At 38.7% G+C, this 121,896-nt stretch overlaps 2 protein-coding genes across 10 annotated transcripts; one reads left to right on the plus strand and one right to left on the minus strand.

The window, feature by feature from the left end:
- The first annotated feature begins 31,699 nt into the window (after positions 1–31,699).
- Positions 31,700–97,969, plus strand: PICALM (phosphatidylinositol binding clathrin assembly protein). Of its 9 annotated transcripts, XM_041414248.1 has the most exons (24): positions 31,700–32,156; positions 57,357–57,499; positions 59,657–59,732; positions 60,968–61,070; positions 63,283–63,376; positions 63,883–63,994; positions 65,420–65,526; positions 66,714–66,755; positions 67,460–67,545; positions 68,777–68,900; positions 69,241–69,377; positions 71,672–71,772; positions 76,564–76,713; positions 78,129–78,202; positions 78,516–78,606; positions 81,191–81,298; positions 82,167–82,298; positions 82,388–82,418; positions 83,226–83,325; positions 85,061–85,084; positions 87,123–87,182; positions 89,488–89,592; positions 95,610–95,712; positions 96,626–97,969. In XM_041414248.1, exons 1-23 carry the CDS (start codon positions 32,027–32,029, stop codon positions 95,700–95,702), a joined length of 2,223 nt encoding a protein of 740 aa, XP_041270182.1. In that variant the 5' UTR covers positions 31,700–32,026; the 3' UTR covers positions 95,703–95,712; positions 96,626–97,969. The 9 variants fall into 9 exon arrangements, with proteins under 9 accessions (XP_041270182.1, XP_041270181.1, XP_041270174.1 ...); XM_041414240.1 differs by lacking the exon at positions 78,129–78,202 and having other exon boundaries at positions 31,702–32,156; positions 78,526–78,606; XM_041414241.1 differs by lacking the exons at positions 78,129–78,202; positions 85,061–85,084 and having other exon boundaries at positions 31,702–32,156; positions 78,526–78,606.
- A 2,022-nt stretch (positions 97,970–99,991) lies between these two features.
- Positions 99,992–121,580, minus strand: CCDC83 (coiled-coil domain containing 83). The gene is made up of 10 exons (XM_041414249.1): positions 121,474–121,580; positions 119,290–119,374; positions 115,979–116,147; positions 115,184–115,351; positions 112,341–112,432; positions 111,104–111,172; positions 108,492–108,613; positions 107,323–107,402; positions 105,666–105,820; positions 99,992–104,621 (listed from the first exon to the last, which is right to left on the minus strand). The coding sequence occupies exons 1-10, from the start codon at positions 121,557–121,559 to the stop codon at positions 104,433–104,435; spliced, it is 1,215 nt and encodes a 404-aa protein (XP_041270183.1). The 5' UTR covers positions 121,560–121,580; the 3' UTR covers positions 99,992–104,432.
- Between the last annotated feature and the right edge of the window lie 316 nt (positions 121,581–121,896).

Raw genomic sequence — 121,896 nt, forward strand, 5'->3', positions numbered from 1 at the left:
ACACACAAGATAAGGCAAAGTTGTTGAGGTGCCTCAGAAAGCTTGGCAGATTTCAGAAGGACTGCTGACTGACTCCACTGAGACAGAGCTTTGCACAGACTTTTATTCCTGATTAAACACCTATAGCCATCTATACTCTATTCTGGGCAGCTCCCTTCAGCCAGTCTGTGTGTCCAAAGGTATAAATAAGTGCTTAATGGTGAGCGGCACATGAGATAGTTCCCTAAATGACTGGTTTTTTTGTCCTGACAGTGCGTAGCTTTCATACATTTTGGAAAAACAAGTTCAATGAATTCATAATTCTTGTGTCTCAGAAATATTTGCATTATTATGAATTACTGACATGCAGTAGTTTAATTCTTCCACCTGTTATCACCTGACCGAGATTTCACCGGAGATAATGCAGAAATGAGACACCACACAAAGCAGAAGACCTGAAGAAACTGTGTCTCTGTAAATTACACCCTGTTTTCAAAGGAGAGGGATATTTGAGGGAAGGATAGGAGGATTAGAAGAACATTTTCAAAGAAGGATATTTATGTCCTAAGACTGTAATCACAGCTGTAACTGCACCCTGTGGATTCCAGGCTAGGATAGCTCTTGTCAGCTACTCCACAGAACCAGTGGAGGTTTTCTTTCTGTTCTGAAGTAATTCCTTATGAGGTGTTTAAACACCTATTTTCAAACACTCCATCTAGTTAAGTAGAATGGTATCCTATGGTAAAAAAAATACAACATTATAGCATTGATTGTGCTCTTTCTAGACCAAGTGTGGTGGTATCTCAGGTCTTGGCTGTATATTACACCTCTCCTACTGTGTTTTACCTGTTTCTTGTTTATGTGGCATGAGGTATATTAGGCATTTTATATACATTAAGTTTTGGAACATACAAAGGGCTTATATTTTTGAAAATTGTCTAACTTTTCAAACTGTACCAGCTGATCCAACAAAAGACTACCACTAAATCTTGTCTCACCAATGTCCACTGGAAGTACAACCTTTTCTGTCTGAGCAGCAGATGGTAGAAACCTGCTACGGCCTGGACGTTTTCTGCCTTACTTGAGCAAAATGATGGTGATCTTTTATTCTAAAGCTTGGTATTTTACAGACAAAAAAAATACAAGAACTTTGCCAAAGGACTAAATGCTTGCAACAGTGTTGGCTTCAGAACCTAGCTGAAGCTTTTCAACTTAAAAGTATGAAAGAATCAAAACCAGAAGAATGAAGATTTTCTAACAAAGGAAGCACAGTGTTAGTGTTTATGAAAGAGGACAGTGCAAACCTCCACTGGAAAGCTTTTGTGAAATATTATTTACCCTTAAGTTTTCAAATTTTTTCTCAGTGTTATTATCTTTTTTACCTTAATATTTCTATATTATGGTAGCTCAGCAGAAGTTGAGCTCAATACTGTATATATATGGGCAAAGAGCTTTAGAATCTAAATCCAAGACAAAATATAAAAGACCTAGATGGAGAGTGAGGAAGCAATGCAACTGCATTAGCCAGCCAGACAGCATGGATTGCCAAGAATTTTCTAGGCATCATAGCCAAGGAGAGCTGCAAGAAGGAATCTGAATTAGGACAATGAATGGGTCTGAGAGATCATTAATAGGAACATTTTTTTTTTTTTTTTTTTTTTTTTTTTTTTTTTTTACATGGCAAATATGTGATATGTGGCAGAAGCAGGACTCTCTCTCAGTATGCATGATAGGAAGAGAGGGCAGAAAAGCTATTAACCTGAGAGAAGAGACACAGCTGAGTTTTGATGAACACAGAAGGGGAAGTCAGTAAAACCATACAGATGTGGCTATGCAAGTAGAGTATGGATTGTACATAAGAACTGCACAGCTAAGAGTTATCCACATTCTGACTAAGTTTCATATTCGTAATTAGTTTCATTTTAGACAATTTCTGCACCTTGCTCATGCAAAAGACCTAAAACTTGCACACAATTTTTGCCGATGAGATGTATAGGAAGGGCTTTATCTTAGAGGAACCTAAACAATTGAATCTGTATTTAAATGAATTCAAAATAGGTCAAAGAAGTCAAAACTGATATCTAGCATATGGGTCTGACTGACAAGATCATGTACAGTACATAGTGATGAAAAGAGTGAAAATCAGGTTTTGGTAGTGAAGGCTGGAACATCTTCCTTGGTCAGATGGAATATAAACCCATTATATACCCACTGAAGATGTCAAATCGATATGAGGTTTTACTTTGAACAGAAAGGACAGGGATTGGATGCCACTATAACATATGTATATATATATATGTGCATATATATATGTGTGTATATATATATATATATATATATATATAAATCCGGGCCAGTCACCCAAGCTTCCTTTACAGATGGTAAAGATCTACTAAATGGATATGGGGACAAAATCAATTTCATCCAAGTTAAATAACACAGGCGAGTTTTGAATAAAAAGATCCCTAATGTTGGTCCCTGCAAGTGCCTTTTTTTGTCCACTGACTACAAAAAGCAATTCAGATGCCTGGTTTAGCTGTAGACATTGATGCTACAGACGCCTAATGTTAGGTGAGATGACTCAGCCCTGGAGGCAGATGTGGAGTAGTGACTGTAAGCCTCAAGAACAGAGATGGTAGATTATTGTACATGTGAGTGTGAGGCTTCTCAGGGATAAAGTGCAAAGAGAACAAAACTCTATGTGTTTTTGTGTATAAGTGCTCTCATCAATCTATCATGTATGGAATTGTTGCTTTCAGAATGGACAGCTTCCTGCTCTGGAGGAGGAGGCTAGAGGTTCAAAACTGCATAGCACATTGGCTATGCTAGCATAAGGAAACCAACAAAGTGATCTCTCTCCCTAATGACTACAGTTAAGTCTAGTTCCAAGAATACTGTCTGTGTATCCAGCAAACTCTCTTGGACATGTACATTTCCTCTGGCTCTAAAGTACTAGGCTACAAAATACCATATAAGTGCATGAAATATCCAGACTTTTTTTTCCATGAAAAGAAAGCTTTCAGGATTGCAAAGCCAAGTGCAGACATTACTATACATCTTTTTTACTGCTGGCAAAGACCAGGTGGGAATTCTGTGTACATGGCACATCTGCAAATAAAGCAGGTCTGGCATGAACTTTTAAGTTGTCTCTTATTTCCCTCCCAGATATGTTGCAGCTGCAAATGAAGGGTATTTGGTGATAAGCATGTTTGAAAAATAATTATTTGATAATGAAAGCCAAAGCTCAACATTTGAATTAGAATCTCACCACTGCAACAAACTGAGTTGTGCCAGGATGATCCATTGAATGGATAAATAAGAATTCTGTGGATAAATAAAACAATAAGTGCTGCACAACAATGAATTTAAACTCTGTGATCTCATGGTAAATAACTGTATTGTGCTTATATGCAGGGAAAGGATAGAAAACACTTTGTGACATGACATTTGGCCTCTACAAATAAATATTCATAAGTTACAAGCAAAGGGGAGGAAGAAGAAACAAACAAACAAAAGAAAGAGTTTGCAGCTGCAATAATTCCTGTGGTTAGAAAGTATTTGGATAATGATGGGATATTAATAATAACCAGGAAGCAGAACAACAAACAACATAAAAAAGGAAACTCAAAGGCAGCCAGCCCAGATTTTTCCACCAAAATCAGCAAAAAAAAAAAAAAAAAAAAAAAAAAAAAAAAAAAAAAAGACAAGATTTTAAAAAACTATTGTGGATGAACTCACCACTGTGTTTCTACAGGCTGATGACATGATGACTGCTTTGATTTCAATGTGATGTAAAGCCAAACCAGCACACTGTTGACATAGACCTATTGTCTCATACTAACAGAAACACTGTTCAGTTAATGGGTCAGGTCCTGACTGATTCAGACCAGAATCTAAGACTGGAATAAGCCAACTGAAGCAGATTATTTGATCCTAGTGGAGAACTTTTATCCTCTTGCATCCCCAGGGCATAGATAAAACAAGTGTCAAGTAGTCCATACAGTGAAGAAGCAGAGCAATGAGTGGCACATGGAGATTGTAATGAAATCCCTGAGGTCCACAGAATTTTCCCTTGTGCAGAGACAACACAGGATCCACATATGTAAGTCCTGCAGGATCTATCCTGTAAGGTCATAAGGTTAAATCTGTGCTGATGACAGTGTGGGGCCGGGGTGAAGAAGTGTGCTATAGCAGTTGAATGTGCAGATCATGTAGTTGCTGTGGGGATGACAACACATGATAATGTAGACAGAACAATGGATGGTATCTGGGCAAGGGATCCCCTGTGCCAAGACTCATGTCAGTGATGTCACACCCTTGGCAGAGAGAGCTATGTAGCATCTCTCAAATATCTGTTTGGGAATGCAGACCACAGCTTTGGCCTGAATCGCCTTCAGTTTCACAGGGTCATGAAAATGCCTTCAGAGAAAAGAGGTGTTTCACTGCAGCGCAGGGGCTGCCCACCTTCACCCAAGAGGGTGCTGTGTAGCAGTAGCCCTTCTTATGTCACATCCCTTCATCAGCTTCTTTAAACAGTAAAGCCCCACATACTTACAAATTAATGTATTTATTCTGTTAGAATAGCAGATCCCCTTATGGCTTATCTTTAAGCACCTACATATGAATTTGGTAAAATCAAAGCAATCTGCCTATACATGAAATCCTACCAAACAGGGGTTTCTTGTTGCATTACTTGTCATCTCTGCCGCTAGGCTGAATCTTGAAGACATTAAATTCAATACAGCATTATTATTTGTGTATTCTCCTGTATCAAGGCCATTAGCAGGCTATATAAGTACCTAAGTGAAGCTCATGAGCAGTTTTAACATATTACTGAAAAAACATTAAGTAAAATCTATTTTGTGTTCAACTGCAATAGCCCAGCATCAGAAATAGGACGTTTCTCCCTGTCCATACTAGGAAAGTGCTAGGTCCCTTTCAGAAAGGAAATCTAAATTCATCCTGAGCATCATTTGGACGTCTGAAAAAAGGTTTAGTAACATGTCTAGCCAAGCCACAGAACTTTTTCACATCTGGATGTGTCCCATGTGCTAAACTGCTTCAGTCTGTGAACAATTCCAAAATACACTCGGCTTTATTATTGTAAAAGAATGTAATGTTATATAACCAAACGTGAAAGCACATATTGTGGAATATTTCAGAAAGAACAACATGTTAAAATTGCACTTTTAAAACAAGGTTTGAATTTAATGGAGAAAATGGCCTCAACTGGTCTGCATATGTCAATAGTTTACTTTACGTAATCGGCTGAAGGCAGAGAAGCCTGCCAGGAAATCTGCTTTTAAAAATAAAATCACACTGGTGAAATGGGCTTTCTTTAGAGCAGAGGTGGGCCTCAGCTGCAAATGTCATATCTGGCTTGTTCAGAAGTTTGAAGCACTTAAATTCCAAGGTAATGCCCCACTACATCTTTGAAACAGATTTAGAAGTTATCCTCAAGGAATTAAGAATGTGTCTCTTTTTATATTATGCAAAGAAATTCTGAAAGGTTATAAAAATAAGATCTTGGGATGAGTTGGATTTCCTGTGAAATATTAGCAATATCAAGATGCACCTTTTCCTGGTTTTACTGAATGGCCCTTCACGGTCAGAAAATCATCCCAAGTTCTTCTTCATCCTTTATTTAGTTGTGGACTGCCAAAGTAACAACCAAGCTCATTCCAGGCCCAGAGATGTAGCTGTGTTGGGAAGGAGATTGTGGTACAGTGGAAAAATGCTAGCCCAGACCTTCTAGAGACCTTTAGGAAAGGCCTGTCTCAGATTCCTGCCTATAAAAGAGTGAACTTCAGAACAGTGCTGTGGGAATATGTGAGAAATATGCCTTTGCTTGCAAATGGCACCACTTACTGACAAGACACCATGGCAGAGAAAGACATTAAAGATTTTCTTACTTGTGGAAAAGCAAAAGGTTTAATGTAAAAGAGAGGAGTGGAACTCCAGAGTGGACTTCTTTTTAATTCTTCAAGATTACTTTTATGTATCATAAAGATGGGCCACCTACAGTTTGTTTGTTCCTCTGGAGTTTTTTTTCTTTTATTATGCTGCAGAATTGCTGAGTTTCATCCCCTAATCATGATCCTCTCTGTCACTTCTAATGTTTGATAAAAATAACTTGTTTTTTCTGGGTAAAGAATGGACAATAAACAATGCTTAGGAAAACACCACTCCCTATTTCTGCACTGCTGTCATCCAAGGAGGGTAACAGCACGCTTAATAAACTGGGGGAAAGTCTGCCTTGTGGATATGCAACTTCTCTTGAATGCCTCGAAGAGTGTGGATGCAGTTCACCTTGTGCACATACCCCTTGCTAGCTGCGTTTCAGCAGCAGGCGATCTCTGTAGGGGAAACACAGCAGTCTTTCCCATTCTGTGCCACCAGGATTACACAAAGGAAGGGAAGTGAGGAATACGTCATCCAGCTGAAACTACAGAGAAAATTCAGGAAGAAAGAAAAACATCTGAGCTGGAATATGGCCACATCTCAGAGGTTTACACCCTACTTCTGTGAAAAGTGCTGTAGTCATAACGATAAAAAAGTGGTCAAGTCCTCATGTTTCATACAAAGGAAGGTTTTTCAATACAATTTCCATTTTAAAAACACAAAATTCAGAGCAATGCTTTTCTTTCTAGGCACTCTAAAGTTCTGGGTAAAATCTGCCACAAATAGGATGCCTTTTTTGGTTAGGAAATCTTGAAAAATGTGGTGTGTGTCAGAATCCAGTGAGTAAATCAATTAGTAACTCTCAGTCTATGGCTTATTTGTGAATCATTTCTTTGCATATTTCACTTATCCATTACTCATACTGTGTGGTTGATTCCTTAAGGCTTCATCTTCACTGCAAAAGGGATCTATTCTTCACCACAGGCTACCTGGGCCAGATCAGCTTTGCTCTCTGCAGCTGTATTTTTCTTTGAGTTGACAGAGACAGAAACTGCTGAGCCTCACTTCCATTAGGATTTAAACTGGGATAGGCAGTTGGAGAAAGACAGCAATTTTAATGGAAAAAAACCACTGAGCTTGTTTTGGGTTTTGTTTGCTTTGCAGCGAACATGTAATTTTTGTCCAAGACATTGTTTCAGCTCCCTAATTGAATGACGGAAATTTTTTAAGCAGAACAATGAAATGGCCTTCTTGTGAAAAAAATCTGGTTGCCATCCAACTACTTGCAAATAATTCCAATTGTAGAAGTCAGAGTAAAACAAACTCTTTAAATTATTTGTGAATACATTTGGATTTTGTATTTTTTCAATAGAATCTGCTTACTACCACACTTGGACATTGATTAGTGAAGAGAAGAGGATCTTATTTCCTGTCCAGCATCACCAGTTTCTTACCCATTTGATCCTACTCAATACATAAAAGTCATGCACCACAGCAGCTCAGCTTTCCTTCACCTTGTGCTCCATGAAGCTTTAACTCATTCTGATAAGAAACAAGAAATCTAGAGATAAGCAGGAGGGCCTAGCTAAAAATATACCTGAATTAAAAGCTTGCTTTTTGAATGCCTTTTTTGTTACTTAAGATCTGCCTGTCAAGTGAGGTGACATTCAGCATGAACTGGATCTCAGAATCTCAACCTTAGTCATTTCTGCTTAATGCAATAACATTTTGAATGAAATAGTTTATTTCCTGGCAAAGGGCTTAACAGCAAAATTAGACTGTGTTCTGGCATGGCACTTAAATTGGCTTCCAGAAAGCTTGTGATTATCTTCTGAAGCTGGCTGAGCCAAGGGTCTGTTCTTTGTCAGTGCTTCTTGGTCTGTTCTGTCCGTTTCATTCAATGTACCGCCTCACCAGTGCTGAGTAGAGGAGGACAAACCCTGCCTTGCTCCTGGCTGGCCACACTGTTGCTGATACAGGCCAGGATGTCATTGGCCTGCTTGGCCACCCGGGTACACTCTGGTTCAGGGTCAGCTGCTGCTGACAAACACCCCCAGGTCCTTTTCCGCTGGGCAGCTTTCCAGCCATTCTTCCCCAAGCCAGTAGCGCTACCTGGGGTTGTTGTGACCCAAGGGCAGGACTGAGTACTTTGTTTTATTGAACCTCATACAACTGGCCTTGGCCCATTGATCCAGCCTGTCCAGATCACTCTGCAGAGCTTTCCTGCCCTCCAGCAGATCAACACTATCACCTAACTTGGTGTCTGCAAACTGACTGAGGATGCACTCAAACCCCATGACTATCTAGATCATCAGTAAAGATGTTAAAAAGGACTGGCCCCAACACTGAGCCCTGGGGAACACCACTGGTGATTGGCTGCCAACTGCATGTAATTCCCTTTCTCACCATTCTCCGGGCCATCCAGACAGTTTTTAACCTACAGTGCTCCTACCCAAGCCATTTCTCCAGGAGAATGCTGTGGGAAATGGTGTCAAAGGCTTTACTAAAGTATTAGTGTGACAGAAGAGATGTTAAAGCTTCCATTGCTGGTTATGCAGTCCTTGTTTCTACAATGTCTAAAAAGATTCAATAAACATGAGCTTATGAGACCGACAGCTTAAAAAATCTGAGTTTACAGGTTGACAGATGTAAAAGAGAAAACAACTTTCATTATCAAGATAATAAATCAACACAAAGCCCTATAAAATTACTTTCTTCTGCCCTTGAGAAAAATTCTCCACACATAAAAGGGTAGGTTATCTCCATATCATTCATTTTTTAGTCCATTATCTTGGAAATGTGCACAAATTTATAGAAAACACCATGTGGTCTGAGATTTGTGACAGACGTTCACATGTAGGTCAATGGGAATACATGTGTGAAACATTCTTCAGTGTGCCAATGGCCAGTCTTGAAATCATTACAACCTGCAGCCTAGAAGTGAATCCCTAGGAGGTGAATAACTTCTTTTTATTAATACTTTTTATTAAAATAAAAATTAATTTAATAAATTAAATAATTTAATAAAATATTAAAATATTTATAAATATGTTTTTCTTAATCCTTTGAGATGATCATGTCCTTTCCTCTCTTGGGCATGAAAGAAAAACTTAATTTTCCAGAATGCTTTAAACAACATCTAAGTATTTTGCTTACACAGGCAAAACGTGCAAAACCATTAAAGTAAGAACAGAGAAGTCCAGAAGAATGTGAGCTATTTAAACTTAGAAAGTTTGCTAGAGAAAAAGACCCTTGCTCTGGTTTGTTCCACATTCCTGGTGAACTCTACAACAAGAATACCAAGCTGTTTCATTCTGGAGAGTGATCAATATAGGACAAAGTTCATGCAAACTTTTGTTCAGTTGATTAGAATCATGGAATTGTCTAGGTTGGAGAAGACCTCTAAAATTGTAGTGTCCAACCATTAACCCACTACCACCATGTTCACCATGAAATGTTGTCCCCAAGTGCCACATCCACATGCCTTTTGAATACTTCCAGGGACAGATATTCCACCACTTCCCTGGGCAGCCTGTTTAAATGCCTGACACAGGATTAACAACAGGCTATTGAGTTAAGCGAAGAAAATGGCAGGAACTGCTGCTCGTATGGTGTCATAAGAAAGATGCTTCAATTTTGACCTGAATTGCTGACAACTCTGAAAAAGTTAATGTGTGGCTGGTTCCAAAGCTGAAATCTACAGAGAAGTTACTGGCAGTGTGCCAGCAACTTGATCTCCTCTCCCTTGCTTTCCAGCCACTGAATTGCTTTAAAGGAGAACCTAAAAATACATCAAATGCCTCCTGATAAATAATTTTCCACATACACCATTTCTGTACTTGTTATAGGGCTGTTATGAGAGTGAAATGATCTATCAGCCCCTCTCTCTCTGCTAAGGTGCCCAGCACATAATGACTGTGTTTGAGAGTCTGGGATTTGAATGTCAGTAGTACATCCAAAGCAGAGGAAACCCATAGAACTTCATAGCTCTAACTGGGATGTGGGAAAGCTTCCTGGTTTAAAAAAGTAATAATAATAAAAAAGCCTGTGAAAACTGGTAACTTCACATTTATGCCTGGTGTTATGTGATCCTTCCTCCCTTTGAGGTACAGAGGATACCTTGTTCTACCTTTGGAAAACATCCGGCTCAGTGGAAGGAGGATGTTTGTTCTGTTCTTCTGAAGAAGCTGGAAGCAGAGCCCAGTCTGGGGCCCCTGATGAAAGGCTTCATGATGCCACACTCCCTTGAGGAGATTTTTGAAGGAACCTAATTTGCTGTGAGATACAAATGAAACCATTTACAACGAACAGGTTTTTCCCTTTTATGTGTAATGCAGTACTCCTTTTAAGCTGGTGGATTCCTGTCATCCAGTTTTGCTAAGGCACACACTGACTTGTCGTGCATATCCAGTTATAATGCTAAAAATATTGAGAGCCCCAACTAGCATGGCTAGGTTATTTGCAATTACAAATGACCACAATTCTCAAATCTGGTGGGCAAAATTTTGGATTTAGCAAGATGTTTCTCAGGTGATAATCTAGGAAGAGATTTTTAAGCCTGATGCCATTTCTTCATGGTAACTGCAGAAGATTTAAAAAGAGTTTGTCTGGTTTACATTTATCCTGGTAAAGATATTGGAGAACTTGCGTAAGTTTTACAAGAAGTAAACAAAAAATGGGTCTTAACCCATTTTTAAAGCATTTTGTCTACCATTTAAGGTAGAATTTTCATTTATTTCTGTTGTTGCTACACATTAACTCTAATTTCTGACACATATCCTGAAGAAAACCATATCTGTTCAAGATCCCATGCCGTATATTTATTTTACTGAAACTGCTGAAAAATTTTCTGCTGCAAGAAAGGAGAAAGATGATTTCTAGATTTTTAAAAGATAAGAACAATCAAAGAAATTCCCAAACAAATAAATTGTGATGCCTTTAAAAATACACAAGTTAAACCATCTCTGTCTCAGATGCCAGGTTCCTGTACTGTTATAACCATGATAGTTTATCTTTCTACACTGCACCACTGTGAGAAGATCAGTAGTCCTGTGTGTGTATTAAATTCCCCCAAAACTTCAATCTTATCTTCTTTATCTAATAACCAAACAGCTGAGGCCACGCTTGGCTGCTGTTGACAGCAGTGAAGTACTGAAGGAACTAAATAAACTGTTGAGTGCCCAAAAGTGCTCACCCATGGCAAAACATCCCAACAGTCAGAACTACTTCAGCTTTACCACATCAGAAACAGGGTCAGAAACTTATCCCCTATCATTCTCATCCTATTAATGATGAGTTCACTCAAGATGGTGGCTTCTGACTCTAAATGAAGAATAGAAATAAAACAGATATCTAGACTCCCAAGGTTTTTTTCAGACTGTGTTTGGTTTGTAGTGGTGGTTCTCATATCTATACTCCACTCTGCTAAGACCACACCTGGAGTACTGCGTCCAGCCCTGGAGTCATCAGTGGAGGAAAGGCATGGACTTGTTGGAGCAGGTGAAGAGAAGGGCCACAAAAGGGATCAGAGGGCTGGAGTACATCTCCTGTGAGGAAAGGCTGAGACAAGAGGTTTTTCAGCCTGGACAAGACAAGACTTCAAAAAGACCTTATTACAGCCTTCCAGTAAAAGGGGGCTTACGAGAAAGCTTGAGAGAGACTTTTGACAAGGGCATGTGGTGCAGCACAAGAAGATATGGAGTTTCTGAAGTAGGGTAGGTTTAGATTAGATATTAGGAAGAAATAATTTACTGTGAGAGTGGTGAGACACCGGCACAGAGAAGTAGTAGATTCCTTATCCCTAGAAACTTTCAAAGGCCGGAAGCTGGAAGGAAGGAAGGAAGGAAGGAAGGAAGGAAGGAAGGAAGGAAGGAAGGAAGGAAGGGAGGAAGGAAAGGAAGATGTCCCTGCTCATGGCAGGGAGGTTGGAATGAGGTGATCTTCAAAGGTCCCTTCCCAACCATTCTATTATTCTATGCTTCCCTACCCTGATCAGCAGGCACCAAAGTCACTACCTAGAAAAAAGTCAAATCCTTGCCATGCTCCACCAGTACAGCCTGCTCCTGTAAAGCCACTTTGGAGCAATCTTGTATCTACCACACAGCTAAAAATGCTTAAGAGCATTTTTATGAACCAAAATGCTTGTTTGTGAACTAGAAAATGAAGTGGACCAGATTGTTTTGGTTCCAGCTCCAGTGGGTACAGCTGTTACTTGATCTTGGCATGTTCTTTTCAAGCCTGGCTGTTTCAAAGTGGTGACTTTTTTGTTTATTTGCAAAGAGCCCTTTTGAATATATCCACTGATTTATTTGTGTGTAATTTCACATTGTTCAAATACCTTAGTTTTTAATCCTTCTCTCACTGCAGCATGGGAAACTACAGAAAGCTGTCTTCTCTCCTGGTATATCAAGCAGGAACAATAATAGTCCTCATCTGGGTCTGACTTCTTTTGATGACATTCAAGAAATTCCATCGCTCAAGGAGTTCTGCAAGGAAGACAAAAGTCAACATTTCACAATGCCTTGGTCTGGATGTCTTGGACCAGGGGTCCTAGTCAAAAATACTGCCTGTGATATGCACAACATGCTCAGAGCCCTTGAGCTCTTGAATTTTGGACTGACAGAGGTGCATCTCCTCTAAAAATATCAAGCCCAAAAGCAACTACAGCCAGTTTGTCCCCAAAAACAGTATCAATCAAAGCAAACTCAGAGAGATGTCAGCTCTACTGGTCATTACTACATCAGTACAACCTTAGAAGCAAATTTCAAATTTGCCTTTAAAAGAGTATTTATAAAGAGCTTAATCTCATTCAAGTGGTATAAAAACATCTTGGTAATAGCTTCTATACATTCTATAGGATGAAAACACCTGATTAAATACCTTACATAAACATGATCTTAGCTTTGTGTTTTATCCATTGCAGTACTGAAAGAAATGCTATGCAAAAATTCACTTTAAATATTTCATTAACCTTCTTAACTCTGACCCAGAATCATGATATATACTGAGAAACTAACAATGTATTTTACATAGCAAATGTATGTCTCTGTACCAGTAATTTCTGAGCAGTGAATAAATAAGTGTCGATTTTCCAGCTGTACCAGCTGAGGAAATTATAGACCCTCCTCAGTAAAACACTTAGCATCTTGTTAATTTGAATAGCTCTGAAGGAAACTTTTAAGCAGAATAAATGACCTTTCCCTTACAAGAAGTAAGGGGCAGCAAATGAGCAAATTTGCATATGGAAAATACTTACTATTCACCAGCACTAAATATTTCCTGATCAAACTGGCAAGAGAGAAGAATCTAATTCTCTAGAATGTTTTATTGAGGAACTAGAAAGCTAATGGAAGATACTACTTATATTTACCTCAGGAAATAAACTAAAGTCAGCATTGATAATTCTACTGAAGTGCTCCCAATTTCCATATTAAAGAGGTTCTTATTTGCTTGCTTAAATCCACATCTAAATAAGACAGGTCTGATGAGGCTTCAGGATTAATGCTCATAGATTCTAATAATACAAACAAATTTGCAGGGTCTTTTAAAAGATGCATAATAACTATAAGGTCAAAGAATAACTTAGACAAGATTTTTAAGTGCCTATGATTTTTATTACTGCCCATTTACCTTGTGACAACTGAGAAAGGTTCAATTTCACAGAAGAGGAGCACAGTTTTTCCAAAACAGACTTTCTGAGATATTTTGTGGAGGCCACTCAGATATTAAAGACGTTAATGCATTCAAGTAATCTTTGGAAAATCTTAGCTGCAAGGGAACTGGCTTCTCAGCAATGTTGCAAGCTGTATGAGATAACCAGCTTGGCTTTAGTTTTCTGGCTAGCTCATAATCCAGCCTCTTCTGAAAACAAGCTATGAAAACACAGTCTCCTTGAAGTATTGCAAGAGGCTGTAGCACTGGGAAAGCAGAAAAATCTTATATTCTCCTCACTGCATGACAAAATCCAACTGATAATGCTCAGATGTCTTTTTTAAGCGACCTAAGAGAAGCTGCCTCACCATTTTGGCAGCCATCCAGAGTGTGTATTTTGTGTCCAGAGTTGGGGGAAAAATCCATAGAGGCAAATGATTTTGCAGGAAGACTGACACACAAAAAAAAGCAGTTGGAGTATTTTTAACAGAAGCAAATGTTTCACACTGTTTTACTTTCAAAGGCCTGGCTGCAGTTCTTGTTTAATTTCTTTTGTACTTGGCTAGATTCCAATGTATGATTTGCAGAACATAATCTGCCTTTCCTGTACCTATGGGTTTTTTGGTAGCTCCAGATTAGCATCCACTGAAAAAAGCATTTTGGAGATTTCAAGGCAGCATAATCAACTGCACTCACCAAAATCTGTGTTAACAAGATCAATAGCAGTGTGTGGGTTGTACGATCCAGGGAATAGCTCATCTTGGGCACCTCATCAGTCATTAGCAGTCACTGGAAAAACCATATGATTCCAACAGTGACTGCAGGTAGATATCAAATTTAATTGCAGCCAGAATTAAGTGTTTCAAGTTGGCAGGCTTTTGTTTAAACAGCTCTGTAAATGGCATAAGACTCACCCATTGCTGCTACATAGCTGTTTCACAAGGAGCACTGCATGTAAAAAGTACCATAAAGGAAACCTTATCACTCTCTGCAACTGAAAGGAGGTTGTAGTGAGGTGGGGACAAGTCCCTTCTCCCAGGTAGCAAGTGACAGGATGAAATGGCCTCAAGTTGTCCCAGAAGAGGTTCAGATTGGATATTAGGAATTTTTTTTAATCTAAAGGGTTAAAAAAACATGTAGATGTGGCACTTGTGGATGCTATTTAGTGGTGGGCTTGGCAGTTCTGGATTAATGGGTGGACTCATTGATTTTTCCCACCTTACTGACTCTATGATTCTGTAAAAGCAAATTCTCTTCCTCTCGGCTGCTCAGGTTCCCTCCACAGTGCATGTTGGATGTCCTATTCCAGTGATGCACAGCAGCCACAAATCTGCTGGGATAACCAATGTGACATGAACAACAATCACAAGGCAGCAAGAATGTTCTGTGTGAAAGCCTGACTCACAAAAAGAGGACATATATGCATGTATAAGGGATGTGAAGAGAGTTTGTGTAAGAGCTGTGCATTTAAACATGCAGAGAAAGCATCTCTGCATATTTACATGCAGAGTTGTGTAAGGAATTGGAAATTCCACTATCACTACATCATCGCTGTTCCATCTGTGTCAGCAGAAGCATCCCACTGCACTGGACAGACACTATGGTGGGGAGAGAGGTGGAGAATAAAGCTGTGAATGGACTGTAGAGACAAAGAAACTATCTTTGTGTCATCCACAGCTCTGATTTTTATTTGAGCATTGTCTTTATCCCCTTCCTGCATTCCACAAAAGCTTCATATTTTTGTGCTCTCAGCAAGGGAACTGTTCTACACTGACTATCCAGCCTAAATCCCACAAGGCCTGACAGCTCCCCAAAGCCTGCCTACAGATTCTGTGTGACACCAAACAGACAAACTCTTTAGGCCACTGTCCTGTTGACTGCAAGAGCATGGGCCATGAGGTGAAGTTAGGAGAGGCCAGGTGTGAAACAAGCAACAGGAGATGGCTCTTCATTTAATGGTCTGGCCAATGTCCCTTTTGTCCCTGTGTCTTAGGGACAGGGATTAGTCCAACTCTGAAACACCATCAAAGCACTCCTTCAGAAACTAAGGGATGAAAAAAGAGAGAAGGCAGAGAAAAGGAGAAGGCAAAGGACTGGAGGAACCAATGTCTGAAAAGAAAGAAAGACATGGCAACACACAGTCAAAAAATTAAAAGTAAGGAACTGTAGAGGGACAAAGAGAAAACTTCCAGCACTCTGGTGAGCTGCTGGAACAGCAGTGCTGTTCTGTCCAGGGGCAGAAGGACAAATGAAAAGAAACCTCACAAATCTGAGGCTCAGTGAAGCTCAATCCTGTTAACACAACTGACTGGCTTGGCCAAGACCAGGAGGATGTAGGTGAGGAGGTCCAGCACTGGTGGAGCCTCAGCTGAGACAAAGATAAACAAAAAGATGAGGGGAAAAGTGCAGCTGCAGGAAGAAATTCAGTGGGAGCAAAAACAGGGAACACACACTTACAAGCCTTATCTAAATGTATGATAGCTGCTCTATGAACATATTTCTGTAATAGAACCATAGAATAATGGTTTGTGTTGGAAGGGATCTTTGAAGAACTCCTAGGCCAAACTCCTTGCCATTGGCAGGGTCATCTCCCACTAGACCAGGTTGCTAAAAGCCCTGTCCAACCTGGCCTTGAACACTTCCAGAGGTGGGGCATCCATAAACTCTCTGGACAACCTGTTCCAGTGCCTCACTACACTTACTGTAAAAAATGCACTGCCTGAGTGGGATTTTTCCACTTTTTGTCCACAGTGATCAGAGACATCAGATCAGAAGATAAACTGAAAGATTGTATACCAGGCAAAATACAGTGAAGAAAAGAGGAAGAAATATCATTCTCAGGACAGAACATTTGGGCTAATGGCTCTGCTGGATATGCAGAGTGGAGGCACAGAGCTACGTGAATGATGAAAGGACTCTCTTTGCATCTGTTTTCAACAGAGCTTGATGCTGTTACCATTACAGTTCTGGGACTGCTGAGAAGTCAGGGATTATGGCTGGGATCAGGGCTGTCTGTGCTGTATATGCCAGCAGGTTTTATTTGTCAAGTCTGAACACAAGAAACAAGAAGAGACAGTAAACAGACAGCAGTGCTTTGAAAGAAAATGGTAGGTTAAGGAAGGAACACCTATCTGTCTTGTCATTGACATTTAGGAGACATCTATCGCCCTGTTTTCTAAATCCCAAAAAAACTTACAGAATTACAGAGTTCAGAGGAACCATGTGTTTCTCTCTGCTCTTCTGGGATGACAGTGATAGGTCAACTGAGTCTTAAATAGATAATATATAGAAGCTTCTACTTCCTTTTCCAGAATTTAGAGCCCTTACTGAGACAGTCAACTGGATGGATGAAGACTACTTTGTGGTATAAATTTAAATGCAAGAACACAGACTTTCTGCCATGTATGAGTTAGACAGTTTTTAGTTGTTTTTTTTAAGTAAAGGAGTTCTTCATCTAACATGGAATTCGTAATTCTCTTGGGGAATCCTATCCAGATCCCACAAGGAATGCATTGTCCTAAGTGGGTGGGGACAATACCTCTCTATCGCTCTGACATTCCCACTGGGCTATAAGTTAGAGGCCCCATCTTGGCCCCCACCATACTTGGATAGCATATCTTATTCACTGGGAGTTAGAGTCTTTGCAAATACATTCCACATTCTGCTTGATTTAGTGCAATTTTCTCTTTCCTAATGGATTGGCCTTTCCCTCAGCAAGCCAGGAACAATTCAGCTGCAGCAAGAGCAGGGAGGCCTCACTGGTATCACAGCAAACCTTCCACCATCCTTCTTTTCATGGTGTTTGTTCCCAATACCTTAACAGCAGCCCCTCCTCTCAAGGTCCACTTCAGCTCAGTGAACTTAACGCCCTGTCACTTCTCACAGCCTTCTCACTGTTCTTGTAAATACAAGCTCCTTATAAACTCTCTGTCTCTGCAGTGACAAACTGCAACCTTCGACTCAGACTGATGGAAAATTTATATCATCACAAAGCTCCCTCTTACCTCTTTTTGTCATCTCTAGGACCTCCCAGAGACCTGATCTCCAAAGGTTGTGGCAGAACTGCTTTTAAAAGGCTTCAGGGAATGGGAGGAGTTTGTCCCAGACCAGTCCCCACATCTTGACTTTCCGCCCTCACTTTCAGCTAGAATTTAATAAATTTGGCTCTTTTCCAAGAACAAAAACAAAGGAGAGAATAATTGCCTTTAATCTCCATGTCTTGCTTTCATTGTCAGTAAAGGAAGGATAATAAAACACATTTGGATGGATCTGAGAGGGATTATGAGGGATAAATTAGTCTGTAACATATCTGTAATTGCTCAAAATGCTACAATCAAAAGTGTGAACACCATGTGAAAAAGGGATCACCTTTAGAGCCCAAGTGATGCTGAGCTGAAGCCTTGCAGAAGGAATCATTTTAAAAGTAAGAGTGCTGTGTACTGAGCTCACTTTTAATGCTGATGAGAACACTGCATTGAGAAAAGTGGGGGAAAGCCACTACCTGTGAGATGTGCCATTCACATTGACCTAAAGTTCTTCCTTTACTTGGAAGGAAAATAACTAATTGTGGAGGTGCAAGCAGTGCCTACCTGACATGACTTTTGAGATGTAAGCAGGTATCAGGGAACCTGTTGTACTACTATTAACCAACACACACTGTGCACTGGGTCTATGACCAGATGTGAAAGAGTCTGTGGGACTATGCAAAAGACATTAAAATAGGACTATCAGCAGCCCAGATCTTAAAACAACATGACTCATATTTCATTACCATGAAATTTGCTTAAAAATAACACCATTTCCTATATGTAGCAATTATGGCCAGGGGTTCCCCTTCCTCCTAACTTCTGAGCCCTGAATTCAGAAGTCCTTTCTTTGCAAAACCTGAACACTAGAAACCTGCCAAAGAAATAAACAAAAGTTGAATTTCTCACACAACCACTAAATTCCAGAAGCTGGGCTTTAATGTAAAATGCAAAGAATTATAAATGTTAACAACAGAGCTATCAGCTTGGCAAACTATCCTCTGCTCTTGGCAAAGGCTTCCTACAGGTGGCAAGTTTGAACTCTGGTCTGTCTGCGTCTCGCCAGGCACAGAAAGGGACAGGTTGAGGGAAGGGCACCTGTCACAAGATGATCCCTCAGGTGCAGCAAGGACTATTACTAAGGTATAAAGGCTGCATCGACCTGTACTGATTTGCTGAGCAAGTGACTTCAGAAATGGGTATGGCTTCTATCTGTCCTCACATTTTTGAGTCATTAGACTGCAAGGCTGTGAATTAGTTGCTTTGGTGCTACATGGAAAGCAATATTTACAGCACCAAGAAACAGACTGAGGAGGGGAGACACCCCATCAGTATGAAAGGCAAAGAGCTTAGCCACTTCCATAATTATGGTTTTATGTATATGCAGTCACATCTGGAGAGCAAAGCAGGGTATGTATTCTCCTCCCCCTTCCTCCTCCTCCTTTCCATGTGAAAGGTATGGCACTATGATGTACTGTCCAAGGGCTAAGGTCATGTTTGCTTTGATCTGATAACATATTGTATAATAATAGCTGATTGGCATTCAAGGAAAACCCTGCTTGTTTTGACTTGTGGTTTACCATCAGAAGTGGAAACAAGGATTACTTCTTTTCAGGGAAACAACAAATGAAGGACAGTTTGCAGGAGACAAATTCCAGAGAACTGGTCCATTGTGCAGATACAACTTAAACAGCAGCTTTTTATACAGCTTCCACCTACCTCTCAGACAGGAAATTCTGATAGTTGTGAGGTGGCATGGGCTTGAATCCCAGCAAGACCCAGTATCTATTCTTACTTCTGCTACAAGTTTGCTTCTCAATGGCTTACTAGTTTCTAGAGGGAAACTGAAAAGCTTAAACATACTTAAAATAAATTCCAGGGCATATCACCTTTAGCAAGCTTCTTTATGGAGATAATAGTGTTTACTCCTAAGCTTTATGAGGGTATTTGAGATGCTATTACAACTGCAGTACTTTGACCATGTAAATGCTACGTTGTCATAATATTCTCTCCTTCGCTCTGTTATGTCTAGAAGAGGACTTTGAGATTTATAGGTGTCTCACTCATCCCTCTTTCCTGGGTGTCAAAGACATCAGGAAATCATGCTCGCCTGTGACAAAGGCTTGTGAGTCAATATTAAATACAGCTGAAAGTTTGACTCCTTGTTATTACATCACTAGGAGAACAGGTAATGTAGCTAGAAGCCATAGATCAAGGGTACATAATATATCACCTGCTCTTTGGGTACCAGTGGCACTCACAGAATCATCTTCTTGGAAAATCTGGCCCTGTGACACTGCTGAGTATATTTCAGAGCCAATGTTATGAACAAACCATTATTTCCTCTTTTAGATGCAGATTTTTACTGCAAATAAATATGTTTTGAATTGTGTCCTCTTCAGAATTGTAAATCATATTTTACTGCTTGGGGAAAAAAATATGTTATTTTCAGCATTAATTACTTAACTAAGTCAAAGTGTTCATCTATGTTTTGACTACAAATTCTCTCCAATGCCAGTATAAAACTCCTATGCAACCCCTTGGATATGGTGAGAAATTCTGATACATAAAAAAAATACAATTAAAAGCTTGCTTAGGAATCCTGTCTTTTAAATGTTTAAAGTCTTTCTCACTGTTTGAAACTTCCTAAAGTGTTAAATCTAGATGGCTCTCTTTCTTTCTGAGCAGAACTCCTGCTGCCTTCTTTAGTCATTTTTGAAAGGATGAATTCTCACAGTTTCATTTAAGAATGGAGAAAAAAGCAGTGGAGTATTCTGTTCTGCATTTGTGAAATACATAAGTGAGATATTCAGCCACTGGGGAGGAAGGAGGGCTGGCAGATAAATAGTAGTGGAAATTCAGTAACTGTGTTTCTCTTTTAAAATAGGCTTGCTATAGTTTCAAAAGATATTTATAGAGCACCATATGCAGCACCACAATCAAGGTAGACAGAAGGTATCAGTACGAAAGCATGATTTAATATTCAGCCAGTGGACATCAAAGACACATGGTTTTCATATTCCTGAGCTCCCACTCTCACCTGAACATTCCCACCTCTCATTGCCTTTATTCTGCTGACAGACTTTGGATCCACATCACAAATTGGAACAGGGAATTCTGATCCAACTGAAAACGTAACACTGCAAAAAAGGCCGGATAAACATCAGCCATATTTTTCAGTCAGGGAAGTTCCCTGGTCAGATTCATCACCCAGCAGCACAAGTGCTGCAAGAACAAGGGTGATGCAGGAGGAAGGGGTGGCCATAGTGGAAGAAGAATAGGAGGCTCACAGTGTCTGTTTAAGCAATGCAAACAGGGTGATTGTTAAACTGGTCCTCTGGTGCCTTCACCCTAATGGTTTGAAGGCAGGCTTCACTTTGGATATGGTGAGTCACTCCCCTTGCTAAATGGCACTATTCACAGCAAAGGAAGCCTAAGGTTGTTCCCTGTTCTTGTGATCTTTGTGGCCGCCTGGAGTCATGTTAGGCATGTGAGAATCTCAGCGTCCCTTTGGAAAGGTCAGTTTAACTTGGATACCTCCTGACTGTGGAGGAAAAAGGCATGAAAGTCACACAACAGCTCAAAATGTTGAAAGCAAAGAGAAGAATTTCAGTCCCATAACAGCAAAAATGTAATGGCTCCATAGCCTTTGCTATGTCAAATGATATGATAATGCCCAGATATCTTCTTTAAGTAACCTAAGGGAAGCTGCCTCACATTTTAGGATCATAGCTAGATATTCACATGTTCCACATGATCAGTGGAACTGTTTAGTTACATAGAGTTGCTTCAACATGATGCTGTGCAAACTTCACTTACAATCATCAAAGCTTGTTCTGTTCCTGTGCTACAGCAAATGACCTTGCTGATTCTTAGTACTCAGAGAAGTGTCAGCACGGCTCTAAGGCAGAGCATGTGACTCCTGAGATTTATGTCCTGCATGGAATCAAAGTTCTGTCAAAAGCCCTTGTACTCATAGGAAATCCTCTTCATAATTAACATTTATGTAACGACTCCTTTGCGAGCCAAACATATGTTTACATTCCTCCGGTCTGTTTTTTTGAGACAGTGCTGGCCAGATGTTTTTGCAAGAGCACTGGAATTAGGTCTTTATTTTCAGATCTGCTTCATCTACCCATGCAATGTCTCTAAGTCTCTAAGGGGACACATGCTCCCACATATCCCTTTGTTTACCAAAGAGCATGGATGCATTCTGCTTTTCTTGAGAGTATGTATCAGGGAGAAGTGACAGAGAGCCTGTGGAGTGACTGAGTCATCCTACCTCCCCCACCAAAGGAATATGGGTTTGGTCTAGAAAAGAGATCTGAGGATCTTTGAGGAACGATGCCCAAAAATCGTGTCTCACCTAAAGAGGTCACAGCTCTTTGGAGTGTGCTGCAAAGTGAATCAGTGGCCCTGACTTGAGGAAAAGCAAGATTTCTGCCTCACCATCTGATCTGCAGGGCCTTTCTTGTCTGTCTTTGTGCCTCCTGTCTTAGTATTTATTGTCTGTAAAATGGATGAGACATTATAATCCTCACCCACTATGACTATAGAATACATCTCACAAACATCTGAAAGATGGAAGCTGGTAAAGGAGTAAGGTGCAGTCCAATTGGCTTTTGAGTAACTCCTCATTGCAAGTTCCCCTTCAGACTGGCTCACAGTCCCAGGACTATAACTTGATTTTGGAGAGAACCCCTGTTTTGGGAACTGTTGCCTAAGTGTGCTCATGGCATACTGTAGTTTCTGAAGGCAAGTTTTTTAACAGGCAAATCATCCATGCAAGGGAAACTCAATCCTCTAAGAGGATGAGCTGTATTTTCTAGGAAACAAAATGATCTGGATTAGAGAAACACCAAGGGATGTGGCAATTTAGACAAGATCTGCAGGTTCCTTCCAAAACCAGAAATGTTATATCTGGGGATGAGGGAGTCTTCACAATAAAATTCTGGAAGAAAAAAAAATTTCTAAAGACAGAAAATGCCACTAAAAGTAAATTTGGTAGCTGTCTGCACACAGCCCTCTCATCCAGGGGCCAGTGTTACCCAAGTTGAGCTGGGCTGTCTACAGAAAAGTGAATAGGGAGATCAGCTGCCATATTAACTAATTTAATGAATATCCCCCTCACCTTAGTAGCAGGAATTTGAACTGCAATTTAAAACAGTAAAGCTTTGCAGGGAGGGTAGCAATGTCCTTCCTCAAGAAATTTCTCTGGATTCAGTCCTCAATCCCTCAGTGAAACTGAAAAATCAGTTTTACCTTTCTGTAACGGGACTGTTTTGAAAGCCACATCTGGTTTCATCAGAAGTTTTCTAATTGGGCTTTTCATAAGTTTTTGATGAAAGTTTCCTTGCTTAAGGATGCACATATGAAAATGACAGAATTCTGTTCTAAAATTTCAACAAGAAAGTATCTGCTTAGGAAGACACTGAAGTTCCATCATACACAGGCAGCTACTACATCTAGTCTAGATTTCATAAGCACTAATGATGCTTACTCAGTTGATGTTTGTTTCTGTTTAATAAAGAATTTATCCCTATCATAATAGTATACCTCTAATCTAATCAAAACCCTTTTAATGCAAATGAGAACATAGAAATTAAAAAGTGATTAATTTTAACATCTTGACTATGGAAAATGTTCTCTCCAGTTGAAACACCTTGAGATTTCATTTGCCATAAAAGACTGGATTCCCAAATGAACAGAACTGTTCATAGGGGATGATGTTAATCTCTATCAATAAGAATACCAGAGTTTGGCTAAAGGACCACTGATTTCAACATGTAAGTAGTTTTCTTCAAAATTTTCATGTTACTGAGAATCCCTCTAGATTTTGTTTCTTTCAGTAACCCACAACTTCAAAATTGTGCTCTTCTGTTAAAATATGTGTGCTAATCTCTGGTAAAACACCATATTTGATTTAGTTGAATAGGTTTTGGTAACATTTTAAGTTAGCACAGTTAGTTCATGTGCCAAGTATTACATTTTTTCATTCCCCACAAAATCAGGACAAACTGTACATCTCCCGCTGTGTCCGAAGCTGATTTGGCTAACTTTCAGCTATGTTAATTAAAGAATTCAGCAATCCTATTTTTATCTGATTTTAAAATACTACAGAAACACTGCTAGCAATTTTGCTTGTTTTGATGCAAAATTCCTTCAATGCAAAAAAAGTTCAGTAGTTCATTTTATGCTATTCATTTTCACATCCATGCAGAGATACCTGGTATAATGCTCAGAGCTGTCAACCAATTACAAAGATTTATCAAATTCCCTTTCAGGATAAGGTTTAAGAATATAGATATGGATGAACTTCACTAAAGTGAATATCATGCAACAGAGGAGGAGGTCAAAAGAAAGAGAATACAAATGAGAATGTTCAGTGGTCTTTCTTGAGCAAAACTGGCTGCAATATCAAAAAGTTCTGGTTTGAAAAGAATGCTTCTAATGCTTTTGAAAATGTGGGTTAGCTATTTAAAAAATTATTTACTAAATAAAGTTTATTAGTAATAATCACTCCAGCCAATGGACTGTAAAATACTGTGGACCAAAAAAAACCCCATGATTGATATAATGCTCTAAGAGTAAAAGGGTTTTGTTAATTTGAAAATAAAAGGATTAAGATGAGGCAGGCACTAAATTTCCGCCATCAACTCCCTACTCCTCACCTATACAATTTATTTCTATTCTTCATTAGCATTGCTGGTCATACTCATAGCTTAGAGGGACAAAACTTATTCTGTTTGAAGTCATTGGACATTTTGCCATAGACTCATTAGGAATAGAATATGGCATCTGAAAGTATGTGATGAAATATGGACCTGCAAAGTATTTGATTTGTGGTTTTACCTGCCCACATTACTGTTTTCTTTACAACTGCTCTTAGTAAAATATTCTTTTAGGCATCTGATCTTTCTGGTCAATAAGATGTTGCACAAACTACTTATCTTCTTCCCTTTCCTCCAACTGTGTTATCTGAATAAGTTCAATGCATGCGCTATCCATTTTTGCTCTTTATCATTCACTGATTTTTTGATTGTAGGGTTAAAAAACACAGGTGCCAGAATCATCAGCATCTTGCTTTTGTAGTTCTTCCTAGGTTTCAGCTGCTATTGCAATGCACCAAGTCTTCAGCAATGCACAGGCTCTCTTGAAGAATATTAGAAGTGAATACCAACACATGCAGGGCTACTGTTTGACTTGAGAGCATTCCAGTGCAATCTGAGAGACTGTAATACTTTCTTTTGGATCATTACTCCTTCTTACTCCTCTGGTAGCAAGCACTGCCAACATGTCTGGATTTCCATTGGAAAGGGATGCTCTATGAAAGGCAAAGGCAGACTTAACTGACTACTGAAAGCACATGGAAGTGGTACAAAGAGAAGAACTGGGAAGGTGGATGCACCAAAACCACAGACCCTCTACTATCCTTTATTTCTGTCTTCAGAAAAAAAGTGACCAGTAAAAACTGTGGTGATTTTGTGATCCACAGAAAGTGAGTTTGTTGGCCTGCAGCCAGTTGCCAGGGGAGAGATCCACATCAAACAGCTTTCAACACAGTGGGTGACTTATGATCTGAAGTCATAGAAGTTTGTTGCCAGATTCACTTGTAGCTTTAAACCGATACAGATTTATTGGGAGGTTACTAAGGAAATTTTACCCTTCTTGTAGCCCCTCTCCCACTCCACTGGTGTAGTGCTAGCAATTCCCTTGTTCCCAGAGGGGATATCATCTCATCCCCTCTCTGGCACCTCAACAAGCAGTTGGGTAGTTGTAGAGAAAACACAGCCTTAGTCAGGACTGTGAGTATGCATTCTCCTGCATTTGGCCCTTCACTGTGGGATCTCCTCAAGGCCATTGAGCTGTCAGAAAGATGGGTGCCCAACACAGAGTTGTGAAGAGAGTGCTGTGTTCCTGATATCACTCTGATATTAACATCTGGCCTGCATCTGTCCCTGATTTCAGTGGAGAAGACAAGCAAAACAAACAATCCAATCACTTCTAGACAAGGCTCATGGCTGAAACATGTTATCAAGACAAGCCTGCTGTGCCACTACTACTAGGAAAGTATTGCTTTTTGAGTTCTAAGAAATAAATCTAGGAAACACAGGATGACAGAGAAGGTGAGAACATTCATTCTGATATTACTCACAATTCTTTGCTTCTCAGATCCTAAAAAAAAAAACAAAAAAAAACCAAAAAAAAAAAAAAAAAGCAATTTTAAATTGCCATTCACTTTTTTTTTATGCATTTCCTCCAATTTACTAAACAGAAAGTGCTTTCATTTATGTACTTGTGTTTACTGGAATGAATTAGGACAAATCCTCTATGGATTTTAAGATTTAGAATAGCTTATACACGATCAGAATGTTAGGAGGAATTTAGTTAATGTTCTTTTCAGTGAAGTAGTTTGATTTAATCAGCATGAAGTCTTGCCCACATGTAAATGCAGTCACTGACCCCTGAAGCACAGAGCCAAACACAGATAGCCTGACTCACTCCAGTGGGCAAGACTCAGATCTCACATAAAGACCAGAGAGTGGAACCATACAGGGCTTGAAACCAACTCATTGGCATAAATGGATTTGTTTCCTTGAGGAAGAAAACCAAGATTCACTTTTACTGCACAGACCTGATAATGAGAATACTTTTCACATGTAGGTTTTCTTCTGGGTGAGAAGCCCCATTCAAGTCAGCATTGGCAGGCCCCAGCTATTTACTCTCTATAGTTGGCATTGCCAGCATCAACATTTTTGTTTCAGCTCCACATCAAAATTCATGTGGGTGTAAAGCTTTCCCAGACACAGAGCATGAGCACATGATCCTCAACATTAATGAGAGAATTGATTAAGGTCTGCTGCACATATATGTGTGCAAGAGTGTGAGCACAAGTACCAATTTTAGCTTGGCAGCAGTGGCTGTTCCACCGATACCCTGTTTGTTTTCTTATATCTTTCCTTAAAAAAATATTCCTTTGGGGCTGGAGTGTGTTCTGCTTGCTTTTGGCTCAAAGGTGACTGAAGGAAATGATAGGGGCCCAAAAGGAATGCAGTTCCTCCTGTACTTGCCCTGCTGGCTTGGTGTTTGTGAACTGGCAGGGGAGTGAAATGAATGACAGTGCCCTCTCAGAGGTGCCCAGAGAAGGATTCTTATCAAATGCAGTCTCCTGCCAAGTCTCACAAACACTGCCAGCCTGCAATGATGGGGAAAAGCATTTGGCAGCAAGGCCCTAGGTTTCTGACATCAAACTAGGAAGAAGGGATGAGGATAAGTGTCACTAGCAGGGACAGGGCCACGTTTGGTTTTTTTTTCCTGTATGATAAATGGTCTACAGAAATTTTGGGGAAGTGTATAGGTGCACTTACCATGTTGGTGAGGCTGTGTTGTAAGGTTTGCTTTTCCTTGTTTAGTATCTGAGTGAGTTACTGTGAGAGTGCCCACTGCCAAGAAAGCATGTGTAAAAAACCACAGTAGGAAAGAGAGCAGCAGGAGTGCATTAGGAATGTTTACTGATGGGCAGAGGACAGTAAACCTCTTGCTCTTTAGAGGTGTCAGTGTTTGACACATCCACTGGGAAGTGTGAACAACATGTAAGGGATTTCCTTTCTCTCTCACACTCAAAGACATTTGCTATGTGCATTTGTCAGCCAGGTAGGAATCCTGTTTACAGCATTAATGACACAATCAATCTTGCAGTGTGCAAGTTTCATGTCAGGACAAGAAGAGAAAGGTGTTAGAACACACAAGAGGATTCAGAAACATCATATTTGTTGTCAACCTCTACTTAGATACTCTCATGAGGCCTGGGAGCTCCCACACAGATTTTCTGCTCTTAAGTGAAAAAAATTAGTTCTGATTGCTCCCCTCCTGTGCAATGGTACTGACTCACTTTTGTCCCTTCCTACGTGCTTTTATCATGTCAAAATCACATTAGCTTTTGGACAGCTGCTTTCTTTATTGACAAAGTCAGCTTCTTTTCAGGGAACAGCACTGCAAGGGACATTGACTACTAGAGAACTGGAGCTGCATGAGAAGGTGGCACAAGCTGCAGAGCTTAGAATACTGTGTATGAGGAAGTTGGATATTTGCCTTACAGAGAGAGGCTCAAAAGAAGAAATGTAAAAGGAACAAAAGAAACATGAAAGCTGTCACTATTTCCAGAAAGAGGGAAGAGAATTGGGAAAGAGATCTCTGATTCACTATGGGCTTGAGGAAGTTGTCTTTGCAAGGAGTGAGTTGGAATAGATTTGAGGATTGATAGATTTGGAATAGATGTGAGGACAGTGTGGAGCTTGAAGAAACACAGGTGATATAAGAGGAAGAGACGAATGTCACTTTCAGCAGGAAAATTCTGGATAGAGTCAGGGTGGATAAGGGTGATGTATTTGAAGCAGGAATTAATATGAAGTAACGGTCATTATGAAAGGAAGGAGCTGAGTACTAAAAGCATGAAGGACCAGAAACTGGATACAAGTGAAGAAAAAGGAAAACCTGTGAACAAAGACATTTGGAGTAGTGAAGAGGTATATCACTTTCAAAAATATCCTAACTCCACTGTGTTTCATGACTATTTTGAAATATTCCAGATTGTAGTGATCAGTGATCTGTTTGCCTCCTTTCCTCCTAGCCAAGCACTGTGGCCACCTTGCCTACCTCTGTTGGCTTCTGTTGTTGGCAGCATTAATGAGTAACAAGAACCATACTCCTGGACTATTTCATTTCATTCTGCCACTAACAAGCTTCATTTTAACCATAATTTTTTCTTTGTTCCAGTTTAATTTTCTTTATCTTCTTAGAGGCATTGCTGGAAAAAGTTCATTACTGTCCATAAAATTATTTGTTAAGTTGCTATGGTGATGCAAATTATATTGAATTCTTGCTATAGTCACAGAAAAACAACATTGGGTAAATTTTGCCAAACTCTTTGAACATCGTTTTGAAATTAGTACGCTGGAGTTAAACTGGCACAGTTCTACTAGGTTGGGCAAAATTAAGCTACTCAAAAAGTGCATCACTAACTGTAGATTTCTGCCTATGGTATGTGAGTGAGTGGCCTGGTTCTAGCTGTGCAGCTGCTCTGGAGTTCTCTGTTGCCAGAGGTGCACAAGAAATGGACCATATAGTGGCAACAGACACAGACAAATGTCACAGAGAGCTACATTTGGGAAGCTGGTGTTTTCTATTCCTTGCAGATCTTATGTCTACTCAAACAGATGCTGAATTCCTGGAGCTGCCATCAAAACCACCTTCCCTGAAAAGCTGGAGAAAATACTGTAACCCTTAAGAGCAAACGGAACTGCCGTGATCTTTTAAATGGGTCATGGGAAACATCTGGATTGTAACTCATTTCCAAATAATTTATACAACACTGATAGGGCATTTCCCAGCCTCACACAGGTGGCTTTGCTGCCTTTGCTTTTGCTCCCCATTGTTTCCTTCCCTTCAGTTGTTCCAATGCTCAGCCCTGTTTCAAACTCATTCTCTCTCTTCAATTTCTCTTCACTAGACTCCTTAGCTTCCCAAATTATGGTTGATAGTGGTTTTTTGTTGCTGTTAGCAGATATGGCCTCAAATCCTTGGTAATAAGTCTGCAATGGTTTATCAGCATATGCTCAGCTTTGTTCCTCACAAGTTTTGTGGCTCAGATGGGCTGATTTCTAATAGACCTGAAATTCAGCCAAAACATCTGGCTTGGATCTGAAGCTAATTAAGAGTGCCCCCAATCCATGGTTCTCCTAATAGTACTTCCATGAAGCAAGGAGGAAGAGCATGGATGCCAGCAGCACTGGGAACACCAAATCACCCTAGTGGACTGCAGGCATTACAGTGTGACAGGCACCTCACTGAGTGGAAATTACATTGTTGCAAGAAAACGATACACATAATAAATTGCAGAGGTCATGCTGAGGCTAGGTTTTCAGTACTATACAATACACATGAGAAGAAAAAGATCTGTTAGCTTGTTTGTCCTTCCAGGACAGCTGAATACCAGCTAAATACTGTCAATTTTGGGGAGCTTGTGAATGCATGATACAGCATTTTCACAAGAGCTAGACCCAGATTCTGGAAGAACTTTTCACAAGAGAAAAGAATGTTGTTTAGGTTTGCTGCTTCACTAAATATAGGACTCCTATCTCTGGAGTAGTTTCTCTTTAGATATGTATTCCTTCCTCCTTTCATTCTCAAGCACACCCAGGCACACAAACAAAAACAAATGAGTTATAAGCTAATCAAACTTGTTTTCTCCAGGTTGGAAAGGAAAAGAGATAATATTTTGATTTCAATTTCCAAATCTTTGGGAGGTGCTCAGATATTATCTATCATGGTTCTTCAAACTTCTTGCTGTAATGGCATCAAGTGTCTCCCAAGCAATTAAAAAGCAACACGCAATTATCAAAACACATTTTACCATCAGTTCTCTCATCCATTTCTGCTTATGAACAAGCATTGCAAGCAGAATTTTTAACTGTGGAGTAAAACTGTGAGCTTTCTGTGAACAAGAAGAGCTGTAAAAAAGGCAAACTTTATTTATAGTTTTGGACCTTTAAGATCGAGGTCACTTTTTGTTCCCTTAGGAATGAGATATTTTGTCCAAATCTGGTCTCAGTAACTCCTAGAGTCACAAGCTTCCTCTGTTTGGATAGTTTCACTGCTGCTGGAGAAAGTGACAGGGATCATCTAAGAAGAACTGATGGAGTCTAATTTACTCAGGCCAATTTCATGGAATTTCTCCAAATAGCAGCTTGAAACGGAGTGTTGAAATCCAGGTCCTAGCTGAAATCAGCATAAAAAATACCAATGTGTGTTGCTGTATTGGTAGCCTATAGCAGCCCCTGTGCTTCCATAGTGTGAAGCTTTATGCTAAAGCTGTCTTATGCCAGAGTCTGCTGCTGTATACATCAGTGATTTATTTCCCCAGCTTGGATATTTGGGAGTCCTAAAGCAGTTCAGGAGGAGCTAAGAAATACAAATACAGCAGTATCCTCAAAGAGCTTGGCATTATGAGGAAAGCAAGTTCTACATGTTGCTAGCCTTCCTTATACACACACACACAAATGGCATTATTTGGGTTCAGCTTTCACCCGATGTTCTTCCTCTGACACCAATTTTCCTTACGCATTATAAACAGATAATCCTACTTACACATCCTGTCAAGCAGACAGAGCTGAGTACCATTTGTATACTGCTTCTCTTTAAGTTGCCCAATAAATATTTCAGTGGCTTCATGGATGGGGGACACTTACAAGACAGTTCCTCAGGAGGCACTTCTGGGAGAGGAAGAACTTTGTCTGCTGGAATCCTGTGGTTTTGCTGTGCTATTCACTGCTGTGTGTTTGGGGAGGAGGAGAAGAGCGCTGTTGCAAGGAGTAATGGAAGCTGCAGACAGCCGGGAGGCTGGGGCGGCACTGGGGCAAGGGGCGGTGGGAGCCAAGGACGCCAAGCAGCTGCTCCTCACCTTGTGTCACTGCCTGCCACACGTAGCCAGCTTTACAGCTGTAGGTATCAGGCTGGGAGAAGGCACCTTAAGGAACAGTTTCTGATTTTTGGGAACAGAAACCCAGTAACTTCGTACAAAATCCCAGGCCGACAAGGACAGAGCCACCGAATAAGTCCAAGAAGCACTAGCTGAGTAGCAGAAGAGTGGGACGCTATTCACGAAAGACCTGAAAACCGCCAGTGTTTTTATGCTAGCCGTGATGTACGTTCGAGAAATTTTTGGCTTTTCTTACTCCGAAGAGAAGCCCGATCGCAGCAACCAGCCGGCTCCGAACCCTTCGCTGCCTAAGAACAGATTTTTTTTTTCCCCTTTGAGCTTCCCCTAGCCTAAGGTGACACCAAAGGAGTTTCCACAAAAACTTTGCAGGCTGAGAAATACAAAACTACTTCCCTCAGGGGCGGAGACACCCCCCCCACTCGCTCCACGGAGACTTTACCCGGCGCTGAACCCGAACAGGGGCTCACCGAATCTCCCGAGGGGAACAAGCCCAGAGGAACGGGAGCCTCCCCAAGGGGAAGGGGCTCCAGGGACAGGGGAGGCATCCCTGGACTCAGGGATCCCGGGGGAAGCGATCCCGGCCTGAGGCGCGGCTCCCGCGGCGCTGAGGGGGCGGCGCGTGTCACGCGGGCGGGGCGCCGGGCGGTCACGTGACGCGGGAGAGGCCCGGCCAGGCCCGAGGAGGAGCTCGGCCGTCGCCATTTTCCTGCGGCGCCCAGTGCGTGTCCCTGTCCCCGGCCGGGCGGGCGCGCAGGGGGAGGGGACGGCGGCCGGGGGGGCGGGAGGAGGAGGAGGAGGAGGAGGGGTCCCTGCTCGGGTGACAGGTCCGTCCCTGAGGGCGGAGCGGGGGCCGCCTGCGGCACGGCGGGGTGAGGAGCCCGCGCAGCTCCATCCCCCCGGCGACTCCTCCCGTCCCGGCCCCTGAGGAGGGAGCGGAGCCGCGCTCGGTTCCAGCGCCGCCAGCGAACCCGCCATGTCCGGCCAAAGCCTCACCGACCGCATCACGGCGGCGCAGCACAGCGTGACCGGCTCGGCCGTCTCGAAAACCGTGTGCAAGGCCACGACCCACGAGGTCATGGGCCCCAAGAAGAAGCACCTGGACTGTGAGTACCGGCAGGGGACGGCGGCCCCAGGGATCTCTCCGAGCCTCCCGCCGAGGAGTGGGATTGCCCGGCCTGTCCCGGGGTCCCGCTGCGGGACTGCCGCCCATCCCACCGGCCTCGTGGGAATGGGAAGCCTCCTCAGGCGGAGGAGCTCAGGGTTTCAGCATAGGGCATAGCCCGAGGGCGGGGGCGTAGGGTCGGGGACGTGGCGATGGAGAGCTTGGGGGAGGCTGTTCAGTATATCTGCTCTCCAAAAGGGGCCTTGCCAGTCTTCCTTATGCATAGGGCCCCGGACAATGTGAGCTCCTGAAGGACAGGACCTGCCCCATACCCCTTTCTTAGGGAGAGAGAGAGCCACGGAGGCCAGGCAGAGGAATGGGCTAAAATTTCCTTACTAATTGATCTCATTTGCGTCGTGCTAGGGCAGCACTCCCCCATTCTCTAGAGGAGGTGCAGGAGTTTCAGGAAGGAATAGCTCATCAGTTATCTTAATTATTTTCCAGGTAATCTACCAGGAAAAAAAAATTCCTTCTTTAACAGTCATGTAAATCTTCCATGTAGGAAAATATGTGAAACGACTGTTTGAGGGGCAAATCTCTCTCAGTGAGGATGTTCTTAGTCTTCTTTCTACTCTGTCTCATTCACTTGGAAAGATGTATCTAAGAGGACTTCTTTAGAACTTCAGTACCTGGTCTTAACATACTATACAGGGTCTGGCCATTTTTCAGTTTCTGTTAAGAACAGATCAAAGGTAGGAAGTCTTAAAAGGTTTTCTATCAACTGTGATCCGTCCAGGTGATTATGAAGAGAATGATGAACACCAAAGTTCACATTAGCGTTTCTCCCACTAAGCTGTAAGGTCACAGGACTGAGGGAAGTTCTTGGTCTGAACACCTGATTGTCTTGCATCTGTTTATTCTAGACTTTTTAAGGACAGCACCCCCTCCCCATATCCTTTCAATTTCCCAAATATATAATAAAAGATACTGGAGAGATTTGTGTGTCTATGCCTTCTATATGTGTGCTTTCTCCATTCCTCCCACCCACGTCTGCAGGAGAAGGTTGAGTCTTCATGGGTCTTGAGTTTGTGCCTTCTGAATTGCTCTGTATCCAAATGAGAACACCAGAGGATATTAGTAGATTAATTGGACTGTAGTTCTTTCTTCTTTCCACCAAAATGTGTGCATGTTAAGGGTTTAAGAACAATCACATTGTTCTCAAGTACTTGAGAACAATGTGATTGATTTTTTAGGGTAGCCCCAGAACAGCTGCCGCTGTCTCTCTTTGGTATGCCCTCATTCATTTCATCTTTTGGCTGAAGATGATAGTAACTGAGTGGTCTTGTTATGTTTGGTTAGGTAAAGGTGTCAGAACACTGAGGAAATCTTTGGGCTTTGAGTAACTTATTGGCAGGTAGAGAAAGCACTTTGTCATATGGCATATGTATGAAATTGTGATGTTACTGGATTTCACACAGCAGAAGTGAGGCTTTCTGGAAAACAAACTTTGTCAGGTTTAGCCTGTAATTGTGCTAAAAGTACGATTTCAGTAATAAGGCATTTAGGAACTGAATTATTTTGTGGTATAAGCTTTGTTGAAAAGAATATGAAGCTGGCCAGAAAACTGCTCTTCAGGTGTGTGTGTGTAAAAGGGTGATGTTCTGAGCAGTGCTGCTGGGAGACAGCCTAATGGAGACCTCCAGGGTGCTGCTGCAGAAGGGTGCCTGGACTACCTTAGAAAGCTCTCTGGTAGTTGCTGGATGAGAAGACCAATTCTGTGTTTTCTTTTTCTACTCGAGACTGTCAGGAGTTTTGGTTTCTGCCTCTCTCTGAGAATTTTTATCAAAGCAAAGCAAACTTGGTTTTTTAGTTAGTCCTTCTTGTTAGTGGTTAAAATAGATTGTGGCTAAATGTTTTGTACCCTAATATGTTTGTTAGAAGTCTCTGTTCCTGGGATCAGGAAATGACACATGGTCTTGTATTTTGAACTTTTTCTTTGTTCATACCCTTTATGGTTGTATGCTTTAAAATAAATATTTTTTACACAAGCTGTGACTCAAGCCCCACTTCTAACCTATTTGTACACATCTTCCTTTTACAACAAACAGTTTAACTTGGTAAGGTCTATGAACTGACATCTCATTGTAAATGACAATTGATATACCTGTCTTCATAGGCAGCATGCTGCCCTAATATTTTTCTGGTTATTGCTTATTATGATAATACAGGTAAAACTTACTATAGGTTGTGTCCTGGTCAGTGGATAAGTTGAGTTTTCCTACACTGTCCTGTAATGAAGTCTTAGTTTTGTAGCATGTTCTGTGACCATGACATACATTCTTGTTACTGTATTTCTTGTACAGATCTCAAGATTTCACTGTCTTGTTGCTGAAATTCTTTCTTCCTTAAGCTTGGGGTGTCACGAACAGATTTAACTAGCTCAGCCTCCTATTAGCTCATAAAAATGGAGGGAAGTCCAACATAGATACTCGTGAACTTAATTATTCCTGTTCTTATTTATCTTGCTCCTGACATTGTGTGGAGTTTGAACACTGAAGTGCTCTCCATCCTAGGTTACCTCTATTTCCCTCAGTGATGGTTATCTTTATCAAGGAAGTTAAAAAGGAATTTTTTCCTTAGCTCGTGATGGTTAAAATGTAATATACTTCAAAGAGTGCTTTCTCTCCGATTACAAAGCTTCGTTATTTGGTTTGAGGGAGAAAGACTTCTAATTGACAGGTGGACATGGCTTGTGATAGGTAGCAACATCATCTTGATGCTGTATACTTGAATCCATGATACTGTTTTTTCCTTCTGTTTTGGAGATCCAGCCTTAGAGCTGGGTTAAGGATTCTCTTTGGTAATTGAAATGCTGCTTTTGTTGTGATGGATTACTTGTTTTACAGAATTCAGGTTTCATAGCCTTGAAACCCTCAAAGCATAGTTCATGAATTTATTTTATGGAAAACCTAGTTTCAGTAGGACTTGGTCCCAGTTTTTACACCTATCTGAGCAGTGGGAGCTCTAAACTGGTTTGTGGGTTTAACTTGCACACAGAGATTGGTACAACACTTTCTAGTTAGCTTTTTTGTCCTCACATTGAGTGTTGGATAGTGATGCGAAGAACAAGTGCTTTAGGTTGTTCAAATATAAATGGTGCTAGGAAACTTGTTGCCAGATTTCATTCCTTCTTGACATGATTCTGAGAGGAAGGTGTGCTTGTGTTTGTATGTGTGGTGGATAATTAATATTAGGAATACCTGCAGTCAATGTCAAGTAAATTTCACTGGGTTGGTTCAATGAAGCTGCTGTACCAGGGATAGCTCTGTAACATAAAAATGTTTGTGTACATGTGCATGTTGTGGAGTGCACTTAAAACAGCTTTGTTGTGATACACATTTAGGGTTGGCCTCTTGAATGAGTGTGGCATAGTAACCCTATCTGCTTGTAGCTAATGGAGTAGCCCTCTTTAAATGAGGATGTGGATGGATGACTTGGAAGGAAGTTGTGATGCTGTAATTACCCATTCTTAACAGGAAATATCTCTATAATTAAGCCAGAGTGTAATTTCCTTGATTTCTTATTGTGAGAGAAAACATGTATTTTTAAGGAAGACAGTAAAGGAGAACCCTGCCCTGTGTTGGGTAGATGTCTATGAGAAGCTGTGTAAGTGAAAGTAAACTTGAAGGAGCTTGTTTGGAACTTAAATTCCTAAGTCACTAGTGTCAGCTGCTTTGGTTTTGTCTAGAGGCTACTGCTGGGGTAGAGAAAAGCCCAGCTAAAGACTTGCTTCGTGTCTGTGCTGGGGACAGCTTCTGTTTCAGACTGAGATGGTATAAAGAGGGTAACTTGTAGTACTGAGGTACAAGGATCATTGCTTTTCCCTGGATCACCCAAGAGATTTGTAGAAAAGCTGGGAAAACCAGCGTTGTAAGGGTTCACTTGCCTTTATACGCTGAAGTGTAAGTGGGTGATGAGGTGAATTAACTCCTAGTTCTGTGGATACTTCTGTGTTCTCCAGTAGAAACAGATTAGCCACATTCTTTTTATGGTATTTTAGTGCTCCAACAAACTCATATTTTGTCTCTGGTTTTTGGCAGAATCACCTGAAGTTTCTTGCAGCTTTGCTTCCCTTTCTGTAATTGACTTAAATTTCTGGAGGCAATCCATTGTTATTTTTGCTTAGAAATGTTTTTTGTAACTGTAATTATTTCAAATACAGATAATTGCATTATTACGACTTTCTTTTGAAGTATTCAGTTTTCTTTCTCAGTTTTTTTTCTGATTCCTTCGTTGTTTCTTTCTTTAGCCAACTTCCTTACTTTTTACTGGAATTCCTTTGGAATATTTGTTTGTGCCTTTTAGTAGAGTGTAAGAACTATCATACTCCTCCTGGCTGCCAGAGGGACAATTTTCTACTACAGCTGCTCATTTGCAGAAAGAATAGCTGTGTAGTTGTGCAGCTGTTGTTTTATTTTACTTAGCCTGAAGCAGTATTCTGCTTCAGATGAAGTAAGAGGCAGGAGCTAAGGAGGAGAAGCTGTAGGACACCTGCAATCAGCTTCCTGTGAATCTTCATACCACCATTGTTTCCCAGTAGCAGTGATTATTCAGGTCTCATGTAACTTTGGGCTATAGCCGTACTTGAGATTTTTTTAATGATTTTTTTTTTCTAATGGTGCTGTCATCTCTTGCATTTACTAAAAGGGACACTTGGGAAAAACATTCTTTTGCAGTTTAGCCTGTGACCTAATGATCTATTTCAGTCTTCAGTTCCTAATTCTAAAATCAGTTTTTGATTTGTAGATGTGAAAATTTGAAGTTGTCCCTAATGACTTGTCTCACAAAGTAATGGTAGTTTGCATAATAATACAAGAAATGGCTTATCCAGTGTGGAATTTAAAGCTTCCCTCTTTTGAATTTGTTGCCTTGTGTAAAGTACATGATTTGTTGATGGTAGAACTTGGGGAAAGTTCACTTAAAAAATATTACTGATGTCTCACTCCCTCTGGAAAATGCAATGTTATTTCTGAAGCCGAGACACCTTTTTTATTTGAAAGCTTAATTTATTAAACAGCTTTCTTAAATTGAAATTTGTCACTACTGTTAAAACATTTTCACTCAAAACATCTCACACATCAATTAATGCTTTAAAAATAACACATAGGAGTGATACTGCTGGTAGGATAGTCCACTTCTCTGTAAACTGAAGTAGCTGTTTTTCAACCATGATAGTAGAAATCAGGTAAGAATTGTAAATGACTTGTATATAAACTCTTGAAACCTTCTACTGGGGCAGTTATTGAATATTTTCAAGTAGTTTGCAATACAAGTGTAAAGCAATAATCTCAAATATGTGTCCTTTTGAATATTTTAGCAAACTCTTCTGGTGCAAACTTTTCTTTTTATTCATGAGTGTGTGAATTTAACCATTTAGATTTCCTGCAGGTCAAAGTCTTAACTCTGGGAGTAGTTGCAATTTGAAGCTTAATGTTATCTTGCAAAGACTTGGGCATGAGAGAGATTTTATTACTGATTGTATCTGCAGCCGATTAAAAGTAACCAACAAGTAACTAACAAAAAAAAAAAATGCAATCAAGTGGAAAGAAGCTTGTGTTGCTATAAAATTATTTGGCTTGGTGTTTTCCGTGCTCTTCTGGCCATTTTCTCCACTGTGAAGTATGATCACGAGTGGGCAATTATGAACTCTTAGTAACTTCAAAGTAACTGTATCCTTCAAAACTTGGAGAAGAAATATTGTTCTACTTTGTATTTCACCCCTAGTTTATAGAAAAGCTTTATCAATTGGCTGGTAGTTTCTAAACTTAAAAATAATGTTAGTAAATTCAGTGCCAAGGTGTGGCAGTCTCAAATCTACTAATGGCAAATTCAAGTTACGAGTAATATGTCACAAATCAGGTATTGGGATTTTAGAAATTAGGGAACTAAGCTGTATTTAACTGTTGAGAATAACTTAATGAAGTTAAGCATTTCATACAGATTTAGCAAATACGTTGGATTTTCTGATTGTGACTAAAAATCTCCTGGTCTATTTTGCTAAAGGAGCTTTATTAAAGTAATGCTTATCTGGATCATTTGCAATATTATACAAGGGTAAATTAGCCTTTTATAAGTTTCACCTCAGAAGAGAGGGTATAAATGAACAAGATCAACATCAAAATTTGACTTGGGCATGTTAATTCACAGAACGAAGCATAAGAGAATTTACTGGGGTGAACAGTGGTGCCATAAAAGGAAATTTTGAGACTTTTATGCAGGTCATGACATAAGTAGTCTAAATTAAAATAAATAAAAAAACCACCTGAAGTGGGGATTATACTCATTCTGAGCTCTCCTGTGTACTTTCATTCATACTGATGTTAATTTACCAAGTTCTCCTCGTCAACTCCTTTTTTCCTTTTCTCTTGAAAAGACACTTTTGAAGTCCTTACTTGCTGTCCTTTCTTGCTTCCTCCTAAGCAAGCAGGCCTTCAGTTACAACATTCGGATGCTCCAGCAGTGGTGCCATTCTAGCAGGAGTGATTCTTTCGCTGATGTGGGAAGTGAGAAGTTTGCATGGGTTGAAACTGTTCTGGTGTTTCACATATTTACTCTAAATATGTTGCTTGCAGTGGCTCAGCTATTCCAGTTGCTGGCTGTGTGTTATGACATCAGCAAAGTGCCTGTATTGTTTGTAACCTTTCTTGATTTTTTGAATAGTTAATTTAATAAAATTTCAAGCACAAATTGTGAATCCTTAATAGCACTATATCCTAGTTAAATAATTAGTGTATAAACAAATGTTCCATGTTAACAACTTGGGAAAAAAGGACGTTCTTTTATCCATTTACAAAAAGGTGATAATGACGTTCATATCATTCCTTAATTACTTTTGTTCCAAAAAAAAGAAAAATAAACCAAACAAAACCAAACCAACCCACTGGTATTCATCTGCAGAGTGTAAGTTTCTAAAGTTGCCCTAGTCAACTGGATTTCTGACTCAAAGCATGTAACATACAAAGCTTAATTTAAAACTCAGGCTACAAAGCTATAGACAGAGGTAGGCATGTTTCAAATAGTTATTTGTAATTAAAAAAAAGAGGTATTTGCCTTACCGGCAGTAAGTCCACTCAGAGCAGCTGTGGTTATTTGCATTTTGTTACTCTGCCGGATGAGAAGGTTGAAGGTCTTGGCTGTCAAAAGGTGGACGTTGCTGTCTTCATGTTCCTTGGTGTTCTTAAGGGCTGCTTGTAAGTTGCTTTGCCCCGATAGTGTTTGGGCTTTTCTGGGGTGGATGCTGACCTGTAAAGTGACCTGAAGTGTTTCTGTACCTCTCTTCTGCTGTTCAAGTGTATGCTTTGTGTCTTGGGTTTAGTTTTGTAATGTAGCATGTCCCTCTCTTCCCATATGTTCAGGAGTTGCATCACCATTTCACCTACATTTTCCTGCAGTTGCACTTGGTTTATTTGGCTGGTACTTCCACTCTTGCTGACCAGTGGGTCAATATTTCATGGGAAATGGGGTCACACTTGAATTTGTTTTATCCCCTTTCCTTCTCTCTCTGCCCACTATTATCATAGTAGTTTCAGCCATCATTGCAGCCTATTTCAAACATTATGAGTTTTTCTGATCAGTGACTTTGTATTCTGGGTCTGACCTTATTTTTTCTGTGAAGTATAAAACATTGTTCGAACTGTTGTGATGGTTAAGTCTCCACACAGGGGAATAGTGTTGTTATTTGATCACGTTTAATTCTGTCCCCTTTTTTATTTGCTGGAAGCCATTTGTGTTCATAATTTGGCATGTATACTGTTACGGAGAGATTAAAAATAACTTTCATTTTAAAATCAGTTTGTCAGGAGTATTTACTTGATTATATATTGCAGCCTCATGCAGTTGTAGTTCCCAAAGCAATTCTTCATTTCTGGGTTGATGTAAAGCTGGTTTCATCGAGTCTTGCTTACTCATAAAATGTCTTCATTCTTCTGTCTCACAAGGGGCACTTGAATTTAATATTTATGTAAGCAGTTTTATCAGTATGTGAGTTTTAGGGCTGAACTTCAGGTGTTTTACTTGCAATTACTTTTTATTCATCATGAAACATAAGTAGTTGAAATTCTAGTTGCAGATTAAAAAAAAAGTATTTTTGAACAATATCCATATATTCTTTTATTCTCTTGAGAAGTGAAGTTTCTTTACTGTTTAGAAATATACTGGAATCCTTAGGTAGATTTCAATTTTGAATTAATTCTCTGAATGTCCATGTCCCCTAGCTTTCATTGATATAGCCATGCTCAGATCAGCTGTTTTTTATTCAAATGTCTGAATTTGGATTTATTATCCTTTAAATCAGTTTTTCTGTTATAACCTAATGTCTTAAATTCATTAAGGGTTATTGCTCCTTGGAGTGTTTGCATTTCAGTTAGGAGTGTCACAGTGCAGCACTGCAGAATAAGATTTAGAGTATCAAACATACATTTGAAGTGGATTTTAATCATAGGAAAAAAAGAAAAAAAATAACCTAAATATGAACACCTCTGCATTTGTGGACTGTAGTTATTTCTAATAAGGATATTTCATGCTTAGTAAGTTGTCACATTTGATTAGCAGATGAATGGAAAAGCTCAGGATGCACAACTCTTAGCTGTAAGCTGTTTGGTACACAGAGACTAGTACACTGTTGGGCTTTGAGAAAAACTGGTTGTCTGTTTTTAGGTTCTTGATAGTTAATAAGGAGTTAGCCCAAGCTTTTTTCCTGACCTGTTCAGTTGAAATGCCTTGGCACTATGTAGCATCATTTAAGCCTATCAAATGTAACATAAATTAAGTCAATTTCCAAGCAGTTTACTTTGCATTAAAAGTCTGGAATACATGAAGTTTGCTTCAGTGCTGAATTTGGTGTGTAAGGGGATGGAAAACCAAAGAAGTTTTTGTGTTAGTTCTCAAATACTAGGGAGCAGCACAGGTAGTATAACTTCTGAAATTTGGAATTTCATTGTTATGAATTTGTATTTAATATGCTTGGAATTTCATTGTTATGTGTTTGAAGCTCATGCATTTCTAGGGTCTGATTTTCTCTCTTGTTTTGCTGGGTTTTTTTGCTTTTTGTTTACACATAGTTTATGAGGAGACTTTCTTAATATTTAATGATCTGTAAGTAAAATACAGTGAGTTGAAGGAGATGCTTTTGTCCTTATTTTAAACTGTTAATGAGGAGTCTTTGTAGACAGGAATGTGGTCAGTTTCTTGGTATATACTAGGGCTGACACAAGATGTCTTAACACATAGTTTTACCAGAGTTCTGTATTCATTTTAGCTCTCTGAGGTTTTAACCAATGAACAACCTTACTTTAAAGTAAATGGAATCACTAATTATTTTCTTTTTTGAGCTTTTCTTATGAAACAGTTTAATTTTAAGGATAGAATCTGGCTGAAGGTCCTTTCCTTTTACTGAAAATCAAAAGACAGATGTTATTTACTCCTTCTCTTGGCTTTAGTTTATCTTAGAGGCTGTTTGTGATAGGGACATGTCTTTGTTCATGGTAAACAGAGAAAATCACAGCTGAAAGCTGTGGATACTGAGGAGCTCTTTCTGTATACAATTTCCCTTACCCATCCAGTTTCAGACTAGAAGTTTGAAACTCCATGTTGGCTCTGAAGCTTTGTGAAACTTGATGACCCCATGCTCACTAATGAAGGGCTCAGGAACAGTCTCTAAAAGTGAGGCATGAGGGAAAGAACTGATTGGAATTTATGAAACTCAGACATAACAGTGTTGCTGTAAAGAAGATGTGTTCCCCTTGGTAATATCCTCTGCTTTATCTACTGAGAATTGGTAAGGCTTAGTGTATGGTCCTGGAAAAACTCAGCTTCCTTTTAACTCTGCATGTTAAATGAAGGTTGTTCCTGCACCATCCTAACCTCTTATCACAGCAAGTTCTAGTATGTTCTGAAATTTTTACTCTGAGCAGCTTGGACGTGTTCTGTAAAGGATAGTTTTGTTGTGCCCTTGTCAAAGAGTGCTGTTCAAATGTGTATTGAAGATGTGCTTGGGACAGCCAGGGTGAGTCTTGTTTGGTCAGAGAACTCTAAATATCTCATGGGAGATGTTAGTCTAAATTGAAAAAGGAAGTAAAAGCTAAATTAGGCAGGCATTTCCAACATTTCTATTAATAGAATGGAAGAATTTAGCTGTACTTTTGCATGACTGCCTCCCTTCATGGAAGAGCTTCAGGCTCACAGTACATGAGTGTCAGTTGAAACAATTTTGTGGTGATACCTCTGTTTTTATGGGTAGAGAGGTTGGTTTTTTTGGTTTTTTTTTTTTTTTTTTTTTTTAGCTCTTGTGCTCAGCTTTATCCAGTTTTCTAACAGTTCATGGCAAAATCTGATCTGGTTTTGGTCAAAAGAAAATGTATGAAAGTGGCTGTCAGTAACAGATCTCCTTTAATGAGTTCACCTACTTTTAAGTGCAAAAAGTGAAGTAAATTGTATGGAATTGATGGAGCTTGTGTTGAAATGACTGCAGAAGTGCTCTAAATCCATGTATTATGAACTTTCCTTGTTGCTTAAAAAATGGTTCACTTAAAAAACTGACACTTCTTTAAACCAAAGTGACTAGAATTTTGCACGTCACCAAATATGCTGACATGGGAAGAGTAGTTTCTTGGTTTTTGTTATGCTTCTTTCTCCTATTCCTAATGGGAAGAATTAAGATTAGTCTCACTTAGGAATTAGATAGAAGTCATATAAAAATGTCTGGTATGCAGAGTATTTTTTTTTCAGTATAGAAAAAGATAAAACTCAGCCACATTTTGCAAAACTGTTTTCATATACCACCAAGGAGTACAACATTTAGCCTATTCGATCTCTGAGATAGCAACTCAAGTACCCAACTGTGTAAACGTGTTGTGGCCTGTGTGATTTTTTGCCAGTCACTTTGTAGGAGTAGGATGATGTTTGATTTTCATTGAATGATAAATATTTGAAGATTGAGAATTTGCTGCTTTGATCATTCAGATAATTCAGATACTTTGTCAGGAGTTTATTTTTTTTCTTTAAGAAAATTCATTATATGATAGAATAGGCAAATAGACTAAACTGATTTCCTCCTTGGTCTGTTAGATGAGATTTGGTAAGGACATTTTTGCAGCAAGTGCAAAAAAAGTGCACTTCGCAAGTGTTTATAATCTTGAGGGTTGCTATTTTGAGCTTGACCAGCTTCTTCCATAGAAACTTCAAGAAAAAAGTATTCCTCAGCAAACCTCCTTCATGAAGTCTGTGTTTTGTTTGTCACTTATTAGCCCCGTGATTCAATTGTCTTTGCCTTATTTTCCCCTCTTTTCAGGTTTTTCCACTTTTCTTGGGATGCTTGGGTCATTGTTTATAAGCCTTTAAATCAGAGCTACATTGAGACCTGCTAAGCTCTGTTTAGTCAGCTACAAGAGTAAGTGATCATCTGACAGGACACTGCTGTATGTATTTCCTGAGAGACCCACAGAAAAGTAAGATACGTAGATTATCCGTACAAAATAGGAAATACTGCATAGCTGGATTGTAGTATGATGTGTGTGAAGTTTATTCATAGTAAAAATCTGTTCTAAAGCTATCATCTGAGGAGGTTTTCTCCAGTGGCTGGGCATTGTGCTATTTATAAAGAAAAGCATTTGCACTGTTTTGTAATAAATAGTACTAATTTTAAAAATCTAAGTAGTTTGGACTTCTTCTATTTATGTTATGCTGGAAAAGCACCATTTGCAATAATTTAATATATTGGGCTTTTGATGCCCACTGTATTAGAACTAATCCAAATGAGTAATTTTTGCATCTCTATGATGTTGGAAGAACATAATGTAATAATCAAACCATTTTAGAATATGGCTTAAATTTTTTTGGTCTTGGATGCAACAATTTCGCTTTGTTTTTTTTCCCTTCATCAAGTTAATTTTGAAAAATCTGTGTAAATACATGAGAAGCAATAAAATGTGGAATGTTCTTTTTTAACCAGTATACTAGTGGGGCAAAGAACCTGTAGTAGAGGCTGACACACCTTTAGACTCCCTTGGCATTACAGCTGTTTTCTACAACATATTAGCATGGACTCTTGACAAAAAGAAACCTGTTTCCACACAATTACAAGTTTAGGTTTTGGTTGGGTTTTTTCCAGTAGTTAAGCAGGCAGCCCAGTTAACCAGAAGCTGTAGAAGGTGGTATCTACCAAGAGATGTGTCCTACCATGCATCAGATAGCTACATCTTCATTGGCAGTTTCAGCATTGATGGAGGGAGGCAAATACCGAGGCATAACTCCTTTAACTTAAATACATGCTTCCTGACAGCTCCCAAAGGCATTCAGGAAAAATGTGCTATTCATGCTCAGAGTTAGATTTTGTCCAGAAGGAAATCTCATTTCCAAAGTCTTGGTTTAAAATAGGAGAGAATGACACATATTCCAAACAACTTTGCTGGAGTAAGACCTTTGAGCTATTGAAATGAGGCAAGTATTGAAGCAGGAAAACTCAGGTCATGTGGCTTTGGTTTTCTCTTATCTTTGGTTTTGTCTGTTAAACTGTCTAATTAAAGATGCTGCACTGCTGTTCAAAGAGAAAAGAAAGTGAATTACATGTGTGTGATTAATTCCAAAGTAATAAAGGTCTTTGGATTTCTTTGGCTTGAAGATCTGTTCAGTGGGATGTGGTGGCAGGAGGTCAGGTTGGTGTTAATGCTCACTGGTTTCAGTTTCACTGTGCTCTACTGTGGTGGTACATTGCTTTCTGGCGCATCTTTTACAATAAAGGGATGTGGAAGGCAAACATCTAAGAAGCACCTAAATTGCACTTGTTTGGATACTCTGTATGTTTAGAAGATACATTTATATTCAGAAAGTGTGCTAGAAGTGTTTACTGCCAAAATGTGTTCTGCACGAAGTCTGGCTTTTTCTGTTTGCTCCTTGGTAATGCAGGATTAAGGATATCGCAGACGTTGGAAGTTGGCATGGGCTGAGAGAGCTGGAGTTATTCAGTATGGATACAAGAAGGCTGTGGGGAGACCTCACTACAGCCTTCCAGTGGCTGCAGGGAGCTTATAAAAAGGAGGGAGGGGGAGTTTTCATATGGGTAGATAAGGACAAGGGAAATGGCTTTAATCTGACAGAGAGTGGGTTTAAGTTGCGTACTAGCAAGAAATTCTTTACTCAGAGGCTGGTGAAACACTGGAACACATTGTCCAGAGAAGTTCTAGATGCCCCATCCCTTCAAGTGTTCAAGGCCAGATTTGGTGGAGCTTTCAGCATCCTGATTATGGGAGACATCACTGCTGTGGTTGGGGCGTTGGAATGAGATGATCTTTAAGGTCCTTTCCAATGTGAACCATTCTGTAGTTCTGTGATAGGCACTTTGACAGTCTTTGCGTGTATTTTTTAACAGATATCATCAGAATGCCTTACAACCAGGTGAGCTAAAGTTGAGATTGGGTGTTCCTTGCAGGATTGAGGAGGGTTAGATACTGAAGTAAACCCTAGTTACATTAAAGGCTTACCTTCTTGAAAAGATAGAAGTTGTCTTGCTGCAGAACTACTGTAGAGTTGTGTTCATTGAGGATTTTTTGTTCAGTGGTGTCTGCTATTAACAAAATGGTTTCCCTGTTCCAGTGGGCTGGGCTACGGTAATGTAACTGTACCACTGTTAGCAAGCTGCCAGGTGAGGCATTTGTTGGTACTGTGCCTGCATCCAGGAGGTGTCCGGAGCAATCTGCAAGGGTTGGTTACGTGCTATTGGCAGTACAACAGCAGCTTGTATGTGTGTTTCACAGGCCTTGTTTTAAAAACATGTCTGTTAGCACAACTTGGTTTTTATTGTATGGAGGTGCAATAGCTATAGAATATTTACAGGTTCTTCGGAGCAGAAAGAGAGGGCTATAACTACATACTGTAACCAAAAATTTACTGTATGCAAAGGCAGATGGCTTGGGCACTATTTCTGTCAGAGACAGAGAACAGTGTGGTAATGTTCAGTGTGTGTGTGGTGATCAAGAGACCTGAGGGTTAGTATCTCTGGCATCACATACTGATCTCTCAGCTATCTATAAACCATGTTAGGTGCCTTCTCTATGCATCTTAAGGTGAAATCATAGGATAAACTCACATGTATGCAGGCTGCTTGAAATACCTTCATGTTTTTGGTAGGATATAAAAGCAGTGTTAAAGCTATGCAATTTTCAGAGTAATTAGTCTTCATCAAAGTTAAAATGTTCCATCTAATGCAGTTCATCGTGCTTCCATTCACCCACTATGTGTAACCATTCACACTATAAATATTATATTGGATACTTAACTATTATTATACATTATTCTCATATTTAATATTAGATGCTAATATATTAAGTATTGATTTCAATATCAAACCAGTGGCTGTCATTCAAAATCCTGTCGTTCAAAAAGCCTGTCCAACCACATGTCCTAATGTATTCTTAAGCAGTGCTCATATAGAACCCTTAGGGTACATACCTGCTTTCTAGCTTGTCAGAACCTGAAATGGGCTGCATCCTCAAGTGTTTGCAGCTATGCACTCTGGAAATACTGACAATCTTGAACAAAGAACTATTCATAATTTTATTCATGAATGCATTGAAATTAGCATGTGATCAGTGAAAAAAGAATATTGATTTTTCCCTGGTTTAATTAGGCCAGTGTGTTAAGTATTCAAATTGAATATACAGCTTATCCAAGAATTGTCATGTTAGTTGGCTGATAGATACAGACATTCTTCATCTTTTAATCAAGAATCATCTTTAGAATATGATTCACAGTCTTGTTATTAAGCATGTTTGTGAAGACAAGATCAAGGCTCTAAGTTTACAGATACTTTTCAGTGGGAATAATGTGCTAGTGTATGTGTGGGAGCTTAAAATGATTTTGAACTAGATTTCATGATAAAATGCTTTTAAAGGGTATTGTAGGCACTGAATGTAGAGGAAAAGAATTCAGTAGCTTTGGTATGTCTTGCATATTTCTTAGTATTAGGGAGCTGAAACGATTGTTGGTTTGTTCTGTTTTGAGGAAGAATTTAGTCTTAAGAGTGGCTGGCAGCTGGGAAATTAATCCTTAGAAAGGTAACTAATGTATTTTAGATACTTTTGTATTGACTAGTATTTTAAGATTTTAACAAAGATAGTTCTCTCCTGTTATTACAACTGATAGCTACAGGTAACAGCCATGGGTTTTAGTGTGTTTTTTTCTTTGATTTTCAAACTTAGTGGACCCAGAGAGTGCTGCTTTAATACAGACTGCTTACATCACTTTGCCCACAACTGGAGAATACTCAATGTGGAGAATATGTCCATATGTAGTCCTAATGATTTAGTAACTGTATGTTGGTACACACTGTGTATCAACAGAGAATTGCATTGTCTTGGGAATGTGTGCAGCTGCTCTTCAGACCAAGATTAGAAGATGAAGTTACACTGATAAATTTGTGTAGTGCTCTATGAATCTTGCAGAGGTCTAAACATGTCAGGAAGGTGTAAAGAAAACTTTCATCTAGAAGGATTATCTGAATGTACAGGAACTGTGCAAGAAGGTTTGGCTCACTTGATTTTCGTTATAAACCACCAACATGAGGATGTAGGGAAGATGGGCATCCTTCCATATGTCTGTAGAAGGAAGTAATTTCCATTATCCAGCTGGGACACTATACTTAACTATATATATATAAAGAAATATATACATTCATATATATGTATTTGTGTGTGGATTTATATGTATAAATCATTGAAACTGTAGAGAATCGATACAAGGTCAGATGAATTAAGAAGACTGAAAATTTAGGAAACATTGCAAGAAAATTATTTTATTAAGAAGAAAATAGTAGTTTTTCCCTTGTGTTGAAATTTTTCATGGGGAGTATGGATATTCAGTCTCCATTGAGAAGCACAAAGGGAATTTCTTTTTTAATATGCACCAGAACATCAGATTTTGGAATATTAATGTAAGAAAACTTGGAACTGTAGAAATGTACAGTAACCACTGAAGGCTAAGGCAGACATCTTGGAAGAACGGAGGATGACTGTAGTGCGGTGGTTGAGTAGCAGTCACCCACTGGTGCCAAAAGTGGAAGGACTTGTCCACTTCCCTTCTTATTCTTCTTACCTTTGCATGTCATCATCTCCTTTTCTTGTTGTGGCTTTCACCTGTTTTGGTCTCTTGCGAGCCATTTTTTATCTGGTAGGATAATGGAAAAACCATGCTGTGTTGTGTCGCCTCATGTGTCATCCCCATTATCCCACCCACCGCCACTGAGGTCAGGGGTTTTTGTGTGATTTTTTTCTGTTATGAGAAGTTAGTATGGTTCAGAGAAGTACACTGGGGCTGACATAACATAAGCTGTGGAAGTGTGTGAATGTTTGCAGTTAGAGACAGGAACGGAACCACCCAGATTTGTCATGAGTTGTCATGAAAACATGTCCTGTGAGTTATATATCTTATGCATTTGTGTTGGTCTAAAATAATGAACTTCTGCCATGTGTTAAACTTGGATGAAGATCTAGGTGAGTTAAGCTATGGTTTCTGTTCAGCTTGAATGTATTTGAAATGAGAAAGTTATATTTACAGTCTGTGGCTGGAGCTATTTAGGCAATATTTAGCAGTATTTTAATGTTTGTCTTTAAAATGTGATGGGAGTACTTGTCAAGTTTAGATGAAAGCAATGTTCAAGTCTGTCTCGAAAAAGCAATTCTCCAAAGGTAACATAGCCATACTTGTCATTTCCACAATATTTGTAACTGGAGAAGTTTGAATAATCATTATGAATATTAAATGAAGTGTTCATGTAGCACCTTCCAGTATGTAGGAATTAAGATAAAGAAAAGAAAAAGAAAAGTGGGGTACATGTTGGTTTGAGTTGTTCTTCCCTTATTTTTAACTTCTTTTGCTGTTTCATTCCCCAGTGCTTTGTTTGTTGAGGAGTTTTGGTAGACACTACTAATGTTTTTCAGAGAATTCTTCATTGAAACCAGTTGTTCAACTGAACAAATTTTTACTCTATTTTTTTCAGAAAGTATATTAATTAGTTTTTGCAGTTCTCAAACAGAAGTAGTAAGTTGCTTGAAGTGTTACCATATGAGAAAAATGTAGAGTTAAAAGATACCTGAGGCAGTAATGCTGAGTTCACAGGGTTACTGATAGAGATTTGAAGTAATTTCTAAGAATTCCAATTAGAAATGGTGGTTTTAAGTAGGAGAGAGAAATATGATAGTCTCATTTGAGTTGCAAGAAAAAGGCAAGATGTAGCTTGATGAAATGAAAATATAAACCTGTGGCTATAGAGCAAGTTATTCAACATTATAGTAAATCTTCTTTCTGCTTATCTAATATAAATTAGATTAAATCATAGTTCTTTTTAAACATGGAAAGCTCAAATAGAATGTGACTTCTCAGATTTCTTTAACTCTTCCATAAATTGTTTCCTGAGTTAGTGTTAAGATGCTGTTTGTATGCAGAGAAAGTATTCTCAGTGGAAATTTTTATTCTTAATTTAAAAATGTGTGGTCCAGATTTCCACGTCCACTTTCTCAGGGGGACTTTGGTGAAGCCATGGGACAATCTGATGTAGTAAGCTACTTCTAGTAAAGTGGTTTGGTACAAATGGGTTTATTCAGAAGATACTAATTTAGAACAAGTAGTGTTTATGGCATATTTTGTTTTAAACTGCAAATGTAGGTATTTTCTGTTAATTAGGAAAATACTGAAGTATTCACTCAGTTTTCAAAGACATGCTTGTTATATAATATTCTTCAGATTAAATTCAGCAGATTAAATGCCATTTAGTGAGTGGCTCAGAATCAAATTTACCATCACTGTGTTTTGTTTGATAGCTCCAGTATGTCATTTGGGGTATCCTTGTTTTTGCACAAGCTTAATTTTTGCTTACAAATGTATTGTTTTAAGGAAGAAATCAGTTTTTTTAAAATTACTATTTTACCTGTTTGCTTTAATATTCAGAATTATTATGAGTATTATTTTTAGACAAATTGCTTGGTTCTATAATGAAAGTACTTGTTTACATCCAGGAGCATTCTAATCTTATTTCCCATATTTAAATAAGGCCATCACCTGTGGAAGAAGTGGGAAATTATTTAGAAAGTTATCATATGCTTACATTAAGTTATCTACTTTTAAAATGTCAGCTGGAATGTGTAGAATTAGGTCTGAATGTGTCAGGGTTTGTAGTTATCAGAACTGTTAATCTGTAGAAGTAGATTTTAATTATAGATTTTACAGAAAACCTTTTTCTTTTGTTCTTATTTTTGTATTTCTGATTTCTTGAAGTTTTTATAAATGTCCTTTCATGGCACAGTTAAGTCCTCCAATTATTTAAATATTAGAGAACACTGTATATATATGTTCTAGAAATGTTTTCAAAGCACTTTGCTAGAATAAAACGGCTATGTATTTGTGAAGTAATTTCAATTTTGTTAATTTTGTAACTGGATAACTTCAAAGTCATTGTGTCAAGGTGAATAGAAAAAATAACCTCCATAATCCAAAATATCTGTTGTCATGTGTGGCCAGTTGGAAAACTCGATACTTTTTATTGAAGTTTTGAGAATAAGGGACTACCTTGACTTGCCAGTTATTCAAGGAAGGAAGATGATGTGTTATAGAAATTTAAAGGAAAAAAATACAACTGGGAAGAATATCTAATATACAGACGTTATTTCTAATATTTTGTGTTATATTTCATGCAGACCACTCTGGTTAAAAAGGCACTTCTAGTTCAGTAAATAACAAAATTAAAATGGACTGTGAAAAACTTTGTTGCTGCTAAATTCAGTTTCTCCTTCATTTAGGGCCTGCTGACAAATGCTACATTACTGTAATTGGAACATGCTTATTTCTTTAATTCCACACCCCCCCCCCCATCTCAATAACCCATATTTTCCCCCTTTTGTCTGGGAAGAAAAGATGTGGCAGGCGCGTGTGCTTTCCCATAACAGGAATATTTTAAAACTTCATGGCTATATATATCATGAACTCTTTAGGGGTAAGCAGGGAAATGTTGGTCTTAAACCTATAAAATCTGTTTAGAAACAGTAAAAGCTTGCTGTAACTATATTCCTAACAAAAAAATCAAAGAAAGGAATTTTTTGTCTAGTGGCTGACTTCTCAGTGTCATAAAACCAGACATTTTTCATATCATCAACCAATTTGATGTGAACTTGCTGACTTCTGATCTTTGAAATTTTTCACCAAATTCCTGAAGTTGTCAGTGTTAACTGCTGCTACACAGTGTGTCATTGTGTGGGAAATGGTTGCATTGCTGCTTTCTCACCTATCCTTTGGAAATGTTTTAGCTGTTTAATAGACTTTTAGATTCAGCCATTTGCATTTTGATTAAGATTGCTGACCAAATGAGGGAGCAGCTCTGTTCCAGTGATCAAATATTTGTGTAGAATAAGAAGAAAATGAGACCATGGCATAGAGGAAACTGGTATAATTTGAAAACCATTATAGGAGTTGAAATCTAGGCAGCTAGGAAAGGTATTTAACTTGAGTATTGACAGTGTAGATAACCATGTCTTTTCTGTTAGTATTTTATTTTTGTTTCAGCATTTGGGTTGAGATGCCAACGTTTTTCCCTCTCATTTCCAAAAGTATGATAAAATGAAAGTGTGTCAGCTTTGAAGATTTTGTCTTGTTGAGAAAATGGTCCCTTAGAGGAAAGCAAAATAGCCCCATATCAATAATTATTAAATCTGCTCAAATCTAAAAATAATTTTGTATGGCCTTGGGTGAAATAAGAATTGATCATAAGCAGATGCACACTCTTAAATAAATTATCTTAAGGATAGGCACTGTCCTGTATTCCAACATTGTGAGTAGCCACAAGTGTACCCTTGTGAGTGGAGTGTCAGTCACTAACTAGCACATTTTCTCTTCACTTTGAAAGGTACTAAATTAATTGTGTTCTGTTGAACTCCTCTATGTGGGCATAAGTTGTGTGAATATTAATTCATGCAATAAATGTTTTATATTTCCTTTTGTATTTAAAAAAATAACCAAGTTTGCTGTGTGGACTTCAATTTTAAAAAAATACCAGTTGAGTAAACATAATCTGATGTGCACTGGCTTGTGCTTTGTATCCACCAATATGTATTTAAACATTCTTTTATTATTCTTGTATTTTTTAAGTGAAGAACGTAATGTGTTTAGCTCTTGGCACTATCCGCCTACTCATGTTGGAGATCAATAGTTCAATTGCTTACTGAAAGGATAGTGTCTCTCGTATTATATGTATTTAAATGGCTCAACTATCAATAACTTGCAGCATATAACCAATTACTTGCTTATTCTAGGTAGTGTCTGTGGTGTAAAAGATGAAAAAGCAATAGCTAACAAAATGGATATCTGTCACAGTTGCTTGACCTATTTTGAAGTAACTGGGGTGTGGGACACACTTTCTGGCCTGGAATCTTACTCTTCCAAATATTTTCAGTTTATTTTACTTACAAATAAAATGTTGTTAAAATGAGAGATACAGGTAAAGCACTGGAAATAATCAGGTACTGCATGTACATGAAGTATGTAAATCTGGCTTACGTTCAGTCTGCTTGTCAGGTTACCACAAGTGACACAGCCTGAAACTGTATCTGAAACTAAAACCGTTAACAAAAGCTATTCTCAGCCCAGTTCTTTATAATCTTACTGTGAATTCATATGAGTAAGATTCTGGGAAAAGAAATCATAAAGACTCATTCAGGATACCTTGTGGTTCCTTTTTGTGGGGAAGGAAAGCAGTTTTTTATAATTTTGTCTTAGCAGGCTGTCTGCTACAGAACGAGGTGCTGCACAAGGAGTTAGGTCACAGGCACATGCTGAAAGCACATGCATTCTCTGGGGTAATTTGGGGCAGATGCATTTGATGCTTTATTATCCAGACGGACTTCCTCGTGTTTGCCATGGGTCAAGACTCATGGTCTCTTACCATGGGTTGGCTAATCCACATCTACATGCCTAGTGTGGAGTAGACACCATACTTTATCATCATAGCCTTGTAGTCACTGCTTTGTATAGGTGATTGCTGCTTCTTTCTTGTGTATGAATCTTCAATCTTGCTCTGCTCTTACTCTACTTCACACCTTTATACTTCTTTCACCTGGTAACTATGAATAGCATAAGGCAATGAATCACTTGGCTCTTTCCTGTAATGAAGGCTGAATGGTTGAAAAGCTGTAGAACTCTTGGTTGGAAGTTGTGAGTATATTATTTTTCTAAGCCTGAGTATTGTACTGTATGTTTTACAGTAGTTAACTTGAACAGGGTTAGTCAATATGCTTGCTGTGGTACAGGTGCAATTCCAAATCTTTAAGTGTTGCTGAGATGTCTGTTGGCCAGACCTTTGTTATGATTCCTTGCAAAACCCTTGCTTTGGTAGAAAAAGACCCAAAGTGAACTGAATTATGTGAAAGTCACTTGGTAGTGAAAGCTTTCACTGTTACAACAAAAATAAAAGCTAAACACTATTTTAAAACAGGCTACAAGTGTTTCCTTGGAAAATCTAATTTTGCCTCTGAAACTTCTACCGAAATTCGATACACACTTTAGTGTCGGTAGGTAAGTGGTGTTCTCAAAACATGTTTTGTCAATCACAAGGTTTTTGATCTTTAGGAATACCTGTTGAACTACTCTTTCCAACTTCAACTTACTTTGTAAGTACTTCTCTGTTTTTGCCTGCCTTTATTCTCTCTTTCTGTAGATTTTGCATGGATTTGTAAATTGCTTTAGATTGGAAGGGATCTCAGGTTTTGTAATGACCTCCAGCTTTTAAACCACACTGGCTATTAACAAATCTGGCTCTTTACAGGCTCTGGTGCCTCACCATTTTCTTTTGTTTTCATCCTTTTTCTGTGAACCTCCAGGAAATACCTGATCGAAGGTAGCCTTTATATTCTCCCTCTCTGCCTCCAGCCTTCTGTTTTGCTGGTGGAATAAACTCGCCTCCTTCAACCACTTCTTGTGCATCATGTGCTTTACACCCTGGGCAACCTCTAGCTGTCCCCAGCCACATCCATGGATATGACTGCATTTGTGGCTGTCTAAGCTTCCCTCATATAAGTCTCCCAGCCAGCTGCAAGCTTAAGGTTCTTGTTGCTAATTGCTGCCATTTTTGAAACAAGGAATGACATTTGTTTTCTAACACCTGTATGCTGTGTGTCTTATGCTGTGAAAGTTTTAAAAGTTTTTAGAATTGCAGAATTCTATGATTTTAGGTGGTTTATTTCCCAGGAGAGTATTTCTTTTTCTGCTGTGAGGTATTCTGGGCCTTAATGAAGAAGGTTGACACAAAGTGATTTTCCTTTCTGTGGTGTTACAGGAGTAACTATTCAGTCTTCCTCCTTGACTCCCATGACAAGATGATCAATGAATCAGGCATCATTCTTTCACTAAGGGGTATCCTTTGTTTTCTTGATTATTTCGTTTGTTTCTATTTTTGCTCTAAGATGAAAGCTGCTCCCCTTAGTGCTGTACCCTTTGGTTAAACACCTGCCTGTGGTATTGCTTATAGCATTTCCAGTAAGTAGCAGCCTGGAGATATGTTGCTTTGGGGCCCTTAGATTTCCAAACACACAGCTAGTATTTTTATAGGTGGGTGTGAGACAAGTTGTGTTAAGCGTAGGATGTGAAAATAACTATATATTTGTTCCTCTCCTTTAATGAAGGGTGTTTGTGGAAATAGGATAAATAAGAACACTGTATATGCAGTGTGGGATGTAGTGCAGGAGTGTGGGATGAAGGATACCATCTTTTGCTGTCTGTACTATGCTGCTTATAGTATACTTAGCACAAAAATTGCTGTTCTAATTTGGGTGTAACTGTGCAAATATTTCTTTACCTATTTAGCATTGGTCATGAAAATACTTTAAAAAGAAATTTCAGAGAGATGTTAACTTTTCTGAGATGGGTATGATGTAGGTACTTTGAGGTATTAATACGTACCAGATTGTTGTGCATCTGTTCAATCAGTATTTTGGAGAGAGAGAAATTTCATGTTTCACTAAATTTAGTTTGTAGTAACTGTAGTATTGTAGTGATTCCCTTGTTTGTGTTTGCAGATTTACTTCCACTGAAGGCTGGAGTTGCCTCTGTACTTCTCTTCTTGCCTATGTTCTCTCCCAGTTGGTCACTGGTTCCTCATAATGTGCTTGCACTCTCTCCCTCTGCCCCCCTGCCCCAGGTTCATTCATATGCTTTTCACAGAAGCACTCATCAGTCCTGTGAGGGATGATTTTCTGTGGGTTACATAGCCTGTTTTCTTTTATACACTGCAACAGATTATGATTTCAAAGTTCAGTGGCATTTCAGAAACCATTTCTCCCAGCACAAAATATCATCTACACTGGATATTTATTTGGGGTGGGTTTTTTTTAATGTTTTTAGATAATGAATTTTCAAGTGCCACCTCTTCTTTTGTATTTTTCATTACTGTTGATGTACTAGCAAATGTTGCGTTTAGGAATAGAAATTCTCACTTTCTAATATGCACTTGCACATCTTATGCCAAAACACATGACTGGACATCCAGTGATGTGTGTACCTTTGTATTTGATGTATGTTCCTGCCAGATAGCCTTGGACAAAACTGCTTGTGTTACTATTTAGGAGGGAAGAAGCTGCAGGGCTTGGTTTTGATGATGCAGTTCAGAGCACGTCTCTAAAACTGCCTGTGTTACTATTTAGGAGGGAAGACCTGAAGGTGAAGAAGCTGCAGGGCTTGGTTATGATGATGCAGTTCAGAGCACGTCTCTTGCTGAGTAATATCCTAGCATAGTCTTAACAGCCCCAAATCATCATCCAGTAATAGATAACCGTGACTTAAAAATGAGGTCATGAATGCCTGTAGTCATCACAATTTTACTTGTAGATAAAAGAATGTTTATCTCTCCATCTCATTACATTTATGAATGTGGAAATCATTTCCTGCTCGCTTCCTTCAGTACTTAAATATGTAAATAGCAGCTTTTTCAATTCTGACCATATGAGTTCAGAGTATGTGGTAGCTGTGCTTACCTGCTGCTCTGGCTGAAGGAAGGTCCTGTCTTTCAGGAGTCCTTCAAGGTGATTGTTCATAGGAAAATATAAAACTGTACACATAAGTGGAATGTTTGCCTTCAGATTAAATGGGCGTTTCCAGTATGCTTTGGTAGTCCTTAGACAGGAAGGCATAGGATGTTCTGAAGTCTTGATTTTTACTGATCTACAGCCCTTGGCAGAGCTGTCAGTTTGAGTGAAAATTGCTGGTTTATTTTTGGAGTGATAATATTTTGGAGTGATAATAGTAGAAAAATTTCATCACTATGATGTTGCATTAAGCTTCATATTAAATAATAGCAAGCTGTATCATCATATAGTTGTTTCTCTTGTATTTGTCAACATAGTGTTGTGATCTTAAGTCATCCCTTCCTTCATCAGCCTTTGGAAATAAGTTACTGGATGATGAGACATTGTTCTGTTGGTTGTACTGAAAGTACAACTCCCCATGATTACACAGGTGTCCAGGCTGAACAGAGGTGGGAAGGCTTTGTTTTAGCTAGCCAACCTCAGGTCTTGTGCTTCTAACCATCTTTTTGGTTAATGATCCAACTCTGTCAACTTCTGGCCTTGTTGCTAGAGGCTCCTTTTTCCACTCAACATTTCCTCTGCCTTTTTGAAGGTGTTGATTGCATTGTATCAAGACTAAGTAGTATTTGAATCTTTTATTATTCACTTTGAACCAGTGCTGGAAAGTATTTAATGATCCATTAAGAGGCCAGAAATCTGAGATTACAGTTAATTCTAGTCATAATCTTCCAGTAAAACTTAATTAAATGGTACCATGTAATAATTATTTTGCTATTTAATGCTTTAGGAGTTTGAAAGCTAAGAGTTGTTAGTCAGAGGTAGTGCCAGTCATTATGGTACTTCTGTTCCAGGGCCTTCTAAGGCAGCTGCAAAACTGCAAGTTTAATCTTGGCAGTCAGCAGAGTGAGCTTTGTATTACTAAGTTCTGATGGACCAGAGTCATCCTTCTTTTTGATATTTATTTTGCTGGAAAGCCCCTCAGTTTTCATTAAAAATATTACTACATAAAATGAATGTACTGATGTTTTGGGGAGCGTTATTGATCTTCTTTAACAGAAGTGATAATAACAACAGAAATTTTTCTATTGCAGATTTAATCCAGTGCACAAATGAGATGAACGTGAACATCCCACAACTGGCAGATAGTTTATTTGAAAGAACTACCAACAGTAGCTGGGTAGTGGTCTTCAAATCTCTTATCACAACCCATCATCTAATGGTGTATGGAAATGAGGTAATACAAAAATGATGTATTGTTTTGAGAACAGTTGCAGTCCCTCATTTCTGTGAATGCTTCCAGTAATTCTTTTGTAAGACAATTCCAGTTTGCCTTTTTGGATCCTACTCTGAATGAACACAGGTCTAATCTTCCATTTGTTTCTGTTGTTTCTACTTCAAAGTGTGCAATTCTAGCATAAAAAGTAAATGTCCCAAATGCTGAGGGTACTTTTTTCCTATGTTCATATTCTGATGATGAAAGAAAAAAAACCAAGAAAAACTAACTCGCATGAGATTGTACAAGCTGGAAATGGAAGCATTTTTGCCTTTATGCTGTAGCTATCCCTCTGGTATTTTCTCCTAGATAACTTCATTCTAAATTAATTTCTACCATCACACCCTAATCTTTTACAATGAAAACAAATGTGTGCCTATGAGTTGGCTTTGAGGGTCACTCTAGGACGGTGAAATAACACCAAACTGTTAACAGTTAAACAGTTTAACAAATGTAACTCCAAGTTACACAAAAAGGAATAAACCTGTTTTGTCTCACAATTTTAATTCCTAAGGGGTCGTATTGTTTGGAATACCAAGCCAAGCATAGCAGCAGCTTGAATGTTTTGCCTTTAAAAAGGCAAAAAAAAATATTTCTAAGGCTTTCTTAGAAAATTTTTGTAAACATTCCTTTTTACTGCAGAATAAGGTAAGCTATATGAACTTTGGAATTGAGATAGTTTTAGCAAATTATCAAAATTTTTCATTTGAGTTTGCATTCAGAGGAACTGTGTCCTCTAACTGACTTGTGTGGGTTGGATGGGGAGGTTAAGTTTTTAAACATGTACTGGTTTCCCTTGCAGGTTATTGCTGGTCTGGGTGAAAATCTATTCTGTGTAGCTAACTAAGCCACAAGAGGGCAAACTTCTGTTGTTGGCTTGAAGCTTAAACCCTTTCATTGGGATAATTGACACTTTCCAAAACATAATCTATACACCTTGCATTTTGAGTCATATGAATTTTAAACTGATACCAAAATAATTCATAGTATTAATTAAAAGTATTTCATGGGACCACTGTCTGAAATACTTTACATTAAGAATAGAATTTACAAACAAATTTTGCTTGCCAAATATATTACAGAAGTATTGAGGGTACGGTTGCTGCTGAAAAGGAAATGTTTCATATTTGGAAATAGTACTTGAACAATGAGAGTGAAATTGATTATAGTATCATTTAGATTGCAAAGGACTTTTAAGATCAAGTCCAGCTGCTAACCCAGTGCTGCCAAGTCCACCACTAACCCATAACCCCAAATGCCACGTCTGTATGTCTTCTAAATACTTCCAGGGATGGTGCCTCCAACTTTGCCTTAATTCCTTTATAAGTAGGTACTGAGTGCCTTTACTCTTCTCCAGTCTTTTTTCTTTGTAACCTATGTAGGCTAATGAAAGTAATGAACTAGTACATGTTATACTAATCAACACTGGTTTTGTCTTTTGTCAGAATGTTTCTTGCAACTGGATGATTGGCTTATTTTTGTAGCAGCTCTGTACAAATTTTTTCCTTTTAAAATGTGTCAACAATCTGAAATGTGTCTTTACAAGATGGAAAATAGCATCATTCACCTTGTGAAGCATAATTTGTAATTAAATATAATTAGAAGTATTGTGATACAGTGTTAATGCTTTATATTAATTGTTATGTTTGATATTTGATTTATAAGCAAACTAACATTTACATCACCTATTTTCATAGTTAAGCTAAGTACCATTACAATTTTATGCTGAGCAAAGGTGACTTGGCTAATTAGTAATATTAAATCAGTTGTTATAAAATTGAAGTCAGTGAAACAACTATGAGGATGTAAAATGAGAATGTATTTGAAGGGATTTTTTCAGAAGTTCAGAGTTCCATATTCTGGCTTAAAATAAACTCCAACTAAATGAGGCCTTCGTACAAAATTCCACTTGGATTTTTTCAGAGATTTATGGATAAAAAAATAACTAGCTTACTTCAATAGCTTAGCTGGTTTTGTAATGTTTTCAGGTTTGAAGTCAGTGTTAAGGCATAAAAGCTGAATTTTGTAACCTGGATAAAAAGTTTCTAGTATTGTTAACACAATTCCGTCTCCTTGGTAACACAGTAAAAGTATTCAATTTTTTTCTCTTTTGTCTAGCGTTTTATCCAGTATCTGGCGTCCAGAAACACATTGTTTAATTTGAGCAATTTCCTAGACAAAAGTGGATTGCAAGGTAAGGTGTTTTTAATTCATTAAAAGTTAGTAACGTGCTGAGGAACAGCAAAGACAGCTTGGTTACTCTTAATGAACTCTGTCATTTAGGAAGTAACTTTTCTGTCCATTTTACCCCAGACTCCATTTCTTAAATAAAATGCTCTAATGGTGTGGCAGGAACTGTCTGCTGGAGGACATGTTGCATCTTTTCTAACAGGCATTCTTAAAGGCTTCTGACTTCCTTAGACATATGGATCTCAGTATCCCTCTTATTACTCTAGAGACAGAGCTCTCCAAATGAGGCAACTTTGATTATTAATTTTTCAAAAATGCATCACATGTACATACATCATGTCAGTGAGACAAGCATCGTATCTAAAAAAAATTAAAGTTACTTTTTTGGAAAATGGATCAAAGACCATTCCATTTATTTTTTATATTAATTTGGTGGGCAAATAAGTCTTTCTCTGGTTCAGATTTTTCAACTGAAATAGTCTTCGAAACTGTTATGCTGCACTTCAGTGCAGTTCTGACCATACCTGTAGCTGTCATTGTTTTTTTCTCCTAAGGTGGTTCCTTACTTTGTCTACTGCTTCTTATATACTTCTGATCTTTGCCACAAGTATACTAGAACAGGCAGCCAAAGTGGTTGCCTGAGGACAGAAACCTTCTCAGTTATAACCAAGACTCTATCAAGTTGTCAGTTTTTGGAGTTTTAACTTGCATGGTCTCAGCATATACTATAAACAGATCCTTCTTCTTAGTCTATACCCTTGGATTGACAGTTATCAAAATATTTGCTATCACTGCTATCTTAACAGAGAAAAATTTCTGTCATATTGTGGTGTTTCCATCAAAGCCTTTTTTTTTTATATTCAGTTGCAAATGAGACAAGGTGTTGGGGAGCTAGTGTGAATGCCTTTGTGAATGCATAATTTAATTTTTTAATAGTAATTTCTATTGTAGTATAAAAGAACTCACATAAAAATTACTTCATTTTGCTTGTGAAAGTGATTTCCTTAGGAAGTGAAGTGTAAACTTTTACATAGTTGAGGTTGTCTAGATATTTGTGGTATTTTCTGTTTGATTTACATGGTGACTACAATGATGTACGCAGTTATTTTCAGATCATATTTTTGCACAATTTTGCGTAGTCAGTGGAGCTGTCTTGTGTTAATATTTTGCACTTTATTTTGAATAACATTCTTATTCTTTGATTAGGTAGGTAATAAACCCCTGAAACTTATTTTTTAGGTTATGACATGTCAACGTTTATCAGGCGATATAGCAGGTATTTGAATGAAAAGGCAGTTTCCTATAGACAAGTGGCTTTTGACTTCACAAAAGTAAAAAGAGGGTAAGGACTGCATTTTGTTCTACTGATACTGAGGTTTTGTTGTATGTCCTGTAATTCTAGTGAAAAATACCGATGTTAGCTCAGGCTTAATATAGACAATAATGATTCCTTTTCTCTTTTGAATATCTCCCATGACACACAAAAGCCCAACTGCCCAATAATATATATTGCAGAACATATTTTACTTCAGGTTTTGTAATTTTATCTTTAAACATTAACAGTTTAATATAAGGAATGAAAGGTGGTATGCATGGAAGTCTATATAAAAAAGTAGAAGTTTGAACAAGTCTTTCACAACAGATTACATACTTTGCCTTTTATGTAATATAGAGGACCATGCCATTAATTTGTGCTTCTAGTTCTGGAAGTTGTAAATGACAGGTGAAACACCTTGCAGTCCTTCCTAGTGTTCCTCTGTTTTTGTCACAAAATATCTGTGTGAAGTTTACTACCTTTGTGAAGGTAGTGTAAATTTGTACTTTTAATAGTACATTACAGCAGATCCTCTCCTGAGTTGGTCAATAGGAGTACAAATTTTCCCTGGAAAGTGTGCTCACTTAAGAGAAATGTGTTATTTTGAGACCTCGTAGCTGTTTACATGTAAAATAACACAGTGCAGAGCACCAGTAGTTTGGTAAATTACATGTTATAGTGAATTAATTAATCTGGAGCTCTTCTTTGGGAAGGCTGGAGAGAAGGTACCAATCACAGTTGAGTCTTTCTGTCTTTGTCCATTATCTTTTTATATGGTGCTTTTTAAGATTTAAAAGCATAATGCTAGTTTTACATTTGGGTGTCTTTTATCATCCATATAGCTGAATTTCTATTGGAAGTAAAAACTTAATGTTTAATCCACAGAAGTCTGAATTTAATACTATTGAATGAATTAATTGTACTAATGGGCTCTCTAATGGTATTTTGCATTAATGTTGTAAAGGCATTTGGAGTGGGCCTTAGAACACTGTCCAAATCCCTTCTGCCTCCTTGCTGAGACTGTTGAGTCCATTTTGGTTTGAACTGTGACAGTAGAGTAAAAGGAGGATGCCTGGGCTCCTTTTTCTCATTCTGCCTTTAGAGTTGTTTGGATTGATTGCCAACAACACAAAACAGTATTTTCCACACCTAAGGTTTGTGTGCAGTAAGGTGGCTGCAGCAGCTCTAGAGGGATTCACAATTGTTTTATCAGGTGTTTCAGGTCTAATGAGGTGAATTATTTAGCCTGCACCGTGTGCCTGGAGGTCCTTCTGTGAGCCAATAAGAATAACTTCCGATGGCAGCAATCTGCCTTTCCTACTCCATTTTTCTCAGGGCCCTCACACCCATGCTCTGCCCCGTTCAGTTTCTTGCATTTGCTGTTTGCTGTTAGGAGTAAATACACAGCACAAGTACAGAGCTGGAAGCAGCATGCTCTCCACTGCTTTCCAACCTGGAGAACAGCCACAAACTGTTCTGTGAAGATGCACTATGAGATTTGCACTTGCAGGAAGTATTTGGTTTGCTCTGTGCATGCTGATGAACTGCAAGGCTGTCTGATTTGTCTTACAGAAAGCAGTTGTTTCATGTCACTGAGAGGATTTAGTCTTTTCCTCAGCTGTTGCTTTTCTCAGATAGTTTTGGTATTCATTTGATGTTTTTTTCAAATGTGCAGCCAATCTTAGTCTATTCAATCTGAGCAGTTAATAGACAAGCAAATATTGGTGGTCAACTGTTAAAAGGAAATCTGATGTAGTCTCTAGAATCTTTCTGAAAAAGCTTGAAAAACATACTGCTGCATTTTTTTATTCTTTCTTACTTCTTTAAGTTGAAAAGAATCCAAACTGGTACAAAATAATAACTGGGTGATTGGAAAAAGAATACATCAAAAATTGCTTCAAAAATAATCTTTGGAATTTTTTTTTTGTTACCTGATGCATTATAGCTCTCCTATATTTCTAAACACTATCAGTTTCATTTTCTTTGAATAAAAGTTTATCTTGGAGTAATATTTTGACCAAATAAGTTGTCTTTCAGTGCTGCAGTTATTACGGTTATGTTGGCTAGACACCATTCCTAAGCACCACAAGGATGGCTTTGTATGGCAAAGACTTAAATGGTTTCTTTGATGACCTGATATATTTTCTATTGTTTCTTACTAACAATTACCTTCAAAATTCATGTGAAGAATTTTCTTTGGGTTTTTGTTTGTTTTTTTTTTTATTTTTCCTCACAATAGGGCTGATGGAGTGATGAGAACAATGAGCACAGAAAAACTGTTAAAAACTGTACCAATTATACAGAATCAAATGGATGCACTTCTTGACTTTAATGTAAGTTTAGCAGCATGTACATTTCTAACATAACATCAACTTACTGTACTAATACATAAAATAGGTTCAAGATTAAATGTCTTGCTCTTGATTCCATGTTATCTGCACAGATTGAAGAGCACAAATTATTTTGTTCATTGGTATACCCCCAAGAAATCAGAAAAAATAGACACAGTGCTCTCTAGGGAGAATGCTTTGTGCTAAATTACTGTGTTTTTATTGTGTACCTTATGTAAGAATTGCTTGTTTCTTGAAAAGCTGATTATTTATGCCCTCTGTCTTTTAGTTAAGTTAGTTAACGTTAGCATTGGTTAACAAAAATGTCTGCCAAAATGATTTGATTTAATTCTGTGATGAAACTGTTGGTTAGTTATGGTGCTACTTTCTGCTGACAGCCAGTGAGATGACTGAAAAGCCTGTCTTGAGATAGTGTGCTGAAGTTTAACTAGAAGTTTTCCAGTAAGAGATCAGTCCTGTTCAATTAACTTTTTCTCTGATCTTCCTAGGTTAATAGCAATGAACTTACAAATGGTGTAATTAATGCTGCCTTCATGCTTCTCTTCAAAGATGCCATTAGACTGTTTGCGGCATATAACGAAGGGATTATTAACCTCTTGGGTAAATACAACTGCTTTCTGCAATGCTCAGCTCTGGGGGGGAACTCAGTGAACGATTCATGAGAGCTGCTCTCTTGAGAAACTAAAACAGTCTTACTGTAAAACATCAAAATTTTACTGTTATTTCCAGTGTTTTTCTGTGCAGTTGCATTTGACATTTCTTTGTACCCAGGGTTAGGTAAAATCTGAAAGCAAAGTCCATCCAAGATTTTATTCACCTATTTTGTTTTCTTGCATTGCTTTGTTGGGGATTTTTTTTGTGCATTGGTTTTGGTTTGGTTGTTTTTTTCTTCTTTTTTTTTTTTTTTTTTTTTTGTTTTTTTTTTTTTTTTTTTTTTTTTTTTTTTTTTATTTTGTCTTATTGAACTGCATGGCAAACCTGAATTATAATATTAATGTTGGTTGGGGATTTTCTTAAGAAACGGTTTGTGTTTCCTAGTAAAGGAGTCAGTTATGGTCAGTTGCAAATCTGCAGTCACAACATCAGTGATGGCTTGGCTGTTGAAACTTCAATGTTGCTTTGTTTCCATGATTGGTTGTCTTATGTTCCTAGACCATATCTTATATATTAATGAGAATTAAAAATTCAGGGTTAAGGCCCTTTCACTTACACATACTGGAGATGAATTTTCCTAAATTTAGGAAAGAGTAAAGTGGAAAGTAATCAGTTGATTTACTTGATTTTGTTATATGCTGTGATGAGATGAAGGTACCTGATTGCTGTCATTACCCAGTGCTTGCAAAATGACAAGTAAAATCCAGGATAAGTCAGTAAGGGACAATCTGAAGTCAGTCAGTCTTCCAGTGTGATGCCCCTGTCAGCTTCCTTTCCCCTGGTAAGAAATAATATGCACTTACTTTCAAGTTATGCTTTGAGTGAAGCTTAATAAAAAGAAGAAACAGGCCTTGAAAGGACTTTTTGAAAGAGGAGTGGGACCCTCTTGCTTTCAGCACTGGTGTTTTCTAACCAGTTGTACTTCACTGTCCCAGACCATAGTAAGAGGCATCAGTTTATCAGAGAAGATCAAAATCTTGCCTGATATCTGGACACTGGAATAGAGTAGATATTTGACTGCCAGATTGTAAAACTGCCCTTTTTTTGTTTGTTTGTTCTTCTTCCCAAGAAGATGAATTTACATTTCTTTGAGAGACCTATTCTTAAACTTGATTGTCCTCTTCAAGGTGGTTATGCTTTTGTGCTATCTAGTACCTGCAAGGTAAGGTGCAATTGCATGCATGGAACCAATAGCTCACATTTGCAAAACTTTTGTCATTTGGTGCAAGTTAGGCGTAGTGATTTCTGCAGTTATCAATAATAACAGATCTGCAGGTATTTTCTGTTTGCCTTGGTTTACATGCTTTTACTTTGCATATCCTTTGCAATTCTTGATTTCTTATTTAATGCAAATATTCTTACTGTTTCTAGAAAAATACTTTGATATGAAAAAGAACCAATGCAAAGAAGGCCTTGATATATATAAGAAGTTCCTCACTAGAATGACACGGATCTCAGAGTTCCTTAAAGTTGCAGAGGTAAACTTAAGCCAGTCAACTTAGCTGTTTATTTGTATAAGCTTGTTAAGTGCTTATTTTATCATAAAACATGTCCTTCTTCCTTCCTGCTTATTTACTGATCACTTAAGGGTCATCTTGTTCGTCTCTGGTGATTAGTTCATTTGAGGACTGTATTGGAAAACCAGACTGTGGAATGCTTATTGGTTTATCTTTTACTTGACGAGAATTTATTAATGTGCATTTTAAAATTTCTTTGGTCATGGAATACTTGTGAGCTTTCTTTGAAGAATAGACTTGCTTTAAACAAACAAAGGAACTTCATGGTGATCTGCTTTCTATGTTTCTAGCTGTGTTCTAGTTTGAAACCCACAATTCTACCAGAAGTTTTAGATGTAATAACAGCTTCAGAAATAAGCAACTGGGACAAACAGATGAACATGGGATTTCTTCAAGATTTTTTGCTGTAGGTGTGCTCATAGAGGGAAAAGCAATTACCTTGCAAAATGTTTACTGTGTGGGTTTTTAAAGAAAAATGCTTAGTCTGTTGCCTTCTTGTTTCTAGAGCACTGCGAAATTGATGTCCTAATATTAGGGAATTCCTCAGTTGAGGTGTGCTCCTCTTCTTGTTTTTATTTCCTTGGTATTCATACCTCTCTTAACAAAATAATAAGCCTTCAAGCTTGGCTTGCTGTCTGTCCTGACAGTGTCTCTGTCCGAGATACTGTCTTCAGCTGATCAGACCATCAACTGAAGTTGAGAGTATTGATCTTTCTGTTGTAACAGTATATGTCCTGCTGCAAACATCCTAAATTTCATCTGCATTTTAGGAAAATGTTTCTTTACAAAACTTCATTGATGCTTTGTTTCATCAAATATATCCTGTGTATCAGTAGGTCTGAGAGTTTGCCATGCAAATTGTGAGATAGGCAATCTTCTTCAGGTTCTAAAACCCTGGGTTCTTGCTCTCTTGTTTCTAAGGTTCTATCTGTTACAATATCTGTGTAATATGCCTACTTCAATGTGTATACATTTAACAAGAATTTATTACAACCAGCCATTATGGAGTACAGACTCTGGAGATTTAAAATTTGTATTGAACAGATTTGTGCTTTTTGCATTACTTCATGTTAATGTTGTTTACTTTCTGAGCATCTCTGCCTTAAACAAAAGCAAACAGGTTCTAAAGCTCATTTGTTTTATTACAGCAAGTTGGAATTGACAGAGGAGACATACCAGATCTCTCACAGGTAGATAAACCTATTATGTGTTTGTCAGTGCATGTATGTGTATTTTTAGGGTTGCATGATTAGAAATGCCATTATGGTACTCACTTAGGCATTATTGTGTACATTGTCACCAAGTTAGCTCTCAGTTTGTGATTAAATCCAAGCTCTGTCAGAGCCTGGCTTTTATATCCAGTGATCCTGTTGTAAAATATTTATAACATTTCTGTCATTCTCTAATTGAATTTTAAGATAACCTTATTTCTGTCATGCTTGAAGATGCAGTTTATATCTATGAGGTCACATAATGAAAGTCTTACATGACATTACAAAGCTGTGGCTTTTAGCAGCCTTGCTTTTGGCTATATGCCTATTGAAGTTAATGTGAAGGCTTGCAGAACATGCACAGAGAAATTACTTTAGATACAATTTCCTTCTTAGTGTCTCTTAAAACACCGACTGCTTCTGATTATCTGCGTGCTGTTTCCCAGCTGTTAATTTTAACATTTCTTGACTTATTTCAGTCCTTGCTGATAAATCATTGTGATGGAATAATGTCACGAGTAGAATACATCACCTTATACTTGAAGTCATTAAATATGTACAGAATGCCAAGAGGGGGTAAAAGTATTCAGAGCTGTTGTACCAGTTGCCCTACAATTGCATTGTCTGAAAATATTTGAACTATTGGTTTCTTCAAATGTATTCCCCAATGTCTCTCTTTGCAGGCACCGAGTAGCCTTCTTGATGCTTTGGAACAACATTTAGCTTCTCTGGAGGGGAAGAAAATCAAAGATTCCACAGCTGCAAGCAGGTGTTTATACGCTTGTCCTTTTGGACAATTGTCAAATCAAGTGTTAAATCAGGGTTTTTTTTTTTCCAATTTCATTGTAAATTAAGATTTGAGGAGGCTTCCTTAAAGGCACTGTATGAGCAATGATGGATTAGTAAGCTGTCATATCTTAAAACAGCTTCTTTCAGGTCAGCAGAACTAGAATCTAAGGAGCTGTAAGGGCCTCCTCTAGCATCCCTACTTACACTTTAGCATTTGATCCTGAACTTCTGAAGAGAAACTAAGTTTCTTTCATGTACTACCTGCAAATGTTCATTTTATATTAATAATTAGACTTCTGCAAGGTATGCAACATGAATAAATGCATGTTAGACTTTTACATCTCAGCTTTAATCCCTGTTTTGTCAAAAACAAGGACATGCTTCCAGGAAGTCCTTACATTAAGAATGAATTTTGAAAGTAATTGGAAGCGAAAGCCATATTACATAGCATGAAATTATTGTGCTTTCCAAAATACAGCAGAAAATATTGAAAAGTCCTCTCTACATGACTAATTTCATTGTTCAAATTTAACAAAGCATAATCTTCGGGTTAAGACTTGTAAAATTAAATAGCATTTCTTTATTGCATGTTCAAAAACTGAGGCAGTAATATTTTATGAGGTCATTATGGCAGTGACTATTAGGGCACTATTTTGTTTATTTCTAAAAATTAGAAATAATGCTAATTTTTAGACTATTTGCTTTCTTTTGTAAGATTACTCTGTTAAAAGTTAAAATTTTTTTTATGTCTTTTTGCATACTGTTAAACATGATGATAAATTACAAATTTCCTTTGGGATATACTGAGAGCATTGATAGTTTTTTCACTAAACCTGTTAAATTAGCAACAGTTTGAAATGGAGCCGAGATGATTGGAGATTGCTTAAAATGACATTATTTGTAGGAACACAGCAAACAGGAAAAGAGAAAAGGCTTCAAATGTGAATTTTGTGATGCAGTTTGGAGGGGAAGCATTTAAGGTGGAAAATCCAAAAGCCAGCAGAGTAGACTGCAAAATTTATGGGCATTTTTAATTTTGCATTTCATATGATGTCTCTTATTTAAACTTTTCACTTGTGCAGTGTAAGATTTAGCCAATGTTACACAGAGCTCATAAGGAGACTGGGTGGATACGAGCGAAGTGTTCTTCAGACGCTGCTATCACGTGTTGTCTGTTAACAGCCAGGTTTTCTCCTGTCCAATTACTGTAGGGCTACCACCCTTTCCAATGCAGTCTCTTCCCTTGCAAGCACTGGCCTGTCCCTCACAAAAGTGGATGAAAGGGAAAAACAAGCTGCGTTAGAGGAAGAACAGGCTCTCTTAAAAGCTTTAAAGGTAAGCATACAGAATTTTTAATTGAAAATGCTTTTCCTGTGTTCTTTTTGATAGCTTATTAGGATTCATAAAGAAGCAAAGGGGAAAACAGAGTTACTAATAATGAACATGTACTGTTGGCAAAGTGCTGGAAGTAGAATTGTGTGTACTTAGATGGTACAGCTTATGGAGGGTTTGTTAAAATAGTTTTCTGAAGCATTTGTGGCACCACTGACTCTTGTAATTACAAGTGGCAAACGCTAGTGTGTGGAATAAATGATTCTTTAGTTCTGCTTTATTTACCTCCAGTGTCATATACACAAATATTCAGATTTCTTATACTAGCTCATTTTCCCAACAGGAGCAACGTCTAAAAGAACTTGCAAAGAAGCCTCATACCTCTTTAACCACGGCAGCTTCTCCTGTGTCAACTGCAGCAGGAAGCATAATGACTACACCAGCCATTGATATTTTTTCTACCCCTAGCTCCTCTAACAGGTATGCTGAATCCTCCACTGGGAGATGTGCTGCCGCAAGGGTTTCCTCTAAACTTCTGCCGCAGAGTGTATATTGCACAAGATTGGTTGGGTGTAGAGTACATTAGCAATGTGATAAGAAATTATAGTGAAGCTGATGGGAAAACAGCCTATAGCAATAAATAACATAAAACTGTGTTCTCATCTGTTTGCAGATGTTTCTGGTATAAACTGACTGCTGACAGCCCTTGTAGCTGTTATTAGTCCGTAAGCCAGATGATTGGAACTGTAAAACACACATGCTTTGTCCCCAAGGAATATTACAAGTAAATTTGAGAAGTCAAATAAAAATTCTGGTTGAGAAGTCATAAATAAAATACATTTCTAGATATTTAAAGGTAGAATGGCAAATATTCTGGCTAGTTTTTCTGAAAAAGAAAAGCCTGAAACAGGGTTTGAAATGAGAGGCAGGCCTTGTGTTTTATCTGGAACATTTCTGCAAGGACCTACAAAGAAAATGCAAGGGTACTCACTGCATGCTAATCCGGTCTTTGACTAACAGGAGCTGTTGGTATGAGCAAGTGTGTGATCTTATTCTGTAAAATACCTGTCAAACTAAGCAGCAGCAGAAGGTACAGTGCTTTTATCAGTATAGAAGGAATCCACGCTCTGAAGTCATATTTTTTGCTTTGAGCCTGATCCTAAACCTGAAGGGATTGCTTAGTTGTTCTGTTAGAGCTCACATAAGAATCCATTGCTCTTTTGACAGCTTTCTTTCCCATTAGAAAGCTATTGCAGGAAATTACTTGACACCAAATATGTGCTAAATAGCCGAGTCACATATAAGAAGCTAGAGAATCTGTCCGTGTTAGTAACAGACTTCCTGGTAAAAATATTTTTTTAAATTGCTTTTTAGAGGTCAGAAAACTTGTAATGGGTGTGTGCTGTGAACTTGAGTATCTGATCTTGTTTCTTAAGAGGTCTGACACATAGAAACATCTGATAAATCTTTAAACAGATAGAAATGCTGCATAGTGAGGACAAGAGTGTTTTCTTGTAAAAAAAACCCCAAATGCTAGTTTTTCTTGTTCAAATTTCCTTGCTGGAAGAATGATTGTTATGAGCAAAGAACAGATTTTAAAGCAGGAGTTGTCATGAAGGGGATATGCTGGGTCAGAAGTTCAGTGGCTTGCTGTTAGATGCAATGTGTCTGTTTAATCCCTGTCATTATCTTGAACAAGCTTTACTTTTAAAATTATCTTGATTCAGCTGCTCACATTACAGGGCAGTGCCAGACCATGCTGCTTTTTAATAGGAGCAGTAGTGGCAAAATGTGATTTTAATTACTGCTGAAATGAATCATGCAATACCAAAAACTGTGAATTATGCAAGTGATTGGGTGAGCAAGAAAATATACAGAGATCTAGGATGTCACTACTAGCCATTAAACTCTTGTGCTGGTCTCATTTAGAGAGATGTTTGGATGTCACAGTGATTCAGCTTCTGTGCATAGTAGAAGACATATGTGCAGATTTGGGTTCATTTCATGTCCTGAAAGTTTCTGGGAGAAGACCAGTAGTCTTTTTTTTTCTTTTGTTTTTTTCCCAAGACCTATTTAAAGTATAAAATGAACTCTCTGCAAGAGGATGAATTTTACTGTTCTTGTCTGACTCCTTAAATTAATGCAGCAGTTGTATATAAGCCTTCACTCTTAATTTCTACGTGATGTTATAAGATCTCAATTTGGTTTTGAATGGTCTAAAATATGCACTTAAATATGTTTTCATTCACATGCCTGATGTGTGATCAAGTGTTTCAAGGCCTCTTAGATTTTGCTTTCCCCAAAGGTCTTTAGTAGCTCGTGGTTGTGACGTAGTTTCTCAGCAGTGATTATAGGGGAAAGATGGGAGTTGTGGAATTTAGAGTAATACTTCGGTGGTGCAGCCCATTAGAGTTGATTTTGACTGTCTTTTTTTTGTTGTATTATAGAGTTTTCATGAGGTGACTTTAAAAGTTGATGAAGAGTTCTGAATATAACATCTAGCCTGGTGCTGGACTGTCAGGACACCTGTCTTTGTCTTGGACAGCTTTGAGAAGAGTCCCTTGGCATAACATACAACTTACCTTGCTAAATTAACACTTTCTTACAGAATTGAAAAATGGAGCTCACCAGCCCTTCTGATTTTGGCTCAATTTTATCCATTTTATAATAACCATTTTGTAACAAAGCTTTCATTACTGTTGACAGTGGCTAGTATTTGTCTATGTTGAAAACTGTGATGTAGTTCAAACAGTTGTATTAATTTATCTTTGTAGCACCTCAAAGCTGCCAAATGATCTGCTTGATTTGCAGCCAACTTTTCATCCGTCTGTACATCCTATGTCAGCTGCTCCACAAGTAGGAAGTACCTGGGGAGGTAAGAATTCTGAGTGGGATTAAGGTTCTAATTGCTATGGCCATGTTCCTGTACATGTTGCCCCCCTAATAGGGGGCTATTTCCTCCTTAAAGAGAGAGATCTTAAGATATTACAAGTGCATAAAGGGATGAGAAAAAGTAAAATATGTGTATAGATAAAAATAATGTAGCAGTGTGTGGTGATTCTAACTTTTTTATGTGTTTTCTTATTAGCAAAGTTACTTTAATTGTTGATGACCTCTGCCAGCCTCATAACTGCTCTCTTCAAGATTCACATAGCCAGCTGCAGAAACGTAGCTGTTTAGAAGTCAGATCAGTGAAGATGTCAAAAGAGGCATTCTGTGCTGCAAACACAGGAATATGAATTCAAAACCATTTTAATACATATTTTAAATTTTGTCCAATATTAAATCAAATTTGTTGGCGGTGATAATGCAGAACTTGGATGAAGCCTGAAAGGAGGCACTTGTGACAACTGTGCATAGAAAGAAAGGCTAGAGTTAGTTACTGAAATAATGTTTCTCTTTACAAATTCTCTGCTGTATTTCATTTAACTTCAACAGCAAATCAGCTAAAAGCTGTGGTTGGACCTCTTAAGTGAGAGACAAAATTTATATTCTTCTCTCTGAAATGTGCTCCAGAACACCCAAATTTTCATTCTGCCCAGTTTTTAGGATGGACTGAATAAGCTGAAATGATCTTATTGGTACAGTCAAGTTCACAAACCAAGGGGTCAAACAAGAGAGTTCTAGAAAGTCATGAATTTTCCTTCAAGTTTGGTCTGAGTATTGGAGCATTTTGATGTTTACTCCAAGTTCTTGGCTGCTTGGCAGTGTTCCAGAATAATTCAGATACAGCATTGTATTGCCAATATAACTGTTGGTTATCCTGGTGGAGGATTAAAGAGCTTTATTACAGAGGGAGAGGGAGGTTGTGTTGGTTTATTTTTCTATATAAATGACGCTTAATAAAATAGTAAACTCCTGAACCATGTGGCTATTTCCAGATTATTTTTTTCTAAACTAGATGCTTGCAAAAATGTTTTATTTTATGATGCGAAAAATTGGGAGTTGCTGCTTCACGAAGTTTCATAGGCATCAGAACAACCCTGTTCTAAATTTTTACTTCCCTATTTCTTTTTATGAGCTATAGCTCTTCTTAACATCTTTCCAGCTATCTAATGTGTCTTCATAATAAGCTGTGTATGTATTCTCCTTTCCTATTTACTTTTTGCTGTGTACTTTGTTTTCTGTACCTTCTCACATTTGTTTGTAGGGAAATACAATTTTGAGTGAGGAAGGCACAACTAATATATGTGGCAGCTTCTAAAATAAATGAGTAGTTTACTTGTTCTTTAGTTCTGCTGAGCAAAGCATCTTTGGAGAAAGACATAGCAAGGAGTGTATGAAGTTAGGCATACAAATTTCAGTGCTATAATAGGCTTAGAGTTTAGAAATGAAGAAAAATGGTTTGGCTCATCTTGATTGCTTTCTGCACAATACCTTCTGTTTCAGCTTGTCCTGTTTGTTTCATGTGTGAGATATGAAAGGGGAACTATCTGCCTCTCAAAGGTCACATCACAATTTAGCATTTCTTCATGAACCTGAAAGTTGAGCCTGAAAGTCTGTGTTTTTTTCAATGTTGTGTTGCTCGTGGTATGAGTCTTCAGTACTAGTCGTTGATATTTCTGCTTACTATCAACACATTTCTAAATACTTATAAGAAATACTTATAAGAGTTAATTAACTATACAGATTTTTTTATTGTCTGCTAAAGATTTAGGCTAAAATTCTATTTAGGCTAAATGGGATCACCATTTTTTGTGTTACCTTTCATCAAAAATCCCCAGCTCTTCAGCTTTACAGATATAAACACACTTCACACAGGTGAGGTAGATAAGAAGTGCTTTCCACATTTTACAGATGGGGAAATCTGAGCAGTTAACTGACTTGTCTGAAGTCATACGGCAAGTCAGTGGCAGAGCCAAGAATGGAACCTGAACTATTTCCAGTCCTGTGCTCTAACCACTGCACAGCATCCCTCCCTTAGGTAATTTTCTGACATGCTGATGTTTGTATTTGGTGTATATGGTGGCTTTGAGAAGAGTATCAGATCGGCTGAAATCAGTTACTGTTAAAAATTTTATGCAGAAGCTCTTAGGTGTGTAATAAAACAATAAATTGTTACAGAAGCATTATATTTCGGTCACTGCCTTTAGTTTTGTGCTTCCAAAAATGTAAAAACTAAGAAGGTTAAACTCCTGCGCAATGGATTTTCTGATGGTATATTTTCAGTTGACCTATTTCAGACTGTAGAAGATACCATTGAAAATCCTTTGTCATTTTGTTTTCAGACAAAGTACTTCTAACTGGATAACTTAAAGGTAGAAATTTGCAAATTTCAAGCTACTCTTTTAAATGCACTTAAATCATTAATGCCTAATGATAGCATGCAGGTGCAGAATGATTCCATTGACACAAACAGATGCCATTTGTATTCAAGGATGAAATTGGGCTTTAAAAACATTGAGGTGTTGCTGCCAGAATTGACAGCAATTTTTAAAACTTGAATATACAAGGATGTAAATTAGGGTTTAAAACCAAAATAATTTTTGGTTACTTTTGTTACTAGCATTTGCAGGTTCTGAGACTTGGACGAGATTGGACATGCTGGATAGAGTTAGAATTGGGTAGACAAGCCAGAAGAATCTGAGAAAGGTTTAAATTTCTGAGCAAATCTTGATAACCTAAAGTTGGATTATATTGTCTAACTAGTGAAAACACAGGAAGTTCCATATACAATCTTGGGAACTGGGAAGAGAAAGTAGTTTTTGGTTATTTTCTGGATGAGTGCATGTGTAAAATAATTTTAGTAGATGGTAGTTTCAGACAAATACAGTTAAAAACTTGTGCTTCTTAATTTCTTCCATATTGTTCTATCTGCACTATTTATTTGGGTTCTTTGGAGACCATTCCAGCTGTTTCTGGTATGTTTGCCAGCTATCAATTTGTACCTAAACTTCAGAAGCAAAACAAATGTATCAGTGTGGAAATGAACATTTTGACCCATCTGTTTGAATTTTTTCCACTTATATATATAAAGAGAACCAATAAAATAAGTAGAACGTGAAGCAGCAACAGAAAGAGCAAGGAAGAACTGATGAACAGATAATCTGCCCCATTTTTGTTGACAGATTTGTTTATTCTACATCTTTAAAAATGGCATTCAAAGCAGAAAGCAGTTTTCAGGAGTAGCTGAAACAAGGACTTAGCTTCAGGCAGCTGGCTGATTGGCACGTCCAGTATAGAAAACATCATGAGGCAATATGTAATTTTGTATTTGTGTTGTATATTACAAATATTATATCAGCTTATTCTGCTTATCTTTTATTCAGTGTTGGACACTGTCATTTTGCTGACTGAATGATTTAGGAAAAGGTCTTTTAAGGTATTTCACGCGTTCTTGCAACATACCCAAGCAATTTGGGGAAAAGTCAGGTCTTAGCTAATAACATATCTTGAGCTTGCAGCAAATCAAAGCATGCTTTGAGACTGCAAAGGATAACGTAGTTATTTTGTTTCCATTAGGACTTTTCTGTAACTGAGCACACTATGGAGCTGTGTGGGACTTACAGCTAAGAATCAGGAGGTCAGATTCAGGGAGAGAAAATAATTTACACTTCAAAACTGCTTCACGCAGCACGATAGTATTTACAAGAGTTATGGATAAATGCATAAACTGGCCAGGTTAAAAAAAAAAAAGAAGGCCAAGAACTGAAGTATTTAACACATCTTTCCTATAATTATTATTCAGAAATTTCTCTGTAGTGGCTTTGTCTAGAAGATGAAGCTGCAGTTCTAGGCATAATGATAAGTAAGACTAGATACAACCCTTGCTGATCTCACCTAGTGAGTTCTTAAATTTTCCATCAAGGGTTCACGGGCTCTGAAACCAGACAGCTAAACCACAGTTCCTTCAGTGAACAAGTGTTATAGCTGCCTTCTCTATCCTGTTTATCTGTTAGATTCTGAATTACAGGAATACTTGAGCTTGGCAACTGCATCCATTCTCAGGAAACCTTGAAACTATATGCCTTGGGAAGTCAATTGTATGGGTCCATGTTTCCTTCATTCCAATACAGTCTGACAGTTTTTTAGTAAGGAACATTTTCCTCATTATGGCTTAGTGTCTGTTGTCTGTAAAAGCAGAGCAGTCCTTTGCTTGCTTGCAGGTAACAGCATACCCACAGTAAGCTGCTGTTCCTGATGCCCCAGGTACCAAGGAAAGTGCTTATGTCCTGTATGTTACCTTAGTATAATCATAGCTCTTGGAAATTTCGTGATGCTCAGTAACAGAAAAATCCATAAACACAGTTTGGAGAAAGAGAAATCCAGCTCAGTTTGTTTTGTTAAGGTTTGTAAAGTTGTCTTGAGGATGTTATTGCATTGAATCCTCTGGTAGCACCTTGGGTTCTGTAGAGCAGACAGGCATCCTCTGCTCCAGAGACTTTGTTGCAAATGTCAGAACATGACTGTGAGAAACAGAAAGTGATTTTGTTTAAAGAGGAATAACATAGTTAATTTCAGTCTAAAACACAGGAAGAAGCACAGTTTAGAAGGTGGTGTTAATAATTTGAAAATTTAAAAAGAGGAAATTAGTAGCTAGTATCTGCAGTCCTGGACAACTTGAAAGTGAGATAAATAGCTAGGTCATCCCAAGCTTAAGAGATGTCAGGAGAAAACTAAATCCATTTCCCTTTTCTTCTTTCTCTTGCTCTCTGGAATTGAACAGATCCTTTTTCTGCTACTGTTGATAGTGTTGATGATGCCATTCCAAACCTAAATCCTTTCCTTACAAAAACTAACGATGCTGCTCATCTGTCTGTGTCTTCTGATGCATCTACTTTCACCAGTAGGACACCCACACATGAAATATTTGTTGGTAAAGTACCATTTTAAACTAATTTCCTGTTTCCTAAACATTTAACATTATTTTAGTTTCTAAAATATACTTTTGCAGCCTTTCAGAAAATAAAAGCTGGTCATTTGGGGCTGATACTGTGCTATGTTAGGATTTGATTTAGTAGCTCTACAATAAAAATGGTGTTAAAATCCTTTCTTGGGTGCCTAGATGGGATTCTAACCTGATGTAAAGAAATAGTTAGAGCAGTTGCTTGAATGCAGTTTTAGAATCTCTTGTACTTGGGAATTTTAAGATAAAATGCTGCATATGCCTGAGAAAGAAAAGAAAATGCTGTTACTTCCTCCGGTTGAAATGCTCTTTTAAACAAAGGAGTCTAATCTGATTTTTTTTTTGATAGTTGAAGTTTTTGCCCCAGTCATGTAGTCATTAAGAAAGCTGATGCAATGATGTGCAAAGTCATGCACATATGATGCATAATCTACTCAGACTGTTTACCTATGGGGCCATAAACTAATAACTCATCTGTTAAAAGCTGTTCATATCTTACTTGGGGGATGGTTCAGCATGGATGTCTCACTAGAAATCCCTCCAACATTTGTGTTGGTGTAGCTCTAGAGTAATTAAATTACTTTTCAATATGAAGATTTAGTTTGTTTTCATAGATGAAAAATCACTTAATTACGTGTCAGTTCTGTTAAACAAAGCAAGTTTAAAGACAGTTGTACACCACAGGTTGTATTTATGCTGGTTGAAGCTCACTAGAATTGGTAAAATTAAAATACAGACTGCTAGAACAAAGAGGGGTTTTTAATACCTCTGCTACTTGTTCACAGAGGTAAAACAAAGGGATTATCTCTCAAAAGATATTCATACTACCTATACCTTGTCAACTTAACTAATTAGTTTCCTAGCCTGTCTGTCTTTATTGGAAAGACAAAACAGGAAAGATAAATGTATCTTTAAATATATATAAAATACTTTTAGTTGGTACTGCTATGTGATAATCTGTCTTTCCCATGCTTCAATGAGATTGTTATGGGTCATGTAAATATAGAATGATTATTTGAAATACAGCTGGTTTTTTTAATAGGATGGTTATTTAGTCAGGTTTGTTTTCTCTGTCTAGCTTGTTCTGCAGTCACATGAAAAGTTGCAGCGATGCAGAGCTATGAACAAGGACCCTGGTGGGCTTTTGTCGTGCTTGCTGGTCTTTGCAGTATTTATCACAAGACAGCTCTGAAGTCACTGGAAATGGATGGCATTGATATTACATTCCCTTCCAGTGTCTCATGCTCTCAGAATATATCTAGAACCAGAGGGTGGCCTCCTGAGAGATTGATGTGGGACATGTAGATGCAGTTTTAGCCGTAGCACGATCAAGGTGCTACAATAATGTGAATGTGGATTTAAAATAACTCTTTCTGGTTCTTTAGATCGTTACAATCCATTTACTCAACTAAATCCCTTTGTGGCAAGCAAATATGAATATACTTCAGGTATAAGAAAAATGCCTTGAAACTTTTACACTCATTTCCTCCGAGGGTGTAAAACATGGCATTTGATTGGGAAAAAAAAAAAGATCCTAATATAGCTGTTCCTTTGAAACTGTGCTTTCCCCTTTTTATGTTAGAGATTGTGTAAACTTGTTTCTTACTGTCTGTCTGATGTGTATTGATTTCATTCCATTGGTTCTATGTTATTAGACTATATGTGGATTTATAGACTGATGTGAAATTAAAATTCTGAATAGCATTGTATCTTGGTTCTCTTTCTGTAACACTCCCTCTTCTCCTTTCCTGGCTTTCTCTCTTGTGTGATACTCCTTATCAGATTCTTTTTGTGGTCCTCAAGCTTATCCTAATGCTTCTCATTTCTGCAATGAGCCTTCTTCTGTAGCTGGTCTATTTGGAGGTAGGTAATGGGATGATACAGCCTTACCACACACACAGAAGTTTGAATGTGTTGTGTGTCTAGAACTAGTAGGCATGTTGCTGACTACAGAAGTGCCTTGTTTTAGTGGCTCCAACTATAATTCATGTACTTGTGCACATGAAAACCTGCATGTCTGCCAGGTGTGTGGTCACAAATGGTATAAATTTTTTCAGTTTCTGCCACACTAAGGCTTATTTAGTCTAAACATGAAATGAGTATCTCCCCATTTCAGGATCTCTCGTAGTTTGCTTGTTGCTACATACCACACAAAAGACATGCATGTTTATAAGTAGCTTCTCATCTTGCTCTACCTCCTTGTTTTTAAAATAAAGGGATTGGGATGTTCGTGCTGCTTATGGCAATTTTGTTGATATAGTACTCTTAACAGTGCACTAAACTAGTGTTAAGCTTTGCAACAGAACAGGACAAAGAGGTCTCTGCTGCACTGAAGTACTGGCTAATCATTTGTGCAGCTGTGTCACGTCTGTGTAGTAGCCCCATACTGGTGCTGATTCTGGAACACTGTCCTGATAGTTGCTAGAGAGACTGTGGGCTGTGACAGGTTATAATCTGTCCAAACCAGGTTGAGCAGGGTGTGTAAACATTGCTGCAGTGCAAGGCTTAGGAATACCTTCAGTAAATGGTTTGTGGAAGGCTTAGTTCTTAAAAGCCCCATCAAGTTGCATTTTGGTTTAGTATCTTTGCATAAAAACCAGTGAGCGTCATTTAAAAAAAAGGTTAAATGCTAAAAATTACTGTTCCCTTTGTTCCATATTAAAAAAAGCAGGATTATTTGTTTCTGTCAAGTCTTGATGCTCAAAGAAGCTCCATTAAAAATACTGACCTTTGCACCTTTCAAAATATCCTTGTTAAACAAACTGCCCTGAGTTGGTGATTGATATCAAGAGTAGGATTTGATGTTTCTCAGGGGCTGATTCAAAGGAGTCCTGTGTATTGTTTTGTCTTGGAGATGGTCTCACCTTCTTAGTTTCATAAAACTTGAAACTTCAAAAATGTGAGAGTAGGAAACTCACCACATTTTGGTTGGGGCTGATTGCTAAAGCAAAATATGAGCTATTGTAAGTCAGGTTTTCTATTGGTACAGGCACGGTTTTAAGAGTTGCAGGACATCCCATCAAAGGAATTCCTATCTGAAGTTCAGAGTCTCTGAAATGGCTTGTTACAACTTGATGGTATACATGTCATAAAGATACTCATTTTGGTTTGTTGATTATTTACTCTCTCTTTTCCCACATTACTGCTTCCTATGTTTTGCTGTATGCATCTTACTTTGATTTGTTTTTAATGAAAATTACATTGTCTAAATTTTAGTGATGGAGTTAGGAGTCTTTTGTTCCTTAAAGACAAAAAGAAACAGGTAAGACAAAAAGAAACAGGGTTTTTTTCTGAAGCTTATGTTCAAGAATAACATCCTGTAGTTACTAATTTTTTCAGGTGAAATCTGACTGATTTCAGAAAAATAGTAAGATTGAAATGAGGTGCTGTCTCAGGAACCAAAATGAAATCCAAGAAGTTTTCTTTATCAGTTATTTTTACCCATTGCAGTGTTTTACTGCTGAAGTAGTTGTGATCCTTTCATTTCTCCATGTTATCATACTTCTTGTTAGAAACCAGAAGAGCTAATTTTCAAGGTGGTGGTGCTTTTTTTTTGTGCTTTTTATATAAAGCAATGATTACTTCTGTTATTGCCTGAATACCAAGGTGTTGCACATGCACGTGCTTGTGAGATCATATATAACATTAAAAAATACTATAAACAAATGGCTATTACCTTTATTATTGAATTATTGACTTAATGCTGCTGAACATCATATGCAATGCTTCATGCTGCAATAAATTTTCAGTGTTGAAAAATAATTGTGTATTTGAAGAACACTACAGACACATGGAAGACAAATAAGTAAGTTTGGACAGCACTAGGAGCTGGAATGTGGCTGTACGTCCCCATATCTTGCCATAATTTCTAGAAATTTGATTGAAAAACATGGTCAACTGCAAAATGTGTGTCCATAAATAGCTAAGAGCTATGAAAATTATTTGTGTTAAGTGTGTCTAATCAAAGGCATTACTAGTTCAGGCACCTTGGGATGATTTGGATCTTAGTCCAGTTGTATCTAACAGAATTGCTGGATTAATATAAACCACAGAGGAATAATCTTCAGTCAAATAATCTTGAAACAGATTCCACACTAGCCAGCTTCTTTTCCTGGAGAAGCATGGTGACATTTTCCTCAGTAATTTTATTGGAAGCATATGGTAAAAGAATAAGGAAGGTGTCCAGAGATTAAGTAATCGCAGGGGCACTGTCTTTTATAGCCTGTCTGTTCCGTTTTTTAGACAAAATCTTTCTTGGAGGAGTAACTTTGAATAAAGACCAAATAAACTGTTCAGTGTCAGGGTGTAATCTGGACTTTTGAGGTATTCCTGCAGTTGAGATCTTTCTGCAGTGCTGAAATATTTATTTGGCTTGTCTTGCATAAAGGTGGATTTATGGGAAATGCTGTATAAAAACATACAATTTGGTTTTTTTTTTCCCCCACAGGGTTCACTCCATCTCCTGTTGCTCAACCACAGCCATCAGCTGGCCTTAATGTTGACTTTGAGTCTGTGTTTGGAAACAAATCTTCTAATGTTGTCCCAGATTCTGGTGGTAAGATACTTGCTAAAATAAATAACCTATGTCCTTTCCTTTAATTTATTTTATTCTTGAGGTATAAATCTCTTAATATGTATTTACTTACACTACTGAGACAGAGTTTCAGATGAAGAAAAGAAAGCTGATTTTAAAAGGTCAGTAACAGCATTAATCAAATAATTTTTCGTTACAGACTATTTCTACACTGGTGAAATGTTTACACTGATTTCCCTCACTTAAATATTTTGTACATTAAAACTTCACACAGTGAACAGCCTTCATTTTTATATGCTGTGAGACAAAATTAAGTTTGTATTTGTAGAGTGTGCTTGGAAGAGGTAAAATATCATCTTCATTTTATGTATCTGCAACATGGATTTTGGCACTCCTTTGCCTCTTTTGATATTAAAATTGCTTCAGAAAATGATCAGTCAATACAGTTAATTTGGATTGAAGTCTTAGTGCTCTTTCTGTTCTTTTGAGCATCTGGAAAGTAGATATTTTCTGATATTTTGCATTATACTCTTGACATCAGATTTTTTTTCCTAAGCCATTGATTTGCTAAAAGCAATTAGATGTTTTTGTAAGATTGAAACATTTTACATATTTTTTCTTTGTTTTACGTTTTGACTGCTTTACAGTCACTATGAATCCATTCCATGTAAAGTTGTCCCATAGGTTAAACTGCTGAACTGAAATCTTATTTCCATAGTAAATATCTTTTTTATCAAGAGGCATAATAATTTTTGTCCTTCCTGTATAGGGTAGCATCACCAGGTTAAATTTTGTATTTTAGCCGTTGAGTTGACTTTGCTGTCTAATTGAATGTCATTACATTTGTGGGAGGCTTGTGCTTCAAATCACTTATGTTTCTCATTCAAAGGCTTTGATGAACTAGGTGGTCTCCTAAAACCAACAGTGGCCTCTCAAAACCAGAGTCTTCCAGTTGCCAAAGTACCGCCTAATAAATTAGTGTCAGATGATCTGGATTCATCTTTAGCCAATCTTGTAGGCAGTAAGTATGGAACCACTAACATCTAAATACTTACTGATTTCTTTTAAACAAACAGAATTTCAGTGGTCTCTTTTTCTCCCTTGTGACAGATTTGGGCATTGGAAATGGAACTACTAAAAAGTGAGTATGTTTAATCAGAAGTTGAGCATTTGGATTTTCATGATAGTAAATTTTCATGCATGTACGTGTTGAAACCTGTGCATACCAACATATAATGTTAGCCTTCAGAGCACATGTGGGATTGTACAAGGTGTAATGAATTGTTGGGAGCTGTTGGAAGGTGACTGATGACTGAGTGGCATTGACAGTAGCAGGCAAGGCGTTCTGTCTCTGATTCCTTTCAGACTTCTAGGTATATTAAAAAAGTAGTTCATCAAAATGTTTATTTGTAGTTGTTGCTTGTAGTCATAACACTCCTTAAATACTTGGTATGACCTGAGTGTGAGGAGAGTGATCTTAAAGATTGTGAAACTGCAACCTGGGTCTTGAGGCTGATCTTTAGACAAGTGAATTCTGAAGCAGGATGTGTGTATTTGAGGATAGTGAACATCTGCTCTAGCAGCAAAGTGGAGAAATGGAATTGACAAATTTCAAGTTTATTGGGACCATCTGTGCCAACTCTGAAATCATTCAGAAAGCTAATATGCTGTCTTGAAATCCAACTCAAATGTGTTGACCTGAATCAGATACACTAACTTACTTATTCTGGGCAACTTGACTGAGATGCTGAGGGGCTCATGCTGAACATTTTTTCTTTCTTGTCTGAGCTAAAACATGTTGTCATTAAATTTTTTATCAACCCCTCTGCTAAATGAGCTTCATTAATAATAGAAGCCTCATTCCCAAGCAGAAATGGTGTTTACCTGAGAAAGTTTTATAAGAAAGTCCAATGTTCTCTGACGCTTTTTTAAAAAAATTTATTTGAAGCGATGTAAACTGGACTCAGCCAGGTGAAAAGAAACTAACAGGTGGTTCCAACTGGCAACCCAAGATTGCACCTACAACTGCGTGGAACGCTCCAACATTGGTAAGCAAATGCTCATTTTAAAATAGTGAGTTCCCTGCAGTTTAGATATGCAGGGTGAGGTATGAATTTGAAAATGGTCTGTAGTTGTAGTAAAAGGGTAGTAGAAAATTGAAGTGGTCAGTTGGAGCTGTGTACTACTGAGATTTGTTTTTCTTGGCTGTGTGATTCTAGTAAATAATTTGTGACGTGACATGCAGGTTTAGCACAAACTTCAGCCATGTTTGAGCAGCCTCTCTCTTGGGAGGTAGGGCTCTCTGGGTTTCACTCAATGGATTTTTCAAGTCCATGTGGTGACAGGACAAGAGGCAATGGCTGTGAACTGACAGAGGACAGGTTTAGATTAGATACTAGGAAGAAATTCTTTACTATGAAGCTGCTGAGGCACTGACACAGATTTCCCAGAGAAGCTGTAAATGCCCCAATCCCTGGAAGTGTTCAAGGCCAGGCTGGATGGGGCTTTGAGCAGCCTGGTCTAGTGGAAGGTGTCCCTGCCCACAGCAGGGGGATTCAAACTAGGTCATCATCAACATACTTTCCAACCCAAGCCATTCTATGAGTTTATGACATAAAACTGAATTCCAAGGAGTGAGGAGGCATTTGGCAGTCTAGAAAAGTGAAAGTGTCCTTTGAGTGAACTTACAGGTCATGCATCATTACGTTGTAACTTGGCCTGCTCTGGGGGTTGCAACTGGCCCCATGATACTTGCAGAAGTGTGTGGCTACAGCTTTCCTCATGTCCGTAACTACTGCTTTCCTGCCCTGGTGTGTGCACTTGGTTTTAATCCATGTCAGTTTTGATGAACAAGTTCATGTCTATTTTAACAGGTAGTATTGGCAAGGATTTTGGGGTAGCAGTGTAGGGGAGGGCTTTTAATTACATCTTAAGGCTTTACAGAAGTAGTTTTCACAATGTTCGCAAAACATTTTTGCATTTGAATCCCACTCACCCTTTCACCAATGACCTGGAGAGCTGTACATGGGCAGAGCAGGTAACAAACTGCCCCCAAAGATTTATTGCATGACTCTGACTGGGGGAGGTTGAATCTGCAGTGCAGTAATGCAGCATTGTGGATTTGGAAAGATGGAACTTGTCTCCCTGGATCTGCCACCTCCTCCCTACTAGGTGTCCTGTCAACTCACTACATTTATTTAGGGAGAAATATGTTTGTGGATCTTACTGCAGGTTGTGTAGATATTGAAGAAATTGTAACTTACTTACCTGCATTAATGACTGGTGGTTTGAGTTTACCTGTGTGCTTGAATCGGTTTAATAACTCATGTCTTATATCTACATCTTGTGATGATAAGTCATTACATTTAACAACTTTTATTCTTGAGTGATACTGTTGAGACACTTCCTGTGAAACTGTTCTATAGACATAAAAAACTTGAAAAAGAAATAATGTGAGGGGGGAAAAAAAGCTTTGTTTTCCTCTGCTGGTCCATTTATTGTGGAGTTGCTGCTGCTTGCTAAATAAATATGCTTTTGAAAATCGTTGGTGAAAAAGGCATATACCAAATAAATGGACTATGCAAACCCATGTGAAACCTAATACCAATGACAGTATCACAGGTGTGTTGTCTTAGTGAATGACTTGAATTACAAGAATGTGTTGGAGTAAACATTTAATGTATTTGTGAACTAAAATGCTATCTGTGTATATTCTGTTGTGTAAGTATTTGCTTCTAATCCAGTGTTATTGCATTATGTAATTGTTCTCCCTGGGAAATACAGAATGGCATGCATTTTCCACAATACGTAAGTGAAACAACCCACAGCCTTTTTGCAATCGACTGGCATGCTGATATTAACCACTGCTGTTGCAGAATCTCATAACCTCCTCGCTATTTACACATTTCTCATTTGAAAATCTTTGGTGTGCCAAAAATTGAGCTTTTCCTAGTATACACAAATTTCATAGGTGGTGTGCAGGCTCTTGAATCGAATGATGGCATGGGAAGTACCAAGATTATTTTTCCTTGCTTTAAACTGTACCATCTGCTGCCAGATAGCTGGGGTGTGTGTCTGTGCTGCCTTTAATGCATTTGGTGAATTCTGAATGAAGATAAAAATATTGTGTTTGAATAACTGCATGAAACCTCACAGGCTTCTGTTATATGTGGCACTTGATCCACATTTATGGTAGATCTTGATTTTTAATTTTTTTTTTTAAGTGGGGAGAGACCAATATGTCATGAATGCTCATATGAAAAAAGAAAATTAATGCAGATAGTTTACAGAGGGCAAGAAATAACCTGTGCTTGCTGTCTGAGGAATGCAGGCTTTCATTTCAAAGGACTTTTTTTTTTTTTAATGTCAACAGTAATATTGGTCTTTCCCTGTACTCTGTTTTTATTCCAGGGTAACTCTGTAACTAAAGGGTGGTAGGTCCATATTTGAGCACTCAACAATAAGTTTATTCAGCATGTTTGTGTAGGTGTGTGTACACAAGAAAAACAAAAAGAAAAGTTGTAATTTTTAAGATAGCTTTGCCCGCTGTGTGAAATATGTGGCAAATATGCTGTCCAGATGATTTTCTATCTGTTCTCATAGCAATTTAAATGCCATTTGCACTGGCTCTACTATATAAGAAAAAGCAGCTGATACCTTAGAACTGAATTCAGAAGCAGCTTTCCTGATGCCATATTCCTGATAAAGCAATTTATCTGCTTTAATTAGTCCAGTATGATTAATGATTTATGATTTGCCTCTTCTCTGTAGCATTAATGTCTGTGTACCAAGAAATGCTTATGGTGTTTGTCTGGAATAGAAACCCCCACAGAAAAACATGAAAAATACTGTTGTTTTTGTTTTTTTTTTTTTTTTTCTAAAAGGGTACGCTAACAGGAGGTGGAGTGGATAGACAGCAAGCTGTCTAAATATCTGTAAGCACCAGTTTAGTCTGGAAAAAAAATCCAACTTTTTTGTCTTTAATGTTATTAGTGTTAATGCTAATTTAGAAAGTGGATAATAAACTGGAGAATAAAGAATATGGTTAAGAGATTAAGAACTTTCTGTATTTAAATTTCTAAGAGTTATCAGCTGTTTTTCTACATATATATTGCCAAACTGTTTACAAAGCAAAAGTTCACCCCAGTTTTGACAGCGGTTGTGCTGTACCTTCATAAAAGTGCAGTAAGCACATCAGGGTAACATAAAAGTATCTGCCAGATACTAAGAGGACTTTTATCATGTTCAAATGCAGTGAATGGAGTGAGGGAGGGAGAGGGAGTGCAAACTGGCTATTCCTGTGAGAGTCTAATTTATATCAAAGCATGCTAGGAGAATCCCCATAATATTTTCATGCTGGCTAAAGAGAATTCCTGTGTCAGCAGAAGCAATGGTAATTTGGTCTTTTCGTCTTTCAAGCTCTCTCTTAACACTTCTTGTGTACCATTACTTTTGATACTGAAATATAAGTGTATACTACATGGGATTTAAAAAGTGCTTCTGCTTCATAAATATTTTCTCTCAAACTTCTCTGAGTCTTGTACTGTGTTCTCTAAACAGGATGTTGAGAGAGTGGTATGTGCAGTTTAGTTCAAACAGCCAGAATCCTAACATGATAAAAGCAAATACATTATTAGAGATTTGCTAAGATGGCCCATAAACTTTAGCTTAGGTATTGTACTACATCTGAAATAATTAGGATACACTCTTAACACCAGACTGCAAATCCAATTTATTCTCTGCTATGTTCATAATAAGCTGAGTGCTGCAGTTGATCCTTAGAAAGCAATGTCTTAGAGTATGCAGCCGATCTCTTCTCTCAGTTCACCACGATTTCTCACACCAGGCACCCCCTGTAATGGCCTATCCTGCCACAACGCCAACAGGAATGATGGGCTACGTGATGGTGAGTGGAATTTCTACAACTCCAACCAGGCACATGCTGTATATTGTTTGATTGCTTATAGTTTGGTAGCTCTTGTTTTCCTGAACTATTCTACTGAAGACTGAATTTCAACTCCCATTCATTTATTCCTCACCAAATTATTAACTTCTGGTTTTCTGAACCACTTACGTGCTATTTGTCTGAAATTAAGTCTGCCCTTCCTTACTTCACTTGTTTTATTCATAAACTTCTTAAAATGGAACTAGATCATTTTTAGATTAAGTTTAAGGTCCCTTCCAACCCAAACCATTCTGTGATTCTATGAAAATTAACACAGTGTCTATTCTTGGTGGTCCTTATTGGCATGGAAGTAAGTTTATCATAGAAGTAAGTTTATCATGTCAATATAAATACCTGCTTTCAGAACACAAGTGTTTTCTTGGTGAAGTGAAGCCTTCCTTAAACACCTTCTGCTGAGGTTTGGGAGCAAGGATCTGTGATGATTAATGCTACAAAAGTGCAAGTTTGTGACACTGCAATATGGTGTGGTTTTGGTTGAGAGTTAGATCTGTTAGTGACACACCAGTGCCTCAAGGCTTTTGATATAAGCCTGACCTCCCTGCTTTTTGCTTTAAAAATTTTTGTTCTTACCTTAACTTTTAAAATATTTCTGAAATTATATGCCTTAGTTATTTTTAATATGATTTTGATGCAGCACAGCTTTCCTGGGTGAATAAAAGGAAAGAAAACTTCCTTCAAGCAGTTATTCTATTAAATGCCTCACAGATTAAAGGGAAAAAAAATTAAATATTTCATCATGTAACCAAATTAGTTTAATGACTTATAGTTTATATACACTCAGTAAGTGGACTGCAGAAGTGGCTAACTATGTTTTTGAGGGTCTCTTCAGAGAGTATCATACATCATTATATTCCCCATTACTCGTCCATGAACTCTCATATTCTTGGTCAAAGCTGTTATGCTTGAACTAACATTAGTATGGATTCAAACTTGATCTACACAACTTTGCTGTTATGGTACCAGCAGCATTGTCATCGTTCTTTGAGTCAGCAGCAGGGGAAGGTAACACGTACTGTATGAGAAGTAATCTTGCTTGTTATGTTACGTTGTTGTGCTATGTTTGATTGTGGAGTTTAAATGCCACTGTGAAGTGGAAACTGGAATTAAGGAGACATGACTCTATTACCCTGAGTTGTCAAACATGTCCAGTATCTGAGCAGGTGGGTGAGGTGGGCCGTTACAGAATGACCAGTGGGCTCCGTAGCACATCCTGAAATCTGAACTGGCTCATTCAGACTTTATTCAGGACATTTGCCATCAGGAATCTCTGAAATGTTGACTCAATTTACAACCCTTGCTGTTAAACATTTTAGTTTTTCATAAAAGCAATAGTGGGGACCAGAGTTCTGAGGATGGTCCTGTCTAAGTGCAGGCTTTTCCCTCATGTTTCCATCTGTTGCGAGCTTGCTGGGATAGGCAGCTTGTTTAGTGCTGCAGCGCTGTGCCTGGGCATTGCCTGGCTGCTGCTTCCTGTGTCTTGGGCCAGCAGTTGTTCATTTGTTCTTATATTTTTTTATAAGGTGTTTCCATTAGGGTCAGTTTTTTGAATGGGTTCACCCTGTGATTGCCCAAACAGTTTGTTGGCATGATAGGAAGAGTACCACCACCACCAGGATTAGCCAGGGAAAAGCTGCTTGGTGTGGGGATTGCTTCAGTAGGACTGCTGCTGGCTGTCAACCCAAGCCTGAGGGGAATGCCAAAAGCAGTGCCAGAGATGGGCATCTGTGTTAAATATAACCTGACTTGTAAGACCATTAATACACATTAAACTTGTAATTTGGCTCAGCTGGGGTGTTGGTAACACTTCGACTCTGACTGCATAATGACTTAACATTAATTGCACGTACAGCTCTCAGTTTTCAGTTTTGTCCTGAGCTCTGTCAGCACTGCACTGCTATCTGCAAAACTGTGCTTGTGCTTTCAGAGGCAGTCAGGGAGGTGCTGCCAGACCTCACATTTGGGAGCAGAAGGACCAGCACAAATGCTTGTCTAACAAGTGTTTTAGTGCTTCAGATCTTTGCAGCAAGAGATTAAATGGGCTCGGTTGTTATTGAGAAAAATTCCTTGGAAAGGCTCTAATGTTCCTTTCTGGTCATCTTTATTTGCAGAATATTGTAGAAGGATCTCACATGGTTGCATATCTCAAATATGACCATGACTTTTCACCCATTTGCCATTTTAACTCCTTAAATACTTGAAATGTATTAATGCTGTGTGTGATTTGATGCTGTCTGGGTTTTTTCAGCCATCACAGATGGGAGGCATACCAGTAATGACCCAGCCAACTTTGATATACAGTCAGCCAGTCATGAGACCACCAAACCCCTTTGGCCCTGTACCGGGAGCACAGGTGTGTATGTTCAAATTGTTGGTGCTGGGAATAAACTACGCGAAGCAGTTTCTTTAGAAGTATATTTAATATGTTAATTTTATGCATGGATATAATTAATATCTCTTATTTGTCTTGGGCAAATTATTGCACAAGTTCATGGAAGGTTCATGAAAGGCTTGCTTCCTATCTGCTTGTATCCATGTTGACAGCAGCAAGTTTGTGTTACCGAACCAAAGAGGGTAGGTCTTTTTCAGGCATTGTTTTTCTGGGAATGTGACAATGACAAGGAATAGCAAAAGCTGATGTCTGTGCCCTTTGCTGAAGATGAGCTTTTTCCTCAAAGTCATATTCCATGCTGCTTTACCTTCAGAGTGTGTTTATCTGGGATTGTCTATTACAGCTTTCTCCTAAGTATATGTGTCACTGTTCTTTCCCCTGTTACACTTAAAAGTATTAGATTGTAAAGTACCCAAGGTGCAAGGTGTGTGCTTGTATTACAGCATTTTGCAGGGGCCAGACAGGGTGTGTGTAGCCTTTTATACCCATGACTGTATTAGATGGGTTTGAAAAAATTGTGGCATCAAACTTGGTGAAAACTCAGCCCCCCACCCCGTTGTTGGTCCTGACCACCTCAGTGGGAGGCATGTGGCACGTCCATCTAGTTTTAACCATGGTAGTCTCCAGTGGGTTTTGTGTTGCTCCATGGTTTTGCAGGAGACTGCATTTGCAGCATAGTGAAGATGTGCAATAGCAATACTGATGTACCTGGCCTTTCCCTGTTAAGTGCTACCTTAGGTGGAGTGTTCCTTAAATCCCCTGGTTACCTGTTTCTCGGGATGTGTTGTGTCCAGATTGATTACCTAACCTACTGGAATGAGTATGCCAAAGGGCTGCTCTGAACTAACTGCATCAATACTGGAGTTAAATACAATACCCGTTATTGATTTGTTTTACAAATGTCTGTCACTGGGAAATTTCTGTCTGAACTCACTTCTATAACCCAATAGGCATCTTAAGTGAGGTTTTTTTTTTTACTGTAAGAAAAACATTTTAAAAAGTAGGAGGAAGAGGGGATGGATAACCCTGACCACCTTCATACTATTTTTGGAACATTCTAATATCATTAAGACTTTGTATTTGTGAACTGCAGTTAGAGGCAGAGCCAAGTTTAACTGGCAGACTGAAGCTCCAGGATTAAGTGTGGTTTTGCTTATCTATCAGATGTCTCTTTTTCAAAGTTCACTCTGTACATCAGACTTCTGTTAGAAAAATTAAATATATTATGCCTGTGTTTGATCTTACTATAAAGCACTCTGTTTCTATAGGTGAGTCTTTAAAAGCATGCATGTATAATTTCACCTAGGTATAGGTTGGTGTAACTGCAGTGTTTGGGACTAGACTGTAGAGGGAAGAGAATTCAGCATTAAGCTGGAACTAGAAAGAGCCACAAGCATTTTCCAGTGCCTCAGTCTGATCCTTTTATAAGAAGGGTTCTGCTGTGTGCTCCCAGTGGGCTTGTATGCCCGTTGTCTTCTTCAAAATACAGCCTTGTGAATAGGGTTTTTTTTAAAATATCTTCTTTTAAATGCTTTATCTGAAAGGGATGCTGTTAGATTTCTTTAGCTAGAAATGCAGCTCTCAACTGGCTTTGTCTTAGACTTCTGAAAGCTGCTTTGCACATTCACTGTCACTCAAGTGATTTGGTATTTTTCACATGGATTTTGTACCATTTATACCATTTTAAATATTGACCAAGTAAAAGGATCCTCAAGGATAGGAGTTTTCTCTACATTAAAAAAAAATAAAATTAAATTTTCCTTAAAAAAAAAAAAACCTGCCTACCTGCCTGATTCAGTTATGAACAGGTAGATGGGTGTGCATAGTTCAGTGAGCCTTTCTGCTTCATTTGACATTGCAGGGCGTGACCTAGGTTGAATCCCAGCTGGCTGTCAGAACAGGAGAAAGAGGAATTAGTCACAAGTGAGGTGTGTGGAGCTATATTTATTCTCTTACCTGACAATGTTTGGCTCCTGTGAGAATTAATTTCATTGAAAACACACCCTTTGAGTCAGCGTTTGCTGTGACCAAAAAGGGTTTTCCCTGAGACACACAGTCTTTGTTGCTGGAAGGTGTCAAGTTTTCAGAAGCCTGATATCAGTAAAGCATCTTAAATGAAACAAGGGCTGCATGTGAGAGCTTCCCCATGCACAACAGAGTTTATTAATGTATAGCCGTGGAGGGGAATTACCCTTCTATCCCACTGAGTTTACTGTGTGCTGAGTCTTGAGGCCCTTCTGACAGTGTATTTCATGCTTTAAGTTTAGTTAGCTCTTGTTGTGCCAGAAATAGAAAAAGGAAAGAAACAGAAATGTGTGTTCTTGGGGTCAGTAAACAAATCTTGAAGAATAAATAATGGTTATCTGTGAGGCCCACAACTCAAACTGCCCACAAGGATCACTGTAAACACCATTATTCTAATACTGGTTTTGCCCATGGCGACATCACTTGCCAAAAACTAAATTGTTTTTCATACTTAATTTAAAGCACCAGATTATATCACCTCCAGTCTCCTGATAGATCTTGGGTGTTGTCTACAGTAAAGACAGCTAAAGGTATTTAAAAGCATGATGACAGATATGAAGCTGTTGCCAAAAATTTTATTGCCACGTTGTAGTGCGTTGAGAACACACTGTGAAAATAGGCATCTTAATGTTGTGCAGTTTCCGTATAAATTAAACTGTTGTTCATAACGTGATACTCTCAAGGATTAGTCTTAATTAAATTTTTTCTGTCTCTAGACATACCTGTTTTGCTTCTCTTCCAAGTGTTCTCTTTACATGCTCGCAACTTTTTTCCTAATTGTTGCAGTCAAAAGCAAAGGTAGTTCAGTTTTTGTGGGCAAAATAATTTGAAATAATTGAGAATGAAAGTAGAACAGTCACTTCTTTGGTAATCTGGGTGCAGAAGGCATTAATAGTTTTGAAAGGTGTGTAATTTTTCTTTGAAAATATTTATCTTGCAGTATTTCCCACCTGAGAAAGAAAATAAGTTTTCATCATGATAAAATGGTGGCCATTACCCATTGCAACTTACTACGTTGTGCTACCCAGAACAGTGAGAATGGTTGGCGTTGTTTGATGACATTACTGTAGCTGGTGAGGGGAAAGTGTTTGTGTGAGTGTGTCTGAGGAGGGGGCAGGCTGAATCAGTGGTTCAGGAAGAGGGATGGCAGATGTGATACAGTACAGCAAATGCTGAATGTCCCAGATATGGCTGATGCACAGGGGCTGGAATGTGCCTGCCATCACAAGGCCTGAGTGTCCCAATGTGCAGCAGCAGGGCTTGGCTGTTAAACCAACAACCGTGTTGTGTTGGCCAACATAAAATGGTACAACTAGGACAAATCCATGTGCCTTCACATGGCACGTGTTGTGGTGTGGTTGTCCACAGAAGGACATAGCCTTAGGAGGGGGAAGCAGATGGGTAGCTCAAAATTTAAGATTTAAAATAGAATAAAGAAATCACTCTACCCACTGCCAACATCTATGTAAATTGTAACACACAGCAGTTGTTAACAGAGCCAATTGTACATGGCAAGTAGCAGGAGCAATCACCTGGGTGATGGAGAATAGGTAAATGTTCAAATGAGCAAGTTGGTTTGGTGGATCTGTTTTGTGGTTGGTTTTTGGCTGGGTGTAGGGGTGGGGGTGGAGGTTTGAGGGGTGTTTGAAACTGTAAGAACAGGGTAGGAAGTTCAGGACAGACTTACGCCAGAAAGTAGACCTTAGAGATGCTTGCTTTGGCACGTTACCCCTAAAATATATGGTAAAACAGCTTGACAGACTTGTTTCTTGGGAAACCAGAATGTAGCTAATGGTGGCAATCAGCCCAGTGCTAGCTTATGGACAGGTTCCTAGGTTTTACTGTGGCTCCACGGAGCTTTGTCTTTGTTGGAGGCAGTGAGAAGTGCTGACTGATGCTGGAGGTAAAACTAAGCTGTCTGAGCAGCGCAGTGCGGTGCATTTCACATCACACCAGCGCTGGGCAGCAGGGGCAGTAAATCCACAGCTCCAGTTAGATCAGCTCTAGAGAAACTGATGGCCAGCACTGTTGTTTTGATGCTTCTCCTTAGAAACTGCTAGAAGTGGTCCTGGTTTTCAGATCTGTTTATAAACTGGAGTAATCTGGAGAGGTGCAGTGTAGGAAACAGGCTAACTATACTTCCCATGTATTTTTTTTTAGGTCTCCTTTTTAATAATTAGAGGAATTTTGCTAAAATGCATATTTACTGCAAGTCTTGTCTGAATTTAATTATGGCATTTAGGTAATAGCATTGTCAGGCTTTTTCCTCGGATCTTAACCTGAACAGGCTTCCTAAAATGTCCCCTGTGTTTGGTTATGTGCTGATGTTGCACAACTGGCCCAAACCTACCAGTCTTCCACACTGCTTTCAAACTGGGATGTTACTTTGGACTTGATATGGGCTGGAGATTTGCCAGCTCAGTTTGATAGAAATGTATGTGACTTCAAGGCATTTCACCATGAAGAGGAAGAATGTTTCCTGAAATCAAGTGGCAGCAGGCATTCCTGGCTGAAGTTAGGACTCTCTTGGACCATATCACTGGTCTGCCTACGGCTTTACAAAGGAAAGAACCAAGTTTAAGAGGAGAAATTCTGACATCCTGAAAGTGCTTCTCAAGCATTTCCCATTCTGTCTCATGACTTTTGCATAACTTATTTATGGTGACTAGATATGAGTTCCCCATTGGGAGTGGGGTTTCAGGAGGAGATGAAGATTCCAATGCAGATTAAGTATGTACTGATCCTGAAGGAACTCCTCCTGCTCATATGGTTTCTGAGATCATAGAAATAGACATTCAAGTGAAAAATTTAAATGTGCAATGGCAATATTTACACTTTGAGCAATTCCCTGCTCACTTCTGCAAGCAATTCCCATAACCAGATTTCCTGTCATGCATAGGTTGGTGGGTGCCTGGCATTTCCAAAGGAAAAGGTCTTCATGCAATGTTTTTTGTCATGGGCATGGAGTGCAAGTGACTCGATTCTGAACAAACTGTTCCAGTGAGGAACCCAAATTGGAGGATGCTGACTTTGATTTATAACTGCAGAAACATGCATGTTCTACCAGGGGGAGGACAAATAGGATTTAATAAAACACCACTTATAACGGGAAAAGTAGTAACACAGAAGGAAAAATAAATCAACAAACAGCTGATACTCCTACTAGTACAGCCTGCAGATTATTGGTCCTTCCCAGCAGCAGCAGTTGGAATGCCAATATTACCCACCTCTAAGTTATGTGCTTTATATGACTGAGTTTGTGGTGTGCTGCTTTAGGTACATGACTGTAGGATGCAATTTTTATGAGTGTACAGACTGAGTCACAGTCTTCATTTCTCACCTAAAATGGCCACAGTAGCAGTTGAAACTCTCATCTTTTTTCCTTTTTTTTTTTTCTTTTTTCTCCTATTCACAGAATATATCTCATGTTCTCCTTCTAGGTCCCAAATTGAGAATTATCTATTCTCTGCTATCCAACCTCTTTCTATATGCATCCTATTTGACAAGAAAAGATGCTGAGAGCTATTCCTTCTGGAGAAACCATCTGGAAAGCTGCCGTGCTCTGGCCAGACCCCAGCATCATCTCTCCCTGCCAGGCTGTAGTTTTCCCAGTAAAGCAGGGAGAGGACTAACCTGTTTCACAGAAGTCAGGCTGAATGTTTTGTATCTTCCTTTGAAGAAAACTGCTGTGAAAGTGTGTATCTGCTTGTTTGGCAAACGCCACTGGCGTTTCCTTTCCGGACGGTCGTGGCCGGCTTGTTTCTACATTACACCAACCATTGGAGAGGCTTTGTTTTCCATATGACCAAACACCTTATTTTAATAGTTGACTTCTGCCAAGTTTGCCTCTTAACCTCCTCTTGTCCTTTCATTACACGTTTAGCTTTCATATTCTGTCATTCTGAGACCTTGTTTTCTTTTTCTTTCCCTTTCTCTGTCGTCTTTCTTACTAGCTGTCTGCAGCATCCAGCCCTTCCAGTCAGAGTCCTCACAGAGCCTCAGGAAAGGATCCCTTTGCAGAGCTCTCTCTCCAGGATTTCTTGTAGAACAACTTAGGTATTGTCCATTATTCTGGGGAGATGCTGGTGTTTGTGATACAAAACAAAAAAGTTCTAATTCAAGTTTTATTAACATGGCTAGAACTGTTTCTTAAGGAAATAAAACCAAATCTTGTTGAGTTGGAAGCACTGTGGAAGTGACTTGGAAACTCTTTGTATTTAACTTCAGCAGTTTACAGGCTGAGTGTTTTTGCCTCAGTCTTTTGGAAATAGAACCAGCTCATGTGGTACTTGCTGCCGTTAGGGAGAAGGAACTGGTGCTACCTGGTATTTACCATCTCATCAGGAAAATGTTCAGAGTTCCCCGTTAGCAGCAGAGCCCTGAGTGCTGCTGGCAGGGTGCTCGTGTGCTTCCCTGTGGCTTGACCAGGAGTTCCCTTCATGCAGGAGGAGGTGTTTCACGTGTGCTAGGGATCCATTTTGGTACAGAGGTGCAGTGGAGGAGTTGTGTTGTTTTTGACCAGTCAGGGGCAGGTGGGAATTAAATAGTAAAATGAGTGAAAACATGAAAAAGAAATTTGAGAATTCATAGTATAAAGAGAGAGTAGGCTTATTGCACACAGCAGCTGCTTTTCTTTGTCCACTTCCTCTGGTTCAACATGAAAAATCACCCTGAGTTCTCTTCATAATGGTGTTGGTCTGTGTTATGCTGCCACTGGTGACAATATTGCATGGATAATTAGGTGGGTTTTATTTTTAATACAGGGCTATTCCAAAGGTTGGTGTCGTTGGAAGAACATCCTGATGGCTTTCTGTTGTTTCCTGGCCCTCATTTTTTAAAAATATTTTATTTCTGTTCAAAACTTCAGATCATGGGGTAGCTTGGGCATCAGAATGGAAATTTTTGAAGAAAAAAGGTTTAGAGTCCTACTTCTGTTGCATGTTAACCCCAGGGTTTTTCATCTTTCCAGATTCAGTTTATGTAACTGTGTTAGATGGAAGAGAAAGGAACATTTCCAAAAAGATGTGCTCAGCAGTAAACTCCCACTTCCAGGAAAAAAATGAACTTCAGTCCCTCAAACTCTCCTCTTCCATTAAGTGATGCAGTGAAATGATGAAGACCAATGAAGGAAGCTGGGATACCTCCATAAGAAGACATCAGTACACAACACAAAGCCAAGAATTGCCGTGAATTAAGACCAAGATCTATTTTTGTCCTGGTGACTAACACGTCAATACTCTCAGCTTCTAATAATATCCTTAATTGGTAACGTATGAAGAGAAGCCTTCATTCTGAAAATTGATATTGGTGTTTGGAAATGCTGTCTGGATTGGAGATGTGTCCTTTACCGTAACTCAAAACAAGACTCTGGGCAGGGGAGGGTCAAATCCTAACTCTTAATTCTGCAGTTACCTTTTCAGTCCTCACAAATGTAGGCACAGCAGTAATGGAAATTAACTTTTTTTAAAAATTATATATTCAGTTTGCAGTAGACATTCCTTATGTATTATTGTTTGTATTTATTTATGATTATCAATTTAACATTAATATTGTATCAAAAAAACCTCCTTATGAAAATGAGTATGGATGTATACAGTATGTCTGATTTTTATCCATGAAGAATGAATCTGATTCAGAATGCTTTTCTGCTGACATACAGAGCACTAAATATTTTAAAGGTCTGAATCTAATGAATTCTCAGTATATATGGGAATTAGGGAAGAGCTGTAAAACGCATTAATCCTTATAGTCAATTCTGTGCCTAGGATTTTGCAAGGGAACAGTTAACTGACTAGAAAAAGCACTACATTTTTAATTCAGCATTAGTGCATTGGGAAGGAACTTTATTGCTTTGTGCTTGGCATGTCATTATTTTTACATTTGACATTATAAGGCCTTTCCAAGATGAATGTGAGGAATTGCTTTCATTTTTAAGACTTTCCTTCTTTTCTGTAAAAAAAAAAATAAATTGAGGTGTTGTGTGTTGGGGGGGGGAAGCCTTTTCATTGGGCTCGTTCATGATCATGTACCTTTTAAAAGTAAAAAAGGGGAAGTAGCTTCCTTACATATGTCTAGTGGGTATTTAGTTCACGAGGAATTAAAGTAGCGCTGTTGATCGGTGCTTTGTGTAAATACACCATAACTTTTGGGTGGAGTGGGGCCTTCAGAAGGATAGTCAATGATACGAAAGCAATTCTGTACATGAATTAAGCATACTTGCTGCATTGTCTCTGCAGATTCTATTTTTGTTTAAAATATTAAAATGTATGTTAGCAAAAATGGGTGGATTTTCAAATAAAATGCAGCTTCCACAGAACTTTTGTTACGGTATGAAAGTCTGAGGTGCTTCTTTTATTTCTGCTGCTTAAAATGTGCACTGATAACGGTGTTGTTTACTTAATAAAATACCAAATGTATTTCATATGTGCATATTGTATTGCAGGAAGTGCAGCACTCTGAACCTGTGGCTGCCATGATCCATGCAGCCTCTTCCCTGGGCTGGTGTCACGGACAGCCTCAGTGGACGCCTCAGTGACAAGGTGTCTCCTTCTTCCTGACCTAACCTGATATTTCACTACCTTCTAGTTTTCAAACTGCTCATGGCAATAAACTTGTTCTGTTTATAACTAAGCAAGAAGCATAAATAAGTCCCCAAAAATTGTTATTATCTTCCCTAATCATACAGCAGAAGGTAGTGCTGGAAAAGCTGTGAACAGTTTGCTGAGATCCCCTTCTGTAATTAGACACTGGAAGAGCAGAGAGAAGTGGAACTTTCCTCCTCACAACGACCTGAGGCTTGTCCTGGAGGCCAGGGTATCATAAACTGAGCAGTACAGGTCAGTAGATTTAAAATTTCTTTCTCAAAGCATAAATTAAAAAAACCTCTGAACCTATTACAGAGTATGTAATGCACACACCCAGATCTGGGGAGTTTCATACACGTTTACTAAAATTTTGTCTTCCTACTACTGGGGCTTTCAGTGTGGGTCAGTTTGCTTGTGGTCAGAATATAAAAAAGTTTAGTTGTTTGAGTTGGGGGCCAGCTGGAAAAAAGGTGCACGTCTGTGACCTGTTATGACCTCGGTAACTACCAGGTTACAGATTGTTCAGACCTTGTGTGAAGGAAGAAGGTAGACCTTCATCCTCCTCCCGAGCCTGATGAGCTGGGTTATGATAAAGCAGATGCTAACCTTCTTAGGTCTCTGGTGCTCTCTGCAGAGTCTAACTTGAGCCTTTTGGCTGAGGATAGATGTGTTCCTAGATCTCTTTGATCCCTTGGAGTCTTTGTGCGGCTGTGGACTTGAGGCTGCAAATCATGAAAACACCAAAGAATTGTGAACACCCAAACCCATGTCTTCTGCAGGGATGCTGAGCTCCTGTTACCCTGTACTGCTGGCTCGTTGTTGCTTTGTGTTCCTTGAAACAGCTGCTGTGCAGATTAGGCATTCTTGCTGAAGGCTTTGCTAAAAGCTCTTTGGTTTACTCTTTGGAGACAAACTGCCTTGAGAATTTTCCTGAGTAGTATTTTCTCATTTGCTTTGTTTGTAAGTGTTTGCTTTCAGTATCACCAAAATAACACTCAGTTTAGCTTAATTTAAAAAGCACAGCGCACAGATGTATTTTATTTTTTAATTACTGGCACTTTTCCATAATAGGGGGTAGTGAAAACCTGGCTCTCTTCAGAATTGAGTTGAAAGGCTGTTTAATCTACAGGAGCAAACTGTAGAGAAGCTGCCTGCCCTTAGCAGAGGACTGTCTCCGTCTCTCTGGGTGCCTCCCAGTGAACCCCGGCCAGCCCCGGGTCGGCAAACAGCGGGGGGGCAGCCCCGAAGTGACCGACAGCAGGGGGACACTCTCTGGTGCCCCGAGGGTACTGAGGGCAGCTAGGCTAGTCGCCTTTGCAGCAGAAGAGACGCTGGAGACATGGGTGGAGGGTAAAAGGCCGACTCTGAACAGGGGGCCAGTCCAAGGTTTATTCGCCGGAACTCCCCAGAGAGCCCCACACCTCAGGGGTGCGCCGTGCTCAGAGCAAGACAAAGGCATCTCAAGGTTACATTTAAAGGGGGGGAGGAAACCGAGGGTAGATACATTTGCTGACCAATAAAGACCCTCCAGGGATACAGCATTAGGGGATGGACATTTGGGATAGCGTATAACATCATCCTTGGGGGGCTGACCCCTGGCTTCGGGCTAATCACTCGACGGCTTTGACCGAAAGATCTAGATAGAGGGGATGGGATGCTGAGTGACTGACAGAGAGCCAGGGCGGGGATTTGGGGGATGATCTCAACACAGGAGAATGGTTACACAGGTAGAGGAAGGGGGTACAAAAAGGGGTACATCATCTGGGGAGAATAAGGGGATACAAAATCAGAACTATTACGAAGTATTACAAAGTATAAAAGCACACTGCAACAGAGGATGATGGAGTGCTTTGTTAGAGGGATGTGGTTCCTCTTGAAGCTTTGTGTAGGGAACTGGCGTGTCAGAATAACCACAATATTTTTATTTTTTCTAGATCAGGGAATTATATAATGAAAACAACTGGATTTACCTCTTGAGACAATTGCTTTTGCCAGAACAAGAACTTGAACAGCACCTGAGTTTTCCAACAGCACAAATGTGGAGTCTTCATATGAAGACAGATTGAAGTCCCTTTGCTGCTTCTCTTCTTTGTTTCAAAGTCACAAACCAAACAGAGCTGGTACCTCAGGACATGTTTGAAGTCTGTCTTTGCGTGACTTTTTGGCATCAGAGGTTCCATTCAGCCAACTGCCAGAATAAGTCACAGAAGTTCCCAGCTGCCAAACAGCCCTTCGGCAAGAAAAAGGGACAGGGTCAAACCCTGCATCTTTCATTAGACAAAAAGTGCCCATTTCCAGAGCCTGACACAAATTTTGTAGCAACATAAATGAATTGCAACTTAAAGGCCATGGCATAATTGAGATAAAAATTGTGGCAGAGAAATGAGAATTAAGTGCTAAAACACTGGGAAAGGCAGTAAATGCTGATGGGAACAGAAGATTGACAAGATAATGTGATGGGGCAGTGAAAAAATGTGCTGAATACAGACAAAAGAGCAGTGCTAATGGCAGCATATGTAAACTGAGCAAGAGCTTGCTCCCTGGCCTGTTGTCAATCTCTTGACTTGACCTTTGGAGCTCTCACACGACAGTGGAGAGAGCAGAAACAGGCTTGACATCTTCCACTGCATTTGCCCAACAAGCATCTGTGATATGCTGCTGTTTTCCAAGCTCAAACTGGAGAGCAAAGGGACTTAGCTGATTGTTCAGCTGCATCCTGGCTGGATCAGGAGAAGGAGTGAGGAGGAGAAAACCCAGGGCAGGTTCCCTGAAGGTGTAACATTGCTGCCACCTACTCAGCACCTTTTTGTACCAGAAGGTTGAGTAATAGGATGTGAGATGGCCTCCCCAAGATAACAGATCACTCTAGAATTGAGTAAAACACATTTAATTATTTTCTTGCTTCTCTGATGATGAAATTTCCTGAAGCAAAGATCAAAAAGCCTTGGAACAAAGAGCTAACTTGCTTAAATTTCTGTGTGAGGTGATACAGAGAATGGGTACAGAGAAAGTGTTGGATGCAAGCATAGTACTTTAGATATCCGGCAGCTGCAGTACACAAGGAGCACTGGGGTCTTGGGTTTATTTTCATAGCATGGATCTCTGCTTTGTTCTTGGCAGTAACTGCTGAACTTCCCTGTGCCAGCTACAGCAATTGCCCAAGTACTTTTTAGAAAAGCAGTATTTGATAGAATTTTAGCTTCTTGTTTTACTTTAATCACTAAGCGAGCAAAGATCCAGCACCATGTTAAATCCTAGTTTTCAGCATGGCTCAACATTCAATTGCCAACATATGGGAACAGTTGTTGGCATCTTGTTGCCATGTCATGTCCTAAAACAATATGGTGTTTGTGGGAGACTGCAGAACATGAGCTCTGAAATGTAGTATTGCAAAACACATCCTTACTTTCAGAGTTAACTCAAAATCCAACGAAAAGCCTTTTTTTGGAGGAACATCCAGCTGCAAAACATCGGTGGCTAAAGATGCTAACACCAATAGCTTCTCTGTTCTGTGCTTGTCACTATAGTGTAACTTTTCAGTCCATTACCTTCTGCCTTGACCTTATTCTGGCAAACTCCTTTTAGCCCACAGAAGCAGTGTTTAATAACTTCTCACTCAGAAAGCAGCCAAACAAGAACAAATGCTGCAGAGCGAGTCTCTTAACCCTCCTTTCCCAAAACGTGCAGGTCTGAACCTGTGGAAAGATTGCCTTGTTATATAACCTTGCTGCAGCAGAGGCTGCAAACCTCATAAAAACCAGACCAAAAGTGAAATCACTCACATTCCCTGCAGCTCAGGCTGGGGAGTTCATACCAGCACAGCCAGACTACAAAGCAGGAGAAGCCAGTGGCTCAGAGAGGGTTCAAGCCAGCAGAGTGCTGAGGTAAGCAGCTCCTTTCATCACTGGAGTGGATACAGGCTCTCAGCACACCTCTCCCCATTGTGCTTTTTAGACATTCCATGGATTGATGTTTCTCACTTCCAGCTCATGGACCTCGCTTCTATTTAAAATAGTTTTTATTTCCATGCAACTGGAGTGATGTTTGTATTTCTTTAACTTTGAATTCCAAGGAATACTTGGTTTTTTTCTTCCTGTTGAAACGGCAAGTTTCTTTGAGTTTTGTTCTAGTTAAACACATAACTCCAGCTCAGCTGAAGCTTAGATTGGATTGTAATTGTGGAGACACCAGGACCCTTGCTTGCATCCTAGAGTTGTCTTGTGCAACACTAACACAGTACAGAAAAAATATTTCATAATGCTGGGAATACAAGGGTGACTCCCATAAGTTTGGTCCTAACTGGAGTAGTGAACTCCAAGTGGGGCTTGGAAGCACTGGCTGTGCTGCCAGAAGGTGACTGATCAGCCCCTTGTTTTAGAACATGCTGCTCATTTCTCTGAGATTTTGCTAGTAACAAATTTATCAAATCCAGATGCCTTGGGCTGAAGACCCAGCTTTCTCCATATGAAAGCCCCGCAGTGGCCTTAATGCTAATCCTGTAGAAATCAAGGGGATTTGAGACACTTCACTAAATATGTTTTGCTGAAGGCTGTTGCTTCTGGCTTGTGCAGGCTGCCTGTGGCTTGTACCCTAATTAGCATGTTTGGGTTTTCCTTTTAACTCCCTCTCACCCACATAGGCTGTTATGGGAAAAGGCTAAACTGCAAGGGTTCTTTTTTCCAAGGTGCAGGTTGATGTTGTCCTGCCATATGTCCTGCACATGGTGTTATGCATTATGGGCATAAGCCAAGAGAAGCCTATAGATGTGCCATACATTTACACCATTAGAAAATGTAAATCCACTCTGGGGAGTGGTGGGAAGAAGGAGAGGCCTGCCTTTAACAGAAAAGCCATTCAGCATAAGCCACATTGTAATTCTGCATCTAAAGAAGAAGCTAAACTAATCACTGAGCAGAACTAATCTCTCTTTCAAGTCAGCCATTTCATGGGGCTTGCACTGCACTCAAAGCAAGGCAGGGGAGCGGAGGGGAGGCGTCTCTTGGGCTGCACACAGCCCAAGTACAGATCCCCATTCCATGGACACACAAGGGGCAGGAATCATCTCAGCCTTCACAGTCACTCTACTGGGTTACAGCAGGGCCACGTCCAAACTCACTTTACTGTTCACCACGTGGCAGAGAAGTCAGTCAGTGTGAGGTGAGGTCTGCCTTTACCTGGAGTCTGACACCTTTACCTGTCTCCTTGCAATCCCAGCCTAGGAGGAGCTTGGTCAGTGGAGCCCAGAGACCAGTGGGACTCACCTGCAGCCCAAGGAGACACCTGCTGGGCAGGGACAGCTCAGCGTGCTTGGAAAACCAAAAGCGTTTGCACTGAAGTACAGTTACACTGAGATACTGCACAGAGATACAGGTTGTTTAAAAAGTAAGTTTTTTTAAAAACCTTTATTCCAAACAGCTGATTATCTTGTCGAGGGTTTAAATTGATTAATCAATGCTGTCACAAGTTTCTAATGAGGAAACGCATGGGTCAGAGCCTACACGTGGGAAGGACCTGTTGTGTGCTGCTGAGAGAGTGTCCAGAGGGAGCCCCCCACTGCATGAATGCACTAAGATAGATGTTCAAATAGGCCAGCCACAAACCAAGGATATGGGCTTACACAATACATTTGGCCAATTCTAAACAAACAAAATATTTAAGACCTTAGTGATTTTTTATGCTGGTTTTAAATTGGTTTTAAATTAATTTTTGTTTATTTCAATGTATTTAAGTAGGGGTCTTGTGGAGACAGATAAAAAAGCATTCAGACACTCAATTTATAGCAATAGTTGAATTATGCTTGCAAAAATTAATTCTGCCTTAGCAGAGCATTATGTGTTTTGTAATAGTTCTGTGTTTTATGGCAGCCTGCATTTACCCATTCACTGTCTGATCAAGAGGAAATTCCACATCTGCAAGTAGAGACCACACAAACGAAATATTAGCTCAGATCTTTTAGTAGATAAATGTGCTGCTATGTGGACTGAATACCTCAAAGAGTGCACAAGACGTCTCTCAGTGGTAAGGAAAGGAACCTTTCAATTAGCCTCTGCACACAGACATACCTCTCATGAAACTTATAATCATGATTCAGGCACTCTAAAATAGTTTCCTCAAAGCCCCATGCCACACAGAAGAGAGCAAATATTTAATGAACTGAGAATGTTACATTTCTGTGCAAACAGCACAGCTTGTCTAGTTTTCATCAACATTTTCCTTAAATAAGGCCTTGATCATCTTAGCTGTGATATGCCCATCTGATTTACCAACAGTGTCCTTTTCTCTGTAGCTCCTGCTTGGCATTTCTTCTGGTTCCTTACAAGCAGGCACAGCTTTTCCAACCACGAGCAGCTTTCTCTTCAGAGGTCCCAGTTTTGAGTATGCCTGAAGAAGAAAGAATATGGTCCCTTTGCAATTTCACAGAAAAGCAACCATTCTTAAAAAAAAAAAAAAAAAAAAAAAAAAAAAAAAAAAAAAAACACCAAAACAAAACCACCACCACCAAAACCAGGAACTTTTATTTTTAAAGCAACTGTAGAGATGCTGCTCTGGGGCTGTGTTTTATATTGTCAGTAACAATGGGCTTCTTTTGCAAGCCAACTCATTTTAGGAGGCTACAGCCCTGCTGCCCTCTTCTTCTCTGTGTTTTCCCCAGTATCACCTTCTCTATAAACCAAATTCTAATCTCAAATTCAGTTCTGTGAGAAGAATTAAACTAATGCAACAGCTTGCTGCTTCCAAAGAGAGAGGTCCAAGCCCAGACATGTGCTTCTGCCACATCTGCACTGGCTCTGGTCTTCTCCAAACCTCTGAGTCTACTCTGTTGACCAACCCAACAGAAAGTTATTCAGGAGGAGAAAGAAAAGGAAAGCTTTTCTGGTGGGCTAGAGCCCATCAGCTACAGGAACGGCCAATGTGCACTGTTTCCTCAACCCCATCGTTTGCACCCAGGAACACCTTCATCCTGGCTTTCTGTTGAGGGAATACTGACCCTTTAATGCTCCTCTGCAACACAGATTCTAAAGGACCTGTTCATTGCCATCCAAGCCAAGTAATCTGTCGTTAGGTGACATTCAGAATTCTTTCTAGGGGAATTTCACCCTGGCACTCCATGGGATGATTCCTAGGACACCATTCCATTGCCAAAACACATGCCTCATGGTATCAGAGGTGCCTGAAGGCATCCAAAACATCCACGTGAGGCTGGTCTGTAGGACACAGAACCTGTGCTCTTTTGGCCCAGCATTTGAAGGACATGGACCTAACTGTCCCAAACAGCACCAGAAGACTACAGTCCATCTGAATTGCCCAGCAGGTAAAGGACATTGGATGCCATAACACCACTGGAAATAGAAGGGTCCTGACAGTCTCATGCTCCATACTGAAAGTTGTTTGTGTCATGGAAGACCTGATAACTCTGACTCATACCTCAAACTCTTCTTCATCTTCATACAACAAGCTGTCCAGGGCTGGAGTGAAGAATTTTTTCCGTGATTTTTCATCACTGTCTGGAGGCTTCTTATAATCTGTTTTAGACCGAATCTTTGGAAAGACACTTCTGAGGCTCTTTCCATCTGTCTTTGCTTTATAAAGGGAAGAAAAAGGAATTGTATGTAATAGTTAAGCCTTATGGAAGTCAGAATCAGTACTTGATAGGAGCATTGCCTGCAATCTTTAATATGGCTTAGCCCCTGCAATGAAAAGAACAGCTTGGTAGCATTTTTAATTGACAATTCAAGCCAAATGTTCATTTCCAATGGGGTTTTTTATGTGGTTTTTGTTCACAATTTTGGATCAAGACCCAAGGACTAAAATTGATTGTAGGTTAGAACTAATGGATCTGTAGGAGGGGGCAGGGATAAAGTGAGCTGTTATCAGTTCAAGTTAAATCCTGTAGAGCCCTGAATAGTTAAAAAGAATAAGAAAGGCAGCAAAGCAAAGTACAAATTTCTTCTTCTGTTTGTTTCACAAACGCATGTTTGTGTATCTATAGGAACATAACTACAAGTTCCTGAAACACAGTTTACTTACAACTCCCCTAAAGAGGTCACACCTGTAGTTGACTCATTCTCAGGATGATAGAGGATTTTGGACATGGACTGCCAATTTACAGGTTTGCCTGTGACTGTGACACAGTTTATTGGAACAAAGCCTTCTCCGCCACGTAACTATTGCAAAAGTCTAGCAAAGGTGTTGGAAGTAAACATGTATTTAATACAGAAGTCTTTGGCAACATGTTTGCTGGTGCCTGATGATTTCAAAAGGCCCACCTATGGCTGGGACTGATCAGAACTTCAACAAAATACTTCATGTATCTATAACTGTATGACTTCCATTTTTCTAACATATCTCTTTAATTTTGTATTAAAGAAATATGTTAGAATCATCTTCTACTTTTTTCCATCCTCTTTCTTTCTTCTACTCACACAAAGATATAAAAGTTTGTGATACTTAGGAATCCACAGAGACTCTCCTAAACAGATAAGCACAGGCTTATGCTCCTTCTTGCCTAATGGTATATCCTTTCCCTAGCCACACCTACCAGAAGGGATGGAGATTCAGCCCAAAATTCAGTACTGCTTACCAAAATTTTCAGTTCAGGTTGAGCTCCATGTAGCTTCATCTGCTCTTGCTAGGGATTTAGTTGTAATTTAACTCTGGTGTATTGATGAATGACTGCAAAGTGCCTGTACACTTAAAGTGAAAGAGTGTCCTCTCAGGGGCAAGCTATAATGAAGTTATAGAAGTTAAATGGATCAGTAAAGAACTGATTAAGATATGATTCATATCTTCATAAAAGATGGCCAATCCTGTAAACTGTATTCCAGGTTAGCTCTAGATGAGTAATCATATTCCACAATCTAAAACCAATTTAAATTTAAAAACTGTATTACAGATAGATTGTGATTTTGTCTCCTTATGCAAATTACAATCTATCACAGCTGTGGTGGCTGCAATCAAGAGGGAAATAAAGTGTTCTTCATGTCAAACAGGTAGTTTGAATAAAAAGTTTGAGAAATAAAAAGTCTGTAAATGTTCACTAAGTTACTTAGCATTTCTTATAAGCTGCTGACATTTGCATTACCTGTATATTCTCTTTTTCCCCTTTTCATTTCATCCTTAGGAAGTTCTTGCAAGCCAGCTCCCTTTGTATGAAACAAATGCCTATGGAGTAAAAAATATAAAGTGAAACCCATAATAGGAGTCTGAATTTTCTCTCTAAACTGTCCTGTGCAATGATTTGGGGTGAGGGAGAGGCCACCCTTTCTGAGAGCCACTGCTGCTTAACCACAAAGGCAGAACAGCACAATGGTTCAAAAATGCAATGGAGGCAGCCAGGTAGCTTAGTGGCTAATAAGCTGCTCTTTTATTCTTAGTGCCTTAGTTCAACTATGTCCATGAGACTAAAAGAAAACAAATGTTATAGTCTCCAGTCAGTCCAAGATTCAGACCACAGTTGGCAGCTCTCACTTCAAAGAAATCCAAAGTTTGGAAAGGAGAGAAAAATGGTCACTTCTTAAGACTTGATCTCTGTGCAATATGGCTAAAATTTCCAGCTGGGACTGGAAACTGAAGATGGATCTCTCACATTGTTGCATTGTGCTTTTGATACCATTAGTGTTGACATTTTGTAGCTAAATTAATCTTTCTCCAGGGAAAAAGTTAAATCATTTCAACAAAAAAGAAGCTAATACTACAGACACCTCTGCAGACAGACATTTCCCGAGGTCTCTTCATCTCTCAGTGTCAGGTCATTTGTTTCACTCAAGATTGCAAACCCCCCTATATATTTACAAATTAATCTTCACATCTTCAAACATTTTGCAAACAGTAAAGAAAAAAATCTATTATTCAGCACTTAGTCTGAAAAGCTGGGGCTGAGAAAATCTTTTGCAACCATCAATTGCAACACAAAGAAATTATTCCCAAGCCTAAGTGATATAAAGTGAGTACTGTTAGGTCTTAGTAGATTAATTAAGGACCCAGTTTCTCCCCTGAAATTCGGTACTTGAGAAGTCACAATGTTATTGTCATCCTTCAGATACTGCTCCCATGTATATTCAGTCAAACCCTGTCTTTCGTCAACTAGGAAACTACCTTGGCTTTGATGTGGGAGAGCCCAAACAGCTCTTGAGGCAGACAGGAGCATTATCTTAAAAACAAAACAAAAACAAACAAACAAACAAAAACATACAAAAAACCCCAACCAAACAAACAAAAAAAACTTTTGAGTCCAGGAAAGCATTATTTTACCCTGATACTCCTAGTTGCTGAAGTTTGATATCAATCAATTTTGCCACTAAACTGGTATTTTCTTCTTCCAGGAGCTGGACAGAAGCTTTCAAATCCCTTTCTTCCTTTCGGTAGATCTTAACCTTTTGACAATTAAAAAAAATTAAAAAAAGTTCTTTCACACCTTTATTAGGACACTTTTACTGTCACAGCACATGTGTGTCAATCACAGCCACACATCTGGGCTGTGCAACCCAGACAGCAAAACCTTCTTGTATAGTTAAACACGTCTGCTAGACAGGAGCTCTGGATTTTTCTTTTTTGCTTTCACATCAGAGCTTTGAGAGAGGAAAACTTCTCTGCAGAGGTAAAGTCAGAGTCTTACTCAGCAAGTGATGTTTTCCTAATTCTTTCCTATACACGAAACCTTCTTACCCAGAATTAGTGAAGTTTTCAGTCCAAGTTACCAGAACATTTCTTCCCTCAGAGGGTGGTGGTGGGGCTCTGGAACAGGCTCCCCTGGGTCACAGCCCCAAGGCTGACAGAGCTCAAGGAGCTTTTGGACAATGGTCACAGTGGGGCTTTTCAGGACCAGGAGTTGGACTCAGTGATCCTTGTGGGGCCCTTCCAGCTCAGGATGTTCTGTGGTTCTGTGACACTGGCTAAGCCCCGGGTACTATTTGCTTTCAGGCTGGTAATTACCCCTTATCACTGTGGAGATACACTGACCAAAGGATGCTGGTTATTCAGTTCCCACAATTCTTCCCACTTTTGCAAAAGTACCAGCAAGTTCTTATCCCCTTCACTGGGGAGGGGAATGTACTATGGGAAAGATCTTCCCAGAAAGCTTAGCCATATGCACGTGTTTAAGAGAAGTACCAAGCAATCTGAAAGCATCCATTCTCATCAAAACCAAATTAACCCAGCTATAATCATCCAAATTTGCAGTTAAAACTAGTTCCAATTCTCCCAAGGATTAAAAAGGTGAAAATGACCAGTAACAGGATGTGGCTTGGCACAGTGAAGTGATGCAGCTTTGCACCATCTTGGTGTGACACAGTAACCATGGAAAAATGTGACTGAAGTCTCCAAATCTGTTTTAATTTTGGAGGTAACTAATCTAGAGCTATTTTGGTAAGTCATTTTTCAGTTCAGTGGCCAAACTTAAATAAAAAAAAAAAAGAACTCAGACATAACTAAAATTTTTGGTTTATCACACCCGAAGGAAACACTGAAACAGTCTGTCAGCTACATATAAACATTAGACTGAGAGAAAATATTTCATCCATGTAAGAAAAGCAGAGAAAATGAATGGGTGAATTCAGAGGACTGGAGAAGTTAGTGATAATAGTTTTGTTTTCCCTCAAAATTCAAAGCAGTAATTCATAACATAGGAAAGTAGCAACATAGGAAAGTAACTCATAACATAGGAAACTTCTACTTGAGAGGAAAGAAATCCAAATCCCTTAGCTCTGAGGTGAGGGCCTGTCAGGACATAAGAGTATTTATTCCAAAGTGCTCTCTTGTTGGCACTGCTAATGTGTGTAAAAACTGTTCAGTGAGACAGGGAGAAGGGAAGAGAATTCAGACTCATTCAGTGATGGGATGTGTAGATTTGAGCTCCTGTTTGTTTGTACAGAATAAAACATTAATTCTTTCCCATTTCTTTCCCCTACCCTCATTGCTTCAGAAGTTGTGGTTTGGACACCCTCCCTGGAAAGTTAAAGATGCATGCTCAGAGCTCATTAAGGGGAAGAAGGAAAGCTGTGTCCCTGCATACTGGCAAGTACCTTAAATTAGTAACTAAAATGAAGAACTTCTGCCAGGTTTGTTGATGTGGCATGGAAAAGTAAGAAGTACATTTATTAACTTTCCAAAAAGTTTTGCTCAGTTCTCAACTGTGAGGCTGTAAAAGTGAGGAAAGGCATTTCACCCACCAATCTCATGCTTAGATTTGATTGAAACAAAGAACCTATATTGACTGGAATAAATAAAATCAAACTTTCACTACAGAAACAATTCGTTTACTAAATCTGGCAGAAAAATATTTTCTTGTCAAGAAAATTACAGCTACCTAATATATAGTTATAAATTGTCATTCACGGTCAGTATAAAAGCTATCAAGCAATTAATTACAACCATATATGATTTTGAATTTTCTCTCTTCAGTGTAGAGTCCCCATGGTTTCTTATGACCCTCTATTTTATGTCATCTCAAGCCATTTCTCAGAACATGTTTCAACATCCATATCCATTTTCTTTCAATACAGCAGCACTAGAACTTTAATGCAATTCAAACCTTCCCTCTTCAGCTACTTACCTGGTTGATCCTTTAGAGCATCCCAATTTCCACAGATAAAAATCCTTAATTGTATGGAACATTGTAGTCCTTCATATAACAGCTTGGGCAGGAAAGGGGGTCCTCCATTTGTGAAAGCAGATGTTCACCTCTTACCTTTATTCACAACACTGCACGGCTTTCTGCTCAGGATTACAGATTAATTACTGGAAAATTGCTCTCCTTTGCCAACAGAAGTCTCCCGAGGCCCATGACTGGAAACAATTCTGACCACAGGCCACAGTATTTCAAACATAAACTGCCATGATAAACTGCAGGCAAGCGATCCTCTTACCTCTTCTTTGAGCCACTCATTCTCTTCAATCTCTCTGCGACAGTCTTTGTCTAAGTATCCCACAGCATTCTGAGAAAACACAATTTAAGATAATCTCATCAGAGAGCAACACTTTGACAGTCCTGCACACTATAAAGAACAACTGTCTGCTCTTTAGCAGGAAATAATTAAGACACATCCACACAACAGACTGTAGCATCCCCTGAGGGATTACAAGGGGATTTAGTTCACAAGGCCAGATGTTCCTCCTCTATCATCCTGCCTAGAGTAGATTATATGTCAAGCAATTTACCAATATTTTTTGATTTCCCATATTAAAATAGGACATTTCCCGTCTATGTTCCCAGTACTGCTCAAGTCTTACTGCTTTCAGAAAATCAAACCTTCAACTATTAAGGACCCCAAGTAAAATCCCAAATGAGATTGGGATTTTATGTTCCCAGTACCGCTCTACAACAAGTGACCTAAGCATGTAGAGGTCTGTGCTAATGACCCAAGGCTACAATTTAATCACTGATGTCAGTAAAGTGGAAAGGAAGAAGTGGGAGGGAAGATACCCCTGCAGATCACCATAAACACAGTCCTCTGGATTATGTTCTCACATGACTGGAAATTCCAGCACTGAAGTCAGGGAATTTAAACACCTAATGGGCCTAGTGGTTTGTACTGAAGTATGCTTTGCATTGAAATTAAGAAGTTGCCACTAGAGCTATTTGTAAACCATGTTTTCAAACCAGAGCTGGCAGAGATAACAAAATCATAGTGAATCAATAAACCTGCATTTTCCTGAGACTGCACTATTGTGGCATTTTAAAATACTGTACTTTACAAATACAGTGAAACCTTTTTTTTTTTTTTTCAAATTGATGTATATTATCATGCAATCTCTTTGTATGTTACTGCTTATTGAAGTCTGTGTAAATGTCAAAATCAAGGCCATGGCAAAAGCAACATGTTCTCAAACAAGCCTTGTCAGGGCATGGTGCCCCAGTTTTCCGTGCCTTGTTTGTAAAATGACCTCACATCTAACCATTGTTATTCTGGTAAGTAAAGAAAAAGGTACATGTATGTATAGCAATAACCAAATCCATATGTACCAGGATTTCCAGGTTATTTTGCTCTCAATTTATTAGAAAAGTTTGAAGTCTGAATACAAGTTAAAATAATTAATAATGCAGAGTACATGTATCCCAAACATAACGCAATTAGCAGTTTTTTAAAAAAGCAAAAAGAATACCTTAAGAGCTTCTTCACTGAGTAATTTCATGTGCCTGTCAAACAGTTTCTGATTTTCTTCTTTCACAACTTCCAAAGCTTCTCTATAATATTCTTCAAAACAAAAAACCAGGGAAATCAGAAATCATTATTTTCCATTAATTTTTCCTGATAACAGATAGAAAACTGACATGTCATTACTAAACTGCAGCTTATCTGTGAGTGTTGCCTGCACAGATGCTCCACAGAAAAGGATTCAAATATCCTTTTCCAAAGAAATTGTCCTTCTAAACCCAAAGAACAGTAGTGTTAACTACACAACTAGAAATTGGAAGTGGCTTACCCACTTCTGTTCACAACTGCAACAGAGAGCAATTCACTGCTAAATGAGCAGTGATCTAAGCAATTCTCTGCTAAAATATTGGCATCTTAACATTAAATTTTGTCTCTATCAATAGCAGAGCTCCTGGAGCCATATGAGAGATTTGCTTAGAATTTTTTTTTTTTTTTTGACATAGAAGCATATTGGATCGCCTTATCCACATGACATTTTTTCAGATAGTTATTATAACATGCCTAATAAATTTTCTGACTTATCTAAGGCTCTAAGGTTCTAATTTGACAGCAGAACAAAATGGAGAATGTGGCAATTGCCACAATGATTTGCTTCTATCATTACTTGTGGTCATTATTTAGAAAGTGTGTCTTACATTGAACTGAATAGGTTTGGCTTCATGTTCTAGACACTTTCTATTTAATTATTTCATTCCTCCCTTTAGTTCTTTTGTTTTGGCTCTTCTAAATAGCTCACTTCTGCTTGATATTTCCTCCTTCTGAAGGAATGAATGAGATTGCAGTAATTTTCTGTGAAGGAAGGCACAGCACACTTGTTCCAAAGGGTTGAAATTCAGTCTTTCACTGCATTTGTGCTGCAGACAGTCTATTTCTGATCTAGCTGTAAACAAATATCTGCCCATGGATGCACTGTGGAGTCAAAGGCAGTCAAATATGAAAGGTGTATTAGTAGTGCATTAATTATTAATTTAACACTGTGGAAGCTGGACTCCACCATCTAGACTTGTCAGAATGAAAATGAAATACTTCCATACTATAATGAATTCACTCTTCCATTATTTCAGATAGCTAAATCACCTGAGCTGTACTTGAAGAATGAAAAAGGAGAAACTGTGTGTCTGAACAGTTCCTAAAGAGGCTGTCTTCTCTAATCTTCTCACTGCAACACTTTTCCCCACACATCACCTGAATGTGTGGCTCTCTTTTGCTTCCACTCCTCTCCTGTTGTTTTGCTTAAAATGTCACTACCAGAAAACATGAACTGTGCCAGTTCCAAGCCCTTCAGTGGTACACACAGACAGAAACCTGTTCACCTATGCTTATTCTCTAAGGCTGTTAAACATTCAAGGTGTGAGCAAGCCGAATTTGTTGCTGCCTTGCTCTGAAAGCTTGACAGATTTCTGCTGGAAGGCTGTACTCCCCAGGTTCAGTTTTAGGGAGTTAAGCAAATTAGTATGGTGAACATCCAGTACTGTCAGCGTCACTTTCTAGTACGTTATGTAGGCCATTTACACATGTACCACCATAACATGACTTTCAATAAATACACTTCTGTTGGACCATGAATTTTTCTTAAACCATGACACTCTGTACCCTGTGGCATGCAGGAGATCAGACTGTCTGTCCCTACTGGCATTCTGCATGAAAGCCCATTCTCTTTTTCACTTCATATTTCAGCAGCTATATAGCGAAGTTCTAAATCAATTAAGAACATAGAAAATGCATAATGAAAAAACCCCAACCTCTCCTGAGTACAGATGTAGATATCTGACAAGCTATCTGGAAATGTAGAAATCACACAGCACATCTTAATGGTGGTAAAATATGTTTTGAGAGACAAAAAGATAGCTGGCTGGCTCTTATTCACAGTAGCTGATGCCTGGTAATGGCTGGCACAGAATATACAGAGACCCTTAGAGCAGTGTCACTGCCTGTTACTACCAGCTGCTTGGCTGCGGTCACGCATACTGAGAGGGACATAAAGGAAGAAAACCAGGACATCCTCCTGTTGGAAGCATGGGTTATGTAACAGAAAAATATTTAAATTATTTTAAAATAATGCAGTAATAAAGAAACCTTTGTAAAGCACTCAGCACCACAATATATAAGCTCTCATTTCCACTGCTATGACAGTGCTGAAACAGTTCTCAGGACGTGTCCATGTCTGCACCGGCGATTTTGCAGGGCCTCACACTGTGCAACGAGGAGGAACGGCACAGACCGCTGGCTAAAGAGCTCCCTCTAGTCCTGCATGCAAACCAGCGCGCTCCACAGAAAAGACTGTTCCAAGAATGAGCTCACACTACTTTCCTGTCAAAGGAGCTTTCAATATGTGAAGTGCTTGTAGATGATGAGAACTAACAGCAGCAGAGTCAAGTATGACTGCTAAGGGAGCCCTCTGTGTAGGTGACCTAAATACGTGTAGACTTATTTTTACAAAAACGTAACATTCTCAGTAACATTTTTTTTTAAATGGATTGCCTGTATTTTACAAGAAAACCATCAAAGGACCAGCTTATCAGTTTCTTGAAGTGTCATAATTTCTGTAAACTTTATCAATTTCTTCAATAAATGAACTTTTACAGAGAGAAAAATAAAGAAAGGGAGTCCTTATATTTTTCAGGATTATACAGGTACCATCTTAGGTGCACTTAGAAAAGTTCATGCAAATTACCAAAAAAGTTGATACAAGTTACTACAGCTTAATCTAAAATTAATTTTATCATTTAATTCCTGCAAGCAATATGCAAAGACCCTGTAAGACTTGCATTACACCAGCTGTAAACTGACCTTCAGTTCTTTCAAGTTCATATTTGACATCTGCAATGTCTTTTTCCAGACTGCTAATCCTCTCAGCATGTATTTTACTTCCGACATTTTTGTACTCCAACCAATAATCTCTCTCACGCTGCTTTTCTGCAATTGTTTTCTTAGTTTCTTCAATTTGGGAGCGCAGATCTATTAAAATAAGAATGTCAAAAGACAAGTTCATTACTGATTTATTGAACTGATAATTCTTACAATGTCAACTTGTTTAAGAAAGGTATTTCACAGGGAATGGAAAAGGAAGGGGGATTCTTCCACCCTACAGTACATTGCACTCTGATGGCCTTACATAGTTTCAAGGGCCACCATCATTGCTGGAAACAGCTTGGTCTTATTCTTCCAAAGAGACAGACAACTGTTCTCACCAAAATGTTGTAATCAAGGTCACGTGTCTCCCACAGAGAATCACAGGGATGGCAGCCAGAATTTTCACCACTCAAAACTGCTCTTTTTTCCTGCCATAAATAATTTTTATTTTTAATCTTCAGTAGAGGCAGTGCTTAGGACTTTCATGAGTTTCAAAAAAGAGGAAGCCTCTGCACTTGCACAATACTATACATCACTTGGAAGGGACAGATTGATTCACAAGCCCTCCACAATCTCATACTAAACTGAGAGAGCCCAGTTTTGGGAGAGGAATAGTTTTATACTTTTTATACAACAAAGAAGTTGAATCTCTACTTAAATTGCAAAACAACAACATGTACTCAATCCCAAGTGTGTAAACTGCAAAGAACGCTTCCCCAGCGCATAACATACCTTGAAGAAGTTGTTCTTTGTCCTTCACAAACTGAAAAACTGCTTTCAGTGACTCTTCCACATCATCCCTGGTTACAACCTCTTTCTCATCTCGTTTTTTCTCCTTTTCTTCTATTTGCCTTACTAAGCGCCTGATAAGCACCTTCTGTTCTTCCTTCACAACAACATTCTAAGAAAGAAGACACAACTGATATGAAAATGTTTTCAAAGTGACAAACTTAAGCAAAAAAAGTAAAATCTGGCCTAGTGCCAGATGAAATGCAAAAACACCCAGCTAAACACCAGTTCTTCATATTCTGAAAGGTCAGAGCAGAAGGGAGAATTTGCAAGGCTCAGATATTTCCTCAGTAACGTCAAGACCACTGGAAGGAAATGAGAGACAAATTACAGCTGTACTTGGTACAGCCCACAGATAATCCTCCATTGCCTGGAAAGAAAGGTCCTTGTAGATAATTTAATAACAATGTTTATATGTAGGAGCTATTTGCTTCATTCTTCATGAGAATGTACCATCTTCATATAGAAAAATCATGAGACAATCAGGTCACTTGCACATAACCACAGCAAAGAGTCTTGTCAGAGCTGAAATTAGTAATATGTCCTGATTCCACAACTGTGATCATAACCCATGGCCATGACCCTCTCTAGTGACACTCAGATCATTTGAAATTACTGATTGTGTGTGTTTGCTCCCACAGGACACCATACAGGAGCAAACAAGTAGTAAGTAAGCAACAGTTAGTAAGCAGCAGAAAGAGTCTCAAGCATTCCTCACCTCTAGGATTAACTCTAAACCGTTCAGAAACATTAAGCAGGAAATAAAGAATGGAGCTCAAAGCACTGTCAAAATATGATTAAATTAAAACAGTAGCACTTCACCCATGCCTTAAAGTACCCGGCTCAGTCTGAAATATGGACTCCTTGAAAGACCATGAACTAGCAGTGAATTGGGGGGAATAACTGTAGAAAGATAGCCGGGGGTAAAATTAGAAGAAACTGAGAAGTTGTATTCACATCCTAACAGAAGCTGTAGTGGTATAGAAATTAAAGAGTAAAATGCAGCTGCTACTGTCTGAATGGAATGCAGTTGGCATGCTCAAAACCTATTCCATGATGATGCCTTACAATCTGCAACCACAGCCCCTGCTGAGGGGGATGGAACAGAGGGTGGAACAGAGTGGAGACACCGTGGCCAGGCTGTGTAGAAATCTTTGCAGGGAGGGGAACTCAATGGCACTCTGTAACTGACAAGCAGCTCATCACCTGTCAGCTAGGGGAGAGCAGAGAAGATGAATGACTAGAGTCACTCAAGCTCCACCTAAACATAAAGAAATAGTATAGAAGTAAGTTAGGATTGGGGAGAAGTTTAGGAAGTCCATCATAACTGCTGGAATCAGTTGTAAGGCTGAACCTGTCTTCTCCCACATAGGGACACCTATTGGGTTAGAAACCATGCTCGGTAAGCACTGAATACTTTGGATTAGAGCCTGTCTGTGTGTTGCTTTGAATATGTTTTTGCAGAAAGATACTATCGCTGAAAATCCTCAAAACTTAATCTGTCACAACTTTATGTTAATAGAGAGCAGTATTCCATAAACGGTCAGTGTGAACCCTTCCACCAGCTGTCAGTAACACACTCAAACAAACTGGGGAGACCACTGAGGGGTCTCCCTTATGCTGTTGCTCTGTGTCTCTGAACAAGGCAGTCAAACTGCCCTCCAATCCAGCAGTATAATCACAAGAGACGTAAGACCCAACAATAATCATAAAAGCCCTCAGATGCCTGCAGAAAGAAGAGTAATTGTCACTTCCAGTGATAGTCAAGCCACAAATGAAACACCACCCAGTCTTCAAGACTGAAAGAAGTACCACAGAAAGCTAAACAGATGGATGCTCATAAAAGCAGGGCAAGCATCAGCATGGGAAGGACAGAGAGGCGTTGTTTCAATGTTTCACTGCTATGAAGTGCAGGCTGCAATGTGATCCAGAGTAAGGATTTTTTGAGCATTTTCAATTAATTTCAATAGGTGACTCTCTAATATCTATTTTCAAAGTTCACTGCTCACAGTTATCAGATGCCATATTGTGGCTGTTTATATACAGCTTATATGCAACCACATATTCTTTCTTTAAAGTGTCATTCAGGTGAGATCAGTAGTTACATAACCTTGTTCTAAAAATTACTCAAAACAATTCTTAATCCATGAGTGTGCCTTCATCAATCAGTGCTAGAAATCACAGCTAGTAAATAACATGATGGTCTTTCTCCTTTATTCAATTTTTATTGTAACTAAGTCTGCAGCAACAGAAACCCATGCAATTCCATTACTTCAAAAGTGATTCAAAGGAGCTCAGCAATTCTCAGTGCTTGGTTAGGTCTGCTAATACTACTGACAGAAACTAAATTTATACCATTTATTCTTCATGCACTGAAATATTCAAGAATATTTGTAGGACTGGTTAAAAGGTATATCTAGTACCTACTGAAAGGAGGCTTGCTGTCCTGTGGTTGCTGCAGAGAAAAATGCCAGAGAAGGGCAACCAAGTTGATAAAAGCACTAGAGCACAAGTCTGATGTGGAGCAGCTGAAGATGTTTAGACTGGAGACAAGGAGGCTCAGGTGGCACCTTATCTCTCTAAAACCACCTGGAATGACTTTGTAGCCAGGTGGAGGTTGGTCTCTCCTCCCGTGTAACAAGTAACAAGGCAAGAGGAAAAGAAAATTGTGCCAAGTTTAGATTGGATATTAGGGAAAATTTCTTCACTGAAACGGTGGTGAGGTATTGGAACAGGTTGCCCAGGAAAGTGGTGGAATCACTATCCCTGGAAGTGTTCAAAAGACACGTGGATGTGGCACTTGTTGACCTTGTTTACTGATGAACACAGTGGTGCTGGGTTAAACAATTGGACTTGATTATCTGAGAAGTCTTTCCCATCCTTAACAATTCTGTGATTCCATTACATAGGTAGGTGGTTATAAGGATCTGTTGTGCATTGGAAAGCACCTGCACTGCACTCACTTTACCTTACTGCTCTGTCCTATTCTGCAACGTTCTACTCCTACAGCTTCTTTTTAGCATGTTATATTTAGGACATTTATGCTATATGTCAGATTTAATTCAGATAACTTTAACTTTCAAGTTAAAGTTATCTGAATTAAAAATAAAGAGACTCACTAACTCTAGTTTCATTGACTGTAACAAATTCACTGCAATAACTAATTTTAAAGTATGTAGTATTCGAATGGATAGAATAAAACTGAATCTATGAGTAAGACTACCACAAATAAAATTCGTTGCATAGTCACTTACCTTTTTAATATTTTCTTTGATCTTTTCTTCCAATCCTTTCAGATGAAACAAAACCGATGCAATTGCTGCTTCTTTTGCCACAATGCTATGAAGAGAGAGTAAAGAAAGAGACATTCTTACAAAAACATTAGAGAAAGGAGTGATATTAGATAAAAATACTACCAAAATGTTTATTTTCATATCGTATTTCTTGACTCATTTGGGTAAGTACCACTGTCTGCTTACACAAAAAAGAAATTATTTCCCACATAGATCTGGGCCTGCATGTTAGTCTGGATATCATACCCCTACAGAGCAGCAGACTCCCTGGTTGTACTGCTCCTGTGCACCCTCCTGAGAGGCTGGAGCTGGTTTGTTCATTCTGCATGAGGCTTAGCTGACCTGTTACACAGGTCACTTTCAGGACAAGATAATTTGTTCTCCAAAAAATATAACTCCAGTATGCTGTACCAGCATTCATTCATCATATGGGGCAATAGAGGCAAGTATTACAATTATCACAAAGTCTTTTATTCTTTTAACAGTTCTTCTTCCTTCAGTTTTTAGTTTGGGGGTTTGGGGTGCTTTTTTGTGGTTTTGGTTTTTCTATTGCCTTCAGCTATTTTAAAAGAAGACAATTTATTTCCTGGCTAATTTGCTAAGTTTGGATCATTAAATCATGCAAATTGCAGGTAACTAAATTTGCATCCTCTGGTGTCAGTGTGCTCCAAGTATTTCTCAGGTTTTCTATTAAGTAGAAGGATATTAGAGAGAGACTAGACCAGAGGCATAGGGATACAGTGGTCATGGCCACAGCAAAAATACATCATAAGATCATTGTTCCTAAGAAATGCTGAAACAGAGAACTTTAATGAAAATGCAAAATAACTGCCTAGGAACAGTGACCATTCTTCAGCATATGGAAATAAAAAAACAGGAGTGGAAGTTAAATAAATACTACACACTTGATAAATCCTGAAGTGGAACGTGACAGCTATCCACTTGTATGATTATCCACCTTTGATCAGTCAAGTAGTACAGAGAAGTTACAGATTAAGAGAGGTGAAGAGAAAGAAAGGGAGAGCAAGAGGGGCAGAGAAGAGAGTGGGAGAAAGATAAAAACAGCAAGAAGAATACTTTTCTTCCCTTTTCCCCCTACTGTTGCTGTAGAAACTACATATTCCATTTAAGTGAAGCACCTATTTCAGTGGAAGACTCTCCAGACAAATGAGTCATTTGCTTGGATATTAGCATACACATAACAATAATTTTATTAGAAAGTGGTACAGGTTTTTTCTCAGCCCAGTCATACAGTTTCCTTATTCCTTCACAAAATAGGTGAGTTAGTTTTGGACTTTTCAGAAGGTATTTGTTTGTGATATGATTCACCTAAATCTAGGCTATTTCACTAATGAAAATTGTACTCTGTGCTCTGTAAAATGAACCAGAAAAATCCCCATAAACCCTGTGAACTCATACAGATGTCACTACCACTATAGGAGCATACTTTTTAGCTTGCTTACTCCACTTTTCATTTCCCCACCAAGGCACTACTCCTTACTCCCTAAACACTGACATTGGGTGTTCCTGAGGTATTTCCCTTTCAATTTCTGTCTCTTAGATAAAAGCCATGAAGCTTACTTTTTCTCCTTTTAATCATTTACTCAAGAGACTAGAAATCAAGTAAGTTGGACAGGTTTGTAACTACTTTAAATATTTGCCCCTTGGCTCTTATTTTTCTCTGTTTGATTTTAAGAGATCTTTAATTTATCCATCTCTTACTTTCAAAATACAAATTGTGCTCTGCTCTCAGCTGCACCAAGGAAGACAGCAAACTGTAGGTCTTGAGGTTCTGGCTAGTGACAACAAACCTCCGCGAACACCAAGGAATCCTAAAAAATACAGTCAAATGTGATCCTGAAACTTCAGCATATGCTGATCAAAAGCTTGCTACTAACAGAAAAAAATGTCAGGGTTTTTTGGTTTTAATTTTTTTTTCCCAAGTTATAGCCTAATGGCATAAAATTTCTGACCCATTTAATTGCTTTCTTATAGCTACAGTTTAAAAAGTGTACCTTTCTGAAATAGCCTCGAAACCTCAAAACAGTCAGCTCAGACTCTAAATTGTGTAAGTTGTCTTTGTTATCTGCTTCCTTTATTCACATATTGTATATGAGTGAAAAAGTTAAAATATATTAAACCTACTGATATTCTAGTAAGGCTTCAGGTAAATCTGATTCAGGCTCTTGAACTTGCTCTTCTGGTTTCTTCTTTTTCTTACTCTCTTCCATTTTTTTTTTTTTTAGTTTTTTTAATACTTGTGCTAGAAGTGAAGGAAAAAAATACAGAGATGAATAATTTACAAAACATTGTGTGTTCACTGGCATTTGTCACTTGTGACAAGCTTGTAACAGTTCTGAAATAAAAAAAACAAACTGAGTTTTTGACAGCAACAATCCTGCCCAGAGGTAGCACTCAGGCCCATGTCTACATATATATAGATATATATATATATATGTGTGTGTGTGTGTGTGTGTGTATATACATATATATGTAATGTATATATATGTAATGTGTACCTGAGTAGATACAGTGGTCTCTATCACCCATTACTTATTGCATCCCTTG

This window comes from Onychostruthus taczanowskii, unplaced genomic scaffold, assembly GCF_017590055.1.
Source record: "Onychostruthus taczanowskii isolate IOZ18803 unplaced genomic scaffold, ASM1759005v1 scaffold44, whole genome shotgun sequence".
Classification (NCBI taxonomy): domain Eukaryota; kingdom Metazoa; phylum Chordata; class Aves; order Passeriformes; family Passeridae; genus Onychostruthus; species Onychostruthus taczanowskii.

Bases quoted from the DNA above. Each gene is read 5' to 3' on its own strand.
- CCDC83 (XM_041414249.1), bottom strand. From the start codon at position 121,559: ATGGAAGAGAGTAAGAAAAAGAAGAAACCAGAAGAGCAAGTTCAAGAG. The intron at 112,433-115,183 runs GTCAGTTTACAG...TTTGTTTTGAAG, and splicing joins TGAACTTGAAAGAACTGAAG to AATATTATAGAGAAGCTTTG. The intron at 107,403-108,491 runs GTAAAATAATGC...TTTACTCCATAG, and splicing joins CAGCAACTAGGAGTATCAGG to GCATTTGTTTCATACAAAGG.
- PICALM (XM_041414248.1), top strand. From the start codon at position 32,027: ATGTCCGGCCAAAGCCTCACCGACCGCATCACGGCGGCGCAGCACAGC. The intron at 68,901-69,240 runs GTAAGCATACAG...TTTTCCCAACAG, and splicing joins CTCTCTTAAAAGCTTTAAAG to GAGCAACGTCTAAAAGAACT. The intron at 82,299-82,387 runs GTAAGTATGGAA...CCCTTGTGACAG, and splicing joins TTTAGCCAATCTTGTAGGCA to ATTTGGGCATTGGAAATGGA.